We start from the raw sequence: 144,179 nt of genomic DNA, 5'->3' as shown, positions 1-144,179 counted from the left end.
ATTAATCGTGGTATTTCGATATTTCGCATTTCGAGTATAAAGTGTTTAATTAGTTTCACGTGAAAATGACGTATTGTGTCTACATACTTAATCGTCCACCCTAACATATACCTACAAGTAGAGATATCCTTACGAATTTCAAAATCAAAGTAGGTATCCAACTCGTCTTTGAATTTAAGGATATTCATACCATGAGCTCTCTTCTTGATCAGGTAACTATACCCAATTAGTGTCGGCAATTTTTGAAAATTAAACTGAAAGATTGGATTCACAAAAAGTAAGCATAGATTTACCATTTTAAAATTACAAAATTTTCATTCGTTTACTGGAAAAATAAAATAAAAATTCACTACGCGTAGTCGAACAATTCCCAAGATTCATTTTATGAACAATAGAAAGATACATACTTTCCCCCAGTGAGGCGAGTGCGAAAATTTTTATGATAATTATCTTCAAAATGCAAAAAGATATCTTGTAAAACATCAAAAGCATAAAAATACAAAAAAAATCTCAAATCCCCCAAATTCGTTAAGCACAAATTTTTGATCACCAAATTCAAGTTTTGATCGCTCAATACGTACAAATTTTCGAACCGATCTTGAGCCCAACATGACGGATCGATCAGAGCAGGTGAATTGGAAACAAATTGTTGTCAAATGTTCCCCTTGAAATGTGCTACAAGCCTATGAACGTGGTATTCAGTCATTCAACCTGGCCTTTGAATGAAGGAAAAAAATATGACATTTTGGAATCTTCTCAAAAAAACAATTTTTCATCCGGAACCGGACACTTTAATATACTATACGATTCACACCAAATTACCATCAAAGACTCCCCTTGAAATGCCCTACAAGCTGATGAATGGGGCATTTAGTCTTAAGGGCCGATTCCGAATACTTTATTGCATAAGCAGCAGGCAGAATACTTGACAAAGATTCACACGTTGCAAGTTTACTTAATTCAACTACATTTACTTTTAAGTATTTGATCATCTCTGATCAAATACATTTACTTGTATTTATTATTTTTCATCGCGAAATGGAATGGATAATCCGTCAATTAATTAAAAAATCAAGTTACTTGCGGTAGTTGCGGTTGCTTGAATTGAATAAACTAGCAGCGTGTAAACCTTGCTTATCAGCTTGCATCTTCAGATCTGGAGATCTACAGAAACAGAACAGAATTAGATGAAATTTGAAATATATATACTTTGAAACAATTAAAAGAAAATGTCGGATGCGATTTTCATTTGATTGAGTATTTTTCGCAGAATTTGAAATTGAAAATAAACAAAATTTGAACACTTTTCAATCATTGATCATTCCAAAACTATTCAAGTACCTAATTAAAAATCCCATCCGACATTTTTTTCCAATTGGTTCATAGTATCTATATTTCAAATTTCATCGATTTTCGTCGGATAGGGATAGATCTGGAGATCTCAACACTCGAAAATCAGGCGGACCGGGTATGCAATCGTGTATGCAGAATTGGCCCGGCCTGCAGGGGTGCTAACCATAACCAAAACCCGAACACGAACCATAATTTTAGCCATTTTCAAACCCTAACTGAAAACAAAAACCGAAATTTCATAGGTTTTTTAAAAAACCGTAAAAAAACCATAACATTAATAATGAAGCAGAGTGAGTGAAACTGAAACCTAAACCGATATAATTTATTTCGGTTTTTTTCGGTTTTCAGTTTTTTCAATTTTTTTGGGGGGATTTTTTCATATTTTTGACTTTTGTTTGAGATTCAAAATCCAGGGAGTATTCTTGAAAAATATATAGATATACTTACTTTTTTTAGAATTATTATGACATGACTGCAGTTTGTTTTCTGAGATTGAGAAATTTTGAAGAAATTAAAAAAAAATATGTACCTAAAACCGAAAAAAACCGAAAACCGAAACTGAAACTGAAATTTTTGTATATAAGATCAAAACTGAAACTGAAAACCGGAATTTTGAATTTCAAAACCAAAACCAAACTGAAAACCGAAAAATTTCAAGGAAAAATTGGAGTGAAACCGTAATCGTAATTAAAATAATTAAGGTTAGCAACCCTGCCGGCCTGGCCCCTAATGAGAAAAACCATAGTAGTTTGATGTAATATTGCATTGTGATGTCTCTTGACTTACTGGTGATATAAAATGTACCCAGCAAAATGGTCACCAAGACATCACTCACACCAATGTAGTGACATTTTTGCAATATCGCATAAATATTACACTGAAATATTTGAAAAAAAAAATTAAAATCATAATGACGATAGGGTACTTTTTAGTTCAGCAAATTGCGAGTGATGTAATAAAATAATATAATGTATTTATGCTAGTGGTGTTGATATATCGATATCTTAAACGATATATCGATATGAGATCCAATATCGACATATCGATATGAAAAATCAATATCGACGATATATCGTATCGTCAAAAATTGAGGAAAAAATGCACGAAAACAGCCAAAAATATGAGTAAAAATTGAAATTAGAAAGAAATTTTTAAAATTTTTTCAAAAAAAAATTTTCTCACTTTTTTAAAAATCTATAAAAAAACTTTTTGTCGTACCAAATTTTTTGCAGTTGTTAATTCGCAATTAAACTTAAATGACTGAGTATACAAATGGGAAAAATAGGTACTTTCAAGGCAATATTGAAGATATCGATATATCGTCGATATATCGATATCTGTTGGAAAAATATCGTGATATATCGATAAAAATTTTTTCTAAATATCAACATCACTAATTTATGCAAAAATATTCTCTTCTCTCAACTCCTGAAATTTGGAGTTGAGATTAGAAGCTGTTGACTCCGCCACATTTGGCAAAGTCTCCAGCACCCATCATTATTGAGGGCAAATTTGCATGAGACAGTATCTTCCCTATATACTAATTGTCAACATACTGTATCTGCGAGAAGTAAAAATGGTATTAGAGTTTGAGGCAAAAATGTCAGTAATGTCACTGTAATATCTTTTAGTGATGTGTATGTGATATCATCAAAGTTATATTTTTTAGATATTGCGGCTAAATATGTATTTCTTTTTCCATTCCAAAACAATGTCGTAAAAATGTCACAGGAATATTACTTTGTAATGTCCTATACACATCACAAAATGACATCACTGTGATATTAATGTCACAGCATGCTTACTGGGAGAGAGATGTATAATTTTCGAGTATTAAAACTTCATCCCTTTTACTCACTGTGGCAATGATAAGAATAGATATAATTGGCCGCGCAAAAGCGCTAAAATATATAATATATGGTCCGTTCTTTTCGTCGCAACACTCGCAACAGTTACGATGTTGGACAACAAAGGGTGGATTGTACAAATTTCGGTCAAGACTTTGAACTCTGATTAACCGATCAAAAACAATTAGATCAGAATTTGAACGAGGGTTGTACAAGTGGCCCTAAAAACAAAACGCAACGTTTACAACAGTTGCGAAAGTTGCGACGAAAAGAACGGACCAATTGTTGGCCACGGGTCGCTCGTCTTGTTGACGAGAATTTTGTTTTGTATAGTTTTAGTTATTATGAATTTGTTGACGAGATAATAAAAGTATCTGTTATTGTTGATATTGATTTGGTATTTGGTTCCGACACTCACAGGTAAAATAGGATGTGCGAAATAGATACCTATTAAGACTCCTGTATAATACAGTGGCATTGTGATAAGTGAAACCTCGATATGTGAAAAAACTCAATAAGTGAAATGAAAACCTCCTTTCCTTCACCTTGGACCAATTTTACATGTAAGTCAACCTCAATAAGTGAAAAAAGGCTACTGAAACTAGGATTTATCCCAAAGTTATTACGTTTACCTCCTCAAGTGAAATGTTGTCCGACGTACATAATGTACATCAATTCCTGGAGCAGCAGGAGGTTCTACCTAATGAACACTTCGCTGCTTTTATTAAAATTGAAACCGTGGCAAATCATTCGGCACAAGTGCAATCAAAAATTGATCAGTTTTTCAAATTATAAATTCATAATATGTTGGAGGTTGTTATATTTAAGCCGAGCATGACCATATTAGTAGATAATCCGTAAATGACTACTATAGAGGGGGAGATTGTTATGACTACTTAAGGGGTTGAATTCTACCTATACCTAGCTAGCTCGTCAGGGCGTAGGAGAATGGTTATACTGCCTAAATATACAAAGAATACAGAAATATCTTGAAACGAACACAATTCCACTACATTTCCGTGCTAACTTTTATTATTACTTGATGGGACATATTTATCATTATAATTGATGTATTTAATTACTCTACTAATTATGTCCCCCCAAGATATGCATAAATCTATGATCATTGTCATAAGGTTTATGCTGATTATGAGGTTTGTTATAATATTTATAATACGTAAGTGAGGAATCTCTGTTCCATCCCTTACGGCGAAGGACTTCTTCTATTAATTACGATAACGCTATAATTAATATAGTGGAGACACCACCATGTAAGTACCTACTTACCTAACACTGCTGACCGTCACACCACCTCTTCCCCGAGCCTACCCCAATACTAGTGACTCTACGGTGGCTGCTATATGATGAGACTCACGTAACACACGCATCCCTCTCAATGCCTAGGTACATCTCGAGTAGACCGCAAAGATAGGTATAATCGTCGGATTAATACCATTATAATTATTAAACGACGATTACGATTAGACTTTAATTTAATCTTGTCCACACGCGAGGTGGGTTAACTATAAAAATAATACTACTTAGGCCGAGGCCTGTCTTCGTATACAAATTACTCCCTGACCACATACTTTTGACGAGGAAACCAAGTGAAGATCGTGTCGGAACCCTCGATGCGAGTAGCCGCGATTCCAGAAGATCTCCTCTCACCCCTTCTATACATAATTGACATAAGACGGGTGTATTGGTAAGAGGCAGGTGATATTCGTGTACATAATACTTATGTACACGTAGTTCACACGTTACGACGATTCCCCTATCTAGGTAATCTTTATGAGAATGTCCACCTAGAGGGTGAAGGCATATTACCCTATATCATATGCCCCCCGTGGATTTGTTCAAGGGGACGCGGACCCATGGAGAAAAGTACGGACCGAAATAGAGTAAAATATAGGTAATGATGACGTCATCCTCTGACCTACTATCCCTGGATACTCCCTCTGCCCCTCCGTATTTTGCTGCATTTGTCTGCAGTCAACTTCAGGAGTGATCAATTTCATCACTAGATGACAGTTTCCAAGATAATTTTTGGAGGGTGGGAGTAATAACAATTTATTAAGTGTTATTGTAAAGAAATGGGTTTTTGCGCCTTTTGGCATTAATTCACCATCACTGATGAGCTAATAACCATAAAATGCAACAAAGTATACCATCAATGATTAGACATGATCAAAAAGTGGGTATTCGACAAGAAAAACTGTATACTGGATGGTATTTGCCATCAGATAGGTATCTATCATACGTGAAAATTGTTTAAATCAGAATTGAGATGTGCTATTGAAAGGTTTGAATTGAAAATTATCTGAGTTCTATTGAGATTGAGTTCTGTATGCAATATGTGATCTACTGTTTTTTGTTTGGAATTCCTATAGAAACAAGATGGGTTTTTAGAAAAGATAGAAATTGAAGTATATAGGTATGTAGTATGATAGGTTGCCTAACTGATTGCACACAGGTAGTGGGTATGTTTAGTGGACGTTGTAAAATCAAAAACGTCATCTTTTAGGGAATTAGACTGAAAATGGGAAAAAACAAACAGAAAAGAATTTCTAAAAAAAAAAAAAAAATGAGAAAAGATTGCACTAAAAGTGAGCTAATAATTTAGTAGGGAAATGGGGAACATCGTAACGTAGGCACTTGTGGTCTCATTTAATAGTCTGGACTGCAAGGTTAGTATTAAGCTAAACTATGAGGTAACGATGTTGTTGTGGACATTGCTTGAGAAGGCTTTTTAGGTTTTGGTTAAAAATAAAAAAAAAATAAAAATAAAAATAAAGAATTTGTTGGGAGTTAAAAAAAAAAAGGAATAAAATGAATGAATGAAATAGATGAAGAAATAAAAATTATTGAAAATCTCGGTTTTCGAGATTAAAAAGAAATTTTAAAATTGTAGGAGTGTATGAAATAATCAAGGCCAAATTGATTATTATTTACAGCTGGGTATACTCAGGGGAATAAGGGTGAAAGAGAAAAGAGAAATGTGAGATTTATTCACTTGATTTCGGCAGTCAGTACGTATCTTATGTTTTTGAGTAGTGTGTTTGTTCGATGAAGTTGAACAATTGTAACGTGTGGAGGTATATTGCCCACTTACGTGGTATCTATCTGATCATAGTTGTTTATCAGGAAACACGTTGTTCGTAAGAATACGTTCGTAAGGCTAGTTCTCTATCCGAGTATGTGGTTCAGTAATAATCTGTTAAATTTAGCCTAAAATTTGGAAAAAATTAGAATTCCTAACTCTCTATATGACGATTTGAGAATCCTAGTGTCTTGTTGATTTTTACTATTTCTATTTTTTTATCTAACGTCATATAGTACTTTTTGGTATTCGCGTAATTTTAAAGCAGGTGTGACGATCGAGAGAGTTTCAAAAAAGGTTAAAAAGAAAAATACATCAATTTGATGTGAAGAAAAAAAAAAAAAATATATATCCTAATCTAATGAGCTGTTTTGCGTCACCCTGTGTGTTAAGATTTTCGATGGAAATCAGTATACAGGTGTCATGCAGTGTTGGGTACGTGTGTAGAAAAAATGCATAATCTAAGCTAATAATAATAATACCTACTAAAATAATGCTAATGACACATATGTACAAGATTTACAACAAAAACGAGAAGAAAGACACATTAAATCATTCAAATATTTTTGAATGTCATTATAACGAAAATGGGACACATTATCAGGTTGTTATAGTTTTCAAAAAAAAAAAAAAAATTACAAAAGGATATGAAATGTATTCCGGATCAGATGATAGGTTTATAATATGTCGTCGTTGAAAGATGGCTTCGTGGCTGGAGGCAGGACCTCACTGTACCACCGTTGTAACGCAGCTCCTCTACGACGATATCTACGATGATTATTATCTCTTGTATGTACTATCAAAAGACAAGAAGATATTAGTTTAAGGTATTTGTTGTAATTCAACATAGACATGCGTTTTATGTTGAATTATCTTGTTTCTGAAAATATTCAAAAAAATGATACAAAATATCCAATGTTTTTCCATTGTTCATGTGGTCTGGTCCTTTTTGTAGCTGGAGGCAGGACTTCTCTGTATTACTGATGTTGCTATGCTGCTCCTTTCTACGTTGATTGTTACGATGACTCGCCAAGTTCTGACAATACTAAGAATGCAAAACATTAGTTAAATTTTGATAATACTCACTGTTTCCCTTCCTGGAACTTTGCTGTTGGAAAAAGTCAAAATTATACAATCCAAAGTTTTTCAAAAATTGGCACCATGTCCAAAAAAAAAGGATTTAAAATTTTTCAATAATGTGACTGTTATGCCTTGCCCCTGTATAAATTCCTTTAGAACTACAAGGCATATGGGATCCGAATTTATCAAGTTAGAATTACTTAAAAATTTTGCAGCAAATACCTGAATACCTATAGTTGACGAGTTCGAAAATAGGAAGATGTTTAATGAAATGTATTGTAGGGTTGCCTATCCTGGTCGTTTTTACGTGTATATATTTGAGAATTTAAAAATTGGTGCCTGAGTGTCTTTAGGCATACGACCAGGTGGATTTTTACCGTTGTTAACCTGATAGGCAGTGGCACTTAGTAGCAATTTCCATCTGTTCTTTGCTTTCAATATTGTTGGCGTACTCTTTCTGGAACAATAGAAATGACATTAGTATGGAACAAAATAGTCTCGAAAATTAAGATCAGCATTGTCCTATATTTATTCTCTAATAAATATATTTTGATTAATTCATATGTATGAAACATGCCCCATTAGAATTTTGTTTTCCAGCATGCTTCTTAGATTTTTGTTGTACATAAAAATCCAATATCATCACAATTTCTGCAAATATTTTTATGTTGAATTGATGTTTTTTACCCTCGTTTTCATAAATATAATAATAATAATACTAATACTAATGAATAAAAAATAATACCAAAATGATGTCTGTCAAATTAAAGGTAAGTAGGCTGGTAATTTTTATTTCAAGAATTGATTCCAAATTCACGACACATTTTTTCTCAAGAAACATGTCTCATCTGAATCTGGTCCAATTTTTGTTATGGTTTTTTGAAAGAGATTAATAATTAATAGAATTTATCAAAAATCAAAAATGTATGCAGTGGATCTGTAAAAAGTTGCCTAAAATGGCGTATTATGCCATATGAGTAATAGAATTTTATCTTGAACTTGACAGAGACCATTAAAGAGTAAGGTTATAATTAAAAAAAAAATAAAAATTCAGGTTGGTATTCTTTTCCAAGAAACATGCCTCCAGAAGAATTTTTAATCCAATTCCGTTATTGGGAATTTTTAAATTAAACGAAAATGTCCAAGAAAACTATGGTCCACTAGATTAACATAAAGTGGCATACATTTATGCTATTCGTATGATAGTAATTTATCTTTTATTCAAGGGAAAACCAACTTGGATTTTTGATTGAATTTCTGCCATTTTTCATAGATATGTGATCTACGAAAGAACTTGAAAATTCAATCTTCTATCTTATTTGGTCAGTGTAATTGACCGTGTACTTATAAAAAACTATAATTAATCGTTAGCACAGAATAATATATAAACTAAATAGGAGTGATTCCTCAATGTTCTCCTTTGTGTCTTATTAAAGAGGAAACACTCTTCAACTCTTGGAAGAGATGAAACTTAATAGTAAAAAAAAAAAATATTTACAAAATAAAGAAAACCTTGCCCCACTCGATGGAGAGATGAGGGGGAGGGGGGGTTAATTATACCAGATTGACTGATTCGACTGTATGGTACCCAATCATCACGATTCACGACTTCGAGTTCGAAAATGAAATCTAATTGAATTTGAAATGCTTGAATTTCTATTTTAAATGGTCCAAGCTTTTTCCTTTTACTTCAGGCTTGATACTATTTTTTCAGAATTTGTATAGAAAATTTTGGTTCTAAGCATTATTTTTGCAAGTGAAGTAGGGATGAAGGTAGGTACCTATTGGGTATGAAATAGTTGTAGTATCGAAGTTGAAACAAATATTATTAACTGGTTACCTATTTAGACATGGTAGGACATATGAAAAGGATTGAACGAAGGAATTTTTTTTTTAAAAAAAAATCATCGTATATGGTTAAGGTATAGGTATGTATGTGAACCTACTTATTCAACTACAATTTGGGAAATTAAAAGTAGAGAGAGAAGAATAAAGTTCTCTGTGTCGTGTGTATACCTATATTGTAGCAGTTTTCCAGCTACTTAACTCGGAGAGTTGGCTGGGTCTTCATTTGGCTATTGAACTGGGGGAAAGGAATGTTTCCATATGGTGAGTGTGTGTGTAAAAGATAGGGTGCCGAAAATAGTGGATGAAAATTAGCTATTTTTCATCTCAGTTTTTTACTGAAAAAATGAGTGTGTCCTAAAGTATAAAATTTTGGAATTTTAATCAATTTTGATAGGAGGAAAAAAGGAAATAAAGAAAGCATGATTTACAATCCGAAGATACCTGACACTGTATGAGAAGGCCGAAAGGGGTTTCCACATCGTCAGGCGCCAGATCAATTTCTTGATCAATTTTGGCATGTAAAGTATCTTTTGATTGAATTTAAAAAAAAATTATCAAAATTTTCTGAAATAGATCTTTAGCTTTTCAAATATGTTCAAAGTTTAAGAATTAGGTGGGTAAATTTTTGGTGTAAGTACAGAAAAGAAAATAGGTACTAAGAACACATCGTTCTGGTTGAAATCCTAAACTTTTAAATGCACGAACAAAATGCCTATTGTGGAGGTGTGCTTTGAAAAGGTTTTTTAAGTTCGTAATATTTGATATGGTATAATTAGTTATATGGATGAATTTTTTGTTTTCTCAAGCTTTGAATGGGTATATGGGAATTTTAGGTAGGTAAGTATCTACGAGAACTATTGAGTAAGAAATTTAGAATGAGAAAGAATTAATGATTTTTAAAGAAAATTTTGAGTACATGCCGATATATCGGAAATTGAACTATTTTTAGCTAGTAAACTTGAGAGGAGGTATGGCATGTAGTTTTTAGTGAAGGAATAATTTTTTCAAGCTACTAATTCAAAGAAAGAAAATGTTTAGAGGTAATAAGGGAAAAAATTTTGAAAAATATTTTAGTGGTTTGTGGGGGGAAAAAGGATGTAAAAAAAAAAAAAAATTATGTATGATTTAGATTTTCAAGAACAAGGAGAGTTGAATAATGAACAAAGTTTTTAACTAGAGATTAAAAGGTTGAGCTTGAGTGTTGGAGTTTGCGAAAATGGATGTATGAAAATTACGTTTTTCAATTTGGCTATTTTTTTTTAAAATTTTTTAATACAAGAAACGAATGTGTCTTAGTACTGGAGTGATTTGGAATTTTAAATTAGTTTTGGTGGGATAAGAAGGATGAGTCGGAAACGAGAGAAAAAGGATAAGAATTTTGTGTCAGGAATATTTTGAATGGTCAATATTTTTTGAACTTTTTCAAAAAAAAAGCTTTCCATTTAAGTATGGTGAGTATTTCAAGCTTGAATACTGAAATTATAAGAACAAAATAGACAGGTGTTTTATTTTCTGGTCTCGAAATGCTTGAGTTTTGCAACATGATGGGATATTTCAAGGAAAGTTGGATGAACTTTCAATTTTTCAAGTTTTTTTTTTTTATGAAGATTGAATTTTATGAACAATGGCAGGCGACAAAAATGAATAGAAATCTACAACTATTGGCTTGGCACCTAAAGTATTGAAACATTGTGACAGGATTCGTGAATTTTCATCCCAGTTTTCAATTTTTATGCTAACTGGCACTCTGGGGGTTTTTTAACAAAAAATTCTGAATTGGTCTAATTTTTGACTTCTGTCTTATTGCACTATATCATAGTAAGGGTTTGAGAATAGATTTTAGAAGGGAAGAAAGGGATCTATGGAGAAATGAAAAAGGTATGATTTTTATGAAATTAGGAATTTTTTATGTAACTGATATCTCAATTTGTGAACATCTGTAGAGACTCAATTTGAAATTTAAGAAGAAATAATACAGGAAGGAGGGGGAAAAACATTACGATCTCTAGTCTATGGAGAGTTTTAAGGATATGTTTGGTTTGATTTTCAACTGTTTTTTTTTTTTTTTTTTTTTTTTTTTTTTTTTTTAAGAAGCCTGAAGATGAATTTTCATACCAATTTACAGATTTTAGGGCATTTTTGTTTTAAACTGTTGGAAATTAAGGATTTCTGTTTAGATTTCTAGTTATTTCTCAATTAGATACTATGGCTATGGAAGAGGAAAAAATGGAAAAGAAGAGTTTTGAATTTGTTTTCTCTAATAATTAGGTACTGAGTGAAGAGTGGAGAGAAAAAAGGATCGGAGATTAGGTGGGAGAAAAAACAAGTTGAGTGATATTCTCAGTTTCCGTAATTTCATTGGAGCTGATGCATAGCTTTCCTATTGAATATGACTCGATTTTGCTAATTTTGCATTTCAATTGATTCAAAATTCACGACACATTGTTCCTCAGAGGGAAACATGCCCCATTAGAATCTTGACTCAATTTTCATCATGTTCTCAAAATTTCTTAAAATTCTGAGACCACCATGGATTTTACAAAGTTGGTATGCAATGGCATATTCAACCATGCCATACATGTAGCAAAATTTTTATTCAAATTCAACAGGGAATCATTCTATGATGGTAAATGAGTATGGGAAAGATGGGTATCATCTGGCTTGAATAACAAATTTTGACTTTTCTGAAGGAAAAGGAAAGAAAGAAGGTCAAGATGAAAATTTTTCAAAAATAAATAAAAAATATAATAAATAAAAAATTGATAAATTTTTACTATTGCTGAATTTTTAGATTACGTGATTCGTGATACATTGCGATTTCATCATGATTCTCAGGGTTGGCAAGTGTTCGTGAGGCTAGTCAGATTTACGGCTCAGATACGTAGACTTTCCTCTTATATTGCCGGTCTGATCCAATATCTTCAGATGGTAAAGTATCTGCATGAGATGACTTCGCGATCGTAACCAACGAAATCCCAATGAGAGTGCACTGGTTTCTCTGCAAATACTTTATTCCTCCAAAAATACAGACAGACCACAGATTTTTTGTATGGTAAAGTATTCACTTGAGATGACTTCGCGATCGTAACCAACGAAGTCCCAATGAGAGTGCACTGGTTTCTCTGCGAATACTTTTATCCTTACAAAAATCAATGAGAGGAGATCTATCGTATTTAATGCTGCAATCTTGCTCAATCAAATACAGCTTTTCCCTGGTCTTTCACAATATACATCGCAACTTTCATTTATCACGTAATTTTTCTAACAAACGTATAGAGCATATTGAATAATACGTTGCAATTTATGCTATGGTTCTGAGATGACCATCGTTTGTGGGACTAGTCAGATTAAAAATCTTGCCCAGTATAACGACGTCTTTCCCATACTGCACAGTTAATTACAATTTCTTATTCTCTATGTAATTAGGGATTTAGAGAAATTTTGATTTTTAAGTATTTAGCAAATTTTTTCGAAAGAGGTTTTAGTGACAATTTTATTGCAATTTTCACCATGGTTCTGAGTTTTTTATCCGTTGAGAACGAATTTCTCCCATACTACACAGTTAATTACCATTTTTTGTCACTCTAATTTTTTGGACTTAGCAATTTTGGGTGATTGATGAGTGATACTTTTATGATTCCGCTGTGATTTTTGAGACAATTGTCAGTTTAAGAGGCTAGTCAGATTTAACATCTTGCTCATTAAAACAGAGTCTTGCTCAATAGGCACATCGTGTATCATAATTTCTCACCTTCATATAGGCTTTTCAAGAGAGAGGAATTATTTGAAGACATGTTCAACAAATTTAGTTTTAAATGTTCAAGTATTTTCATGAAAATTATAATTTTTGGGATGGGTTTGTAGGAAAGGAAAGGAGAAAAATTTAGATAAAGATTTTGCAAAAACAAAACATCAAACAAAGAAAAATAAATCAATAAATAATCAAATAAATAAATAAATTTTGTCGAAAATAATTTTTGTCAACATTCCCGCCAATAGCTCTTCAGAATTTCAAAATTAAAACCAGCACCTAACGATTACCTAATTTTAAACAATACACTGGCCATATGTACTGCCAAAATGGTACCCTAAGCACTTGAAATTATTTTTGAAAATGAATTGGGAATTGTACGGACCGGAAAATGTAATCAAATGAGGATTAAAATTTAGAATAAAACTAAAGCCTTGTGGGAATTATATAGAAGGTTGAAGGAGTATTTCGAAAAAATAATGAGAAATCAAAAATTGATAATCAAAAAAGAAAGAAAGGGGTAGGAAGTTGAAAGAGAATTTATTAAGGGTCAATCTAAAACTCTGACAAGATCTTTGAAATAAATCATTAAAGTTGAAAATTACAAAAAAGAAATACCAAAAGCTAAAAATGGGGTAAAATAAAGACTGAAATTTAAAATAAAACGAAAAAATTTCCAAGAATTATATTGAAAATTGAAATGAATGTCTAAAAGCTAAGGTAAATTCAAAATTTTGAAAACGATTAGAGAGAGAGGGGTAAAAAATTTAAAAGAAATTTATTGATGGTTAGATCTGAAAATCTGAAAAACGAAATTTTTAGAAATTAAATGAAAATTACAAAAAATGCTGGAGGTTGAAACTGAAGTTAACAGAAGATTTGAATATTTAAATCGAAAAAGAAAAATAAAACTAGATGTTCAAAAGTAAAGATTAAGGTCTTAAAAATCTTAGCTTAAAAATCTGAAAAGGGATTTGGTTTGAGATTCAAAGTTTCGAAATTCAATTCTACAAGTAATTTGAGCTCGAAAATTACAAGTAGGACTGAAAATTAAGATTTTTGAAATGTATAAAGCTAGAGAAAAATAAAGAGGGGGGAATATCTAGAGAGAATTTCCGAATGAATCCATTTAAGTTGGAAAATTCTGATAGAAAGTTAAAAATTTTGGTTGAAATAAGATCAAGTACTGAGTTATAGTATGTATGTAGGTATCTAAAATTTGATATTCCGCAAATTTTATCAAATGGAAAATGAAATGAGGATGAAAACTGGTAAAATTAGAAGGTCCTAAAAATCAGATTGAGAATTATCAATAAAATCACGAACTAAATGCAATCAGAATTTATAAATGTGACTCAAAATTCGAAGCTTGGATTAGTAAGTTGGGACTGAAATTGGGAAATGAAAAAATAAAATTGAATTTAGAAATTAACTAGTTAAAGTTTGAAGATCAAATGAAGAGGTTGGAATAATTAAACCAAAAAAAAAAAAAAAAAATTGAAATTATAACTAGAAAGTGTGAAAGAAAGGGTTAAGATCCTGAAATTTTAAGATCATAAAATCATAAATTGAGAGTTTGAAAGTTTCGAAAATTAAATTTATGAAAAATGACAATAGGTATGGACGCAAAACTGAGAGTAGAGTTTGAATTTTAATTTTAAGAGAGAGAAAGGTGAAAGGGGGAAATAACGGATCAAAAAGTATCTAGAGAAGATTTTTTAAGTGAAATAGTTTAAGTTGGAAAAAGTTTAAAAGTTGGGAATTGATTCAAATAGGGTCAGAACAAGTCATTATGTGTACCTATGTAGGTACCAAAGATTTCAAAAAGTTGAGCTTTCTAAAAATTTTAATGGAAAGAAAAATGAAAAAACGAAAATTTAGTGCAATCAAGAGTCTGATCTTGAGTCAAATTGAAAACTGAAAACCAAATTATAAACTGAAAGTGCAATCAAGATTTACAAATGTGACTCACAGTTCGAAAATGAAATAAGTAAATTGGGAAATTGACAAATGAAAATAAAATTAAAAAAAAATTTGTAATTGAAAATATGGATTTCGTAAAGGAGAACAATAAATCGAAATGGTTAGTTTTTGTAGTATTCGGAGATTGGTTTGTTAGGGTATTTAAACTTGGAATTTACGAGGGAAAAAGATAATTTCAGTTGTACGGATTTTAAACTGGACTATTCGAAAATTAAGGAATGACTTAGTTATGAAGGTATTTTTAGTATAGGTGTTTATTTTATGGAAAAAAATATGGGACCAGCAGAACAGCTTTTTTTAATTTGAGAAACGGAAATTATTACTTTAATTTTTCAAACTGCAAGCCTACAGTTGCCCCAGCTTGAAGGTGGTAAGGTGGTAAGTTTTAGAGTGAATTTTGAAGAATATCTGAGAACTGGGAAAAATGTTTAGATCGCGAAGTGTTTTTTTTTTTTTTTAATAATTTTGGTACGTTGTCTCGCCGCCAATACTCGTACGTACAATGATTGTCACCAACGTTGACGTGATTTTTTTTTACACATACAGAGGCAGAATATATAGTATGGCGTGTGCCGCGTATACATTCAGTAACGGAGAAGGCAACGTGTTGGAATATTTTTTGGAAGAGGGTGTTTTTAACTCTTTTGTTGTATGAAACGGCGAATCCGTCTACACCTGCCAATGTTGTAACAGGGGGAATATTAGTATAGGTATTTAGACACACGACACACGACTAAGAGAGGGTCAATGATAGCGCTATTTTTATTGCATATAACTATCGTGGGAATCGTGTTTTAAATCGTGAGGTCGGATGCTTTATTGTACCATACTGCCGAACTGATCTTTTGTCAATTTATTGGTGGGTGGCGGGGTGGTGGAGGTATACATTAGCTTACTGTAGTATGTAATGTATGAAGGCGATGCCTGTTGCTTTTTTATGAGCAAATTCCACCCTAATTATCGTAGAAATCTACGATTTTACAATTTCACCTGGCATCGTTATAGAAAGAGGGTCTTTCCCTATTCTTAGAAAGAATAATATCATGAGAACCAAAACTATTTAGCATATTTCCGAAGCCCGTACCTAGTCTTTCGACTATTCTGGAAAGAAAGGTAGGTACATCTGGTATATGATAAGTACATAGGCACGTGCATATATCCCTTACTTAGTCAGCTCGTGGATCGGAAATTTTAATAGTTTTTAATGAGTAAAAAGAGCAATCGTTGGTACGAATGTTCTTTTATCCTGTGTCCCGTACGTTGTCACAAGATAGTTTTGAATACATCGAGGTTTTTAACCTATTTATTGACTTCTACTAAGTAGGTACCTTTTTCGGCACGTGTGATATATCCCTGATATAGTTACCTCGTGGTGTACAAAGATACGTAGGATTTTTAGGTTAAAAATTACGTTGTTCTGTGAAATTATTCTTGCCAAAAACTCGTATTTTTAATATTAAAGATTCACATATTTGGTGTTTTTGTAATTTTACTTTTTAGATATTGATGCTCGAAAAGCGAATGTTTTTTAGAATTTTTTTGAACTAAAAAATCATCTTTTTTTTGCTGTTTAGAAACTCGCAAAAAATACGGCGATTTTCACAAGGAATAAAACATAAAATGTTCAGAATCGTCTTTTTTATTAGGAAAAAATAGCCAACTTGACACAAATCCGCTAATTTAGATTTTTTCGATTCTGATTTTCGTTTTCGAATTGTAAAATTACAAAAATTCACATAAAAAAAAAAAATTTAATTTGGGAAAACTAGGTAGCAAATATTTATTATTTTTCAGAGCCTAAAACCCCATGTCTTCAGTGTCTCTCTTGGAAACATTCAGAATCCAATTTTTTCAGTGAAAAATTTGTCTTCTTTAAAATCTCCATACTGACACAGACACTTTTCAATGTTCACATAATCGAAATCACATGAGTTCAAAAAATATCATTGCAATGGTTATTTTTACACTCGTGAAAAATGAAATAAAAACTACCTATTTAACTGAATTTCACGTGTCAGAACGTAATTTTCAGTTACAGACTGGCACAAAAAATTCATTTTTCCTGAATGGTACTTTTGAATTTATAAAAGTATCTATTTTGCTGTTTAGGAACTAGCAAAATATGACGTTTTTGATAATAAAGTAGAGCCAAAAAGGTTTTAAGGATCATCTATATTTTCTAGCTTATTTGAAACGAATTTGTTAACCAGACTTCTTTTTGGTTCTAATTTTTTGCTTTTGGTTACAAATTTAAAACAAAAGAAATAATAAAAAAAAGGATTTAAAAAAAAAATCAAGCTGAAAATTAAATTTTGGAAATTGGGCAACTGATCTCAGCTTTCTAGGTTGTTTAAGAGAGATCGTGTGTATTTTTCATTTTCTCAAAGTTGAATTTCTCACTTCCAATGCCATTCCCGAAACTATCCGAAGTTCAATTTTTTTATTTAAATAAAAATAAAAAAAAATTACCTCCTGGAAAATTCCCTGATCAGCATTATTTAAAAGTGATTTTCATACCCTGAAAAAATGAAATAATACTATCTGTTGTTAGATTTCTTGCCCTCTGATAAAGTTTGCTTACTGAGGAGGTTCAAAAAGTTCGTTTTTTAGTTTACCGAAAAATAAAATGAGCCAAAAAATAAAAAGTTTAGTGGGTAACGTATAGAATTTGTGAAGAAAGTAATTTTTTCAGGCTGTTGAATAATCATTTCGCTAGAAAATATCAGGGTTGATCCGAATTTGGAGATGTTGGTTAGACTTTAGGTTGGGAATTTCATATTTGATGATTCCTGAGACTCTGTACTGAAGTTTTAATTTTCAAAAAATGAATACCTGACCCTGATAGTGTACAGGCTATCCAATGTGGTACCAAAAAATAATTCTCTGAGTACAGAAGAGTGCAAAATTTGTTTTTTGATCCAAAAAATAAAGGAAATTTCAATTTGTAAAGTTCGATGGTCATTTAAAAGAAGAGGAAAATTTTCCAGGCCAATGAATAATTATTTTGTATGATTATATTTCCGAGAAAGAAAAAAAAAATTTTATTTTAGTATGGAAAAAAAAAATTCAAATTTTTATTGTAATAAAGGGATAGGGGTATGATTTCTGTCAAATTCGACTCCATTCTGGTAACTTTACATTTTAATTGGTTCAAAATTCACAACGCAAATCTCTCAGTGAGAGACTCGCCCTAATTGAATTTCAACTCAATTTTCAAGATATTCTCAAAAATTCTTGTTTTTACAAAAATTTGAGAACACAATGAATTCGCAAAATTGTAACAAAATTTCATTCAAATTCCAACAGAAAATCACTCCTATAGGAGGCTATAATTTTTGTTCCCTTTTACACATTTTAATACCAAAAGAGCGCAAAATTGCTTTAAATTAATCAAAATGATGGGTGGGTTTTTAATTTTAGGTAGATGAAATCTGATCTACTTTTTAGGAGATTGGAAATAGCTATTGATTTGCAGTAAGATCGCCCCCGAATTCGCGACACATTGTCTCTCATTCGAGAAAACATATCTCAACGAATTCAGGTTCAGTCCTAGCCACATTTTGTAAATTTCTCAAAGAAAAAATTTAGGAAACTTTACAAAACATGATTTTTGTTAAATCTACATAAAACGACATCTTTTATGCCATTTATGTAGCATAAGCTATTTCACACTCCAGAAAAAATTAGCTCAGATTTTTCATCAAAATTTTACTTCATTTTCGCGAATACATAATTTTTTGAAAAAGATGTATTAATTTTAAAAACTACGTACATTAGAATTGAAGACCTTTAAATTTGAACAGTGCTTGTGTTCAAAGCTTTTTGAGTTCAAATTTAATTTTTTGAAAAAAAAAAAAAAATTTAGAAAAATAAATTTTAACATTAGCAGGGTTCTAGTCTAGATAATTAATTTATTTTCATAAATTAAAGGTATAGACTCCATTAGTTGGGCGCCAATTTGTTATATTTAAGCCGAGCATGACCATATTAGTAGATAATCCGTAAATGACTACTATAGAGGGGGAGATTGTTATGACTACTTAAGGGGTTGAATTCTACCTATACCTAGCTAGCTCGTCAGGGCGTAGGAGAATGGTTATACTGCCTAAATATACAAAGAATACAGAAATATCTTGAAACGAACACAATTCCACTACATTTCCGTGCTAACTTTTATTATTACTTGATGGGACATATTTATCATTATAATTGATGTATTTAATTACTCTACTAATTATGTCCCCCCAAGATATGCATAAATCTATGATCATTGTCATAAGGTTTATGCTGATTATGAGGTTTGTTATAATATTTATAATACGTAAGTGAGGAATCTCTGTTCCATCCCTTACGGCGAAGGACTTCTTCTATTAATTACGATAACGCTATAATTAATATAGTGGAGACACCACCATGTAAGTACCTACTTACCTAACACTGCTGACCGTCACACCACCTCTTCCCCGAGCCTACCCCAATACTAGTGACTCTACGGTGGCTGCTATATGATGAGACTCACGTAACACACGCATCCCTCTCAATGCCTAGGTACATCTCGAGTAGACCGCAAAGATAGGTATAATCGTCGGATTAATACCATTATAATTATTAAACGACGATTACGATTAGACTTTAATTTAATCTTGTCCACACGCGAGGTGGGTTAACTATAAAAATAATACTACTTAGGCCGAGGCCTGTCTTCGTATACAAATTACTCCCTGACCACATACTTTTGACGAGGAAACCAAGTGAAGATCGTGTCGGAACCCTCGATGCGAGTAGCCGCGATTCCAGAAGATCTCCTCTCACCCCTTCTATACATAATTGACATAAGACGGGTGTATTGGTAAGAGGCAGGTGATATTCGTGTACATAATACTTATGTACACGTAGTTCACACGTTACGACGATTCCCCTATCTAGGTAATCTTTATGAGAATGTCCACCTAGAGGGTGAAGGCATATTACCCTATATCAAGGTGTTCATGTATCAATTTGTAAAAAAAAAAATTAATAAAAATTCCTTTTTTTCCTATTTTTTGTCCGAACTTTGATAAGTGAAAATTAACCAAAAAAAAACTCCCGAAACCTTTGTATGTGAAAAACTCGATAAGTGAAACAAAAATTTTCTTCCCTTGAATTTTCACTTATTGCGACGCCACTGTAAATGAAAAGAAATCAGATGAAATAAGAAAAAAAGAAAAACAAGAAAAATGGAACACAATGAAAGATACACAAAATGTAGGCAAATGAAAAAAAAAGATGAAATGAGTATAAAAACAGAAAAAAATAAAAACAAAAGAATATATAAAACAATTGAAGATACAAAAAATACGAACGAAAAAAAGGAGATTAAATGGAAAAAAAACAGGAAAATAAAAACGAGAAAAAAATACAATGAAATAAGAAACTTGGAACTTGGAACAAAAATGAAAAATGAAAAAAATATAAATGAAAAGAAATCAGATGAAATAAGAAAAAAAGAAAAAACGAGAAAAAAATACAAACAAGAAAAATGGAACAACAAATTCATTTTCGTAGTTAGCTTTATGGAGGGAGGGGCAAAAATTCACCGAGGGGTGCAAATGAAAAATGATTGCAATTTTCGAGCTCAGCGCCAAATTCTATACCATTTTGATAAGTCATGTTCAAATTTTCAAATCCATGTTCAAACATAGTCTTGAAAGGGGAAGGGAGGGGGTGCAGATTGAATGAAAAATTTTGAAGCAAAAATATTCCCAGCAACGAATATGAGAATCATTCTGATTGCGTACACATAAATCCTCAGTATCGACTTGTAGTGTCCAAAACTTGTTTAATATCATCGTTATATTCAGTTTGGGGGGGGGGGGGGCAAAACTCCACCGCGGGGGGGTCAGAATTAAAAATGATTACGAATTTTTGAGTTCAGCGCGAAGTTTTATACCACTTTGATGGGTCGCATCGATATTATCGAATAGACAATGCATTATTGAATACTGGGGGTGGGGAAGTGGTAACAAGCCTATTAGTGCACATAAAATCGCGTTGTGCAAGTATTTTGTCACCGTGTTTGCGTAGTTGGGCTTCAAATATCCCCGTTTAACACACGTCCAAGAATCCGTTGTTTCCAGGCCATACTCTGGTCATCAGAGCCTTTTTATCGTCGAAATTGGCCAAAAATGCATAAAAATCGCATTATTCAAAGTGCCACAATATGCAGTTGTGCAGGGTGTCACGGAAAAAAATCACATATTTGGCATCGGTAGATGTGCCCCAACACAACCCCGTCGAGGTTTTTGTGGTTCTGACCATGTTCCCAAAATCACCTTTTTGAGGGTCCACCCCCCCTCCCCTGTGTGCAAAGGAAAAATTTCAAAATTACACTTTTCTGAATGGGGCACATGGTACCTTTATTTTGGCAGCGCGTTTTTTTGGTTCCCGAAAAAAAAATACAAAATCAACTTCTAGAGCACTTTTTCCTGTATGGATTGTGGTCTATAAATGCCAAGTTTCATGAATTTCTCCCCAAAAAATTACAAGTTCCCTTTGACTGAAAAATCCCCTGCATGAGTAGGTACTTACTTACTATGAACATGCGATCCTTATCAAATTTCTCTCAAAGGCTCCTCTTGAAGAGCTCTACAAGCTCATACAAGCGGCATTTAATCGCATCTTCTGGCCTTTGCGCAAAAAAAAAAGAATCGGAAACTTTGAATAATTTTTTCAAAAAAAATTATACAAGTGCCCTTTGATTCAAAAATTTCTTACTCGAATAGTTAACATACGACTCTGACCAAACTTTCGTCCAAGGTCCCCCTTGAGATGGTCCACAATCCTGTGCACTTGGCATTCGGTACAGTAATGCATAGATCTTTGTAGCTCTCATGTGAAATGAGAGCATATTATCAACTTTAACATCGTTGATGTAGTTTGAGTAGTCAGTGTTTGCGATAGATGGACAATGGACATATTGAATATTCAACGTAATATGTATTATGCTGAATTTCTTTTCGATTCTTTTTAAATTTTTTCAGAATCAATTTTTAAATTCTAAATACAAAATTTAGTAATTTTTTCTCTCTTCTTTTTCCTTTTTCTCTGCTGAATTTTCAAAAGTACCTGATTTCATATTCAAATAAATGATAAGTAAGTATATTTTTTTTCTTTTCCCAAAAAGAATTACTATCCAAATTAAGAACATGAATATGAATTAAATTTTTTAATATCAATTTAAAATTTTATCTCTTCTATTTCGAATTTAAACTTGGGTTCCAAGTCAACTTAAAATTCCAATTCCTTTGTCTAAAACCCAACCAATTTTAAATTTCAACATAATCAATAATGGGTGAAAATTTTCTTTTTTCTCTTTCCTTTTCTTTTATCAAGTATAGTCAATTTGTCAATATTTCACCAGTTTGAATAGGTTGATCATTTTTTGAAGTTCTTTAGACATCTCGTAAATGTGTTCTCTTTTCACGTACGTCATTAGTAGCTGATAAAGTAGTAGGTATGTACTTTTATGAAAATTTTCTTTAAAAAACATGATGCTTTGAATAAAGTCGACTATTACTGAACAGTAAACGAGAAGAGGGGCAAGGGAATGATTTTTTGATCTCGTTCTTTCCTAATGCACATCTAGTTAGGTACACATTGTCTCATCATTTCGTGGCATCAGGTTGATTTTTCGTGATGAGATATCATTTTTCGATCTTTGTCATGTGCAATAAAATTACATCAAAATATGGGCAGTACATTGAGACTGTGTTTATAAGTGGCAGTGTTCATTGGTCACAATCATATTGTGATTGGGTCGGATATATGTACTTACAACAGTAAACGGTGATGAATCGACAGATGTGAACTCATCAAAAACAAGTGACTGGACAGCGGTTTTGATAATTGTCTTAGATCAACAGAAAACTCATTCAAATAATTGTGTCAAGCCATTGGAAATCAAAGATTTCATCATTTTATTGAAATCACTGTTTCATTTCCAAATTTACAAGAAATCCTAGGTCGATCTTACTCGTTTCAGAAGTGAGACAAAGTTCGAATAGGTTTTGAAAATAGAAATGCTACATAACGTACTGATAAGTCTATTATACTTTCGTTTATTCGACGAATAAGAGTACGAAGACATTTTTCTGGGACACTTTGCTCAATTTTTCACAAATCTCCGATAGAACAGGGTAAAGATATTTCAATGGAATTTCAGAAATGATGATCTATGACAATTGGTGAAATCTTCGACGAATTTTGACATTTTAATACCCGTTTGTAAATTTCCAACCTTTTGAGTGTTTTTTCGAGTGAAATTTTGAATTAATTTTTGTAAAAACATGGGCTTGAATTTTGTGTTGAATTTTAAACAAAACTGTATCAAATTGTAAGATCTAGTGATAGCTTTTAGCTCCATTTAGGTACCTAGTGAATTTCAATAGAAAGCTGACGAGTGTAAGATCAAGAGGGTCAACTAAATTGACAAATTCTGGTACTCGTATGTGCTTGCTGTATAATTTTTTTAAATTATCATTCAAACTCATTTTTTCCCTTCTCTCTCTTCTCTCAAAGTCAATTATTTCGTTTTAACTTTATTCATTATCGCCAATTATTTTGAATTCACGATATATGTATGGTTGAAAAATAGTATCCTTGTTTCAAAAGGGGCATTTTTTCGTATCAAAAACCATGAAATATTTTTGCATTTCAATCTCACCAAAAAAATACAAATTGATTTTATTCGGATACTTTCCATTTTTTGGGAAGAAAAGAAATGGTTTTTATTCATTTCAAACTGGTAGGAGTTACCAGGTCCTAAAAAGTCGACCTCTCAGTTACGGAAATTTACATAAATTCGTGACAAAATTAGCATCATTTACCAAAATTGCGCAAAAATTGCTTCAAAATTTGTTAAAATACCATAAAAATTATTCAAATAGGCTGAAAATTGATGAAACATTGTAAGAATTGAGCAAAATGTCGCAAACAAGCTCAATTACATATTATAAAACAAAAAAAAAATGGAAAATTACGTAAAATTGATCAAAATAAATATTAAAATGAAATGAATTTGTGAAAAATCAAGAATTTCTGTGATAATACCTTACTTACCTATAAGTCAATACTTTCATAATGCTTATGGTTCATTTAGCTACTTAATATGGCAGTCGGAGTGCAATGAGAGAGGCATTGGTTTAGGTACCTATTGTATAATTTTTCGACTCTGACACTCTTACTATCACCATTGTCATAAAAACGTCTTCAAAACTCACCTATTGAAATTAATTTAGTTTAGTAGGTAATTTACAATAAATGAACATTAATACAGGTATAAACGCAATCAAGTTGGAAAGATAAAATATTCAATTTCTACAACTTGTTTAGACCTGGTTCTTCATTGAATTTCAAATCTTCAATTTAGAAAAAAAAAGATCAAAAATTATACACAAGCTTCAGCTTTTAAAAAAAATACAAAAAATCACCTCCTCCCCCCTCCCAAAAGGGAGTCGTGTACAGAAATGAGTAAATGAATACTCAAATTCAAAAAGTAAAAATTGGATGAAAATACGAAGCAAAGCTCAGCTGCAAATTGTGAGAACTTAAATGTAATTAGAAAACGAAATTGAAAAATGAAAATAAAACTATAAATATTCTGAAAAAGGGTAAAAAAAAACTAGACATGAGATGGAAAACGATTTTCTGAAAAACAGGACAAGCCATGGCTCAATTTAGACGTTGTTTTCGTGCTCAGCAACCTCAAAAAAAGTTGTAAGATGGCATGTAAAAATTTTGTATGTAAAGGTATAGTAATATTATTATGCACACCTGAGAGATGGATAACTTACCCCTGGCTAATTAGGTACACTATTACCTTACAGAAATGAGACGTATATGCATTACACTTGAACTATTTATTCTTACGTTACGATACACGAATGTTGGATATTACAAATTGCCTTCTTCGGCGGACAACATTATAATTAACACAGATTAATACACAAATAATAAAATCAAATACATTACATAAAATAAGACACAAGGATATAATGATAAAATTAGACACATGTGCGACACCACGACGCACCATAAAATCATACACAAAGTTAGATAAAATTATACACTGGCCACATCATACAGGATAGTACGAATGTAATAAGGGCCACAGTGCCTGAGCACCAGGCATGTAGGTCCAGCACTTGACGCTTTCCAGTGTTACCACCACAAGGATGGTAACTGTCCCTAATATCCCTTAACAGGACCGCCATATATCCCTCTCACACGTATCTCTGGAATAAAAATTTTTGATTAATTTTGAACCCCAAAATGAGTGGTTTTTGGAAGTACAAAGCTCTATGACAAAAATCTGACATTGTGAATGAATTTCAGAATTTGACATGCCAAAACATTTCTGCAAGATTCACGACCAAAAAGTTTTTTTTTATGCTATGAAAAAAAATCAAAGACTCATGTATTATGATAAAATTGAAAAAAAAAAGAAATTGAAATTTGAAAACAAAATTTTTAACAGCCGCTCCATGTTTTTGAAATTTTAACAATCACAGCGGATATTGATAGTAGAATCAAAAAATAAAAGCAAAACTATCAGAAATCTCAAAATAAAATTAAAAACGAAAAATTGAAAATTAAAAAAAAAGCCATCACACAATCAAGAATATTGCTGATGAACCTTTTTTAATAAAACTCAGATCAGAGTTTTCTTTCTTGAAATTGATCACTAAATCGAGATCAGTGACTTCGATTTGTATGAAATCAACTCTAAAAACACAAAAAAAGATTACCTACTTTTACGGATGTAATAGGAGAATATTTTGACATAGAAAGAGGTGTAAAGCAGGGGGACTTCCTTTCTGCAATTCTTTTCAATTCTGGTCTAGAAAAGGTCTTCGGGTTAACTGATTGGGAGGATAAAGGAATTTCAATTAATGGGGAACGTCTAAGTCACTTACGTTTTGCAGGTGATGTGGTGTTATTTGCTAATAGTTTAGAAGAACTGGAACAAATGATTTTAGATTTGAGTAAACTAGCGGAAATTGCAGGGCTAAAAATAAACTATAATAAAACCAAAATTCTTTCAAAAGATACTGAAAAAGAAATAAAAATTGAAGGGCAAAAGATAGAAGTACCTAGTAAGAGAAACAATATATCTTGGTCAAATTATATCTTTTGAAAACAGTACAAAAAAGGAGGTTAATAGACTTAGGTATAACTTTAACTTGGAAAAAGTATTGGGCACTTAAAAATATTTTTAAAGGGCCTTTTCAGAACCACCTTAAAAGTCAGATCTTCAATGCGTGCATACTTCCCACATTTGCCTACGGATCCCAAACATGGACTGTAACAAAAAAAATTATGAAAAAAATTGAGACAACCCAAAACTCACTAGAAAGGTCCATGCTAAATTTCAAAAAAAGAGATAGAATTAGAATAGAAATAATGAAGAAGAAACTAAAAAATAATCTAAATTTTAAGCACTGGGTCAGAAGAAACAAATGGAAATGGGCAGGGCATGTGAGTAGGATGACTGACAACAGGTGGACGTATAAGGCGACCTTTTGGTTTTTGGGGCATGAAGCAAGAAAAAGAGGAAGGCAGAAGGCTAGCTGGACAAACGAGCTTGATGAATTTTTGACTCACAAATTATTTCACAGGGTGGCACAAGATAGAATCGAATGGGAGAGGCTGCAAGAATCCTATGCCCATTTCTGGGCCTAGCAGAAATGGTTTCTATTCATTTAAAAGAAAAAAAAAAAGATTCTAATTTATAGTTACTCTGTAAAAATAAACTTAAGAAATGTGCAACACAATTATTCCGCTAATAAAGGATTATTGTATTGTATTGTAAAGGTGTTAATAAAATTGCATAACCAGTTTGCCGTAAATACGTTGTGCATTTTTTTCAAAAAATAGAAATGTAGAATTTTACTTTTGAGGGCAAATCGAGTCATTTCCGGTGTCAGAATTTCCTGTTTTTTAAATGAAAATTTAGCCAAAAAAATCATGTTTGAAAATTTATATTTAGCAATGGAAAATATGTAATGTTTGATAAAAAAAAAAATTACTTACCTACATATACTATGTCACGGAATGTGGGATTTTCCTTTATGATATGGTCTACATCAACAGCAAAGTTGAACTAACCGCCTCATTAATACTTAGCAAGTTCAACGTTGAAGGTTGTTTCCTAGGCAGGGGCGGAACAACAGGGAGGTCAGGGGGTTCCTTGACACTTTTTATTCAAATACAAATTCTTTTATTGTAGGCGACAGCTTTCGCTGTATTACAATGTCAGGGCAGTACATAGAAAAATTTAGGTATTAATAGATACAAATAAACAAAGTACATGCCATTTTGCAAATAGGTATGTTACAAGTTAGATTTAAATTTAAAAAATAAATAAATAAAAAAATATAGAAAAACAATACAAAATAAACTTGAAGAACTGCTATCCATCTAGCTGCAGCATTTCTTCAATACTGTAGAACGCATATCTCTGTAACCAATTTTTAAGTTCGGCAAAAGTTGGCAACTTGGCAGTATTGAGTGTTTAATTGCCAAATTGTCATTTTTGCATTTTTCAGAATCGTAGGTACCTAATTAAAAACTGATCAACAATAAAATTGAGTTGGATTTTCTTTACACTACTTCAAACAAGTAACATCAGTTTCAAACACTTTTTCAAAAGCTTTTGCCCTCGCTTTGCTTGGGTAATTTGTTTGTTCTACAAGTGATGATTTTTTATTCCAAAGTGACCTTGCTGATCGGATGGAAGTTTTTTCTATCACTGACGCGAAATTTCCGCTCATTTTATGGAATCACAATCGTTTTCTGATTAAAATCATACGGCCTAGATACGTTGATAATCTGGATTTTTTCCATATCGCATGCAACATTCAACTTTTCAGAACTGAATATGATTTGAAAAATCTACCGAATAAAATAATAATTCCATCAGATTGGCAATTTTTGAAATTTCAAAATGAAAACACAATCAACAAACTTGAAACAATCTTTCACATTAGAATACGAATCATTTCAATTATAAGAATTTTTAATCCTCATTTACCACAGCCTCCGCCTTAGGTTCTCATGAAAAACTTTGTTCAAATTCAAGAAATGTTCAAGGTTTGAATCAGAAAAATGAACTTCTCTCTGCATGAAGAGACTTTTTTTTTTGCTTCTCAAAACATGGATTTTTGAAAGCTTTTAATTTCAGCTCTGTAGTGCCCTCTTCCCACATTTTCCTCCAAAACTTCAATGTTTAAGTTGTTGTGTTATTCGGAAAAAATTTTGCAATATGCTCAGCAATGGTATTATATTGACTGAATGATGCATCACTTTCGTTGTTAATATTTGTCTAGGGAACTGTGCATGAGAAGGTGCCGGGGGGGGGGTGGCGGAGAAAGAGGAATACGCCTATTGATCCTCAATTGCATTTTTTGTTTTCTTGCTAAACTGGAAAACTTTAAAAATCCATATCTTCAGACTGACTAAACTTGGAGCGGATTTGTTCGCGAGGCTTGAAAAATATCTGGCTAGCGAGTAAAGGGATTCAAAACCAGCAACAGAAATTTGAAAAGCGTGTGTCTATCGTTTTTTAATGACAAATGTAAGTACTCAAGTTTCTACATTTATTTCATAATTATGTATGTACTTATACACAGTTTGTTATTAGGTAGGTACTTACAATAAACTTATGAACTTGCTTACATACTCACTTACCTACTTACATTACTTACCTACATAGTTATTTATAGCACTAATTTTTTCAATCCATAAATCGTATACCTATAGATACTACATATTCTCGCATCTTGGACAATTTATTCATGTAATGGATTACTTACTTCCATTTGGATCAGACACCAAGCTTAAATTAGTATTTTATTTTAAGATGTAAGTAGTTTGATGAAATTTGTAGCATAAATTTTGCTAGCCTATTTCTCTTTTTTTTTTTTTTTTTTTTTTGGTTTCCACCTCTTATTATTTTACACTATAAGGGAATGCTAAAATTGTGTTCTAAAAATCGCACAATGTAGAAAACATTACAAAAAAAAAAAAAAAAAAAAAAAAAAAGAATAAACCTCAATGAAAATCAAGAAAAATATCATTAGAAATACCTACCTACTAAAAATTTGTAAAATATGACTTTGATATAGTTCAAACATGCATAACTGCGCCAATTGATAAAGATAATAATCCCTATCTAGATGGTGAGATTTAGAAATATTCCCTAAGGGAGGAATATTCATCTATTTGCCTGGTTAGCTCAGTTGAAGAGGCTTTTAGATGTTATGCTAGATGAGTATAATATGCAATGTTATGCAGTGACGAAAGAAATATATTCAGACATCAAAACAAATTAAGAAGTATTTATTAAAACGTAATTTACAAAGACAGTATATAATCCTTTTACAAACATTAATGGTTGCCTAAGAGCCGTTTTAAGGCAGAGATTAAACATTTTTTACATCAAGACACAATAAAGTAACACTTGTATGCATCGTAGTTATCGATACCAAATATAACTCTGATGAGTAAAAATAAGTTGAGACAAAGAGAATAAGATGTAATTTTGTCTAACTCCATTCAAAGATAATTGTATATTAAGTGACAGGAGCGGAAAGTATGCAATTAACAAGTGCGAAGTTTAAGGAGCGAGGCGAAGCCGAGTGACTTAAATCGCACGAGTTAATCGCGTTACTGTCCAATCCTGTCGCGTATACTATTTTTAATTTCATATGAGAGGAAAATAAATGCTGAAATTTTTAAAAATTGTTAATTTGGAATTTTTAAACATGTGCGGAAAACAGTTACTTTCCGCACGTGTTTAGATAGATGCGTTAAAGACATATCGCACCTCGGGAGTAATAAGGTGACATTTCAAAAAAGTGAAATTTTACAGGAGAGTGATTTTTTTTTAAAAATTTGATTCATTTTTTTATCAACTTATAATTAATTGTGAGGAATGAATAGCACCTCATTTTAAAGATCTGGTATCCTACCTTCATTTAGCATAAGAACACTTTGAAAAATAAAATCTTGAGGAGGAAATATTTCAATGTTTGGAAAACATTTTGAGTTAGCATCTTTCATTAAAGTTGATGTGGAGGCGAAAAGAAGCATCCAAAAAAAAAATCACAATAACAAAATTGTAGAGAATTAAATTTCCAATCGACATAATGTTGTTAGTTTTTTTCTAGAGTGCTTAGTTTTTGAGTAATTCTCAAAAAACTAAAATTTTATTATAGGTATGTATGTGCAAATTCATTTTTCTGAAAAGTGATCAATTTAAAAAAAATTTTCCATTTGGTACAAACCAATAAAAAATGCACTCCTTGTGACTATTTCTAACTAACAAACATTCAAAACTGTTTGTTAACACTTTGTATGTACGAAATTTGCTCAAAAAAGGTGGAGTTTTTGTCACCTTATAACTCGGAACAACTTGGCATGTTGTTGGGATTTTGAGTTAGGCCATTTGGGTTTTTTACATGATCTAGATAATGTACCCAACTCAAAGTGTTATTTTTGGTTGAGGGGGGTCATACAAGCCCCAAAAATGCAAAAACATCAAAATCAATTTTTTTTGAGATGTCACCTTATTACTCCCGAGGTGCGATATTTTCCAACCACAAAACTGTTGCGGAAACTACTCATTTTCCGATCATATGAAATTAAAGCAAATAAATTAATTGAACAAGCATCCACGTCCTCATGCTGTAGTACACTTGTCCATCTACTCTAATTAATCACTAATGTTAAATTAATTAGGTTTGAGTAAGTAAGTTACTTCAATCAAACTTACTCTTACTTACCAAACTGTACACTTTTTCCATCACTTTCCTGGGCTTTACGTATACTAAAAGCATCAATGGAACTTAACTAAACGAGATACATTTTAATTCTTTGCATAATTTGTACCTGACTGGGCGATGAAAAAATTCCGCATAATACATCAACCTGACTCAATTTACCGCGTTATCATTTTATTATTATGTAAAAAGTAAGCGCAGGGGAGAAGATGGGGGGGGATCTGCAAGCAGAGAACTACTTCGTGTTACATTTTTTTCCCTCTCTTTTTCGACAACGACAACGACAACGTTCATTCGCTTCTTCCATTATCAGATCGTACGCTTCGTACCAAAATTTCACGGCTTTCAAGTTTAATTATAATTTTAAATGTTTTTTGCGCCAGTCCCACTCCTCCCCCATAAAGCACATCAAAAAATAATCCAGAAATATCACAATTGACAATACTGGTTTTGCACAAATAAAAAAGAAAGTAAAAAGAACGAAAAGAGTAATCCTAGTCAACAAAACCGTGAAAAAAACTCACAACATAAATTGGTAATATTAATTACATCATAAACAATCACCACACCCAGGTAACCCTTTATAACTAAAGCACAACTTGAAGAAAATCTATGGTAATCACTAATCAAACAACTGAACTCGAGTGAATGCTGATCAATGATCATTGTAGAGAACAAAGTGGGAGAACAAACTGTAAGTTGAGAAAAAATTTGGCTGGATGGTGGAAATGAAGAGAAGATAAGGAAGAGGTTGCATGCTGGGAAAAAAGGTACGAGTAGGTACAATGTGAATAGGATTTACAAAGAATGCTCCAGATGTTCAAAAAATAATTATAAAAAAAAAGAAATTACTTGCTGCGAGATACATAAACTGTATGAATTTCCTAAATTTTCTCTGTTTTGGAAAATATGGTAGTCAAACAACTCAACTCGTGTGAATGCTGAGTGAGATGCGATCATTGCAGAGAACAAAGTGGGAGAACAAGCTGTAAGTATCAAGTTTCACTCTCTCCACTCCTCCACCTTTGCAACTCAGCACCCATTTTTGATATTTTTCACAACATTTTTTTCAAAACTGAAAAACCCAAAAATGTTAGAGACTTTAGAAAGGCTCAAAACTACCATTATTCAATTAGTTGGTGAAAAAAAATGATTTTCTTTTTTGTGTGTTTTAGATCATCAAAAAATGCATCAATTTGAAGCTCTTACAGAGGTCATGTTCAGGGCATCATGAATAGGTTGATAGCTTGGTTTTCGGCAAACAAAATGATACTAAATTTAAATAAAACACATTTCTTGGGATTTGGTAAGGTATGTACCTTCTTCTATAACAGAAAGTTACAGAATAATAGATTCAACTAAATTTCTAGGAATTCTAATAGACTCTGGCCTGAAATGGAATAACCAAGTGGATCATTTAATCAAAAAACTTTCCACTTATACCTACTTAATACGACATGCTCCGTGAAATAACACACTCTCACACTTTAAAACTTGCATATTTTGGCCTATTTCATTCTAATCTGAGCTATGGAATAGCACTTTGGGGTGGTAATCCCAGTCTACTCCAACGTGTACTACTAATACAAAAAAGAGCTGTAAGAATAATGTTTCGAAAACATCCAAGAGAATCCTGTAAACCAGTCTTTATTGAAAACAATATACTGCCAGCTCCGTGTGAGTACATACTTCAACAGTGTATTATGATAAAGAATGGAATAATAAATCTCAAGGTACCTTCTCACACATATGAAACAAGATTCAAACATTTGGCAATAGGTGAAAATTTAAGGACAAAAATTATGCAAAATAACGTTGATTTCATGGCCTCAAAAATTTATAATAAAATACCACAAGAACTAAAAAATATACAATCCAGAAACCTTTTTAAAAAGAAACTAAAAAATTGGCTACAGAGACATGCGTTCTATGATGTTGAAGAAATGCTGCAGCTAAACGCATAAGTTTACTTGTTTTCTTTTTGCTTTTTTCTTATTCATTTATTTTATTCATTATTTTATTTCATTTATGTATTTCTTTTCTTTTTTAATTCCATTTTCAATAATTTTTATAATTTTAAACCCTTCTATAAATGTATGTAACATTGAAAAAATGGCCTGTATGCTACATGTTATTGATACCTATCTGTATTAGTACCTATTGTAAATGCAGCGAAAGCTGTGACCTGCAATAAATATATTTGAATTTGAATTTGAAAATGAGACTTACACGATTTACTTTTCACACTTTTCACAACTTTTCACACTTTTCAATGAACTTTTCACTTTTCATTTCACCAAAATTACTTTTCTGAAAAGTGCAAATCACTAGTTCCAGGCCATACTTTGGTCATTAGAGCCGTTTTATCATCGAAATTGGCCAAAAATGCATAAAAATCGCATTCAAAGTACCATAATATGCAGTTGTGCAGGATTTCACGGAAAAAATCACATATTTGACATCGGGAAAAGTCCCCCAACACAAACCCGTCGAGTTTTTGTGGTTCCGACCATGTCCCCAAAATCACCTCTTCTGGAAATTTTTTTCTAGTGGATATCATTGTTTTTTTTTCAGTGGATGTGAAAAATTTGGAAGATTTTCAACTTCATTTGGTAACATTTTGTGGAAATTCCGACATTCAAAAACCTGCTGGAGGCTCCAGAACTGCTCAAAATAGTTCGAAAGTTCGAAACTATTTCCAATCACTTTGAATAGTCTGAAATAACAGCTTTCTAGCTCAACTTTGTGGAATTTTGATTTTTTCATTTTTTAAATCTTTTAAAAAATCAAATACTCGTTTAAAGAAGAAATTTTGGTTGGTGTTATTGTTTTGAGTTTCTATTTCAATGTAGCTGTGTCTGGATACCAGTTCGAATACCTCTTGTAAAAACATAATCACTTGAAAAAGAATCAACTTGGAAAAAAAATTGGTACATGCTTAGGTGAAGGGAGGACTCGAACCCGGGTCAATACAACGCAGAATGCAAGGTATGATACGTGTGGAAAAAAACGACGTGTTTGAAGATCTCCTGCACTTTGGTTATTAATCCTACAACTTTCAAATTTTGATATGTTGTTCAGTTCGTCAAGATCTTCATAATTACATATTGAGATGGAAAGGTACGAACTTTCACGTTTGTTAGTCTCAGAAGAGTAGTCGCTTGCGTTAGCGGCGACGTTCTTTTTCCCAACCCCCTCGGATTGAAAAATCAAAAAGGACTTACTCTTCTCTTCATTTATCATGTATACTACAAACTAGAACACTGTATGAATACTTATAATAACATTGCACACTCCATTTCTTACATACACTGGTTTTATTTGTTAGTTTTTCAAACACTAGACCTGATTTCTTCAGTTATTTTGTATCATTACTCGAAAAGTCGGGCTTAGTCGGAAAGTAACGAACCACACCCAAATTCTACACACTTTAATACACATTTTTCCGCAATCGCAATTTTGAAGGGAGTTGAATGAAAAAACTTATGCCTTATTCACTTACAACTATTTCGCGTCAATTTAGTTGAAATGTAGTTGCGTTTGAGACGAGATATATCAAGAACGAAAACAGATACAATTACGAGGATTGAAAAATCAAAAAGTACTTACTTTTTGCTTCATTCATCATATACTTCAAGCTAAAATTCTATACATAGGTAACGCCATTCAAAAAAACAAAACAAAAAACACTCACGCAAACAGCGTGAGAGAACCGGCTTTTCATAAACATGATCGATTTTTTTTTTAAAAATAAAGGAACACCTGAACCGATTTTCCATCGAGTTCCTAACAAGAAATAAACTGAGAAATCATTTGGGTATAAAGACAGACATTAGTAATTATTGCTAAGCAAAATATTTAAAAATAGGAATACCAAAAACAAAACTGGTGAAGAAGTCTGCAAAAGGACGCAAAAATGGCAAAAAACAATCACTTAATCTGAAATATCGAAGGAACGCCTAAACCGATTTTAATAAAACTCAAAATCTCAAAATTTCGGCAATACACCAGTTGGGAGGGATAAAGCACTTTGTTCAAAATTTCATAGGTTTCGAGTTTACTCTGCCACAAAATTGGTACATAAACACATATATACTGTCTTATACCTAGTACATTGCGAGATCCGACCCAAAAAATTTCGAAAAATGCTAAAAACTCAAATAATAACCCTACAACTTCATTCGAAAGCATGTAGCAGTGTAACTGCGCCAATTGATAAAGATAATAATCCCTATCTAGATGGTGAGATTTAGAAATATTCCCTAAGGGAGGAATATTCATCTATTTGCCTGGTTAGCTCAGTTGAAGAGGCTTTTAGATGTTATGCTAGATGAGTATAATATGCAATGTTATGCAGTGACAAAGAAATGTATTCAGACATCAAAACAAATTAAGAAGTATTTATTAAAATGTAATTTACAAAGACAGTATCTAATCTTTTTACAAACATTAATAGTTGCCTAAGAGCCATTTTAAGGCAGAGATTAAACATTTTTTACATCAAGACACAATAAAGTAACACTTGTATGCATCGTAGTTATCGATACCAAATATAACTCTAATGAGTAAAAATAAGTTAAGCCAAAGAGAATAAGATGTAATTTTGTCCAACTCCATTCAAAGATAAAGTAAATAAATTAATTGAACAAGCATCCATGTCCTCATGCTGTAGTACACTTGTCCATCTACTCTAATCAATCACTAATGTTAAATTAATTAGATTTGAGTAAGTAAGTTACTTCAAACTTAATTACCAAACTATACACTTTTTCCATCACTTTCCTGGGCTTTATGTATACTAAAAGCATCGATGGAACTTGACTAAACAAGATACATTTTAATTCTTTGCATAATTTGTACCTGACTGGTTCAGGGTGAATTACTAAAAAGACACAAATTAATGATCATCTGATCCATGATCAAATTAAAAACGAATTAACCACACACAAGGGTGGTGTAACTTAAAAGGGTAGATCATGATTAAAATCAACATTAATGATAATTTCTCCACTTAAGGTAAGAAGTTATTTGATTAGAAATCACGACAGTACAGACATTCGCGACGAGGTACCTTATTACTGCAGATTCAGGAGCCACGTGGTTTTTGGCGCTAAAACAATTTCTTATATAGAAAAAAGGGTGAAATAAGCACCTCCCCCATGATCACATGGTATAAAAGGGGTAGAAATGCTTGCAATGTCGCTAAATTTCAAAGAGAAGCTGCAACCTGTCTAAAAGCAAGCATTCTTTACAATAAATTTTGATAAATAATGAGCTTATTTCCCTATTTCGAGCCATAAATGTCGTGGGAGCGGTCAACCCTTGTCTAATAAATAACTTAACTAAATAAGAAGGGTTGACTGCCTGTGACGTCATATCTCACCTCGGGAGTAATAAGGTGACATCTAAAAAAAAAATTGATTTCGACGTTTTTGCATTTTTTGGGTTTGTATGACCCCTCTCAACCAAAAATTACACTTTGATTTGGGTACATTATCTAGATCTTGTAAAAAAACGCAAATTTCCTAACTCAAAATGCCAACAACATTGCAAGTTGTTTGGAGTTATAAGGGTATGTACATCTCAAAAAACTCCACCTTTTTGGAGTAAATTTTGTACATACAAAGTGTTAACCAACAGTTTTGATTGTTTTGAATTTGTCAGTTAGAAATAGTCACAAGGAGTGCATTTTTTATTGGTTTGTACCAAATAGGAATTTTTTTTAAATTTGATCACTTTTCAGAAAAATGAATTTGCACATAACTATATAATAAAATTTTAGTTTTTTGAGAATTACTCAAAAACTAAGCACTCTAGAAAAAAACTAACGACATTATGTTGATTGGAAATTTAATTCTCTACAACTTTGAAAACATGAAATGTTTTTTTGGATGCTTCCTTTCGCCTTCACATCAACTTTAATGAAAGGTTATAACTCAAAATGTTTTCCAAACATTGAAATATTTCCTCTTTAAGATTTTATTTTTCAACGTGTTCTTATGCTAAATGAAGGTAGAATACCAGATCTTTAAAATGATGTGCTATTCATTCCTCACAATTAATTATAAGTGGATCAAAGTAATCAATCAAGTTTTTTAAAAAAAGAAAATCACTCTCCTGTAAAATTTCACTTTTTTGAGATGTAACCTTATTACTCCCGAGGTGCGATATGTACAAGTACACAAGTATTTGTACATTTCAAACTCTTTAAAATATATACACACGTTACCTATCGTATATGATAAGGAGTAGGTATAATAAGCATCCCCTCAGATGGTACTTATGATAAGCATCACCTTAGACGATGCGGGCCATCTACACTATGTCAACTTAAAAAAAATTAAAATCATTGAAAAATATGTAAAAAAAATTACATTAAACTTAAATTTTAAAAAACGATGAAAAAATTTATAAAGTATCTTCAAAATAGAACAAAATAACTCGAATGTTGCCCACAATTATTAAGAAAGTACATATACTTACCTCAACTGAAAGCGTGTGAAATCCATAAAAAAAAATGTTATGTAAATTGGTTATTATGATGCAGTGTGTGAGTGATACTTGGCAAAAAGCTTGAAAATTAAAACAAGAAGTGCTCAAAATACAAAAAAAAAATTAATTGACAAAAAGTCATTGAAAATTATTGAAAAACTGATGGAAACGAAAACTAAAACGGGAATACTCTTTATTTTTCAAAAACTTACAGCACACATTAATCAGTTCACATTTTCTTGATGAAGGAAATAAAATCGTATAAAAATGTATAAATATTCTGCACACAACTGAATATTTTTTTGGTCAAGTAAAATAACAACTCAGGATGAATATATCAAGTCAAAATTGGGGGGTGGGGAATTCACTTGGGGTCTAGATTCCTCAGAGAACCAGAAAAATTATAGGCTCGAAATGAATAATGAATTATAAATTAATATTCGTCGACAAGTTTCAATTATCGTGTACATATTTTCTAGATAAAAAAATTATTCCCACATCAATTTTTTCAAGAAGAGAGAGGGGGTGGTGGGGGTCGAAAGGCATTTTCTCTACACGTATTTAGTGTCTAGATAGTTCTGCAAAACACAGACAAAGTGAAAAAATCGCTCCAAATGGTGAGCAATGTCGTATCATTTTCCCAACTTAGAAGAAACTCCAAGAACAAGGTAAGTCAAAATTTTCAAAAATGCTATTAACCGACACCAAAACCGTCACCATGGCCATAAAAACGTCTTCAAAACTCACCGAATGCATTGCTTCGACATTCAAAACGTTGTGACAGCATCTTTCTTCCTTATTTTTCACTATCTGAAACATAAAATTGAAAATTATTAATTTAGGTTGGTAGGTAATTTACAATATTGATTGAGCACAAAAATGAACATTAATGTGACGAAATAGTTTTCTGAAAAAGGATAGAAAACTAGATATGAGATGGAAAACGATTTTCTCAAAAACATGACAAACCATGGCTCAATTTAGACGTTGTTTTCGTGCTCAGCAACCTCAATAAAAGACGAAAAATGGCATATAAAAATTTCGTACTTTCTGGAATGAAAATTTTTGATCAATTTTTAACCCCAAAATGGGTGGTTTCCGAAAGTACAAAGCTCTATGGCAAAAATCTGACATTATGAATGAATTTGACGTGACGAAAAATCACCTATCCAGAATTTCTGCAAGATTCACGAGCAAAAAGTTTTCTTACTCTATGAAAAAAATCAAAAATTTTTACGATGAAATGAAAAAAAAAACGAAGTTGAAATCGAAATTTGAAAACAAAATTCTAAGCTTAAAAATTTGCAGAATCAAGATGCGGAAATGAAATTTAAACTTTCTTAAAATAAATTAGATTAAAAAAAAAAATTGAAATGATAGTAGAATCAAAAAATGAAAGCCAAAACTACATATAAGAAATCTCAAAATAAAATTAAAAACGAAAAATTAAAAAAAATCATCATGCAATCAAGAATAATTATTACCGATGAACATTTTTTAAAACTCAGATCAGAGGTTTATTTGCATTGCAATCTTGAAATTGATCACTAAATCGAGATCAGTAACTTCGATTTGTATGAAATCAACTCTAAAAACACAAAAAAAATTACTTTATGACCTGCCCTCCCCTTGACCCAATATTATCCACCTTCCGTTAGAATAATTTAGTGACTTTTGATTCCAAATATGCGCATTGCACATTGATGCAAATATTAATTCATTATGGAACACTTCGTATTTACGGCGAACTGAGTATGCAATTCTATTACCATCATCACGGGGATGTTAATTAAATTGCATACTCGGTTCGCCTCGAAGACCATCACACTCCATTTTTAGTTTTCTGCTAGTTTAGCCATGTTTGATCATCGGTGAATGGAGGAGGAGAGAGTCCAAAAAAAAGAGCCAATATTTTGAAATCGGTGACTTTGAATTAACAAATTTCTTATCGAGAGAGACCACTTTTTGAACCCCAACAACAACAACGGCTGATCTAAAGAATGTAATCGTTGTTGAATGAATAATCTCACATATTGTAATTCGCAAAATCAATCGAAAACGCACTTCAAATCGTAATTTTTAATTTTCTTGAATCGGTATCTAATTACAGAAAATGTTAGTTTCATAATTCAATTAAACATGAAAAATTAATCTGCCAGAGCACGCAGATGTTGCCGTGACTATGTACATTTATGTACTTTTAGGTCTCGGAAACGCCTCCATTTTTCCCACTTTTCGTGAGAATATATTTATTATTTATAGTATAGATATCGAGAAAAAAACGACCAAGATAAAATATTATCAAGACCATTATTTATCGAAAAATACAGTAAACGTGTTTGATTCTTAGAATCATAAAATTTTTTTCATGTATGATAATCAGTAGTTTATACCGAAATATCTGGCTAATCGCTGTCGATATAGATCTGTTTTGGGATGATGATTTGCTCCACCAGCTCCGTCATTTTTGCAAGCTCGATGTCTTTTTCTTTCATTTCCCTGTATAAATTGACACGTAGGTACATATGTACAATTAAAGTTGTAGTGTGGGGGGAGATGATTCAGTTAAAATAATTACCTACTTACTTTCTGTATTTGCGGAAGAAATTTGTGGAAAATATTATGGTTACCGACAATGCAGTTATCAAAATGATGATTATCATGTTGGTAATCGAGCCGTCTTTCCAAGCCCAATACCAAGAGATTTTCATTATGAAATCATGTTTAAAAAATCAGGTTAGGTGGCAGGTGCAACACTTATATAGCCTAGCATAAAATATTCAAAATGTCAGTCACCATTTCCGAAGGAGGAATCTTTGATAGGAACATTTTCAGCAGAAATAGTAGCCTGGTTGATTGCGAATTTGCCAGAGATCGAGTCTGCGAAATAATATTATTCGACTGAATTGATTTGCATGTTTCATCGATTTTTTTCAATTCGTTTATAGTTACCATTGAAGATTTTCAATTCAAAAGTAGCGATCGTCTCCCATGTTGAATTTTGCTCTCTACTACATTGATATGTACCTGCATCCATATTAGATACGTCAAATATGAACAAGCATGGCATTGCGTTTAAACTTGTACGTCTTTTTTCCTGTTGGACCGAAATGATTTTTATTGGAAGCTTATACTTGGGTAAGTACCTTCGTCTAACTACGTAATTGTTTTATTCATGTACATATTGATATCTTACCGTATTTATTTTTCCATTTTCATTTTTAACGAACCATTGTACATTCCAGGACGAGTTGAGCTCAGCATCGCAACAAAATGTCACATATGCACCCTTAACTTCTCCTATCACAACAGTATTATTTCCTATAAATTACATACCCTGGTATTAATCTGATCAAGATGAAGAAAATATTTTTTAAATGAATCAAGATTCTATAATCTTAATCTGACTTTGGTTACTTTTATACATACCACTTTTATGAAGGGAGTGCAAAATATTATCAATACAGCCATTCGTGTTGCATGTGCGAATGGTATAACTTGTTGGTATTTCCAGTTTGTCTTCTGGTAAAAACAAATAACTTTCACCATCATACATTTTCAGGTCTTTCCCAGAAAAATCATCGTGATTTGTTTTGAAGGTCGAATAGTTTGGTTTGGGATATCCTGAATAAAATAGGAAATTTACGTAGTTCAGGATCAGATGGGTTACAAGATTTACAAAATTTTCTCTACAATCTACGAGTGAAGATATGTACAACTAGGTAAAGGCATACCTCTAGTATAACTTCTTACAACAATCGGCTCATCTGTTTGTCGAGAAATAAAAGTGATGGTCTTTCTAAATGTGTACGGTGACGCTTCGCCATTCTCAATTTTTTGCAAATGCTGCTTTGTGTGATAGTTGTTTTCAATACCTAAAAGTGAAGAGGCGTGAGAAAGTCAATTTGCATATATTTCTTACAATTAGTAAAAAAAAATTTTTTAAATGAAAATGGTGAGTAATTATACTAATCTTTAGCGTCTTCTTCTCCACATGCTTTCATATTCAAAGTACCCTCAATTTTAGACTCAAAATGTTTCAAAAGCACTCAAAAAAATTCTGACTGAAATTTTTGATTTTCTAACAAAATTTCAGCCTACTTTGATACTGCCGTATGACAACTTTTTTATAAATCCCATAAATCACGACTCGATGTTGCGTTAAAAATTCTTCAAAAATGCCAAAGAAACATTTTCCTCCAAGCATTAATTGTAATTTATATGGTGAAAAATTCAATTTTAACTAAAATAAACCATAATAAATCACCAAAAAGTGTGAATTGTCAAAATATACTCGCAATAAGTAAGTAGAAGTACAAATACGATTATAAAAATTGGAAATATTCAAACAAGCCTACCATTGCAACCGACGTTCAACTTAATGCAGCAAATCACTTGTTCCCCTCTCGGTTTTGATCGATCTAAGCAAGAATATAATCCAGTATCGTACGGGGATAGAAATTTCAGCCATGTTTCCGTTGTTTCGTATGTTTTCTAAATGTGTAAATTGATAATAAAATGAGTCCTTTGCTTCTGGCATAGGTAAGTACTAAGTAGGTTAGGTAGGTGCATGTTAGGTACATAAATAAAAAACGCTTACTGATACTTCATATCCGGACAAGTCACATGAATTTTCCAACATTGTCATCATTTTTTCGGGTGATAAACGGTACCAATACGACGTATTTGTCATTTTTGTGATGTTAGTACAAGTTAATAATACGTGTTCTCTGCAGCCTCTCATCTGTTCTTTGCAGTTGGCTAAAAAATTGTTATAGTAGCTAGGTAGGTACCTTTAGATAAAATTGAGGTATTTTTTTCGAAAGACGTCGATTTTACCTGATGAATTTACGGAAATTGTCTGAGAGAAAGTTGTCATCATGACTGCTAATCCGAAAGTAACGATAGCTGTAAATACATAATTTACGTTGTTGTTATAATGTGAGTTAATTCGGTTATTGTATTGCGACTATCCTTTAGGTACACAAGAGGATGAGATGAAAAATTAAAAAATTGAAAAATAGAGTATGACACAAAAGTAATGCCCGGTGGCTTTTCTTTTTAAGTGGAAGGAGCTAGAGAGATGAATGAAGCGGCGTTGAGTAGGAAAAAATAAGGGCTTTCAAAAGCAACTTTGAAAATTTCAGGCCCATGGCACAAGGTGTCCACAAATTGAAAAACCGGTTTGGTCAAAAAATTCAAACTGGTTTTTATTAGCGCAATGTATTCTACACACTAAGGCGACAAAAACGTGATATGAATTTTTTGAAACCGGTTCATTAATTTGCAATCAGCTAGCAAAAAATACCCAAAATTGTAGATAGAGAAAAAAGTTTGAAACAAAAGTTGTAGAGCATGAAAAACTACACAATTCTGTCTACTCACATTTTGAAACCGGTTCATTGGTTCGCATTTAGCAACTAGTTTTTGACAATCGCCTAAAAGTTGGAGATAGAGAAAAAAGCATGAAACAAAAGTTGTAGAGCGTGAAAAATTGAACCTTCTTGGCTGATTGGATTTTGAAACCGGTGCATTAATTCGCAACAAGCCCATCAAAAATGAAGAGTTCAGGGAAAGAACCAGGTAAGTCACTTTTTCAAACTTCTGAGTTACGGCGTTTTGAAGTATCAGAAGGCTCCAATTTTGTAGCGAATTTGAATTTCATCAAGGTAATAACTGGAAATACATCACACAACATCCCACAAACACAACTTGAGGCATTGTAGGAAAAAAATGAAGAGATGAGCCAGTCAAGACTTGAAAAGTCACTGTTTTCGTGAAAAAATCAAGCAAAAAATCGAAAAATCAGTGTTTTGCAACAACTTGAATTCGATGAAAATCGATTATTATGATGACATAATGAAAAATTTTTGCAGTATTCTAAATTGTTGACGATGTTGAAATTTTCTTCCTGTCGCCCCACATTTGGTCTCGGCTCATTTTTCTCTTCTCCTCTTTTTTTTAAAGGCCATTTTAACCACGAAAAATCGATTTTTTTCAAAATGTGAATGGACTACATTTTTTTAATCCTCAGTGTGAATTTAATTCAACCCTTAACTCATTTTTGAAAAAAAGTGACTTACCTGGTTCTTTCCGTGGACTCTTCAAGTTACCTGGTTGCAAGTTGATTAGCCATTTTCAAAATCCAATCAGCAAAAATGGTTCAATTTTTCACGTTTTACAACTTTTGTTCCCAGCGTTTTTCTCTATCTTCAATTTTTAGGGGATAGTCAAAAACTGGTTGCTAAATGCAAACCAATCAACCGGTTTCAAAATGCGATAAAACAGATTTGCGTAATTTTTCACGACCTACATTTCATTCAAGCTTTTTTCTCAATCTCCAATTTTTAGGGGATTTTTGATAACTGGTTGCAAATTAATGAACCGGTTTCAAAATCCGATCAGTAAAAAAGGTTCAATTTTTCACGCTCTACAACTTTTGTTTCAAGCTTTTTTCTCTATCTCCAACTTTTAGGTGATTGTCAAAAACTTAGCTTCGAGTTACAACTGGCTTGTATAGTCAATTTCGACTTATCCGAGTAAAGTTACTAACATTGAGTGTTACGGAGATTTCAAGGGGAATTGAGGTTGGTTAAGCTAATAAGAGGTTTTCAAGTTGAAGAGTTTTGAGTTATCGAGGTTCCACTGTACATCAAAAAACGAACAAATTTCGATATCTCATGATCATTTTTAGTGTGAGTAGCACACTATTACTTTCAGTCAGAAAATTGAAAAATTCTTTGGCTCGAATGTTCCCTTACAAGGGAACCTCTTGAGGTGTCCGCCTCCGATTTGAACGGAACCGCGATTTTTGGAAAGAGCATGTTCTAAAACCCCCAAATCCAAATTTTCAGCTGCCCAAGTTCATTTTTGGATTTTTGACGAATTTTTGAAAATCCAAAATTGACTATTTTGGTGATTCATGCTTTTTTTTAAAGTACGTACTTGATCAGTAAAAATGTTCAAAATAAATCCTAACACTGATATTAACTCCCCAAATCCAAATTTCGCCATTTCCAGCCATTCTGGAGCCTCCAGCGCCATTTTTCAATTTCTCCAGGATTTTGAATTCGCTCCAGAAGGCATGAATAATGCAGTTGGGCAGCTAAAAATAGAGTTGTGTATTATACTCGACTTGTTCAACGAGTTTATCTACATTTGAGCCGATTTTGGGAGTGACACCTCAAAAGTGGCTTTTTGACCAGTTTTTTTCAAAATTAAAAAATCCAAAAAATTCAAAAGATAACCGTTTTTGAGGAAATTTTTGAAATTCGCGCCAAAAAAAAGGATAAAAAAGGAAAAAGGGCCATATCAATTAAGCGAACCCGATGTCAATTTTATTGATTTACAACCTTTAGAAAATAAATGTTGAATTAAACAAACACAATGGTGGTAAAAATCTTTCCCATTGTTCAATTTTGAAAAATCAACAATTATTTTATAAAGGTTGTAAATGACTTACATTTATAAAAGAGGCAGATAAGGTAAGCAAACATAATAGGCCATGAAATGAGGGGGAGGGGGGGTTGTGTGGCGAGGGTATAATGGTTTACCCTCAGATGTTCCCGCTCCCCTTGAGTCATTTGTAATTTTGCTGTGCTGCTGTGAAGTTTGTTCGCCATCCCGTTGTGCTTTCGAGCTTTTGGTTTTACGTAGTGCTTTTGATATTGCATAGTGCTTTCAATAGATATTGTGTTGTGCTTTCGAGCTTTCATTTAGCATGGTGTAAGAACAGTCCAATTCTGAAGTATGGCGTAATTTGAAGAATTGCCCAGATAATCAATGGAAAAGTTATGTATTATAACTATGTCAGGAGAACGACGAAATCCTCGATCTCAGCTAAAAAAATTGACTAAGGTGACGTCTCATGCTTCTCATTTCATTCATATTGGAAAAGAAAAACTCTCTCCTTATTTTTTCGAGCTTTTATTGCAAAGATGTTTTCAAAAAGTACAACTTTTCCTAACACACGAGCTCCTGAACATTCACTTGAAGATATAACTGCGGGGTTCAATTTTTTCGGAAGGGTTTTCAAGACTTTTAAACTACCAATTTTTAATCGTATTAAAGATGATAAAATTACCTACAGAATTAATAATTGAAAATTCTACATGAACTTAAACTAATCATAAATGAAAAATAAATAAAGATATTTTTACCAAAAAAAGGAAATAAAAAATTAATAAAACTCAAAGTTTTAAATTTAAAAAATAAATTGAATTTAAATTTAAATTAATATTTATTTTAAAAATAATTATCAATAAAGGATATGAAAAAAAATATATATAAATAAATAAAATTAAACTAGAATTTAACCATTCAAATTCTAACGCCTGTAACCTAATTACTAATTAGATATATGTACGTAGACAAAACTACCTTTTATGCTTGTGGTTTAATAAGTACCTAATTCAAATTATCAGAAATCTTTGTGTTACTTACGGTTGGAATATAGAAATATTGATGACGTCATCGTCTCCTATGCAAATTGAGAAGAAATTACGCAGATAAAATAATTATATGCGATTAATTTTTAATAAATTTAACAAACTTCTAGATCGACCTCTCCCGTCGCGAATAATTTCATGTATACCTAGTATCTGTTTGTACTTCACTTAAATCGCGAATTTTATTACGTAAATACACATGGTATATATTTAGTAGTTAGTTGGGTGGCGTGCGCAACTTCGTAAGCGGGAACCAACGAAAAGCCCATCGGCTGCTAACTCGGGGCACTCGTTGGTTCCCGCTTATACGAAGTTGCGCACGCCACCCGCCTAACTTACAGACAGACACTCTATCGAGTGATAAATATGATGAAAACACATCAGACGGAAATTTGTGTGTCGTACTTTGGTCATCCTACGCATAGGTTCAATGTTTCATTTACTTCTTCCGTGAAAGTTGTCTGTCATTATCTCTGCGAAATTCTACCACGTAAATCCATTTTATCGACACTCTATCGAGTGATAAAAAATTATGAAAATAGATCTGACGGAAATTTGGGAGCGTTTTTTAGTCATCCACAGCAGAAGAAATTCATCGATTTCATGCACCCTCATAAACGTATCACATGCATGCTCAAACACACATCAAAAATTTGAAATAGAGTCGAACTGGAATCATTACGTATGTATCAAGTGCATAAGTACTGAACGAGCCAAGCGAGTAAAAAAATGCTATCAAATTAGTTATCAATTATCATGAAAATTATCATAAAAATGATGGGTACGAGAAATAAGCATACAATCAGTTCACATTTTCTTAACGAAGAAAATAAATCGTGTAAATATTTTATACTCAATTTATATTTAATATATGTATATACCTACCAAAACAAAAATGCTTATTCGTATGTGCTTCAATATTTTTTCACGAACAGGATGGGTATACCTATGGGTCATTCCTGTCAACTCAACCAGCGTTTTTGAGTCATGTCTTTCGATTTCGCTCAAATTTGTTTTACAAAATATACCCACCCACTACCCAGTAAGTAAGAACCCCGCAATTACTTTGGTTCAGTGAGTGGATGGGGGCCGGGGGGCTTCCATTATTTTCACATTGTCTCGAGGTACTCAACTTTAGCAGCCCATTCCTCCAAACCTATGATACTTTGATCAAAACTGATTTCAAAATTCGAAAGGGCATTGCATTTATAACTTCTTAAGCATTTTGAAATTTTCAAAAGTTGAAAGTTGAACTTTCAAATTGAAAATTTAAATTTCAAAATAGCGCTGTAAGTGGGAGCTACCATTTAAAATTTTGAAAAAATTCCCATGGATGTACCTTTTGATGATTTTTTGAAATATTTAAGTTTCGAGATGAGATCTCTTAATGGAAGGGGAGCACCCTTGGGCGAAACTTTTGAAAGAAAATCTGGGGCATGTGATATATTGAATTGTATGTTTTTGGTGACGCTGAACACGAAATTTTTGATAGGAACCCCTCCTATGGCCCCTAGCACCTCCCCAAAGGGGTTAAAAGTTCAAAAAATTGATTTGTTCGTGTGACACATGGAATAGTATGTTTTTGGTGACGCTGAACACGAATATGAAGTCAGATTTTTGATTGGACCCCATCCACGGCCCCCAACAATTTTCTTGGACTCTTACGTATTAGGGGAGGTTCTGGGGGCCATGGGAGAGGTCGATTCAGAAAACTATGGCTATATTCGTGTTCAGCGATATCGAAAACGTACTATTTCATGTGTCACACGAATGTAACCGTTTTTTTGGAGGTTACTCCCTTTGGGGAGGTACTTCTGGGGGCCGTGGGTAGGGTCCGAACCAAAAGCTGAGTTCATATTCATGTTCAGCGTCACCAAAAACATACTATTCCATGAGTCGCACGAACAAAACACTTTTTTGAACTCCCCCCCCCCCTTGGGGAGGTTCGGGGGGCTATGGGAGGAGTCCTATCAAAAATCTGACGTCATATTCGGGTTCAGCGTCACCAAAAACATAGGGCAAGGAGGATGGCCTATTTTGTTGTCAGAAATTCTGTGCACTTCAAGAGAATAAGTACACTTAAAGTCCTATACTTCTCCTTCATAAGGTCAATTCTGGAGTTTGGTGTACTAGTTTGGTTCCCTCATACTAAAAAATTTATAAAAGAGCTTGAAAAAATTCAAACTAGATTTTTGAACAGGGTGTCTACCAAAATTTAATTCTCAAAAATAGCGACTTTTCGCGACTTTTAGCGACTTTTTTTCGCGACTTTTTTTCAGTTAAAAGTACCCCCCCCCCCCCCCCAAAAAAAATTTCCAACGTAAAAATGTTTTTTTTCGACAGTTCCCACACCCAATTTTTCAACAAAAAAAATGGGATTTTTCAATAGTTCCCATGTAACATGAAAAAAAATTTATGAAGAACCTTTTTTAGTTTCCATATGACATAAATAGTCATCCAAATTTTCGAGCTTTTCTTTTTCCTTTTCCATTTACTTAACTCTCTTCAGTTCTAAAATTTCAATTTCTTCGATTGTTCTTTTTCTAGTCATTTCAACCACTAATTTTTCTTTTTGTTTAAGCGAGAAGTTCATTCTTTCACTCCAAAACTTTGAAAGTTGAATGATATTTTTTCAGAAATTTCGATGTGTAAAAAGAAAAGAAAAGAAGCCCGAGCGAAGCGAGGGCAAAAGCTTTTGAAAATTTGACTTTTGAAAAGTAAAAAAACACATTTTTCTTCTATCACGGGCCCTTTCTTTATTGTCGGACCCTCCAGAATGAGCGAGTCCTAGGTAACTCTCGACGGTCCTGCTCCTCCAGCAATCTAACAATAATTTCCAAAATATTACAATAGGTACATATTTCTAAAAATACACCTACATGGCCCGTACGAACCGAGCCAACTGAGGGCAAAAGCACTGGTAACACGAAAATTCACAATTCTCCAGAAGTGAAAAAATATCATTTTTAATGTGAGAAGTCAATTTTTCTATCATCAAGACTCAACGTTTGGCTAAAGAAAACGAAATAATATGCCCGAGCGAAGCGAGGGCGAAAGCTTTTGAAATTTTGAATTTTTATGATTATTTAAAATGCTAATTTGGCAGTAGCATTAACATTGAATAATAATACGAAACGTTTTTAAAATTCGAAGTTTGGACAATTTATAGCGACTTTTTGGTATTTTTAGCGAAAATCGCGACCTTTTAGCGACTTTAGCGCCCTATTTTCAAAATCGCGACTTTTCGCGACTTTTAACGCTATAGCGACCTGGTAGACACCCTGTTGAAGTACCTATATTTTAAGACTTTTGAATATTATCCTTATGACTTATCACAAAAAGAACTTTTGGAAGGGTTTGAAGTGGAACCATTAGAAAAAAGAAGAGAAACAATTGCAATAATGTTTCTGTATGATCTTATCCACTGCAACATAAATGACCAGGCCATTTTTTAAGAAATGTTCACTGGGTGGGCAAGGGGACAGTGGCATAGCCAGAGGGAGGGGTGAAGGCCATTGCCCCCACTCACGAGTAAAAATTTGAAATGAAACATGCAAAAATGGCCTTTTTATCATTTTTGGGATCTAATTTTTCAAAAAGTGTTCCCTCTCGCTCTATTCAAGCAGGAATTTTACTACTGTTTTTATAAAATCATTACACATCATGAAAGGTTTTCAGAAAATCACCTCTAAAATCAAGTTGTTCTGTTCAGATAAAAATGAAAAATTTGCGTTTTCCATATGCTTTGAGTATTATGAGTATTTCTAGAATTTTTCTGCTTTTCGCATTACAAATTTGTTTTGGAAAATTTGCAATTTTAGAAGCAGAACAGCGTCAATTTTGATGAAAGAATTTGGTTTGTCTAATGTCAACATTCTTCAAATTCAACTACAGATTTTTTGAAATTCTAATTGTGTAGAAGAGAACCAAATTGGCCCGAGCGAAGCGAGGGCAGAAGCTTCCGAAAATTCGTTGTTCAATGAGTAGAAGAACATAATTTTTAATGTAAGAATTCGATTTTTCAAATTTCAACTTTTTCTAAATTTCATTACTACTTAATGGTGTCTTAAAATTCTAATTGCAAAGAAGTAAATATGTATCGAATTGGCCCGAGCGAAGCGAGGGCAAACGTTTTTCAAAATTTATAGGTTTTAGAAGTAAAACAACAATAATTTTAAAGTAAATAGTCTCCACTGCAGACATTTAAAAAAAAATGCTTTCCAAGCATAGTTATGAATAATTTGAGAAAAAGAAAATCAAGTTAGCCCGAGCGAAGCGAGGGCAAAAGCTTTTGAAAAAAATAATAATTTAGAGAATAGATTGGTGATTTTGAGTGCAAATTAAACACTTTCTTGGGCAAATCGAATTTACTGGGTGGGCAAAGCTAAGTCACTGGGTGGGCATTTGCCCATGCACTTATATGTTAAAAAATGGCCTGTAAATGACAGTAACCTTTTGGGAAAAATCAATTTCTGGGCCCCAAAAATCCACTCCAGGCAGAAAAAAATATTCTCCTTGAACAACTACAACACATTTAGGATGAAGGTATCTCCTATGAACAACATCATGGGTATCTCTGACGACTTCCTCTGTAGGAGTGCAGATGCTGATATTTTTAGTATGGGTAGGTCTGCTTTCAGGCGTGTGGTGGGGATGGCATGGGAGTAGGAGTGGGGGTGCAGTGGGAGCCGTTTGTGAACCATTTCATATTCTGTATCTTATTTTTCTTTAGTTCTCTATGTTTTCTTTTTCTTTTCTTTTTTATACCTAAGTATTTCTGGTGTTATACTTCTTTGCTTACTTCTTACATTCTCTTTAGATAGAAACTAGAAAGCACTACTTTTATAGATATTACTTTTGTCTTTTTTGTTTTGTTTTTTTTTTGTTTTTTTTTTTCTCCTTTTTGCTTGCTTTTGTATTTTTGTATTTCTCAAGCTTGTTTCTCTGGAGTAAATCTTAGTCTTATCTCTTTAATTATAAATGGTCTCTCCTGTAATTGGCTTTAGCTGTTGGAGAGACCTAAATTGTAAAATAAAATAAAAATAAAATAAAAATAAAAACATACAATTCAATACATCATATGCCCCAGATTTTCTTTCAAAAGTTTCGCCCAAAATTGGGGGTGGGGCTGCTCCCCTTCCATTAAGAGATCCCATCTCGAAACTTAAATATTTCAAAAAATCATCAAAAGGTACATTCATGGGAATTTTTTCGAAATTTCAAACGGTAGCTCCCACTTACAGCGTCATTTTGAAATTTGAACTTTTAATTTGAAAGTTCAACTTTCAACTTTTGAAAATTTCAAAATGCTTAAGAAGTTATAAATGCAATGCCCTTTCGAACTGTGAAATCAGTTTTGATCAAAGTATCACAGTTTTGGAGGAATGGGCTGCTAAAGTTGAGTACCTCGAGACAATGTGAAAATAATGGAAGCCCCCGGATCCCACCCACTCCGTGAAGGGTCTGGGACCAAACTAATTGCGGGATTCTTACTTACTGGGTAGTGGGTGGGTATATATTGTAAAAAAATTTGAGCGAAATTGAAAGACATGACTTTCAAAATCGCCTTTTTTTGGTTGAGTTGACATGGAATGACCCCTACCCCATTACATCTACGAGATGAATCGGCCCTTGGTTCAGATTTTGAAAATATTCATAAGGTAGGTAAAGGTGAATACCAAAGAGATAGCCTTTTACTTTTCAAGCATAAAAATTCCCGTTTTATTGAAATGGAAATTTTTTGCAATTCATCAGACGTATTATTATACGGTTGAATTATTCAGATTCATTTTTCTTAAACTTGACATTTTTATTTAGAATATTTTCAAAGTCGAAAGCCAAATCAATTCGAAGATTTTTTCATTTATGCAGAGAATTTATTCCCGCATATGATTTTTTTTCGAAAAAATTTGTCGTTCTGGGGAAAACTCTCGATCGAAGTTTATTTGTTGCCAACCTTCTACCTACATTCAAATTTCAAAAAAAAATATCACAAAATTCATTTTCAAGTAAGAAATAATTGGTATTTATTTTGAAATAATAATTAAAGAACCTACGTCGAGTGACCTAAATTACATTTTTAAAACGAACACTTTCAATTTGTAAGTATGTACCTAATGCCTAAATTACTTTTTGTTTTTCACCCTCGATCTCCAGTTTGGGAATTCCCAAAACTTACATTATTCATGAAAAATTCTTTATTAAAATAGGATCGTTACCCTACCTACTTAATTACTTATAAACCTTATACAATATGTTCAAATATCTTATGGTAGGCATGCTTAAATAAGGTGGGAGATTTCTTTTGCTTCTTATCATATGTATCTTATTAGATATGCACACCTATATTTTTGAAAAAGCTCAAACAACTGAATTAAAATATTTACAATGCAATTGGTATTTTTTTTGTTTTTTGTTTTTACAAATTAAGGATACAGTATACTGAAAAAATGAAAGTTTTAAAAAGAACTTTCAGCATTTACCAGCTTCAAATATACCTGCTCATAAAATGTTTTTTTCAAAGTTCTCCATTTTTGAGCACTTCGAGAGTAACAACATCAAAACATTTTTCTATCAAACTCATGTATCTGAAACATTTATGAATGAGGCAGTTTCACTTGCATTTTCATCTTCAGAGAATTTTGAACTTGAAACGCTGCTTTCCGTCTCCGATTCATCAGTGTCAGAATTTATTAAATGGTGGCTAGACTCATCAATTACCTGTATTGGAGAAAAGTAATGCGATATAAATTGCAACCTAGCAAAAATACATACATAGGTACCAATATTTCACCAATCCAGACATGTTATTACTTAAACCCATACCTCAGTACGTGTCAATAATTCTGTCAAGAGTTCCACAATAGTCGAAAAATTTGGACGACGTTCAGGTTCAGTTTTCCAACAATCCAACATTAAATTATACCTGCGACACGTGATCGGATTCGTAAGCTTATAAGTAAAATTACAGAACGAGAGAAATTTTAAAAGGAATCCATGTTATTGCACTTACATGTTTGTAGATGTGTTTGGAGGCTTTTCCATTCTATAATTTTGGTTTAGAACGTGAAGTAGCTCAACAAGCTTACGAATCGTAGGATATGGGTTACCACCCATCGTTGCAATTTCCCATAATAGAATGCCGTATGACCACCTAACAAAAAGTTGTCATTGAAAATATATTGTTTTTTTTTCAGCACCGTCATTGTAAGGGAGGGAGGAGTAGGCGGACAGTTTGGATACTTTACGTTTTTTGCCGTTTTGCAATGCCTAAACAAACTCAGTTGGAAATTGCGCGTTTAGAAAGCAGGGGTTCCCAAACTTGTTAGTAATAATGTACTCAAACACCTCCTGGTAGGTACCTATGTCAACTCATGCGGGGGCATTTCTTCACTTACTTTCAACAGCATATCGTAAATACCGACATTAGGGTTGATCACCTCAAAAAAAAAGTCAGTAGATTTTGATCGAAATCAGCAGAGACATTCGTTTCGAGTTGAAAGTTACTCAGAAAACATATCAACTTCAAAGGTACCTGCAGTGAAGAGAAATGGGCCCTCAAAGAGCAGGCATTTTTGAAGAAAAAAAATCGTGGTTTGTTCACTCCTGTCAGTATACCCAACCTGTTTTGGGACTTTCAAGGTTCTACTGCGCAGTTCAATATTTTTGCAAATTGCTTATTTTTGGATAAATTCGTGTTTGAAAAGTTTTATTCTTTTCCAATACTTCGCATTGATTAAGCTTTACATCGAAATATAATTATTATTCCTAAAACTGGGGAAATATTTTGGAACGACAATGCTGCCAATTTTTTAGTATCTAATCATTATTGAAAATTTTATAAAATTTTAGCTATTTTTCTCGAATCTTTGAAATTGGCAATGGTCCCAAAATTGACACCACTCCGTTCCAAAATATTTCCCCAGTTTCAGAAATTATACCTTTCATGATAATGTGAAGGGACATCATGCCTTGCGACATTACGTGTTGCCATATTTCCTATCTCCCTACCTGTCTATGTGTAGAGTTACTCCTAAATGAGATTCCCCTACTTGAGAGGGGAACATCGCGATTAATTAAGAGATGGCAAGATGTAGCATCGAGCCATCAAGATCGAGATACTCTCATTACTTATAATTCGGTCTTACGAAGTTATAGTTCTATCATCTACTTTGCTAAGGTGCATAGAACAGTCCGCGTTGTTGTGGGTGAGCTGAAATAATCTCACATGTCGAGCCTGATCATCTCGCGTTAAACCCAGCTTCGATAATTGTCAAAGTGTATTTATTGTCAATATTTAGAATATTCGTTAATTGAATATTATTAAACCTTTTCTCGATTAATTGTCATATACTACCTTCGGGATATAAAAACAATCGTTATATTCGTCGCGTTTCGTCAAAGTACTCGCCGAGCATACAACATCAATGGTCGTAAGTAATATCTTCTTCCATAATAATATGTCAATATGAATTTATTTACCTGTTATTATTAAGATACAAATAATTAACTATATCGATTATTTGTGTTGTAATTATAAGGTGTGTATTACAATTACATCGAATACACGGAGTGTATCTAATTAGGTGTTGTTATTCTTCTAATTTATTTATTTAGGCGCTTAATGAATAAATGTAGATAGGTGAATTATTAGAGTTCTAACCCCTATTTTAGGTATTAATGCACCCCTATGATAGGTCCTCGGACAGATCATAGACGGAATTATGTGAAGCTGTCTCATCTATCAGTGTAAACCCGCTGCTGCTATCCGAGCAATATTATATCAACAGCATAATAGGACTTTTGTAGGCATTTAGGCAAAAACTATTGTCTAGGTATTTATGATTGATCTATTTCCCTATCATTGGCAGACCGGACTTGTCTTTACAATAAATGCGAAATATTCTAGAAGAAAAATTTTTAAAACACAAATAACAGATTTGGCTGGGTAACAGTGACAGCCTGAAAGAAGTGAAAAAACACGACTTTTTTCAAAAATGCCTTTCCTTTGAGAAACCCATTTTCTCCCCTCCAAGGGTACCTCTAGAGCTGAAATGTTTTCTGAGTTCTGATGCTTCAAAACGCCGTACCACAAAATTTTAAAAAAGTGACTCATCTGGTTCTTTCCCTGCACCCTTCAAGTACTTGTAATACAATACTCGTACATTCCTACCAGAAATTGTGGCTCAATAATGCAATAGCTACTTTTGTACGGCAAAAACATAGTGTACAAAATGTCCACCCACTCTCTCATCTCATAATTCACATCTTACACATCAGACTTGAGTGTGTATTTGTGATGGAGCAAAGCTTCAGGTGCCATCCATTTAATTGGAAGCCTTCCCTTCGAAGTTTTTCTATAGTACTCTGAGTTCTTTACATTCCTGGCAAGACCAAAATCTGCTATTTTCATGGTGTGGTCGGCCGTTACAAGGATATTGCGAGCCGCCAAATCTCGATGGATGCACTACAAAATTAAAATTAAATTTAGGTAGGTACTACTCGTAATGCTGTAAAAATTGAAAAACTATTAGGCGATCGGATGCACCTTTAATGAGGCCAAATAATCCATCCCCTGCGCAATTTGCAGAGCATAAGACATGAGAGTAGTTTCTGGGAGTTTAATGGGCGACCGTTGAGGATGTGTACGCAGAAATGTTTGAAGGTTTCCATTTTCAGCGTATTCTGTAATTACCAGCAGGGGCCCTCCTTGACTACAGCAGCCAATTAGTCGGAGGACATTCGGGTGGTTTCCAAGTAATTTCAATATTTCCATTTCAGAAACTAAATCAATCATGTCTGAGTCTTTGGGTTCATCTAAATTCATTTTTTTTTCATTTGTTATTGTTAATGCGCAATCTTAATTCACTTATTCTCTACCTAGTTCATTGTATCTACTACATCATTAAGTACGAGTAATTATGAAACTAATTGTAAGTATATTGAAGCAAAAGTACCACCCTTATGGTCAATAGGCTAAAAATCTGGTCAGGATGACCAGGCCAGGCCAGACCAGACCTCATTAGATAACATTTAAGTAAGATGACTTATGTCATGTCGTCCATGTCCGTATAAACAAACACATCTCACCGGAGCAGGACATCAGGCTACAGAAGATCTCGATCAGCATTCAGCAAGCTTGATCCGGATCAGGCTGAACACCTGGTCCGGATGATCATGTTTGATGGACCATTAAGTCAACTTGAATAAAAAACATATACATGATTTAAAACTATCCTCAAAGAAGAGACATTACATCCCTTTTTTACCGACTTTGCCGTGAAACGGAAAAGTAAGGTATTGTATTTGTCATGATGGTTGAGGATTTGGGTGGGGGTGGGTTTTCTTGACGTTTTGGAGTGTGCTGATCACGATAAGACATATGGCGCAAAACGAGATAAGTTTACATATAGATATATTTATTTATATATATATTTATTTATATATCAATTTATGTATAAATTTGTGTCACGCTGAACTCAAAAGCTCCGAACTTTAAGTCGAAACTGATGATGGCAAAATATTGCTTTGATACTGAACTAGAGAAATTTTTAATTTGGTCGAAATCGGTTCAGCCGTTTACGAGATATGAACGTTTAAGTGTGTTTCAACGTTAAGGATAAGCAGAAATTTGTGTAAACCCTTATATCTCGCAAACGGCTCACCCCCACCAAACAGACGGGGTGGTTAGGGAATGTAGGTTGCGGATCGGTGCGCCGGAGGTCGGGAGTTCGAATCCCGCGCGAGTCAAAAGGAGAAAATTTTTTGTTGATTGTTAATTTTTTTGTTAATTTTATCCGTTCAAAATTTTTTTGCCATAAAAAATCAAAATTTTTCAAAAATTTCTAGTGTAATTTTTGTTTTAACAAAAAACATCAAGTTTTTGGTAAATAGCAAGTAAATTTTGATAATTTTTTTTTTGGTGAATTAATAGTAATTTTTAGTAAATAAAATGATTACCTAGTTATTTTTGGTGAATTACTCGTAATTAAAGTTGGTCAAAAATTTTGGTAAATTGCTTGGGTAATTTTTGGTAAATTGGTAAAGTTTGGTAAATTGATAAAAACGTTTGGCAGTAAATTACTGGGGTATTTAAAATTCGGTAAAAAATTTGTAAATTAGTGAGGAAATGTCTGGTAAATTACTGAGGTGAATGTTGGTAAATTGCTGAGGTAATTTTTGGTAAAATGGAAAAAGTCGGTAAAATTGGTAAATTAGTGGGCAATGTCTGGTAAATTACTGATGTAAATGTTAGTAAATTGCTGGGTTAATTTTTGGTAAGTTCGTGAATTTTGGTAAATTGGTAAATTTTGGTAAATTGTTAAATCTTTGGTAAATTTTGGTAAATTGGTAAATTTTGTTAAATTGGTAAATTTTGGTAAATTGATAAATTTTGGTAAATCAGTAAATTTGGGTAAATTGGTAAATTTTGGTAAATTGGTAAATTTGGGTAAATCGGTAAATTTTGGTAAATTGGTAAATTTTGGTAAATTGGTAAATTTTGGTAAATTGGTAAATTTCGGTAAATTGTTAAATTTTGATGAATTAGTAAATTTCGGTAAATTGGTAAATTTTGGTAAATTGGTAAATTTCGGTAAATTGGTAAATTGGTAAATTTCGGTAAATAGCTAAATTTCGGTAAATTAGTAAATTTCGGTAAATTGGTTAATTTTGGTAAATTGGTAAATTTCGGTAAATAGCTAAATTTTGGTAAATTGGTAAATTTTGGTAAATTGGTAAATTTTGATGAATTAGTAGATAAATTTCGGTAAATTGGTAAATTTCGGTAAATAGCTAAATTTCGGTAAATTAGTAAATTTTGGTAAATTGGTAAATTTTGGTAAATCCGTAAATTTTGGTAAATTTGTTTATTTTCCTGTATAACAGAGCAAAGTCGGTTAATCTTGCCTACTGCGCAAGATGTTTTTTTCAACGGGGTCTGTCCAAAATTTGCGTGATGCTGATATCATTTAAAAACCAACTTGAAAAAAAAAATTGATCAATTTCCACTGTCTTTTATAGCGCTAATTAATAATTCAAATTTGCAATTGAAACACTTGTCTAATCTGTGTTTATGGTGACGTCGAAAAGACTAACCTTTGAGCATTTTCACAGCTACAATCGTTGTTTCATTTTCTCGCCCTGGAATATTCTTCGCTTCAGCTTGGAAAGCTATTCCGAATTCGCCTTCACCCACTGTTCTACCAATACGTAAATTATGTCGAGGAAATTCCCAGCGTTCATCCAAAGGCATTTCGTATACTCCGCTAGAAATCATACCATTTTTGGGTGTATGAGATCTCAAACATTGAATAGTAACGACAGGCATATTCTGTTGGGGGAAAAATACAGTAGGTAACCGCGTTTGATTCTTTAAATCATAGATTTATTCATGTATACTAATCAAAGGTGTGTACCAAAATATTATCTGGAGAATCGTCATCAATACGGATTTGTTTTTGGATGATGATTTTCTTCACCAGCTTCGTCATTTTTGTAAGCTCGGCGTCTTTTTTTCTCATTTCCCTGTAGATTGACACGTATATCAAAGTTGTAGTTGGAGAAGGGGACTGGATTCAATTAAAATAAGTACCTACTTACTTTTTGTATCTGCAGAAAAAATAGGCAAGGCATATTATTGTGAAGAATAATGCTGTTATCAAAATGGCAAATAATATGTTGGTGATCAATCCATCTTTCCAAACCCAATACCAAGTGATTTTCATTATGAAAACATGTTAAAAAATCGAATTAGGTGTTAGGTGCAAGTGCAAGAATGCAAATGGTATGGTTTTTATTTTGCTTTTCGAGGCATCCGTTTCACAGAATTATCTCAAATACTTACCTACATACAAAATTTAATTTTATAAATTAGGTAGATATAATGACTTCTTTTCCACCCCCCCCCCCCATTTCAGCAAGTGGGAAATGATGTCGAAAATCTGACCATCTGACCATTGAAATATGAAAACTTGTACGGTACTCCATAAAGTCTAGTCACTAAATTGAGATATTCAATTATATTTCAGTTCCGAGGCACTTCTTCTATTCAATGCTTTCGATCAATAATTCTTAGGCCTCACTTTCAGTTTTCTGAAATTCGCTCAAGTATATTATTGTGTTTTATTAAAAAAAACTTGAAATATCAATCACCATTTCTGAAGGAATCTTTAAGAAGAACATTTTCAGCGGAAATAGTAGCCCCGTTGATTGAGAGATTGCCATTGCCAGAGATCGTTTCAACGGTAGAGTCTGCGAAATAATACATATTATTCGACTGATTTGATTTGCATGCTTCATTGATTTTTTTCAGTGAGTTTATAGTTACCTACCATTAACAATTTTCAATTCAAAAGTAGCAATCGTCGTCCATGCTGAATCTTGCTTTCTACATTCATATATACCCGCATCCGCATCAGACACATTAATAATAAAATAGCAAGGCACGTCCTTTGGATTTGTCCGTCTCTGACGCTGTTGATGCGAAATGATTTTTAGTGAGTTTTTACGTGTAGGTAGATTAGATAGGTTTCTAAGTTAAATAATATGAAATGTAATGTAAAGGCGTGTATGGTGTATCGAAGTCTTAGATCATAATTATTTATGTACCTCATTTTACATGTCAGTTTCCAATCTAGTTTAATTTCATGTCTAAGTACATGTAGTTTTATATCAATAACAACCCTGTTGAGTAATATTTTCTTTCTAAATTTGAAACAGTCAAATTTCACTGCTTAACAGTAGGATTTGACGACATTCTGACTTCTTAAAAACAACAGTTTTTGACTGGATATTCAGTAGGTAAATAATTTGCTAAACTAATCAGTCAAAAGTGAATTATTTATCTACCGAATTAATCAGTCAAAAATTAATTATTTTCTGTATCGATCAGTCAAAAAGTAGGTACTGTGGCTAGAAGTGAAAAATGTTGAATACCCAACTGATTTTTGGAAACTAATTGTTTTATGTATTAATGCATTAGATATCTTACAGTATATTTCGTTGCCTTTCCTCTTTTAATGAGCCATTGCACATTCCAGGTAGAGTTGAGCTCAGCATCGCAACAGAATGTCACATATCCACCCCTAACTTCTCCTACCACAACTGTATTACTTTCTATAAATTACATACCTTGGTATTAATCACGATGAAGAAATAAATTTTTAAATACTTAAATCAAGATTCTATAATCTTGGCTTTGGTTACCTACTTACCAGTTTGATGAACAGAGTGAAAAATATTATCAACACAGCCTTTCGTGTTGCACGTGCGAAAGGTATAATTAGTTGGCATTTTCGACTCGTTTTTTGATGGAAACAAATGGCTTGTATCATCAAATTGTTTCAGATATTTTCCAAAAGAATCACCATGATTTGTTTTGTATGTCGAATAATTTGGTCTGGGATATCCTGTTTAAAATAGGACATTTACGTAGTTCAGATGGGTTACAAAATTTACAAAATTTTCTCGACATCTACGAGCGAAGGTACATATGTACATATAGATAAGGTATACCTCTAGTAAAACTTCCTAAAGAAAATGACCCGTATGTTTGTCGAGGAATAAAAACAACGGTTTTTTTCAACGTGTATGGTGATGCTACGCCATTCTCAATTTCTTGCAAATGCTGTTTCATGTGATAGTTGATTTCAATACCTGAAAGTGAGAAGTGTGAGACTGAGTGGTTAAGTACAAATAAGACAGTTTGTAAAAATATCTTGGTAAAAAAATTAATTAATTGATCAATTTAAAAAATGATCACTACATTTATTATTACATATCTTTATTGGCTTCTTCTCCGCCGTTTTCACATTCACATCATACTCATTTTATACGCAAAATTTTTCAAAAACACTAGAAAAAATTCGACTAAAATTTTTGATTATCTATCAATATTTTCGCCTACTTTGATAGGCCGTACTATGACAACTTTTTTAGAAATGAAGTCGAAATCCCATAAATCACCACACAACGTTGCGCTAAAAATTCTTCGAAAATGCTCATAAAACATTTTCCTCCAACATTGTAATTGAAGACGTCATAACAAAAAGGGGTATATATGACACATATGTCCTTTTTGAGACGAATCCATATTGATATTCTTCAGACCTTCCTCTATCATATGAGACCACCCCCACTTCACAAAGTCAAAAAACCAGTGAGATATCGCCATTTTAAAACTCCGAAGTCGATTAAAAATTTACTTTTTTATCCAAAAATTTGCTCAAAAATATTTTTAAATCAATAAAAAAAATTGGCCAAAAAAACTTGTCTTTTTTTTTTTACGCTACATAGCGATCTTTTTTCAGAGTTAATGGGTTACTCATGGTCGATTTTGTGTTATCAACCAGTATTTACCTGGTTTAAATCCAAAAAAAAATTGGCCAATTTTTCGCTTCAAAAAGGACAATTCGAAATGTTTGAGCGTTTACCGCTAACACACAGTTTCCTCCAGACTGATGGTGCATAGCATTTCATATAGTTAGATGGTGGGAAAATAAGATAAAATCGTCACCATATTCAAATATGCACATTTCTAAGCTTCACAAGCACTCAAACTTTCAAACAGTTTTTTCTCAAAATACAACTTTCACACATATGTCCTTTTTGCTATGACGTCTTCAATTTGTATGGTGAAAAATTCAATTTTAATTAAAATAGACCATAATAAACAACTAAAAAGTGTGAAGTTATCATACTCGTAATATGTACGTACGTAGGTAAGTAGAAGTACAAATACCATCAACATTATTAAAGTTGAAAACATTGAAATAGGCCTACCATTGCAACTGACGTTCAACCTAATGCAGCAAATCACTTGTTCCCCTCTCGGTTTTGATCGATCTAAGCAAGAATATAATCCAGTATCATACCAGGATAGACTGCCCAGCCATGTTTCACTTGTTTCGTATGTTTTCTAAGTGTGTAAATTGATAATAAAATGAGTCCTTTGCTGCTGGATGGCATAGGTAAGTAGGTTAGGTAGGTACATGTTACATAAATAAAAAAACACTTACTAATACTTCATAATCCGACAAGTCAGATGAATCTTCCAGCATTGTCATCATTTTTTCGGGTGATAAACGATACCAATACGACGTATTTGTCATTTTTGTGATGTTACAAGTGAACAATACGCTACTCGCGTAGCTTTTCATCCGTTTTTCGCAGTTGGCTAAAAAATTGTTATGGTAGGTAGGTAGATAGGTACCTTTAGATAAATTTGAGGTATTTTTTTCGAAAAATGTTGATTTTACCTGATGAATTTACGGAAATTGCCTGAGAGAAAGTTGTCAGCATGACTGCTAATCCGAAAGCAACAATTGCTGCAAATACGTAATTTACGTTGTTGTTATAAATGTGAGTTGATTCGGTTATTGTATTGCGACTTATATCCTTACACAAAAGGATGAGATGAAAAATTGAAAAATATATTCAGAAGGTCTGGTGAGTGGATGTTAATACTTTAGATTTGGATACAACCGTGTATAACTAAGAAAAAAGGTCCAAGTATGTGAAGTTGTGGCCTATCTTAAAAATTTGAAGGGGCAAAATACATTTTCAAAATCTAAGAGCCAAAATTCAATTTTAACCACGAGGGTCAGTAGTAACATCTTTAACGATAGATTGTCGATATTATGTCGATGTATTGATCGAGAAATATTCGATTTAGGGAGGAACTTCCTCTACTTACAACTGATCGAATTCGATTTTTTTTCAATTTTCAATTTCTTAATCTGCTGATTGCGCTACTCAGGCATCACATCCTAATCTTCTGTTCAAGGTTTGTCACAACAAGACCGCAGGGCATCAAGGATTTAGGGCATGCGGAAATGAATACACTAAGTCAAAAAATAAACAAACTTCGATATGATCATTTTTTTCTCACTCTAGAATTTAAAAATTTTTTGAAGCTCGAAAATTGTAAATTTACTAGTACAAGTACTTTGTTTAATCCTTAACTCCGAATGACGTTACTGAGTGCGGTGTGCAAGCCTGCTCCGAACCGAAAATTTTTGTAAAAAAACGAATAAACAAATTATATCTTAAAAAACGAATTAAAACTTGACTAAAAATACGAAAATGCTCAATCAATCCTTAAACCCCCAGGTTAGACTACCTTCTTAACTTGAAGGTTGAATGCAAAAAAACTTCAAGCTCTGCATAATCAGCCTCGTACTTAGGGGGTGGTTATGCAATCTCGGCTTGAGAGTAAGTTAGGTTAAAAGTTCAAGTTGAAGTTCACTAAAGTTAGGTTGAAAGTAAATTGCCGAGTCATCCACTGGGTATGAAATCTCGGCTGGTAACGGACCATCTCTTCTAGCCTAACAAGGGTTCAATTCAGTCCTACCTGGGACGAGGGAAACTATTAAGCATGGTGTCGATATAACACTTTACGTGTAGGATCAGTCAAATTCTGAAGTATGGCGTGATTTGGGGAATTGCCCAGATAATCAATAAAAAAAAGTTATGGACATGTGTCAGGAGAATGACGAAATCCTCGAACCCAGGCTAAAAAATTGATCTAGGTGATGTCTCATGCTTCTCATTTCATTAATTTTTTAATCTTTTAATACTTTTTTTTGCCACCCCCTCCCACAAAATAGAAAACAAGCAAAAAATTATGTTTTCAATAACGAAAAATACAAGGGACATACCTATAGTATGTAGATGTACAATACCGAATACAACCATAAACCAAATTTCAGATGCTATAGTTCATTTCAAATCTAATTAAGGGAATAAAACGCTCATTATTCCCTCTCGCTGATAGCTAGAATGATCAAAACACGCGTTCTCTTTCCACGATTAGATAAAATCTATGTACGTATAGGTATCATTTAACTAGTAATAATAAACGATTTTTTTAAACAATTTTGAGTTACCTACGTCCCTTACTTCGCTCGGGAAGTAAACCTCAGAATTCATCGAAAATCTCATTATTTCCTTCGTAATTAAATGATGTACCTACTATTTAATTTTTGGTGATGCTTAATTTGTTTAAAATAGCCAATTCCAATACATTTTCCCCTCCAGAATCGTCGCCGTTTTACAGCTGTAACTTAGGTATACTATTTATACTTGTGGTCGAAGTAATTCAAATTATTAGAAAAAATCTTTGTGTTACTTACGGCTGGAATATAGAAATATTGATGACGTCATCGTTTTCTATGCAAAATCAGAAGAAAGTGCGGTTAATATAATCAATTTAACAAAACTTTTAGATCGACCTCCCCCGTCGCGAATAGTTTCATGCATACCTAGTAGGTATCTGCTTGTACCTCGCTTGAATCGCGAATTTTATCACGTAAATACATTGTATCGACACTCTGTCGAGTGATGAATTATGATGAAAACAGATCTGATGGAAATTTGTTTGCCATTCTTTGGTCATCCTACGCATAGATTCAATGATTCATTTGATGTTTCCGTGAAAGTTTTCTGTCATTATCACAGCGTATGTAATTCCACCACGTAAATCCATTGTATTGACACTCTATCAAGTGATAAAATATGATAAAAACAGATTTGACGGAAATTTGTGTGGGTCATTTAGTCGTCATAATTCCTACACAGAAATTCATCGAATCATTTGATGTTTTTTCCATGAAAATTTTCTATCATTAGATAAAAATATATTTCTGTGTAGGTAGGTACCTACAATTCCGTCACGAATAAAGTTGCTCGGAAAAGATAATTTGATATTCTTCACTTTCTCCAATAAATTTAGATATTCGCGAATTCTTGAGTCAATGACCTCCTCACTCATACCCCTTCAATTCAACTCTTAAAATCCTAATGTGCGTGTTGGTCCTCAACATACTTGGGTAAAAGAAAAAACTCAAAATTCTTTTCATTTAGTAAGAATACACTATAAAGCAAAGCCGCTGTGCGTTTTTGAGAGCAAAAAGAAAAACCGCTATACCTCGCAACTATTAATTCACCTACTTTAGAATTTTGCTTTTTTCCATCTTCTTCAAAAATATTTCACCCTCATAAACGTATCACATGCTGCTCAAAAATACATCAAAAAATTTGAAATAGAGTCGAACTAAAATCAATACGGATTGAGTGCGTGTGATCGCAGAATGAGCGAAGCGAGTAAAAAAATGTTATCAAATTAGTTATCAATTATTATCATAATGCAGTGTGAGCAATAATCATGCTAAAAAGCGTGCGAATTATAACAAAAAGTTCTTAAAATGTAAGAAAAATTTGTGAATTGGCAAAACGGAAAAACTCTTATTTTTCAAAAACTTTAGGTATAGCACACATTCCACACAATCAGTTCACATTTTCTTAATGAAGAAAATAAATCGTATAAATATTTTATACTCAATTGTATATTTATTTGGTCACGTGAAATGACAACTCAGGATGAATTTATCAAGTCAAAATGGGGGGGGGGGAATAAACTTGGGGTCCAAATTCCTCGGAGAGCCAGAAAAATAATTATATGCTCGAGATGAATAATAAATTATCAATAAATTTTCGTCGAAACGTTTCAATTATTGTGTATTTTCAACAAAAAAATTATTGATCAAGTTCTACATAGATACGATAAGTCTTCCATAAATCAAGTTTTCATAGGGGAGGGGGGAGGGGTTCGAAAGGCATTTTCTCTACAGTAGGTACACGTTTTTCGAGTCTCGACAGCTCTGCAAAACACAGACAAAGTGAGAAAATCGCCCCAAAAGGTCGCTAATATCGTATCATTTTCCCAACTTGAAGAAACTACTAGGCAGATTTGATTTTTCCAAGAACAAGGTAAGTCCATAATTTCAAAAATAAAGCAAAACTATCGCCATCAACCGAAACCAAAACCGTCACCATTGCCATAAAAACGTCTTCAAAACTCACCAAATGCATTATACTGTGTCATTCGAAACGTTGTAACTGCATCTTCCTTCCACCTTTTTCACTTTCTGAAACATAAAATAATTAAATTAATTTAGACTGGTAGGTAATTTACAATAAAGATCTAGCACAAAAATGAATACGAGTATTAATATTTAATAGTAAAACGTAGAAATCTAACAACAGGAAACGGTTTTGAATCGCTTTGAGCTGTTCTGGAGCCTCCAGCTGATTTGTGAAAGTTCAAACTTTCACAGAATTTTACGCAATGAAGTTGAAAAGCTACAATTTAATTTCTACAATTTTTTTAGACATGGTCCATCATTGTACATTAACTCTCGAATTTTGAAAAAAAAAGATCAAAACTTGAACGCAAGCTTCAGATTTCAAAAAAAAAGGTACAAAAACTCACCCCCCTTTCTCCGACTCTCTCAAAAAAAAGGAAGTCGTATCCAGAAATGAGCAAATGAATAATTATTCAAACTCAATATCTTGGAAAACCATCACACTTCATTTTTAGTTTTCTGGTCTTTTAGCCATATTTGATCATCACTGGATAGAGGAGGGGTGAATCCAAAAAAAAAAAAAAAAATGAGCCAACATTTGAAATCGGCGACTTTGAATTTAATAAAATTCTTATCGATAGAGATCCTTTTTTGAAGCCCGAAATTGGGCAAAATCAACCTGACGTCGAATTTTAAAAATATTTTTTGCATTTATTGTGAGTCTTTTGAAGGTGCACCGTTCAAAAGAGTACTCTTTTTAAAAAAAATCGGAGTGAACAAACTTTATTTTTGGTTTCGAGTTGACATAGAACATGTAGCATAAACGAGGCAAAAACTCATCAAAATGCTTCAAATTATGCTACGAAAACAGGCTTCGTCGAGCACGATTATTATTTAAACCATTGTTTATTTATTTTTTTTTGTTACCCACGTATAACTCGAATAACAAATAATTCGAATTACGTGCTAATTGATTGAAAATTGTTTTGAAAAATTTCAATTCGTGAACACAGAAGATAATATACCGACTGGTAATGATAATTTTAATCATTAGTTATCGTTAAACCGATGTGATGTGACCATTAAAGCTTCCATTTAAAACCATGACCCATCTCATGACGTATTTTAGAAATTTACTCGTATGTATTGTATGGACAGCAAAAATAAATCGTAAGTTTTTATTCGATTGTTTATTTTTTCTTAATGCCATAGTTAATTATCCACGCATCTATTTTTGTTCCTTCCAACTTTCGATTTTTTTTTCAATTTTATAATTTTAAAAATAATTTTAGAATGTGACTCAATACTCGACCAGAATTTCACATCTTTAAAGTTCGCCAATTCGCTATCGTTCCCATCTCCTTATTCGATAACCAGAATAGAAAAATCACTCACACCACAAAGATGCAATATTACAGACGATTTCTCAAACTTGGTCCATAAATCGCTACGTCGACAAGATAATTTCAACTTGAGCTGTTTGCAAGAGTTGATGGTTCGAGGGTATGAAATTTTATGTTTATGGACGCAACATGTTAAAGAAAAATTCAGAATCCGATCACAGTTGAAAAACACCAATCATCAGCAGATGAGTTCATTGGATGCGATTCCATTCGTATCCAAAGATGGACAATTGAGTTATCTTCACAACATCACGATTTGTAATTTTCCAAGTCAGAATGAGAAAATCGTCGCAAGTGCGCTGAATGGACAATGTACGTTCAAAGTAAGATACCATACCCAGGTCAAAATTTACTAATCGATTAATCTTAGATTAAATTTGATTTCCACTCATCATATTGATTTTTCTCTCTCCACAGACCACGTATCAAGCCAAATCAAACGAGACAACAATTCGAGGTGAGATTTCAACAAATGGAACCAACAGCAACTTCATCTTGGTGTATCAAAACGCATCCATCACGTTGAACGATATCAAAACACGTACAAATACAAAGGCAGGCGATATTCTCAGCACAAGAGTCAGAACAGAATACACTTTCGACAACTTCACCGCCTACACCAATCTCTCGCAGAACGTCAACTTCTTCCTCGATTCCATAACACCCTGTTTACTCCAAGAAATCATCTCCAAAGACTCCAGTCATCGATTAGCTCACGCTAAAGCAATTCAAGACGTCAAAATCGCCGATTCTTACAAACAGGATGTTCTCCGTCTCATGTCCAGCGTGGTTGTCCATTATCTGCGAACTCGATACAAGAGACCATTTCGATTACCCAATGATCACATTCGTCGTTTAGGTGATTCCATCGAGTACGTACAAATTGAAGGATTGAATCGTTGCAAAGTGTGTGGTTCGAATATGCAGCTTGTTCAACGAGCAGATAATCTCTCCATGAGGTTGATATTCTCCATTAATTTTTCCGAAGATGAGAAAAATCCTACCACACTGACCATTCGAGAGACTGGATCGATTCCATCAAATCGAACCATCGTTGTGAAGAAATTATCCGTTCGATTGGATTTTACATCGTTGATGAGACTCGAGACGTCGGACAAGTTGCATTTCCATTTGACCGATGTTGAAGCCGAAGTCGTTGAGAAATATCCTGTCATTTGGTACGAGCCATTCAAGTCCAAATTGAACGTTCTTCTCAGCGAAATCCTGGCTGAGATTGTACTATCGTGGATTTTATACGAAACTAATTGAAAAAATGATCAATTTTTTTGATTATTTTCAAATTTCTTGATATTTGTTGGAAAAGCTCATGAACAGAACATCCAAATCATCGAAAAACTTCAGGCCAGCTCGTTCCAAACACATCGCATCATTTCGAAATGCAAATATTTTCGAAAATGAAAATACATGTACCATTATTTCAAAATACCACCAGATCAATGAACTCTAAACATAAGACAGAAAAACACGAATTGCCCAACACAATGGACCAGATGGCAGAAAATTACACAACTTCATCGCTGCCCAAGCTCGCCAAGAAATATATCAATTTCGTCACCATCTTTTTCTCTTTTCTCTCTCCGCAAACAAGAGAAAATGTTTTGAAATTTTTAAAACAATAAGAAAATAATGTCTTTATCGTCACATATTATGCGATTTTTTCCTCGAGTACGAGTCATTCAATGAATTCGCGTTGATTAGTAAACAAGTGTTTGTATGGAGTAATTCGAACAGCTTGAATGGCAATATTCGAAATAAAAATGTGTTGAACGTTATTTTCAATTAAAATACTACACAATAGATCTTTTCAATTTTCGGTAGAAATAATTTTGAAAACCAGGTCCACTTGTATCGCTTATTAGTTGAAATTCAATCGTTGTGAAATGTGCGTTCTGAAGTTGGTGTACGTTTTCGGAGTTTTTTTCGCTGGATACGCAAACGGAGCTGACAATGTACTCAAACAGGTATGAAAAATATCACGTCATTTGGCAAAATTCGAAGAAAAATGTTCACTTTCTTTTCTCCTCTACTCCCCTACCTTCGAATAGAACCATTGGTTTCAATTTTAGGCGAATGTGCTTTGAAAAATTACGAAAAAATGAAATCACAGTTTACGAAGTGATCAGAAAATTCGCACAAAAATTGATACAAAACGTGCACTTGGAAAAACAACAGTAATCAGAAATAAATCATCTGAACAGTAAAGACAGGAATTACGGAAAATTTTGGAGAAAATCGCCAGAAGATTGGTTTAGACCGCTAGAAAATTAGTTTGCGAAAATCACAAAAAAAATCGTTCGAAAAATCATTAGGAATTAATGTGAAAATCACTAGAAAATATCTAAGGAACCTAAAAAATTAGAGTGGGGGAAATGGTTTTAAAAATATGTGAAAGTCATTTGAAAAAATCAATATGAAATCAATGACGATTTGACGAATTACTCGTACAAGAAAATCAGTTAGAAAATCACTAGAAAATTTTTTGAAAAAAATGGCCAAGAAATTGAGCAAAAAATCCGTGAAAAATATTTTAAAAGAATCGCTACATGAAATAAATGATGAATCAATTCAAAATTTGTGGAAGAATTTACAAGAAAATAGTTTATAAAACCATTAAAAAATTAGTGCTTCCAATAAGAGGAGTTATATAAGACAACAATTCCTGAGAAGCTGATTAAAAATTAGAAAAAAATTAGATAAAAAATGAATTAGAATGAACATTTGAAAAATGAGTAGAAAATTAGTGACAAAACTCATCAGAAAATCTGGTGAAAATCGCCGGAAAATTGGTTTCCAAGTCTTCAAAAAATTACTTACCTATATAGGTAGTTTGAAAATCACCAACGAAAAAATACGCAAATCACTAAACCGTTGGGTGAAAAAAATTAGTAAGTATGTATAAAATTGATGGAGGGTCGCTAGAAAATCAGCCAACTGGTCATTTTGAAAAAGCTTCAAATTAAAAAAATCACCTGGAAGTCAATAAAAAAAATTTTCAAAAAATTTCAGTAAAGCAAAATAAAATTCAGCATTTGAAAAAAAATGACTAGGTACTTAGGCAGGAAAAATCAGCAAAAAATCAGCGGAAAAGATTCAGTGAAAAATGACCAAAAATTTTCATTAAAAAACTTCTACACGGAAAAAAAAATTATGGATAATTTTTACTATTTCATACAGTAACCGGATCCCATTCAAAAATATTGCGATTTTTACTATGAGATTAGTAAATTTTACTATGAGATTAGTAAGTTTTACTATGAGAATAATAAATTTTACCTAATTCTATAGTAAAATGTATTTTTTGGCTGAGTAAAAATCACTATTATTTTTGGATTGGATCCGGTTACTGTACTGAAATAGTAATTTTTATTGTTTTTTTTTTCAGTGTAACACAATTTAAATACAAAAAAATTGGCAGGGACGAAATCACTAAAAAAAATAGTAGTTGCTGAAAATCAATTTGAAAATTTATGAAAAAAATTAGCTACTCGTATCTAGTTTTAAAACAATAAAAAATTCGTTCAAAAATGATGCGAAAATTGAAAAATAAAGCAACAAGAAAATTAAGGAAAGATCATGAAAAATAAAGTTTTAGTAAAATTTCACAAAATTCAACAAACATTTTATGAAACATAATTAAAACTACCTCTAAACGTCACTAAAAGCATGAAAAACCGAAAAACACTAGTACATCAGCAATAAACATTAAAATTTGAGTAAACTTTTGCCAAAAATATAATATTAAAAAGTGATAAAAAGGTGTCAAATTGACGTGAAAATTTTCAAAGAGAAATTTTAATCAGGTACTTATCGAAAAAAAAACAAAATGATGAAATTCTAGCGAAATTAACGAAAAAATGCTTGAGAAATAGTCTGGCATATGACAATAGGAGTAATTACACCCCCCCCCCCCCCCGCCGATTCTCCGGGACAACTTTTTTCTTAAAGGGAATATCCTAAGGAACATTTTAAAGCAAACTTGCCCAAAAACAGTTGGCCTTACTTACAAAATGGCGGCCATTTTGATTGACAAGTCAGCCGAAATCTCAGATTTTGCGTTTCAACATAGGACTTGCACGAAATTTTTCAAACTTTACAAAGATAGATCGAAAGATCACACAAAAATTTATCACCTGTCAAAATTTCAAGTGCTAAAGTGCGTTTTTCGATTTTTGGTGAATTTTTGAAAATCCAATTTAGTCCAAAAATGAGGGAAAACATCAAAATTTTACCAAATTAATCAAGAAAGCTGAAAGTTGGGACATACCCTATTTTCGTCGTGCCAAATCGATTGGAAACGGTTTCAACCCGTTTTGAGCAGTTCTGGAGCCTTCGGGAGATTTTTGAAACTCGAAATTCCCACAAAATTTCATTAAATTGGCGTTGTAAAACTGAAATTTATTCTAAAAACTGATTTCAATACGCTACAAAGTACTGCAGGTAAATTTCAAGTAGTTTTGGAGCCTCCAGCGACTTTTTGAAAATTACTGGAGCCACCAGTAGATTTTTGAAACTTGAAATTTCCCCAAAATTTCATCAAACTGAGATGGAGAGTCGAAATTCATTCTGCAAACTAATTTCAATACGCTACGAAGATGACTGATGGTAGTGATGGTGTATTTCATGACGTTTTGGAGCCTCCAGCGACTCTTTCAAGGGTTGTATGGCATTTTTGTGGGAAATTGAAATTTCCTAAAAAGTAGCTGGGAGCTTCAAAACCATTTGAAACCACCAAGTAGTCTACGAAATAAATTTCAGCTTGTCAACTCCATTTGTTAAATTAATGTTGGGGAAATTTCAAGCTTCAAAAATCTACTGGAGGAGCCAGTAATTTTCAAAAAAGTCGTTGGAGGCCCTAAAATGATATGAACCCACCTGAAGTGGTCTTCAGAGGGTGTTAAAATTGGAGTGTAGAGTAAATTTCAGCTTTCCATCTCCGTTTGATGAAATTTTGAGAAAATTTAAAGTTTCAAACATCTGCTGGAGGCTTCAGGAATTTTCAAAAAGACGCTGGAGGCTCCAAAACGACTTGAAATTCACATGCAGTACTTCGTAGCGCATTGAAATTAATTTTTAGAATAAATTTCAGCTTTACAACTCCAATTTGATGGAATTTCGTAGGAATTTCGAGTTTCAAAAATTTGCTGGAGGCTCCAGAACTGCTAAAAACGGGTTGAAACCGTTTCCAATCGATTTGGCACGTCGAAAATAGGGTATACCCCAACTTTCAGCTTTCTTGGTCAATTTGGTAAAATTTTGATGTTTTCCCTCATTTTTGGACTAAATTGGATTTTCAAAAATTCACCAAAAATCGAAAAACGCACTTTAGCACTTGAAATTTTGACAGGTGATAAATTTTTGCGTGATCTTTCGATCTATCTTTGTAAAATTTGAAAAATTTCGTGCAAGTCCTATGTTGAAACGCAAAATCTGAGATTTCGGCTGACTTGTCAATCAAAATGGCCGCCATTTTGTAAGTAAGGCCAGCTGTTTTTGGGCAAGTTTGCTTTAAAATGTTCCTTAGGTATCCCCTTTAAAAAAAAAGTTGTCCCGGAGAATCGGCGGGGGGGGGGGTGCAATTACTCCTATTGTCATATGCCAGACGAAACGCGTTGAACGTGTACGCTGAAATGATGTAAAAACAAAAGCACAGAAAATCGCCAGAGAACAATGAAATTTTAGTAAAATCTACTGAAAATATGAATGAAAAAGCGTGAAAATGGGTTGAAATGATGTAAAAACACTCCAAAAAAAACACGTTAAAAATTAGCAAAACGTAACGAAATTCAAGTGAAATTTCCGGAAAATGTTTGAAAAAGAGCTAAGAATTGTCAAAAGAATGTAAAAATACTTTGAAAAAAAGCATCAATATTACTAAAAATTCAGGAAAATCTACTAGAAATCCATGAAAAGGTGTGAAAAACGTTTAAAACAATGTAAAACACTCGAAAAAGCTATAAAATTATAATAAAATTGGCAAAAAGTTATGAAATTTTAGTGAAAATGCGAAAATTGCCTGAAAAAGTGGTGAAAATTATCAAAATAATGTAAAAATACTTTCAAAAGCATTAAAATTACCGAGAATCATCAAAAAACGATACATTTTCGCAAAATCTCTCGAAAGCACACGTAAAAAAGGGTAAAAAACGTGTAAGAAATTATGTAAAAAAAATTCAAAGCAATGAAATTTTAGTGAAAATTGCAGAAAAAGGTGTGAAAAGGTGTTAAAAATGCATTTTTTACGTAAAAAAACACTAAAAAATCTTCAAAAATGGATTAAAATGGGTTCAAAACGTGTTAAAATAAGATTAAAAACACCTTTAAAAAACAGTGAAATCACTGAAAAATATGATAAAAAAAATAAACTTTCAAAAAAATTTCACAAAATGTAGTAAAAATTGTTTAAAAAGTCGAAATGATCGAAAAACACGAATAAAGCATTCAAATCATTGTAAATCACCAAAAAAGTGACGAAACCTCGATGAAATTTGCCAAAAATGCATGAAAAAAGTGATAAAAACTATGAAAATTGAACAAAACGCAGCAAAAATGTTATAAAATTTCGTTGAATGTGGCTGATTGACAACTTTCTAGACATTTTTCCAAGTTTTCACAGTCCATTGGAAAATGATTGGATCTGCCCAGATCTGAATACATCGGAACAGACCATAGTGAATCTAATCTTGATCAGACCAGTCCAGATTTGATCATTTCCCTTTGGAAGATTACGAGGTTCTCCAGAAACGAAACTGTATAGTTTTTCCTCACTAATCACCATTGGTTTTTTTTTTTTTTTGTTTTCAAAACAGTCGTTACAAGAAAAACTATCTTGTTTCATGGTAAACACAGCAGCCAAAATACACAGATCGAATACTGAGAACAAAATGTACGCCAAGAATATCATTTTTTCACCCATTGATTTATACGCGAGCACCGCGATCGTATATTGGGGCACCACTGATGATCGTATGAGGCAACAACTCGACACCGTATTAGGCTTTCAGACACTGGAAAAATTCCTAGAGCAGCATCCCGAAGCAGCGCAATACATTACTTTACCCCCCATATTTCATCAGAAAAATTCGCGTAAAAAATTGGCGCTATTGAAAGGCGAACCCAGCTTGTATCACAACGATGATTATGAAAATTAGTAAGTCGACTTGTTAAAAAAATCATACATAGCAAGGGGGTATGGAAAAAAATTCTCAGTTTTTATTTTTCAATTATGCAGCTTATACATTATAAATATACAATTGGGTAACCTTTTTCGAGCCACCGTGGATAAGGAACATTCGGCAATTCGTTCGGCGAAGTGGATCTTTGTAGATAATAAATTCGCTGTAAACCAAAGTTTCGTCAAAAACGTCAAAAACTACTATGGAATTGATGTGAAAAGTACATATTTCGAAACGAATCCGAAGCTGGCTATCGACACAATCAACCAGTAAGTATACCAATTAATTACCTATGAACTTTGTGATAACTTACAAGGAAACCTCTTGAGGTGTCCGCCTCCGATTTGAAAGGGACCGCGATTTTTGGATAGAGCATGTTCTAAAACCCCCAAATCCAAATTTTCAGCTGCCTAAGTTCATTTTTCGATTTTTGGCGAATTTTTGAAAATCCAAAATTGACTATTTTGGTGATTTATGCTTTTTTTAAAAAAAGTGCGTACTTGATCAGTAAAAATGCTCAAAATAAGTCCTAAAACTGATATTAACCCCCCAAATCCAAATTTCGCCATTTCCAGCTATTCTGGAGCCTCCAGCGCGATTTTTCAATTTCTCCAGAATTTTCAATTTGCTCCAGAAGGCGTGAATTGGGCAGCTAAAAATCGACTTGTGTGTTATACTCGACCTGTTTAACGAATTTATCCACATTTGAGCCGATTCTGGAGCGGACACCTCAAGAGTGGTTTTTTGACCAGCTTTTTTCATAATAAGAAATCCAAAAAAATCAAAATTTCATCGTTTGCGAGGAAATTTTCGAAAATTGCGCGAATCGCTGTATTTTGTCATGAACTAACCCTACGAGGGCGAATTTCGCCATTTCCAGCTATTCTGGAGGCTCCAGCGCTATTTTTCAATTTCTCCAGAATTTTGAATTTGCTCCAGAAGGCGTGAATATGAAGTTTAGCAGCTAAAAATCGAGTTGTGTGTTATACTCGACCTGTTTAACCAGTTTATCCACATTTCAGCAGATTCTGGAGCGGACACCTCACGAGTGGTTTTTTGACCAGCTTTTCTCTCTTCTCTCTATATTAAAAAATCAAAACCCGTCAAACAACTTCTGGAAGATGGTTCTCGAGTGCAAGGAAATGTTAGTGTTGTATTTACACAGAAATCTGTGTTTGTGGTAGTGCTTCTACCCACCCTCCTATCCATAAAGCGCGGATTCGCAGGTAGTGGAATGAGCAAACAAACTCGGAAGTCGGAGAAGTGTTAGTAAGGCGTTTACAAGGCGTTTACAAGACGTTTACACGACGTTGTATGTTTGTGGTAGTGAGGGTTGAAATACACTGAAAATGTTCGAGTGGTGGAATTGCAACGTGACGTGTATTAACATAGTACTGTGTTTGTAGTGGTGAGCCTTACATTCAAGCATGTTAGACTGTTAGGTGTACGTTGTGATGTGCTGAAAAAAAATAATTAGTCCGGCATATGACAATAGGAGTAATTGCAGCCCCCCCCGCCGCCGATCCTCCAGAACAACTTTTTTCTTAAAGGGGACATCCTAAGGAACATTTTAAAGCAAACTTGCCCAAAAAAAGTTGGCCTTACTTACAAAATGGCGGCCATTTTGATTGACTGGTCAGCCGAAATCGCAGATTTTGCGTTTCAACATAGGACTTGCACGAAATTTTTCAACCCGTACAACGGTAGATCGAAAGATCATGCAAAAATTTATCACCTGTCAAAATTTCAAGTGCTAAAGTGCGTTTTTCGATTTTTGGTGAATTTTTGAAAATCCAATTTAGGCCAAAAATGAGGGAAAAAATCAAAATTTTACCAAATTGACTAAGAAAGCTGAAATTTGGGATATACCCTATTTTCGACGTGCCAAATCGATTGGAAACGGTTTCAAACCGTTTTGAGCAGTTCTGGAGTCTCCAGCAAATTTTTGAAACTCGAAATTCCCACAAAATTTTATTAAATTGGCGTTGTAAAGCTGAAATTTATTCTAAAAATTGATTTCAATACGCTACAAAGTACTGCAGGTGAATTTCAAGTCGTTTTGGAGCCTCCAGTAGATTTCTGAAACTTATCAAACTGAGATGGAGAGTCAAAATTCATTCTGCAAACTAATTTCAATACGCTACGAAGTTGACTGCTGGTATATTTCAAGACGTTTTGGAGCCTCCAGCGACTCTTTGAAGGGTTAGTTGGAGTGTAGAGTAAATTTTAGCTTTCCATCTCCATTTGATGAAATTTTGTAAACATTTAAAGTTTCAAAAATCTGCTGAAGGCTCCAGTAATTTTCAAAAAAATCGCTGGAGGCTCTAAAATGACTTGAACCCACCTGAAGTCGTCTTCTGAGGGTGTTAAAATTTGAGTGTACGGTAAATTTCCGCTTTCCATCTCCGTTTGATGAAATTTTGAGAAAATTTGAGGTTTCAAACATCTGCTGGAGGCTTCAGGAATTTTCAAAAAGACGCTGGAGGCTCCAAAACGACTTGAAATTCACCTGCAGTACTTCGTAGCGCATTGAAATTGATTTTTAGAATAAATTTCAGCTTTACAACTCCAATTTGATGGAATTTCGTGGGAATTTCGAGTTTCAAAAATTTGCTGGAGAATTTTCAAACTTTACAAACGTAGATCGAACTATCATGTCAAAATTTATCACCTGTCAAAATAAGTGCTAAAGTCCGTTTTTCGATTTTTGGTGAATTTTTGAAAATCCAATTTAGGCCAAAAATGAGGGGAAAAATCAAAATTTTATCAAACTGACCTAGAATGCTGAAATTCGGGATATACCCTATTTTCAACATGCCAAATCGACTGGAAACTGTTTCAATCCGTTTTGAGCAGTTCTGGAGCCTCCAGCAGATTTTTGAAACTCGAAATTCCCACAAAATTTCATCAAACGGAGATGGAAAGCCGAAATTTACTCTGCAAACTAATTCCAATACACTACAAAGTCAACTGCAGGTGGATTTCAAGTCGTTTAGGAGCCTCCAGCAAATTCTTGAAAATTACTGTAGCCTCCAGTAGATTTTTGAAACTTGAAATTTCTCCAAAATTCCATCAAACGGAGATGGAAAGTCGAAATTTACTCTGCACTCCAAGTTTGACACCCTCTGAAGACGACTTCAGGTGGGTGTAAGTCATTTCGGAGCCTCCAGCGACTTTTTGAAAATTACTGGAGCCTCCAGTAGATTTTTGAAGCTTGATATCTCTCAAAATTTCATCAAATGCAGATGGAGAGACGAAATTCATTCTGAAAACTAATTTCAATACGCTACGAAGTCGACTTCCGGTGGATTTCAAGTCGTTATGGAGCCTCCAGCGACTTTTTGAAACGCTGTATTGCGTTTTTTTGGAAAATTCAAATGTAAAAAGTAGCTAGAAGCTTAAAAACTATTTGAAACCACCATGTAGTCGAATTCATGTCGTATTGAAATTAGTTTGCGAAGTAAATTTCGGCTTTCCATTACCGTTTGATAAAATTTTGGAAGTTTCAAAAATCTACCGGAGGCTCCAGTAATTTTCAAAAAGTCGCTGTAGGCTCCAAAACGACTTGAAATTCACCCGCAGTACTTCGTAGCATATTGAAATTAGTTTTTTTTCAGAATAAATTTCAGCTTTACAACTTCAATTTGATGGAATTTTGTGGGAATTTCGAGTTTCAAAAATCTGCCGGAGGCTCCAGAACTGCTCAAAACGAGTTGAAACCGTTTCTAATCGATTTGGCATGTCGAAAATAGGGTATATCCGAAATTTCAGCTTTCTTGATCAATTTGGTAAAATTTTGATTTTTTCCCTCATCTTTGGCCTAAATTCGATTTTCAAAAATTCACCAAAAATCGAAAAACGCACTTTAGCTCGTGAAATTTTGACAGGTGATAAATTTTTGCATGATCTTTCGATCTACGTTTGTAAAGTTTGAAAAATTTCGTGCAAGTCCTATGTTGAAACACAAAATCTGCAATTTCGGCTGACCAGTCAATCAAAATGGCCGCCATTTTGTAAGTAAGGCCAACTTTTTTTGGGCAAGTTTGCTTTAAAATGTTCCTTAGGATGTTCCCTTTAAGAAAAAAGTTGTTCCGGAGGATCGGCCGGGAGGGGGGGTGCAATTACTCCTATTGTCATATGCCGAACTAAGTTATGTGAGCGGGTGTTTTAGAGCATAGCTGATCAGAGTACATGGGGGGGGGGATAAAGGAATGGTTGACGGGTCATAAGGGGGTTGGGACGCGAAGCGGCCAGGGGGCGGAGCCCCCTAGTTTTTTAAAATAAAAATACCCAAAAACCAAAAATTCCTAGTTTGTGAGAAAATTTTTGAAATTTGCGCGAATCGCTGTATTTTGTTATTATTATTAATTAACCACACGAGAGCGAATTTTGCCATTTCCAGCCTTTCTTGGGCCTCCCTTTAATTTTTGGATATTTTTATTTTTAAAAAAAGCTGGTCAGAAAACCACTCTTGAGGTGTCCGCTCCAGAATCGGCTCAAGTCTGGATAAATTCGTTAAACAGGTCGAGTATAACACACAACTCGATTTTTAGCTGTCCAACTTCATATTCACGCCTTCTAGAGCAAATTGAAAATTCTGGAGAATTTGAAAAATAGCGCTGGAGCCTCCAGAATAGCTGGAAATGGCGAAATTCGCCCTCGTAGGGTTAGTTCATGACGAAATACTGCGATTCGCGCAAATTTCGAAAATTTTCTCGCAAACGATGAAATTTTGATTTTTTTGGATTTCTTATTATGAAAAAAGCTGGTCAAAAAACCACTCTTGAGGTGTCCGCTCCAGAATCGACTCAAATGTGGATAAACTCGTTAAACAGATGGAGTATAACACGCAACTCGATTTTTAGCTGCCCAACTTCATATTCACGCCTTCTGGAGCAAATTGAAGATTCTGGAGAAATTGAAAAATCGCGCTGGAGCCTCCAGAATGGCTGGAAATGGCGAACTTTGGATTTGGGGGGGGTTCATATCAGTTTTAGGACTTATTTTGAGCATTTTTACTGATCAAGTACGTACTTTTTTTTTGAAAAAAAGCACAAATCACCAAAATACATAGTCAATTTTGGATTTTCAAAAATTCGCCAAAAATCGAAAAATGAACTTGGGCAGCTGAAAATTTGGATTTGGGGGTTTTAGAACATACTCTTTCCAAAAATCGGAGGCGGACGCCTGAAGAGGTTCCCTTGTTAGAAAAACAGCCCACAGTTGTCATCACTTCGGTAAAGTAAGATGGTAAAATACACTGACACGTTCGCAGACCCACACAAGAGTAAGTAAGTATGCCTAGCAAAAGGTTAAAATTCGATACCAAAAGTTCGCCCAGACCGAACCCAATCATCTCCCTTACTTAGTTTCGTCGTCGATGACAATATGAGCGAATCAAATGTATCATTCTCATCGGAAAATTTCGACCTACTACCGGACAATGCGAATTCTATAGAGAGAAACGAGCAGCGAAATTTTCCTCTGTGGAATTGGCGACTAGTGAATGATAATTCGTTTCGCCGAAGACGCGGTCATCTTTCAGAAAGTGACACAAGCGACGAGGATAGTTCACTAGGCGTAGATGAGAATGAACCCGGGTCGCCGAGCACATCTTCAACCCCAGACGAGATCGACCAATCACCACAGCAGCTGCGCTCAAATCAGAACGATACGAATGCTGACTCGGCATTACCTCAATCGCCAAACCCGGCGACTTCTTCTTTCATCGTCAACTTTCTAACCAGCGCTTCGTCTTCCTTGTCGTTATCGTCGTCATCGTCGTCGTCGCAACATCTGTTACAACATTCGTCTAGGCCGCGAGGTCTCATCGTCAATCACCAAAGGACCAGTAGAGCTTTATCCGAGAGGAATATATTTTTCGACTTTTTCGGCGGCGGTGATTCGCCCGAAGCTATATTGGAATTTTATCGTCGCAGGATAATCAGCGTTATAACCGGTGAGAATCCGTTTTTTGGACGAGAAGTCGAGTATTTTCGAAACGAAACGTGATCGCGATCGTGTCTCGACCAATGACAGCTCTTCGTCATCGTACAACTACTCGCTGGCCTTTTATAAGTACCTAGACTATAAAAAGTAGAAAATAGGCGAACTAATAATGACAATTGTTCATAAAATCAAAGATTTCTTCGCTGAAAGCTGATTTTGTTTCTTTGTTATTTTTTCTACAGAATTGTCAAAAATCTAACTTACGACAGGATACCGAATTTTATCGAAAAACCGCTCGAGAAAAATACAGTCTCTGTTATGAGTAGTTCTCTTACTTTGGTCACCAATTGGGAAAGAATGTTTCAACCTGACGACAGTTACGAGTACGTATTTTATTCACATTTTTTTCATTTGATAGAGTTTTTGAATGGAGGAATGGTTCAAAGCAAAGCCTAAGTAGGTGTGGTTGAAACATGAACCTTAAAATTGATAAATTAGCTGAATTTATTGGAAAAATTTTGAAAAAAAGAAGCAAAAAATCACAACACTGAAAACGTAGGTAAAATTTTGTGAAAACATTAATTTTGGAAAAACCAATAAAATACAGATGTTGCAAAAAACATTGCTCAAAATGCCAAAAAATCTGATAAAATCGAACAAAAAATTAAAGTGACAAAAAGTAAAAAATATTGCTCAAAATGCCAAAAAAAAAACTGATAAAATCAAACAAAAAATTAGCAAAGTGACAAAAAGTTCCTTAAGTAGATAATCAGGGTGTCTACATGGAATTTGTTGACCAAAAATCACTACCTTTCATAACTTTTTCACTCGTATCTTCCAAAATATTTTCAACGCCCAATTCAAAAAGTCCAAAATTGGCAACAAATCAACCTTTCATTTTCTTTTTCAAATACGAGTACTTAATACTTATTTTGATCTATATTTTTGAAACTTCCTTTTCTTTTTCATGAATCAGCTTCTGTATTTTTATTTCTAATACACCAATTTCTTCAAGCGTTCTTGTTTTGCTCAATTCTTCGGAGCTTTTGCAAAATTGCAGAAAATCACTACCTTTTCACTACTTACTTTCACTACCTTCACTACCTGTGCACACCCTATTAAAATGTGACAAAATTTCCAAGAAATTGAAAATAAATAGGTGTTGCATAAAAAATAAGAAAATTAAAGGAGATACATTGCCATCAAAATTTTGTAAAATATGTAAAAAAAAATTCTGTAAATTGTGTAAAATATTCATAAAATTTTTTCAAATCAACGAAAAAAGAATATGAAAATTATTGAAAATGCACGATGTGTATTAAATTAGACAATTGCTCAATCTATGACACCAACACCATTGCTAATGCTTTTGCCCAAATGTTTGCTAAAAACTCTAGTGATGAAGCTCTTGACCAGAACTTCCTCAATTTTAAACTAAACAATGAACCTACTCTTCATATTGATGATGCTACAAATGAACCTTATAATTCCCCCATTAGCATTGAAGAATTTAACACAGCTCTTTCTTCTGCTAGAAACTCGGCCCCAGGTGCTGATTTAATTCACTTACAATTCATTAAAAATGCACCAGAAAATGTGACCCTCTTACTATTGGAAATTTTCAATCAAATGTGGACATCTCATTCTTTTCCAAATTGCTGGAAAACTGCAATAGTTCTACCTCTCTTGAAACCAGATAAAACCCCATTTGATATCAACAGCTATCGCCCAATCTCTTTAACTTCTAACCTCTGCAAACTATTTGAAAGCCAAAAAACTATCCCCATCTCAATGTGGTTTCCGCTCCTCTAGATCAACTTTTCATCAGTTAGCCTTCATTAACTCTGAAATCAACAAGTCTAGAAAGAATGAAACTCATTTCCTATCAGTTTTCTATGACATTAGTCATGCCTTTGATACTATTTGGAAGTTTAAAATTATTAAAACTTTACACTCATGGAACATCCAAGGTAACTTACTGCACTTTATAGCCAACTTTTTAAAAGATAGACACTTCAGAGTTAAAATTTCAAGTGAAATCTCTGATGAATACTCTCTTGTCAATGGAGTTCCTCAGGGTGCTGTGTTAAGCCCAACTCTGTTCATTGTAGGAATTAATGACCTCACTGAAGCAATTCCCTCTCCAATCAAAAAAGTTTTATTTGCTGATGACCTCAACATTTCTCTATCTTGTAATGACATAGAACTTGGCAAATCTCTACTACAACAAGCCACAGACCAGCTGCTATCATGGTCACAACAAAACGGTTTAAAATTTTCTCATTCCAAATCAGCTGCCCTACATATTTGCAAACAAAATAATTGTACTCATGAACTAAACATACACTTCAACAATACTCAAATTCCAACCCTCAACACTATTAAATACTTAGGTATTAACTTTGACAATAATCTCTCCTGGTCCTCTCATATAGAAGAAATCCGATCTAAATGCTTCAAAAAAATGAACCTACTTAAGGAACTTTCACATACCTCTTATGGCTCTGATCGTCATACCTTACTCAAACTATACCGCACACTCATCAGACCAGTTTTAGATTATGGATGCTCTATCTATACCTATGCTCCTGAAAATCGCCTCCGCAGGCTAAACACTATCCAAAATACAGCTGTGCGGATTTCCACTGGAGCATTTAGAACTACCCCCACAGTAAGTCTTCTCAATGATGCTTCTGAATGTCCACTTGACATACGTAGAGAGTACATTTCTACATCAACATACTTGAACATAAAATCAAACCCAGATTTCAACTTGAAGTTGGAATATATGATTCCTATGCATTCGCTATCTGTAAAATTCCAATCTTTTCTACAACAAGTAGAAGAGAATAACATCAAAATACACCATTTGCTAGTAAACCCTACCCCACCTTGGCAATATTCTAACCCTAGCATTGACCTATCTTTGACAGAATTTAATAAAAATCTCACCAACCCCATCATACTTAAAAGACATTTTTTTCTTCTTCTTGACAAGTATAAAGAATACAGTCACATATATACGGATGGCTCAAAAACCAAACAATTCACTGGATGTGCTATCATTCATGGCGATATCTCTATTCCCATTGCTCTCCCCTCCCTTTGCACCATTCTCACTGCTGAATTATATGGAATTAAATCTGCAATAACATAATTATTCCCTTGATTTTTCATTAAATTAAGTTACAGTTTTTACTGACTCACTATCAGCTCTTTTATCAATAAAAAACTATAGGTCAAAATATTCACATCCTATATCACTTGAAATTATTGAACTCCTGCAACTCTTCCAAAATAGCACACCCATACTATGCTGGATACCTTCACACTCCCAGATTCATGGTAATGAGTTGGCTGATAAAATAGCTAAGCAAGCACACCTACACCTCCCCCTTGCCAACATTCCAATCCCTCTATCAGACCTAAAGCTCCATTCAAAAACTTTAATGCATGAAGTGTTTCAATCTTCATGGTCTCAGGTCCCAAGTTCAAATAAACTCAAAAGCATAAAAAACACCACATCGTTATGGAAAACTTCTGAGCAACCTCAACATAAATCTGAGGTTCTTCTCACCCGACTCAAGACTGGCCACTCTCTTCTTACTCACCAATTCATATTCCTCAAACAGCCTCCCACATCATGCCCAGAATGCAACATCCCTTTAAACATTGCTCATCTACTAATAGACTGTCCTTCCTACCAAAATGAACGCTCCAGACTTTTAAATTCCAACCAACTTCAAGTCCTCCTTTCTGATGACCCCACTCATATAGACAATGTCATCAAATTTCTTTACTCTACTAAATTATATGAAAAAATTTAAAATTTAAAACCCCAGGTAGCCCATTTCTTTGTACTGATTGTAACTTTATTTCTAGATAAATGTATCCTACCCTAATCATACGTAAGTTTGTCTTAATATAGGGCCCCTAGCCTAATAAAAAAATTTCGCAATTGTGCTAAATTGCAAAAAAAAAATCAAAACTTACAAAAAATGAAAAAAATTAGAAAAAAAGTTTTAAAAAATGACAAAAATATGCTTTGAAATTCACTAAAATGATGCTCAAAAAATAACTAAAATGTTTAAAATGTTTTATTAAAGTACATATCAAAAAATTGAAGAAATTGCAAAAATTTGGAAAATTTACAAGAGAATTCATGAAAAATGAAGGGTTCCTTTCCAAGTCGGCCTAAGTCCATTTTTTCCGTTTCGAGAAAAACACAAATAAGTGTTTTTCTCGCCCTTCCGCTTCAATAATAAATGATGTGATTATATGGTTGTGAAGCTTGATCTTTCTGCTTTAAAGTACCGTATTGGTATTTTTTTAATTTTGCGTATTTTCAGCTCCAGAGCGCGTCAAACAGTCAGAAAAAGTGGACTTAGGCCCATTTGGAACAATCTGATTTTAAAAATTTCGAAAAAGAGCTGAAAAAACGCGTTTTTTTAAAAAAAATTCACGAATCATTAATTTAATACATTTCTGAAACAATTTCATTTGAAGCACCTTCAAATTTCGTCTATTCTGAAAAAAAAAAATGAGTAAAAAAAAATTGAAAAAAAAAAATATCAAAAATATTAGGTGTTAGTTAGATACAAAAAAGTAACTATTGTGGTATGGGAATCGGTAATATTTGTACATACCATGATGAATAATGCATGTGAAAACGCCTTCACTCGAAAATCGTTGAAAAACTTGAAAAAAAAACCGGCACAACTGCACTTGTATACAAATACTCGTAAAAAATGTATGATTTAGGCCACTTTGGAATAATCAGCTGTTTTTTCGAGCCGGCAAAACAGCGCTCCTGAGCGAAACAAGTAACGCCAGGTGTTGGGACAAGGTGATAAAGGTGTTAACCGACCTGTACCAGCAGATGGCGCTGCTAACTCAAAAATGATAAAAATGGACTTAGGCCGACTTGGAATGGAACCCTTCAAATGCAAAAAAAAATAGTAACATATTGCAAAAATACTAAACATGATCTGAAAATTTGGCTATATTTGCAAGAAAACTATTATCATTCTAAAAAGTGAAACAAAAATCGAACAAAATAACGACAAAAACTCATAAAAACAGAAGAAAATTGGCATAAAAACGAATAAAAACGAAGAAAGATTGTTAAAATATTGAAAAAGCTTGATTGAATAGGGCAAAGTGGTCATTTTTTTGAAAAATAATTGTCTTCTGATTTCTTCTGGATTTCCAGACCTTTTTTTTTCATTTTTCAAGACTTTTCAAATACCAACCACGATTTTAAAAAAACAAAGAAAAACATCAAAACTGGCAATTTTGACCAAAAAAATACTCTATTGACACACTCAGAAAACGGAGAAAACAAATTTTGAGAATTTTTTTGAAGAACGGGACTTTTTATTTTTGACAATTTTGAAAAAAAAACGGGTCATAATTTTTTTGACACAAATTATGACTTTTTCGCCATTTTGAAAAATGTAATGACAGTTTTGGTTACCTTACAAAAAAGACCTTTTTTTTTACATTAACAGAAAACAGGATCTTTATTTATGACAGTTCAGATAGAAAACAAAAGTTTTTGCCAATTTTGACAAAAAAATGGAATTTTCTGGCAATCCATGATAGAAAAACTTGGTTTTTCCGCAAATGTTGGTAAAAAAAAAAAATTGTGGCAATTTTAGCCAACTTTTGACAATTTTGACAAAAGTGGGGACTTTTTTTGACAATTTTGATGAAAAATACAACTTTTTGACAATCTAAGACAAACAACTTGGATTTATTCGCAAATTTTGAAAAAAAAAATAATTTTTTGGTCATTTTGGCCAACTAATGACAATTTTGACAATTTTGATGAAATAAAATACAACTACATATTGCAAGAAATTACGAAAAAATTGATCAAAAACTTCTGTAAATTGCGTGAAGTATTCATAAAATTTTCTCAAATCAACGAAAAAAGGATATTAAAATTATTGAAAATGCATGATGAAAAATTTTTGCAAAAAACAGATCAAAAAATAAAAAAAATTAGAAGAAAAAAGTTTTTAAAAATGCTAAAATTTTGTAAAATATTACAGCAATGCTCAAAAAAACTAAAATATTTTTCATAGTATCAAAAATGCAAAAAAAAAGTAAAATATTGAAAAAATACCTACTAAAAATGATCTGAAAAATTGGCCATTTGTAAAAAATTATTATAATTTCAAAAAGTGAAACAAAAGTTGAACAAAATGTCGACAAAAACACATAAAAACACAAGAAAATTGACATAAAAACCAGGTAAAAACGAAAAAATATTTTTAAAGTATTGAAAAAACTTTATTGATTATTGAGTTTTGCAGGGTGGCCATTCTTAGAAAAAAATGATTTCCTTCTAATTTCTCCTGGCTTTCCAGACCTTTATTTCATTTTTCAACACTTTTAAAAAATTAACCATTATTTTAAAAAAAAAAGGTGACAATTTCGACAAAAAAAGACTATTGACACACAAAAAATGGAGAAAACTCAATTTTTTGCCACTAATGACAAATTATAACGGTTTTAACAATTTTGAAAAATGTGAAACTCTTTGACAATTTTGATTTAAAAAAAGGACTTTTTTTTACACAAACAAAAAACAGAATCTTTATACGATAGTCTGGTCAAAAAACAAACATTTTTGGCAAACTTTTGCCAATTTTGACAAAAAATGGAATTTTTTGATAATCCGTGATAAAAAACTTGGATTTTTTCGCAAATTTTGGATAAAAAAAAATTTCTTTGACAATTTTGAGAAAAATTGGGATCTTTTTTTTGGAAATTTCGACAAACATGCAACTTTCTAGCAAATCTACGACAAAAAACTTGCATTCAGGTATTCGAAAATTTTGGAGAAAAAACTTAATTTTTTGACAATCTACGACAGAAAACTCGAATTTTTACCCAAATTTTAAAGAAAAAGATCATTTTTTCAACTATTTTAGCACCCATTTTAAGAAATTTAGACCAAAAACAATTTTTTTTTTGCATTTTTGCCAAAAAAAAAAGGCGATTTGGCAATTTAAAAAAAAAACACTAGGTACTTTTCAAACACTAAAATTTGAAAAAATTTACATACCTTCCCTACCTAAGGTCTATTTAAGTGACGAAAAAAAAACTTTAAAATACATCCCTACTAAAATTAGTAGAATATTGTGAAAATCAGCCAAGTATAGCAGAAAAGTTATTACGAAGACGTGAAAAAATTGCAAAAATACGGTCATTTTTGAGAACAGTTGTGAAAAATCACGCAATGAATTAATGAAATACATACGAAAAAATTTTAAAAATAGGTGATAAAATTAATGAAATATTTTCAGTATTGGAAATAAGTTGTCCAGATTTCAATCTCTTCAACAGAATTTTTCGATGTAACTCCTTTTTTCAAGAGAAACTCTCTTCTGATTTCTCAAAGTTGGGGTAGAACAATTTTTTAAAAAACAAATAAAACATAAATCGATAAAAAATCAATCATAAATATTTCATTTCTGTGTCAAAATTGCTTTCAGTACCTACTTTTAATCCCCTTCACAAGAGAAAACCTTCCTAAACCTCTCCCTCTTGTAAAATACGATAAATTAGATAAAACACTTTTCAAAAATTTCCAGTAAAAATCATTTTTTTCAATTTTTGAGTCTTGGAGGAAAATTTTTTCTTGAGAGGAAATTATTCAGAACAAATGACGCATGAATTGAAAAATTTTCATAATAAATTTTCAGCGAGTTTTGTTCATTTTATCTTTAGATTTTTCACATTGGGGTAGGGGGTTTTGAACCGAGATCTAATATTTCTAAGAATGTAGAAAGAGATCGTTTTTCAAAAATAAGATTATTTTGAAAATTTCTATCTCAAAAATTGCGAATTCTCAGCACAATTTTTCTTTCAGGCTTCGTTTTTTCAATTTCTATGATTTAGAGGGAAAGTTCTCAGCATTTTTTTTATTTTTTTGGAACCTTACTTTTTTCCAATTCTTATGATTTGGAGGGGGGGGGGGATTACCAGCACTTTTTTTTTAGACTTGAAGGAAACCATAAAATAAGGAATTATTATCACACAAAACTTTAAATAAACTCCTGAAGGTAGCAGAAGAAAAAAAAATGGAAACTTCAACCCTAATTTAACTCAAAAAACTCCCTAGCAACCAATTACACCCTGATCATTTTTTCCAGAACCGCATTCCACACCAGAGACGGAGAATGCGACGGCTGCGACCTCGTCGACATCTGCGTCATGTTGAACCAAGGCAACATCCCTTATTACGCTGATCCAATAGTTACAGCCATAGCTCTACCCACAGCCACTCCTGAAATCCGCATGTATTACGTACTGCCACGAGACAACCAAACTCTAGCTGATATACTCGAACACCCGAATAAGAATTTATTCAAAAAAATCATCGACGGAGTCGAAATCACCCGAATCATTTACTCGGTTCCCAAGATGAATTTCGCAGGCGAGGTAGACCAATTGGATATCTTACGAATGCACGGATTGGACAAAATCACATTGGATTGCATTGCTCAAGGTTTGACTCTATCGGTTTTTAAACAAAAAGTATTACTCGAACTGAACGAGGAAGGTATAGGAGGATGTCCGCTTATGAAGTCGAAGAAAATGCCCCTGGTGCATCAGAAATTGGATACCAAGGCGATAGAATTTACAGTCGATAAACCCTTTTTATGTTTTATTTATGACACTAAGACTAAAATGTTTCTGTTTTATGGAGCTGTTTTCGAACCGACTGGATACACGGATTTCTGAATAACGACTCCATAAGCATTAGTAGAGGTAAATAAGGTCACAAGAGCTGCGATTATTAGATTAAAAATTTTCTGCATACCTGAATTATTTTTAGTTGATTTATTTATGCAAAAAATATGCGTACAATTTAAATTACATGTTTTATAAAATAAATAATATATTTATTAATGTTTTACTTAGTCTAAATTTCAAACTCCAATTTTCTTTTTTGAAAAAAAAAAAAATATTTTTTAACTTTTTTGAGAAAAAATGGCAATTAATTTTTCAAAATTGAATTAGGTTTATTTTCTTCGATTGTTTTTGTATTTCAACTCTAAAGATCAAGGGGGAAAGTGCAAAAATGTACGCATTAAAGTTTAAAAATGAGTTTCAAACTTAATGCATACATTTTTTAAACTCAATTTTAAACAAAATTCAATTAAAATTTTTTTTGCAGAATCTTACTTTTAATGTTCAATGAATGCCATAATCCAACTTTTCAGTCTCAAATTTTGACACTTTTCCGCTGGCACTGCATCTTGAGAGTGCCAAACGTACCCACAAGTATTGAATACGTGTTGCAGTTCAAGATTAACCTGTCATATTCATAACAGTATACAGCGTTTTTGTAGATTTTAGACTTGCCAAAAATCTATCAAATTTTCATGATAGAAATCAGCAGGTTTAATCTCCTTCATCACCTTTTCAAGAATCTTAGTGCTCTTCACGCTTACGCACTTATTATCGGTTATGTCTATAGTTATTTTGTTCGATCCAATCCAAAGTAACAGTTTAAAACGTGATTGCCTTGGCTTCCAAAAAGAAGAAATTATGTACCCGGATGGCCAGAAATTTAAGGTAGGTACTTATAATCGGAGTAGTAGGAATAATGTATGAAGCCCTCAGAAATCACATAGTGTCACCTTTATCGCATTCCTATTCTATGTATTATTAAAGCTATAGATATAATCTGTCTTATGAAAATATCCTGTCTTTAGGCGGTTTGTGGATCCAAATCCACTAGAATCTTCCGATTGATTCACCCACGTCGGGCAAGGTATTGATGTCGTCAGCTCTTTTCCCATACTTGAGAATGAGAATCGCTGGATTTTCAATTAAGTAGCTTATCTTTAGCTAAAATTATCCTTTAGATGTTCTGAATGTTTCGGAAGCGATGATACTTATAATTCAACATTCAACAAATGAGAAACGAGACCTTGAAGGTGTTTTTTTGGTGCAAATTGAAGCTGCGAAATCTCAATCCATTGATTTTCTGACAATCGGCTATTGTGATGAAATTAAATTTTTCATAAGGAAATGTTAGATGAATGAAGCAGCTTATATCTTTAGTTACAATTATATTCTATAGTTGATGTTGCTGTTTCGGACAGAACGGTGCTACAAAATTCAGCATTTAATAAATGAGAAAAAACAAGAGCTTGATGGTCTTCCGGTACATACTTTAGGCTGCGAAATCTCAATCCATTGATTATCTGACAAACGGCCATTGTGATGAAATAAAATGTTTCGTAATGATTGCTGGGGGATGAAATATCCATCGTATCTTTCATGACATTGACGAGGTCTTCTTCCAAAATTTCCAAGTATATGTGATAGATGAATTCGCGGTTTCTAGAACTCACATATATTTAACAACAGAAAGCTCAAAGTTACGTTGTGTTTGGCTTTATTAATTGCCTTATTAATAAATCCAAACACAACGTAACTCGAGCTTTCATCACCATTGAAAGAATGCCAATGAAAAATATTTAGGTAGGTACGCAGATTGAATAGAAATTATAGACGTAAAATGCTCTTAAATCCGTTATCATTTCATTAAAACACTCAAAAGATTAGATATTTCAGTACAAAATCTTTTAAAAAATTAATATAGTTTGTAAACTAATTCGACGAACTCGTTTCTATCGATATTTTGGTAAGATAAAATTGATAATACTTAAATGAAATGAAATTTGTGAAGCTTATGAGGACGTAAAGCTTAGTATCGGATCCAGTATTTTTTACGAAATTAGAAATTATCGATTTTTTCCTACAATTTAAAAGTAACAGGAATACATTTTTCCAAATTCAGAGTGTCTACTAAAATCCAGAAATGAAAGCTGAATTCGTGCTTTTTCGTAATCCCAAATTGAAATTTCGTACTGCGTCGATGTCTTCAAAACTACCCAATTACCCATAGTTCAATCGCCCCCCCTCTTCAAAAAATCAAGTTTTCAAGGTATCCCCAATTTTTAAAATATTCTCAACGTAGGAGATTTTGTTGATATTTTTCTCCATGAAGATACATACGATTTCAAGATTCACTCTCTTCTTTCCGCTCCTCGCATCCCATTTCACCATTTTATACACAAGAACAGGCATCCCAACGATATTTTTCAAATAAAAAATAACTTTAGTAACTCTTTTTCATCAAAAAAGTAACCCAAGGGTAACCAACAATTTTCAGTTTTGCAAATATTTTCATCAATATTCATGCGCGAAAATTGAAAGCAAAAAATTAACGGGAGGGGGGGGGTTAGAAACTTTTATAACACGAGAAAAAGTCAATAAAACGATCAAGAAACTGAAGAAACCACCCCCAAAATAAAAAATTTGTAATTTGCCAGTTATATTTGGTTACTTACTTGTAAGTTAAAAATGTTCTTAGTAGTTTTGTGTTAGTTATTGTTGGCCACTTGTGCAATGTGCATTCCTTTCTAAATTGACTTAAATTATTGTTTTGGTTAGATAAGTTATTCCACTGTAAATATTGATGAAATGAACAACCCAATTATAATTATCTAACTACATACCTACATACATATATGAATTTTCTTTCAGAATTAGTCTGATTTACACTTATTTTTTTCTTATGGTAGCAGAGCATGGTTATTTCATTCAGTACATATTAGTAATTCTAATTTTTTCAAAGGATGGAATGTGTAATAGTTTATGGGATCTGATTCATTAAGATAAGTGGTGTTTTGTATCAACAGAAGGACTATTTTCGGGTATCTAGGCAATGAAAAGTCTCATCCAGTCATACAAATGCTTTGTTTGTTAGAAACAGAAATTCAATTTTATAGTGTGAATCTTGTGGAACATCATTTGGTTTCTCAGTGCACTGAATTCAAATGTGTACTGTACTTATTTTTTCAGTTGGGACTCTCCGACATCCTTTTCATTGGTTTCCCTGCAGAATTTTCCCCGTAAAATTATACCTCCACCATTCAGAAATTATTCAATTTTGATTTTTGATTTTCAAAAAACAAATTTTGAATTGTGATTTACTGGCAATTTACAATCATTGATGGGAATTTCAGTAAGGTACGAGTATCTTCAAATATATATCTGAATTGTTATTTCCTTCAAATCTCAGTTTGTCTAGTGTGTAGTACATAGAATGTACTAGAAGGAAGCTTATCATGAAGCGCAAGAAAATAAATTAATGACCACTTGTAAGCGGGCTCCGCGAGGGCACAGGTTGTTGTCGCTAGAGGTAGTCTCTAGGTAGTAGCTCGGATCATCAAGAGGAGCCAGTCCCCCAGGACAGATGAGAAGGCGAAGACAACACCAGGGGTATTCTGCGCGTCCACGTCGTGCGGGGTGGTAACATGTTGCTGTTCGATGGACTCGGAATCGATAAACATGGCTAAAGCAGAATTCTCCAGTTGGTGGAACGACGGGGAGGAGTGGCAAGTCGAAGGCCAAGCCTCTACATAAATCCGGATTACAAACAAGAATGCATAAGAGCTGCAGAACACCAACAACTCACTCGTTCCAGCCCCAGGGAAGCGCAAGAGCTTCAGAGTGAGTAGGCGAATACCAGCGCCTAAAAACTGGCAAATTCGGCTAAGGGAGTAAACCCCAACAGAAAATCATGGTGGAAGGCAACGGGAAACCAACACCATTATATTTCCCTAGAATTATATGGACATCAATTTAGCAACGGCCCTAAGTCTCCGTCAGGCTGATCCTCATCCGCCAAGGCAGCCGGATAGGGTGCTAAGAATACGCGGAGTTAAAACAAGGCGGAACAACATCAACGTCGCAACCTGGAATGTACGAACTTTGTATAAAATTGGACAACTTGCTAGTGTAATTAAAGAAGCCAGGAGATTGCAAATCGACGTGTTAGGAGTAAGTGAGACCCGATGGACTGGAAACGGTAGATACCGGGTAGATGAAAATTATGAAATGATCTTCGCTGGGAAAGACACACACGAACAAGGTGTGGGTATATTAATACATACCAGAATCAGCGATAAAATCAGTGCCATAATTCCAAAATCAGAGAGGATACTACTCGTGAGATTGGAGGTCAAGCCAAAACCAATGGTGATAATTCAAGTTTATGCGCCAACAGCAGAAAGCAGTACAGCAGAAATCAACAACTTCTACAACGACCTAGAAGAAGTGATGAGATGCTCGAAAAACAATGATGTTGTGTTTTTGATGGGAGACTTCAATGCCAAAGTTGGGAAGGATCATGGCAGCCAAGTTGCAGGGAGATACGCACTTGGAGAGCAGAATGAAAGAGGTGAAATGCTCGTAGAGTTTGCTGAAAGACACGATCTAGTAATATGCAATACCTGGTTCAAGCAGCATGAAAGAAGATTATACACATGGGTCAGTCCTGGAGATCCGAGTCAGAAACCAGATAGACTATATACTTGTAAAAAGAAGATTCAGGAACGCAGTGAAGAACTGTCACACATATCCTGGTGCTGACTGCAACTCTGACCACAAACTACTGGCTGCAAAATGCCAGCTAGTCTTGAAGAGCCAGAAGAAGAGCAAAGAACGATACCAACAACTTGACATTGCAAAAATCAAATCAAAAGAAGTTCAAAAGAAATTCCAAGAAGAACTGGAAAAGCAAAAGGAAGACAGGTTGGAAGAAGAACAAGGTATCGAGGAAAAGTGGCAAACATGGAAGCAAAAGGTTAAAACAGCAGCAGAAAAGTCTATTCCATTCAAAGGAAGAAGAAAACACAAACCATGGATGACTCAAGAGATACTGGATCTGATGGAAGAACGAAGACAAGCAAACAGACCAAGTAATGAATACACAGTGATAAATAATCAGATCATGGGAATGTGCAGAATGGCCAAAAACAAGTGGTATGAGGAGAAGTGTCAAGAAATAGAAGATCTGGAGAAAAGGCACAACTCTAGAGAAATGCATACCAAAGTGAAGCAGATGATGGCCACCCACAAGAAAAGGAGAAGTGGAATAGCATATATGCGAGGAAAAGACGGAAAGTACTGTGTTACTAATCAAGAAACTGAAGAGGTCTGGATCAGCTACATACAAGAACTGTATGGAGATGATACACGTCCGGCTCAATTTGCAGTTTCATCCACAGAAGAGGCACCACAAATTGAAATGTGGGAGCTGAGGAATGCTGTGAAGCGAGCTAGAAACCACAAAGCAGTGGGAGAAGATCTCATACCAGCAGACTTGATCAAACATTTAACACCAGAGTATGAAAAGGAGCTGCTGAAGATAATAAACAAAATATACGATGAAGGCACTCTGCCTAAGGACTTCAAAGCAGTAAATTTTGTACCAATACCAAAAAAGAACAACTCGCAAAAATGCTCTGAATATAGAACCATCGCACTGATGAGCCACGCACTGAAGCTACTACTCTCCATCATAAATGCCAGAATTGAAAAGAAAATAGATGAAAATCTAAGTGAAACACAATATGGCTTTGTAGCAAAAAAAGGGACGAGAGATGCAATTGCCCTGCTGAAAGTGATCATTCAAAGAGCACTGAATGCAAATAGGGAAATCATTGCTTGCTTCGTCGATTATGAAAAAGCATTTGATCGTGTCAACCATGAGAAGATGTTGGAGATCCTGGAAAAATACAATATCGATAACAAAGACCTGCAAATAATCAAGAACCTGTACTGGGAGCAAAGCGCTAACATCAAGATTGGAACTGAGTACTCAGAGAACGGATGTGGAATAAAGAGAGGTGTGAGGCAAGGATGCCCCCTCTCACCCAGGTTGTTCAACGTGTATGCAGAAGAAATAATGAGAGAAGCGCGAATCGAACGAATGGGATTCAAGATCAACGGCAAGAGAATAAATGAAATAAGTTATGCAGACGACAAAGTGATCCTTGCTGAGACAGAGGCGCAGATGCAGAAAATGATCAACCAAATCAACAGTGCTGGATTAAAATATGGAATGAAAATAAATGCAGGCAAGACCAAGGTGATGAGATTTACAAAAGGAGATGATAAAGAGGTCAAAATCAACATCTGATCACAAGAAATTGAAAATGTAAAGCAATTCAGGTACCTTGGAGCACTGATAAACAACGATGGTAGAGATCATAAAGAAATCAAATCACGGATTGGAATGGCAAAGACTGCTTTCAACAACCTTGCCAATGTGCTGGGAAATCGAACGATGAGTATTGATCTGAGGAAGAGAATTATGCGATGCTACGTATGGACCGTTCTGAAGTATTCCTGCGAAACATGGACCATGAGTGCAGAATGCGAGAAGAAAGTATCCGCTTTTGAGATGTGGTGCTATCGAAGGCTACTACGGATCTCATGGAAGGACTTCGTTACCAACAAGGAAGTACTAGCAAGAATAGGAGAGGAGCGGAAAGTCGTAGTTGAAGACATCAAAAACAGAAAGCTAAAGTATTTAGCTCATAAAATACGAGAAAACGGTATTTTCATGCTAGCGGTACAGGGGAAAATCCAAGGAAGATCGACGAGAGGGAGGAAACGATCGGAACTGTTAACAACAAACTCACCAGCCAACTCCCCCTGCAAGACCCTGAAAGAAACAATTAGATACGCTAGATACCGGCTAATATAGATGGACATATACGCTATCTCCTGTAAAGGAGCGCGACTACGACGACGATGTAAGCGGACCTAATAGAAATCATTGCGATCACTTGAAACAACCCTTAGGTTGGCCAAAGACAATCCCAAGGGAAGACCTAGCTATCTAGTAGCTTCCCGAATGTCTGGCGAATTACTGCCTCACCATTCGCTTTTCAGTGAAATAAAAAAACTTTAAGCACTTTCAAAGTACTGGTAGAACTTATATATTTGAACATTAAAGAACATAATACGAGTATATAAGGTAAAACAAAGGAACAAAAAGGCAAAAAATAAGGAACAAAAAGGAAACAAAAAAAGTAATAAAGCTCAGGGTTTTATCCCTACACTACCCTACCATTCCTATACCCCTCGGTACCGGGCACGAAAGCAGCCGAGTGACAGGAGCACCCTCACTCCATACCTACCCAAGAGGTGTAGGTACAAGGTCAAGATCCCTATTCTGTAGCTAGCAGATAGGCATCCCTATGAGCTATGTACATGCACTCGTAAGCGACGTACATACACTGAATTTTTACACACAGAACACTAGCGTTGTAAGCCACAATTGTAGCTTACGAATCCCTACCTAACAACGTCCCTACACACGCCGCGCTGTAGCGGATAGGAACGTGGTCTGTTAGGTAGGTGCACAGCACTAAATTTTAAAAGAAATTACTTTTATTCCACCTAAGAGGAAATAAAAGTGTACTTTTTCTCACCTTACAATCAGTGTTGAAAATATCTACTTCTCCGCCATATTGGAAAAAGTCTTCTTAGCTACCTATTTATTAACCTTATCAGTGTAAGAGTAGGAATATGCTGTAAAGCCACTACCAAGTACATACCAACACATACATGAATATAACCCTATACCTACCAATTAGGGAACAATAGGCGTGGACAAGGTATTCTTTTGGCTAAGTAGCCAAATTAGCAACCTGACCTCATCGCAGTTCTACAACGACAAGAGTTGAGATCTGACAAGATAAAAGTACCAAAATTCTCGAGAGCTCAGGCCCTTGGTTAAAATGGGTTATTAGTAGTTTAATGTATTATTTTTATTAAGTGATTAATGTTAAGTGTTTTATCCTTGTAATACATGTGTGCTGCATTGTATGTATTTATATTTTGTGTTAATACAAGTTAAAAGTGTGATTGCATCATTGTTCTTTTGTACTCGTATAATATTGATTTGACTGTGGTTGCCTATTTGCACACCCAGCTGGTGTAAGTGTCTTACACAGATTATGCATAGGGAACCCACTGAGTAAACTGCTCTCTGTGTTAATTCCACTTGCAGTGAATATAGTGTTGCTACATAGCATACATCCAATTGGGTCTTCACTTACCACTCAGATAGATACGCTACATTTTTACCATGGATTTTTTCTCTTTCAAATTTTTTATCTTTTTGACCATTTTTTATTGATTTTTAATGTTCATTTTGTTATCTTACCAATGCTAATTTTTTAAGGATAAGATTTCTTACAAAAACATGTTTATGTTCATTTTTTTGAATAGGTACAATATACTTACATACTGTCTAAATTATTTATTAGTTTTCTTCACAAATTTTCTTATTTTTGTCTATTTTATCAATTTTTTTTTTTTAATTTCACTTTGTTATCTCAAGCAGATAGTTAAAGAATTAGAGTACCTACGTACTCCTGAAACTGTGTATTTCATTTTTTAAAAGTACTGTAATATTGTACATTTTAATAATAACTCGTTGGTTATTTTTGGAAAAATTTGACCTTGGAACAATAAGAAGAGAGAATAACGAAAGAATTGTCAAAAAAATTTCACACAACCTCTACCAAGATTCGTTGAAATCCAGAGTTGAGACATTTTTGTGATTTTTGTGTTACCTACTTTTTTGAATTAAAAAAAAAAATCAATGCCATGACCTGCAAAATTTTCATTTCATTCTTTACTCAAGATTTTGTAAAACTATCTCGTTGTTTTTGAACAATTGGCATTTTTCAGAATTTGAAAAAATGCCAAGAGATCCTAATAAAGCAAGAGCAAAAGTAACTGTTGATTTGAAAAAAAAAATGTCTGTATTTTCTTGAACCATTTTGGCAAAAAATTTGAGAAAACCTGGAGAAAATTCTCAATTTTGGAAGAATAATTATTGCACATCTTTTTCACACTTTATTTTAACAGCCAACCGTTGAATTCGCAAAAAAAATTTGAATTTCAAAAGTTGGACGCTAAAAGAGTCAAAAAGATTTGTAATTCATTTAAAATCGCGAATTTTCCCATAATTTCATGATTGAGCTTTTTTGGGTCAAATTCTGAGATTTTGCTCTTCTAAAAAACTTTATCAACATCACTATTTACGATTTCAACGAAGTAAAATCTCAGAATTTGACCCAAAAAAGCTTAATTATGAAAATTACAGGAAAAATCAAATGAAAAATTATTGAGCTCTTGCTAGCGTGTTTCACATGTAAATTATTCGATTTATTTCAAAAAAATATGCATAAACGCCTTTTTTAGGGGTGCCTGAAGTATTGGGAGGGGGCTCTAAAAAGGGTTTAAAATTAGAAATATACATTGAAGCTTAATTCAACTTTTTCATCTAGATAATTGAATATATACCTCAAAACGTTACGTTTATTGGCGCAAATCACAGGTTTCTAGTTTTCCAGGGGTTTCCAAAATATTGAAATTACGAAAAATTGGAAAACTGGATTTTCGAATACCAGTGCAACATTTTATTGAGCTCAAAATTTAGTAGAATGGAGATTTTTCAGAAACTAATCATGTGAAAAGCTTTTCAACAGGGTTCAAAGTGGTGGTTTCAAAATTTTCTGAAAATTAAATTAACCCCCCCCCCCCATTTCTGCCTCGAGGGTGAGGGTCGAAAAAAGGAAATGAAACGATTTCCATTTTTGGTCAGTTTTTGAATAAGTATTTAGGTAATTAGGTATGTGAGATGAATAATGGTTTTTTTGGTATTTGATTTTGACAATTCATGCTCACTTTGCTTTTTGCTGAGATTTTTTTTCAAAATTCACTAAATTTTGAATTCACTGGTGTAATTCGTTTCTTAATTCGTCGATTTCCTCGTCGCTTAAATGAGTTATTTTCTGAATTAACGCGTTTGTTTCATTTTGCTCCAAAAGGCGTTCAGCTATTTCTCGCATACCCTGATGGTAACCCGCGTCCTGATCTTCCATTCTTTTTTCCCATTCTTCGTTATACTTCTCCTTATAGCTGGGCAATACTTCTCTCAAAATTCTGAGAGCTTTCAAAATATCCTTTTCATCTGCGTAAATTAGTTCTAGATCATTGGAAATCGTTGCGTCCTTCGTATAATACTCGTACTTGAAAAAATGGATCCATTTTTCATAACTGGATTTCGGCGCTCGCTCTTGAAATTCTTCCAAATCAATAAACAGGTAATTTAATTTCGATTCGTGGCCAAACTTTTCGGTACTAGCGTAAATAGAATAGTTGGAGGAGGTTCGCGCTAAAGAGGGTACTACAAATGGTTTAGCAGACAGATTTTTTGTGATGACGATAAGGATAATTCTTGGGGCGTTTCTGTAAAGTTCTCGATTACTTGGGGGTCTTTTGTGTTCTTCTACAAGTTTTTTATATTTAACTTCAAAGAAATCACAATATGCTTGGGTGGCGTAATATTGGAACTTGTCAACATGGAACGATTCGAAGTCCCGTTGCATCTCGATTATGTAATTTTCACCGAAGTTATCGGTGACCGATACGTCGAAGATCGCTTGCGATCGATCTACCCTTCTTTTAGGCTCTCGAGAATGTAAATCGATCATAGTTAATTCTCCAACTCCCATAGCCTGATGTTCCTTGAAGACGGCATTTAAAAATGACAACAATACATTCGTATCACGAAAGATGAATTGAAATATCTCATCTTGCATTGTCTTGGGTAGGATCCTGCACAAAAATTACATCCTGTTCATTCTGGTACGAGCACACTAAGACACACACGCCATTATGGTCATCATAGGTCTATATGAATGTACACCTGTACACATACATACATATGTATAGTTTGCATGCCACACCACACACAAAGAGCTCATCAATCATCATATAAATACTTACTCTTCACTTTCTGCAACAGCTGTCAGAGGAAAACTTGAAAAGTGGAAAATAAGACACCAATAAATCATAAATCTACCACCTTTAAACCACTCCATCATCAAAGAAAAGAATAATTCAAAGTATATATTAATAATCAATGGTATTCCTCGCTCACATCACGATTCGTGATATTGATGTTAAATAAATACGTTCTCAAAATTTTCAAGGTATTACGATTCTTCAATTTCAAAAAATTTTGATCTACTCTAATCAACCAAAATTAATTATCCAGGTCAAGCGATAAAGAGGGCATCCCGTTCAATATGGCTTACAAGTTTATGAGTATTCGGACCATTTTTTGCAGAATTTTTTTGTTTTTTCCCCACACTTTGAACTCCCCTTTCCTATCAATTTGAAGTTTTCAAAATGAAATCACCCTCGAGTACTTGAACTTCATACTAAGGTTCAAATCAATCGGTTCAAAATAGCCGCAGAAATATAATGAACAAAAATTTAAAAATTAAAAAAAACTGCAGAGCGTACAACGCTTGAAAATCGTGTTTTGGGAGGTACCACCCACGGTTGAAGATGGAAAACCACTTTCGTTAGTACTAAATGAGAAATAACATAAGAACCAAAATCCGAGTTATGTTTTCTAAGAAAAATATACTCATATGGGTCATTCCACGTCAATCGGACCAAGAAGTGGTAGGTGGGTTCGCCAATTTTTTTGAAATTTTTCCTGTGGAAAGATCTTCCAAAGGGATGACCAATGGCGCAAATCCCAGCCCTCTAGCCCATTTTCAACGGCAGCCAGGGGGTGTCAAAATTTTCAGTGATCCTAAAATACCATCCATTTCAGCAGTGGATTACTCGATAACCGCGATACCTATCAAAACGGAACTTTTTCCGATAATCAGGGGTTTTGAAAGGCTTTTTGGTGATATCATAAAAATCAGTGTTGCCACTTTTTTTCGTACAAAAAATTAGCTGGAAAAGTTTCAAAACGTAGTTTTTATATCGTTCCGACTCCCAAAAATTCTGAAAAAAATATATTATGGACAACTTTTCATGCTGAACAACATATTAAAAAATTGGGATGGTAACTTGGCGCAAAGTCGATTTAATAAAATTTAAAGTTTGCGAAAAAATGCGATTTTTTTATTTAAAACATGAAAACAAGTTTTGATAGATAAAGTTGACCCATTTGACCCCTATTTTTACGTATCTGTTGAAAAAGTTGAAAAACCCCTTTCACTCGATGAAATGAACTCCTCACAAAAAAAATCAAAATTTGATAAGATTCAAAAAATGAACGAATTTTTATTTTTTTGTTGTGAGTTTAATTTTTATCAACTTTTGTGAGAGGCAGGATGCCCGTAACCTCCTTAGCGATTATTAGTATAACTCCCTTTTTGCACAATATTACTCGATCTATTTATAGGGAGATACTTCGTTACTTGCTCTCTCTAAAATTATACCTATACTGGAAGTAAGGGGAACGTGGGGGATTCTCTGCTCGTGGATCCATCAACTGTTGCAAGATCGCAAGCAAGGCTCTTCACTTAGCACCGGAATCTCGAGCTCTCTGGAGCTAAGTCAATGTTGTAAATATGTATTCTCGCTTCGGCATTGGAAAATGTGAAAGTGCATAGTCCTTAAGACAATGCACCATTTATCGTGTTTAACCCACTTCTAACGTGGTAATTAGTGTTTCTCTGAACATATTGATTAATTCCACGTAATCAATATGGTTCTTTTGGATGCACATTTGATCACCCCAGGCATCAAAGGCATTTCTCGCATTATATCGAACCTTGTGTAAGTACGTACCTACATATCAAGTACTAGGATTTAGTGAGTACATCGATTGGATAGGTAATATGTACAGTGTCTTTGGTAAGTATTGAGAAATACTTATTTGGGCCTGATGGTTCCCTCAATTAATTATAGTTTAGTATTAATTAATTGAGTTAGTCGAAGTAGGAATATTATATTTATGAGACCTACCCAAATTAACTCATGATAATTGTAACTACATCTCAATTATTTGTGACATTCTGATCATGTATGTATTAGGTACTCACTTAATACGTAAATGGTTGGAATTATTATATTTATCCAGGTCGTAAGTGGCAGGTAACGCGCCTGATCATTTCATTATGTTCAACTGTGTAGTTTGTAATTGCCCTCTACGCACCTTCTAATACATATGTAACTAATATTTAATAAAAACATTTTAGTAGTCATCACGAATGTGTTTTATTATTATTAGAGTACATACGTGATTAGTTAGGCAGGATTATCTACCCCATATCATCTCTCGAGCTATCCAGGTAAGTGGTAATTATTCCCCACGTAAGGAATAATTATTGTCCCGCTCCAGTAGGAATTAAATACGATTCCCACCATCTAGATAATGTCTAAACCAACTTTAACACTTTTTCATGAAATACGTCAGAAAGAGGTCAAAATAAGACACCTGAATCAATTTAAACTTTTTTTGATGTTTGAAATTGAAAATTGAATTTTTTCAAATTTTGATTTTCATGTGAGGTGTTTATTTCATCGAGTGAAAGGGTTTTTTCAACTTTTTCAACAGATACGTAAAAATAGGGGTCAAATGGGTCAACTTTACCAATCAAAACTTTTTTTCATGTTTTAAATAAAAAAATCGCATTTTTTCGCAAACTTTAAATTTTATTAAATCGACTTTGCGCCAAGTTACCATCCCAATTTTTTAATATGTTGTTCAGCATGAAAAGTTGTCCATAATATATTTTTTTCAGAATTTTTGGGAGTCGGAACGATATAAAAATTACGTTTTGAAACTTTTTCAGCTAATTTTTTGTACGAAAAAAAGTGGCAACACTGATTTTTATGATATAACCAAAAAGCCTTTCAAAACCCCTAACTATCGGGAAAAGTTCCATTTTGATAGGTATCGCGGTTATCGAGTAATCCACTGCTGAAATGGATGGTATTTTAGGATCACTGAAAACTTTGACACCCCCTGGCTGCCGTTAAAAATGGGCTAGAGGGCTGGGATTTGCGCCATTGGTCATCCCTTTGGAAGGTCTTTCCACAGGAAAAATTTCAAAAAAATCGGCGAACCCACCTACCACTTCTTGGTCCGATTGACGTGGAATGATCCATTATGAAATCTTGGCAACTCCTTTTTACTGATTAATTATTATCAGACAAGTATAAATGAACAGAAATGAATTCAAATTAAACCACCCAGGTTGATGAACTTTTTATACATATTTCTATTGATCCATGAGGTACTCACAGGGTTATTATATTGATAGATATTATTTTGAGAAAAAATTCAAACAAACGTCAAATACTGTGACCGCTCTCATAACAGTACATATTTCGCATCACAATTGACTCCCTTCAACCTAGGCAAAGGATGCCATACTTATTAGATATCGTTTCGCAATATTTCTATTCGATCTTTGCTTAGACCGGTTATATCCCAAATTTCGTCATTGGTCATATTTTGCTTCAAAAGACGCTTAGCTACCTCCTCGAGAGCCTCCTGGCGAGCCTCTTCTTTAGCTTCGATCAAGTTCTTCGATTTTTCTTTCAGCTTCACATTCCCACTCACAGGCGATGTTTCTTTCATAATCTTGAGAGCTCGAATGATACCCATCTCATTTTCATAAATTGGTTCTAGTTTCTTTGGAAGCCATCCATTTCGCGAATGTTTCAAAAAATGGATCCATTTAGTAAAACCGTGATTAGGCATTTCATCTATTTTTTGTAAATTAGTAAACATGAAATTTAATTTTGATTCTTGGTCAAACTCATCGATACAAGCGTGCATAGAATCACCGCAGGTGAATGGTTTTACAGGCAGGTCATCCGTAAAGACGATGAGAAAAACGCTGGGGGCGTCTGCGTAAAGTTCTCGATCGTTTGGGGCTCTGCCATGTTGTTTTTGAAATTTGTTATACTTTAATTCGATAGCATCGCAATACGCTTGGGCGGCATAATATTGGTACATGCTAGCTTGGAACGGTTTGAAGGACTGTTGCATCTGGAATATGTAATTTTCACCATGTTTATCGGTAGCCCATGCATCGAAGATCGTTTCCGGTTGGTCTACCCCTCTTTTGGGCTCTCGAGGATTTATATCGATATCAGTTAATTCTTCCACATTTATGTCCGGATAGAACACGGAGATGGAGTTTAAAAATGACAATAATACGGTCGTATCATTGAAGATACCTCGAAATAAGGAATTTTGCGCTGACTGGCTTAGGATCCTGCAGAAAAATGATTATACAGCGTTACACCCTGTTTATTCTGGTACGAGCGTACAAGCCACATATCATAAAAATATATTGTACTTACTCCATTTCTGCAATAGTTACCGCAGTGTGACTTGAAAAGTGGAAAATAAGACACCAACAAATCATGAACCTGCCACCTTCAAAACACTCCATTATATCGGAGAAAAAAATATTTAAAATACAATTTAATACATTTACATATGAAAGGATTAATGGTGTTCTTCTCATACCACGATTCGAGATATTGATGTTGAAGTGAATACGTTTATAAAATTGTCAAGGTATTATGATTTTTCAATTTCAAAAAATCTCGATTTAATCTAATCAGCCAATATTAATTTGTTCAGTCAAGCGATAAAAAAGGCAAAAAAATCCGTAACCGATTGAACACAATTTAACTTTTTGATGCCCGAGAAGAATCTGACGGATGAAAATTGAAAAATTTCATTATAAATGGGAAGGAGGAGTATAACTTTGTCGAACATAAGTATATTTTAAAAAAATAAGTTTTACTGAAAATTTCAGTTTGGAATTGGAAGAAATGCTCAAAATGGGCATTTTTTCTGTCACAATTTCCAAAATAAATTTACAATGTAAGGATACGAAAATTTTTCGGTTACAAATGTGGGAGTGACGTAATTTTCAAATTAAAAAAAATTTTGGTCAAAAATAAGGAGATTGACGGTGGGAATTTTTATTTGAAAAAAATTATTTTGGAAATTAAATTTCAAGGTCCTGCCATGAAAAATATCATGCATTTTTCGTTAAAATGAGATTCAATAAATTTTGAAAATTTTTTACAGAAAGCCGAGATATAAAAGTTTAAAGAATCTATAATACATATGAAAACTCACTCACTGGGGTTAAATTTTATTTTGGAATTTCACATTATTTATACACGTGCACAAAATCCCTAAATAAGCACACATAAATTTTGAAAATTTTTCACAAAAAGCTCGTACACAAAAATTTAAACTTTTTAAATATGAAAATTTACGAGATACGAAAAACCAATCAAATTTCATTCTGGAATTTTAGTGGAGATGGACCAAAAAATTCTCAAAACAGTATACATTTTGGCCAAACTTGGTGTATACAGGTACCTACTTAAAAAATAGATAATTTCATGGTCCGATTGAAAAAAATGGAAAATGGCACGATTTTTCTAAATTTTTGTCATCAAAAAATTTACACTCCTCAATTTTTTCAAGTTTACTCCCCCTCCCTCCTCTAAGGTAACTTCTAGAAAGCATTTCCATTTCTTTTTTTCAATTCAAAATTTTCAGATGTTCAGATCTTTTCCCCAAAATTTATTATCACTTGAGTAAAAATTTTCAAAAATCAAAATTTACAAACTAAGGGAACAATAAGTGGGAAATTTTAAAATGTTTGATCTAAAATATGAAAAAACAAGTGATTTTCCCAAAAATACTCGTACCTCGATATTTTTCAGAAGAGGGAGTCCCAAGATTTTTGTTCCGCGATTAAAAAATAGCAAAAAAGATAAAAAGGTGAAAATTTTTCAAATTTTATTTGAATGGAATAGAGAGGAGTTTAATCCATTCAAAGTTTTCAGATTTTAGATCTTTCTCCTCAAATTTATCTTCACTTGAGAGAAATTTTTTAGAAATTCCAATTTCAAAATAAGGGAAGAATGAATTGGAAATTCAAAAATTTCGGATTTAAAATATGAAAGAAACAAGTAATTTTCCCAAAAATATTTCAGTATTTTTCAGTAGGGGTAGTCTTGAAATGTTTGTTCCATGATTTAAACCATAGAAAGTGTCAGACAAGCAGGCTTTCATGATAAGAAAAGCAAAAGAGCAGAATTTTCTGAAGGGCACCTTCTTCACATACGTTAATCTTTGGGAATCGAATAAAATAAAAATTTATCACTCTTTATTACCAAGAAATCATTACGAAATGGAAAAAAAATGGCTCAAATCATTTCATTTTCTGACTTTGGGTAAGCAGGGTATAATAACGTATCGTTTTCATAACGGCACACAGCAGGTTTCCTATCGTTCATCAGCTTTTTAGAAATTTGGGAGCTCGCAATCGTCATTTTTTCATATTCATCAGTTATTGTTGTTTCTGCAATAATTTCATTTTGACCAATCCAATCTAAAAACTCTTGCTTGATCATCGCAGTTTCAAAAGTGATTCCCTTGGCTTCTATAGTCAAAGAATCATACACCTGGAGAGCTAGAAATTTAAGGTGCTTGTACTTGGAGTAGTGGGAATGACATTTGAATCCGTAAGATATTATTGGGTTGAAAGCTTCATCGATGCTGTCACATTCATCGCATTTATAATCGATTATCAAAGCCATATCGTCTGCCAAGATGAAAATATCCACGTATGCGAATGTGGTAAATGGATCGTTCCGACAAAGACCCATTTTTGGAGACATCCGTGACAAAGCATTGAGAAAAAAATACCGAAGCAGCTTATATTTTCTGAAATTTCTAGGACTCTCGAAGGTCCCCATGCTATCGAATCCTTTTCCTTCGGTTACAATATGTAAATATTCTGCAATGGATTTCATCACTTTCGGTAGGGTATCATTATCGTCCGCTCTTCTCGCATACTCGAGAACCGCAGATGTATTCAGAATCATGGAATTGTTAAGCAGCTGATATTTGGCTAAAATTCGTTTCTTCAAAAAATCAACTACTTCTAGATTGAGACCTTTTATGACGACATCCCACATTATTTTAGACTGTTTTTTATGTAACGATGCTATTCCGACGTTCAATAGATAGAAAAAAACAACAGCTCGATGACCTACCCTATGGTACGGTTGCCTGACGAATCTCAAATCATTGATTAATTCACATTCAGCTACTGTCATGAAATAAAATATTCTAGGATGAGGAATCCCGAGGAATCGAGTATTATCCGTACATTTAATGAAATCGATCAGTTCATCTTCGAATGTTTCGTGCTGTAATAATTCACTGATGATTTTTTCCGCGAATTCAAGTTGATGCGATACAATCAATTCGCCGTTTACGGAATTCACATATTTGGCGACAGAATACGTGGAGAACATCGGCGAATCTAGGTTACGTAATGCTCGAAATCCTTCATACTGAATACGAGATACGTGCCCATCCTTTGACGTGTTGAAACCACGTAACCTACTCAAATGTTCGAATTCCCATTCAAAAACTCCATAAAACGGATATAAATTAGAGACGCCGAATACGTTGGATCTATACGAGTACCACGGATTTGGATACGTATTAGTACCATCGTCGATATGCAATACTCCTGTAATCATGGCTTTTTCTAAATAATTATTATCTCTGAAAGTTACCCACATGAATGTTCCGAAAAACTCCATGAAATTTTTAGTTTCAACCGGCGTAGATTGAAATTTGGAACCGGTTAGGAATGCGCTGTGAACATAGCGATCATATTCGTCAAATATTATCACCACCGTCCTGTTGTATGTTTGCTTCAGGATTTCACACAAAGTGAAAATGCCACCTTTAAACCTCTCTCCAGGCAAATCCTTAATTTTATTTTCATCGTAAAACAGGTCGAAAAGTTCCAAATTGATTTTCGCGTGCTCTCTTTGTACCAGAGGACCTCGATCGCTATCCCTTATTAATCGATTGCGTAAAGGTTCGTGTAACTTGTACGCCATATTTATCAGAACTCTGAACGATTCGATTCCAGACTCCATATCCAACACAGAGCCATTCAAACGAATCACCGGATACGCAGCTAAATGATCCTTATTCTTGGAGTAATCATGGATCAAAGGCAACTCATTAACTTCATCCAGAACTCGTCCACTTTTATCGGTAATAAGCCCTTTGATGAAATATTGATACGCTGGTGATTTCTCTCTAGGAAGTTCATCTCCATTTTCATCGACGAACAGTTCGCTATAGAATGCGAACATATTCAAGTTATTCGTTTTTCCCCAGCCTGAAGGGCATGTAATAATTACGACAGAGTAGCACTCATCGTCCTGGCCCTCGTGCACAGCTATAACTAGCAATGATTTGTCGATGAATACCTGGGCTTCTTTCAGGAAAGAAAGGAAGTCAGCAGAGGGTGAATCGACCATGGAATATATGACTGTTCGATTAATTTCAGCATGTAAGGATTTCTTAATCAATACTTGAGTCTTTTTCTTTTCGTCACATAAGGCAAATGGTAGTAAATGAAGCAAAAAAATCAACGTTACACGAAGCAATGGTTTTGTGTTCATTTTCACAAAAAATTTTCAAACTTATTTTATACGATCATAAACACAACGTAACTCGAGCTATCAACAGCTTTAAAAGAATATTAATGAAAAATATGCAGATTAAATTGAAATGATAGGACGTAGAATTCTCTTATGATATCATTTCATTAAAATATTCAGAAAAGTAATGCATATATCCAGGAAGTAATTAATTCGACGAACTCATTTCTTCCAATTCTTCAGGCAGATCAATCAATTAAGAATGTTCGATAAATAATTTAAATTAATTATGCAACGTTCATTAGGATGTGAAAAACATACTTTTCACAAAATTCTGACCCTTTTGTGGGGCAGTTAAAAGCTTTGTGAGGTTGGGCCCAAAAATAAGTTTATATTCGTACTCAGCAACCTCGAAAGCATATAACTCGACTTTTCACATTTTTCAAAATTTTGGCACCCTTTTAGAGACACGGAGGGATATTAAAGAGCTGGGCCCGAAAAATAAGTCCATATTCATATTCAGCGATATGTTTTGCAGGGCATTTATCAATGCAGTTGATGTTTTGCTTCATCCTCACATCTTCATGGGTGTTAGTATTCACATCTCGTTCATATATATCTGCAAAGTACTCAGCAAAGGCATTGCTTTTCTCCAAATCAGTTGTAGCAGTGGAGTTTTGAAGATTTAGAGATGGAATGGGTTTATGATGCCTGATTATTCTTTTAGTAGCTTTCCAAAGATCATTCTTCTCTAAACCAAGAGTAGATAAGTATATTTTTGGTACATTACACATCTAAAGCTTTCCAGTTCATTTTGGACTTGACGTATTAAATGATTCAGTTCAGTTTTAGTTTCAGGAAGACGGTATTGTTGTCACTTATACCTTTCGATAAGTATATGTATCACTCGACTGTTAATGATGTTTCAAAATTTTGACCATTTTTTTGGGACACGATATCCCCCCCCCCCCGAGGAGTGTTGAAGACCACTCAATGGTGGCTTAATTAGTAGTTGGGTGAGTAGCCTTTGTAAAAAAAAAAAATGAGTGAAAACGAATGAGGGCCATTTTTTTCAAAACAGGTTGTGTAGCGACAGAATCGAAAAAACCACAATTTTTTCGACAATACCCCTCCTCCTCTTTGAGAGTCCAAATCTACCACCTAGGGAGCACCTCCGGAGTTGAAATTTTTTCTGAGTATTTTCATCACAAAATGAGGTAAGGTGCACCGGGGGAAGTTGGAATTCGGGGTAAGTTAGAAAACTTGCTCTAGCACCTAGAGGTTTATATCTGGCGAAGTGCCACTAAAGGTGACTTGAGGGTACTACCCCTACTTCATCACAGCATAAAAATGTTTGCGATTCAGTTTCATTGTAGATGTCTTTGGTTCAATTATATTTTGTTGTTGTTTTGAACTTGTTTTGAATTTGGTCTAAAATACAGACTTTCTATTTCTTAGTTTTTCGCATATAGCGGACGAACCATGCGTCCTAGTGAAAATCTGATGAGAGTGATCTCAAAGAGAATTAAATTCTCTACAATTTTGTTGCTATGCAATTCTTCTAGGACGCTCCGTTTGTGATCTACGCCTCTGCAAAGTTTAGCCTGTTCTGACTTTCCCCAATTGGGGGAAGTCAGAACAGTTTATATTTTATTCCACTGAGCGAAAGCTGCTGTGTCAATCACGCTTAAATTTTCACCATAGGTTAAGGAACCCTTATGGGAACCTACATAATAAATTTGATCCATATTGGTTCATTAGAAGGGGAGTGACAGCTGGTCAAAGTTGAAATTGCGAAAAATCATTCTGACTTGCCCCGGTGCACCTTATGTGATCCAGTGGCGTAGCCAGGATTTTCTCAAGGAGGGGGCAAAACCAGATTTTTAGGCATGAAAAATCGAAATGAGGGGTAATTTTCTGGAAATCTATTGTAATGTGTGGTGATTTTATGAAAATGAAGGCAAAATCACTGCTCGAGCGAAGCGAGAGCGAAAATTTCTGGGAAAAATGGGTCAAAACAACGAAAAAACGTCCATTTTTGCATGTTTTCTTTCAAATTTTCGCTCGCAAGGGGGGGGGGGGCCATGGCCCCCTTCGCCCCCCCCTTGGCTACGCCACTGATGTGATCTTTTCTGATTTTCAACAAAGGGCCTTCCCCTATAAGATGGGTGAAATGACCTTTGATCCATAATGAGTCAAAAGTGGTCTAAATAGTCACCCTTGATGTAAAAACTCTCCATGCAAATTTTTGACCTACCACCCCTTCCCCTTCCAGAAAAACTGCCCCCTAAACATCAAAAATTCAAAGTTATGTTTTTTTGGGTGAGGGGGGGGGGGTTGATGAAAAATTTTGAAAATTTCACAGATTGTGTACATCATGTGGGGGTACACACAGTAATTTTTTGAAATTTTTCCCCTCCATCATCTTAGTTTTTCAGAGGGGTTGTGGGTTGAAAACTTTGAACCCGTTCTTAAAAAATTTTGAGGGGGGTACATGGCTGAATTTTTTTCAAAACTTGATGATACCCCAAGGTTTAACATAATAATTTTCCCGGGATCCCACTGGGAGGTGCAACATGGTCAAAAAAAAGAAAGTTTGAAAAAAAACACGACCGTATCTCCCGTACTACCGCGCATTTTGTCAACACTGTTCCATGGCACCACCACACGAAAACTTTACCTATCGCGCGCTCTTAAACTTGTATTTTTTTTGAGAACCCTATTCAGGGTATCTAACGGATTTTTTTGTTGAAAAAAATCGCTACTTTTTCACTACATTTTTCACTACCCTTTTTCAACCAAATTTTCCAAATGCCATCTACTCGACCCCCCCCAACCACCCTACACACAAAAAAATTAAAAAGGCAAATTTTTCAAATGAAAATTTAAAAAAAAATTGAAACTGGAAGAAAATTTGTAATTTTAATTAAAATTATCAAAAAAAACAATACAAATAAACGAGCTTATTACATTCGTTATACAAAGACAAAGGTGTCAAACAAAATCTCAAATTGGTAAAAATCCAAAAAAAAAAAAAGAGTCTTTGAATATACCCACCTTAATTGAAAATTTCTGGCAAAAAAAGGAAACTTTTGAGAAATTCTTGGAAAACGTGAGATTTTTCAGCAAATTTTCTACAAAACAAATTTTTTTTTTGAATTTAAAAAAAAATTATTTACAAAAACTGACATTTACTCTATCAGAAAAGCGAAGCTTCTTTTCAGTTCTTAAGTAAAAAAACAAGACTTTTGTGTAATTTTTGAAAAAGAAAAACAAGACTTTTTGGAATTTTTTGCGAAAAAGCGACACTTTTTAGCAAGAAACAAAATTACGAGGAACTTGGAAAATTCAATAGAAAGTGTGATTTTGAAAAAAATGCCGACTGTTTTCAACGACATTTGGCTGATTTTGACATCCATATAAAATTTGCCAAAAATGGACCAAAAAATTTTCAAACTAGAAACATTTTGGCCAAACTTGATTTAGTTAAAATACTTCGATAATTTCATGATCTGATTGAAAAAAAAAATGAAAAATGGCAAGATTTTTTTGCATTTCTGGCTTCTTAAATTTACTCTCGTCAATTTGTTAAAGTTTACTCGCCCCCACCCCCGTTCCCTTCGAGGTAATTTCTAAAAAGTCCATGTCTAACCAGTCCGGTTTTGTAGTTTAAGGATTACGACTTTGCTTCAAGATTTTTCCCAAAAATGTCAAAAGTTCAAAGTTGAGATTTTTTAGAAAACTTAATTTCAAAAGTTTGCAACATATTTCAAAGCTAGAAATTGAAAATGTTAAAAAATTCACAAAGCATACATGTCATTTTCATTTCCATGATATTTATTTGTATACTCGTACAACAATGAAGTGTTCATGATGGGATACGAAAAACCATGATGGGAGGGAAGGGGAAGGGGAAGGGGTGAGATGGGGTTAATTAGGTATTTGGGGGAGCGTCGAATACGCATATCGACATAGTTTTTCGATTCGACTCCTTCGACGTCTCAAATTTCCTTAAAATTGAAAAAAATCATGTTACATGGTAGTACGAGTATATAGGTTTTTAGGATTTCAGGTGATGAGGTGAAGACCCATTTTTGAAACCATCCGTGAAAAAGCTGAGAAAAAAATACCAAACGAGTTTGTATTTTGATAATTGATTGGAGAACCGTGCACGAGCACTGGAATTTTTAGGGCTGTCCATGCTTCCGAATCTTTTTCCTGCTATTCCCACGTTCAATAGATAAAAAAAAGCAAGAGCTCGATGACCTATCGGATGGTACGTTTGCCTGACGAATCTCAAATCATTGATTTTTTCTTAATCAGCCGCTGTCATGAAATGAAACATTCTGAGTTGAGGAAATCCGGTGAATGGAGTATTATCCATATATTTCATGAAATTGACTACGTCTTCTTCGAATGTTTCATGCTGCAATAATTCACTGATGATTTGCCAAGCAAATCCAAGTCGATCAAGTTGATTGTGATACAATCAGTTCACCATTTACAGAATTCACATATTTAACGACCGAATATGTGGAGAACATCGGCGAGTCTGGGTTACGTAATGTTTTAACTCCTTCGTACCGAATACGAGATACGTTTCCATCCTTTGACGTGTTGAAACCACGTAACCTACTCAAATGTTCGAATTCCCATTCAAAAACGCCATAAAATGGATATAAATTAGTGACGTCGAATACGTTGGATATATACGCGTAAAACATATAAGTATCATCTTCCTTATTTAATACTCTTGTAATCATGGCATTTCCCAAATAATTATTTACTTTGAAAGTTGCAATCATGAGTCTATGTAAAAACCCCTCGAAATTTTTAGTTTCAACCGTAGATTGAAATTCGTCGGAACCGTTTAAGAATACGCTGTGAATATAGTGATCAAATTCGTCAAATACTATCACCACATGCCTCTTGTATGTTTTCTCTAGGATGTGACACAAAGTGTGAATGCCAGTTGTCAACCAACATTCATCTAAATCCTTAATTTTATTTTCATCATAATAGTTGTCAAATAGATCCAAATTGATTTTTGCTTCCCATCTTTGTCCTTGGGAACCTCGATCGCTATCCCTTATTAACCGATTGCGTAAAGGTTCTTGTAACTTGTACGCCATATTTATCAGAGTTCTGAACGATTCGATTCCAGTCTTCATATCCAACACAACCATTCAAACGAATCACCGGATACGCAGCTAAATGATCTTTATTCTTGGAGTAATTATGGACCAAAGGCAACTCATTAACTTCATCCAGAACACGTCCACTTTTATCGGTAATGAGCCCTTTGGTGAAATATTGATACGCTGGTGATTTCTCTCTAGGAAGTTCATCTCCATTTTCATCGACGAACAATTCGCTATAGAACGCGAACATATTCAAGTTATTCGTTTTTCCCCAGCCTGAAGGGGATCGAATAATTACGTTACTGTAGTGGTAATTGTTCTGGTCCTCGTGCACAGCTATAACTAGCAATGATTTGTCGATGAACACTTGAGCTTCTTTTAGGAAAGAGTGGAAGTCAGCAGAGGGTGAATCGATCATGGAATAAATAGCTGTTCGATTAATTTCGGCATGCAAGGATTTCTTAATCAATACTTGTGTCTTTTTCTTTTCGTCACATAAGGCAAATGGAAGTAAATGAAGCAAAAAAATCAACTTTACACAAAGCAATGGTTTTGTGTTCATTTTCACAAAAAATTTTCAAACTTATTTTATACGATCACAAACACAACGTAACTCGAGCTATCAACAGCTTTTAATGAATATTAATGAAAAATACGCAGATTAAATAGAAATGATAGGACGTAGAATGCCCTTACGATATCATTTCATTAAAATGATCGAAGATGAAATAGTTCTGCACGAAATCATTCAGAAAAGTAATGCATGCATATATCCAGGAAGTAATTAATTCGACGAACTCATTTCTTCCAATTTTTCAGACTGATAAATCAGTTGATAATGTTCGATAAAAAATTAAATTATATCTATTAATTAATTAATAACTATGCAACGTTTATTAGGATGTGAAAAAACATACTCTTCACAAAATTTTGTCCCTTTTGTGGGCAGTTAGAAGCTTTGCGAGGTTGGGCCCAAAAAATAAGTTCATATTCGTACTCAGCGATCTTGAAAACATACTATTCGATATATCACACGTCCAGATTAGTTTTCAAAATGTATAATTCAGTTGAGTGTTACTTGAAAAATCAAGCACCCCTCACAAATCCACCGGTGGGGGGGGGGGTTGAAGACCAATCGATGGAGGTTTAATTGGTAGTTGGGTGAGTTGACTTTGTAAAAAAAAAAAATTGAGCGAAAACGAATGATATTAAGTGGTAACTTTGATTGATTTATTGGACAGGCTATTTTTGAAACACCTATTCTTTCCACCCCTTTTTTAAGACGCCCCTCTTGAGGGATGGGTATCGAGCGTAGTATCAAATTATCGAAAATTAGAAAGGGAACATTTTAAGTCATATACAAGTTTTTCTCGTAAACACAATAGATATTTGCGCAGTAAATCGCAAAAAGCATGAATCGGAACCGGTTTCAACCCCCTAAAAAAATTATCTCCAAGGGGGTCGGGTTTTTTCTGGTAGCTCAGAGGGTCCATCTCAACACATTCCAGAAGAAAAAATGTATGTGCCAATTTTTTCATTTTAGCCTCTGATTTTTTACGTTATTTTCCGCTCTATTAGAGACTGGGCCATTGTTCCCAAAACAGGCTGTGTAGCGACACACAGAAGCGAAAAAACCACTATTTTTTCGACAATACCACTCCCCCTCTTTGAGAGTCCAAATCTACCGTCCAGGGGGCACCCCCGGAGCTAAAAATTTTTCTGATTAACTTTCATCTCAAAAATGAGATTTTCACTGATTTTCAACAAATTTTTGAAAATTTAAAATTGACCATTTACACGACAATTTATTATTTTTTTACCAATTTTTAAAATTTTTTAAATGCATACTTATTTGGTAAAAATAATGGAAATTAGTCCCGAAATCAACATCAACTTTTCCAAACGTAATTTCACCATTTCTAGACATTCTGGAGCTTCCAGCGCGATTTTCGGTTTCTCCAGAATTCCAAACTTTCTCCAGAAACATGGCTCCTACACATTTTATTCCAAAAAAAGTAACTTCAGTAGCCAACAAATCGTGAAAGTAACAAAACGTGAAAAAATCACCGAAAAAAAACGAACCTTTCCGTAGCACGATTTTATGGCAATTAAAAAGAGAGAATTTTGGCAATTTCTCGAAAAAACCGAGACATTTGACCATTTCAGCAGCGTTTTTTAGAATTTCTGGAAAAAAGCGACTCTTCGGAACAAATTTTGAAAATATAGTAAAACTTTTTGGAGTTTTTGGCAAAAATCCGAGATTTTTCAACAAAAAAAAAATGATACTTTCAATATAAAAATGTACGTACCTAATTATTGACAGTTTCTCGCAAAAAAGGGAGACTTTTGAGAAAATCTTGGAAAATATGAGATTTTTCTGCAAATTTTCTAAAAAACGAATTTTTTCTTGATTTTTTAAAAAATTACCTATTTACAAAGAATGATATCTATTCAAAATTTTAATCGCAAAAGCCAAGCTTTTTTTCGGTTTTCAAGTTGAAAACGAGACTTATGGATAAATTTTGAAAAAAAGCGACAATTTTAGCAACAACAAGACTACTTGGAAAATTTGACAAAAAGTGATTTAGTTTTTTAACAACTTTCGGCTTATTCTGACATTCTTGAAAATTCGCCGAAAAACTAGAAATCAACTCGGAGAGAAGTAATTTTGGATTCGGCGGTTTTTTTCTAGCATGCTTGATGCTCTTTCCAAATATCCAAGAATTTTTCAACCTCGAAGTGAAAGTTATTCTTTCTGATAGACAGTTTACAGCAGTACCAAACATAGGTACAGATGCGATGGATTCTTTAATCATGATTCATGACATCGCTGAAAAAATTATACGGTAATCAGCAGAAGGGAAATAAAAAATTCAAAAATTGCTTTCGCATGGACTGAGCACCCAAACCTTCATTCACTTTATTGGACAAAGGTTCGCTTGTTTTCATTTCACAATGATCACAAACATACCGTTGGAAAGCTGATGAAATTCTCTATGTATTAAGTGTACAACGACTTCTGTAACTTTTGTATGGAGCGTGCTACAAAGCAGGAGGGGTTACTTTTTGATCAAATTTTGTATAATGGTATATAAAGGGGGAGGGATGGGGGCGGGGTGAGGAATGTAATCGATGAAATGGACCATTAAATATATTCCCATGACCAGAGAAGTACATATTTACAGAATTTCAGTTCCATAAGTGGGTTTTTCATTGACTCCACATTTTAGGGGTCTGCCCCCATGAGGGGGTGGAAGGTATGCGATGATTCCGACACTTTTAGCGGAACATATCGATCAATATTGAACAGTAACTGGCTTAATATTTCAATTCTGATGGAATTTTGACCAGTATATTTTTATTTGCAATTAGGGGTTGATGGGGGCGCGTAAAGGGGAGAGTCATCATTTTTCGCGTGATGTAATGCTTTCAGTAAATGTTTCTTACCAGTTTCAAGAAGAATTAGCATTTAGCTCACCGTTTCCACCATGTTTTGTCATTAAAGCGGCAATTTCGCGCGTTTTTGAAGTATTAAGGTGCCACAGGGGGCAGAGGGGGGAGGGAACCAAAAAATGAACCACCAAAATTATTTGTACACTTTACTTAGTATATTTTCACAAAATAACATTTCCGAGTCTCAACATCTTCCAGATCCACAATTTAGGGGGCTGAGCCCCACGCAAGGGGGAGAGAGGGGACGATGGTTTCAATGGTGAAAATAGAAAGTGCTGATCAATATCTAACAGCAGACACCATAATATTGGATTTCTGATTAAAACTCTATCCACAGGAAAATTTTCAAAATTGTAAGCCCCACCCCCTCGAAGGAGGGGGGAGCTCGAGTGGCTCCCGGTCTTAAAAACTTCATTTTGGTTCAAAAATTCATCATACCAAAATTCACGCTTCTTTCATCAAATGCAGTTTTTTTTTCATTTGCCACTCCACTAGTAGACGTTACAATGCAGATGAACTGGTGGAAATATCCTGGTATTTGAAACGACACGATTTGCCATAAAATGGTGTCAAATAATCAATCTCGTATGAATCACGATTCTTTTTAATCAGTACACGGTAGCTAATTCAGTAAAAATAGAATAATATTCCTGAAAATCAGCTCATTTGAAATGTTTTCAACACGTTTATCGTTTACTTACTCGGAATATTACTTTCTATATTACTCATATGTACCCGTAACTCCCTCCCACCTTCATAGTCGTTTAAATTCAATGAATGAATTTTGCTGTCAGCGATTACGAATGTGTTTATGGCGTATGACCTTGATATTGAAACTGAGAAAATTTGATTTTATTAAAAACAAACCGAACGCAAACGGTATTTCACGAAGTAAACCGATTCCCATGCAAGTGTCGGATATATTTGAATATCTGTAGCGTCTTATATCTTATTACTACTCGCCATACGACAATAACTTAATCGTGAAGTGATAACCGCGAAATAAAATTTGTAGTGCCGGTGAAAAAAATTTCGCGAAACCAAAATGAATACGTTCAAATGCGGAAAGACCACTTATTCCAGACAAGACGATGAAGAGGCGATAAAGACTTTCGAACAGGTAACCTTACGAATAATACGATTATACTTTAATGAAAAATTTCCTCAATTTTCGCATTAGGTTTAAGATCATGTACGCCCTGCTTCAACAAACTGCAATCAAATAAATGTTGAATAAATGTAACCCGTTTAATTTGCTTAATATTATAGTCTATGGCACACGGAGCTTCAGAATTTGGGTTATCTATGGCAAAATTATTGTACAAAGAGGAGGCCGAAAAAAATGTGCTGTTTTCCCCCATCAACATTTACTCAGCTTTAGCCTTAGTGCTGTTGGGGTCTGATGGCGAAACTTTTGAAGAAATAGCTGCATTAATGGGACTACAAGGAAGAAGAAAAAATGACGAGTAAGCCCATTCAATGACCTAGCTTGGAAAATTGGCATGTTTTTGAGGAAACAAAAACATTTTTTGTCATCAGAGCTTTCATTGCGATAAGTTCTCGAGAGCGGTTCACCAAATAACCTCCAAGAGTTACCAGTTTTTACCCCCCCCCCCCCAAGGCTTTGTACTTTTTTGTTCTAGGCTCAACTTCGCATTTTTTTGTACAAAGAAAATTTCCTGCACGTATGTCGTATAGGTACGACTATTAGGAGAGGAGATGGAGAGTCTTGAAAAGAGAGGTTTTTTTGGTGAATATCCAAAATAAAAAGTCAAAAATTTTTGAAGAGTTTTTGTTCATTAAAGGACATCATCTGAGGTCATCAAGAAGAAAATTGAGGTTTACGGTAATTTCATACCCAATTTATCCTGTTTTAATGTGACTCACAGAATACCTCTCTCAGTCTCTCTACCTCCTACCTTTTGAACTGACACTCTACGTTTTGAACTCGTAAATCGAAAGAGCGTGTTCTAAAACTCTCGTAACTAAAATTTCCGGTGCTCAAGTTCTTTTTAAAATTTTTGGAAAATTTTTGAAAATCCAAAAAATTTCAAAAAGTTTTTTTAAATGAGTTTTTTAACATTTCGCGTGAAATTTAAATTTTTGAACAAAGTGAACCAATAAAATTAATTCTTTCAACAGGGCTCGTACTCAAATTTTTTCAAAAATATAAAAAACGTAACTTCAGTAATAGAGCGGGAAAATAAGGTAAAAAAGCGAAGGCGAAAAGGAAAAAATTGGCACATCAATTTTTTCTTCGGGAATGTGTTCAGATGGACCCCCTGAACTACCAAAAAAAAACCGACCCTCCTATCCCTGGAGCTAATTTTTTTATGGGGCTAAAACCGGTTGCGATTCACGTTTTTTGCGTTTTACTCCGTGAATATTAAGTTTACGATAAAAACTACCATGACAAAAAATGTTCCCCTTCAAATTCTCTATAATTTGATACTACTCTCGATACCCATCCCTCAAGGGGGGTGCCTAAAAAAAGGGGTGGAAAGAGTTAAGTGTTTCAAAAAAATGTAAGTCCAGTAAATTAATCAAAAGTACCACTTAATATTATTCGTTTTCGCTCAATTTTTTTCTACAAAGTCTACACACCTAACTACTAATCAAACCACCATTGATTGGTCTTCAACCCTCCCTGGGGGTTGGTGGGGGGTGCTTGATTTTTCAAGTAACACATAACTGAATCATGTATTCGAAAAACGAATCTGGACGTGCGATATATCGAAGAGTATGTTTTCGAGGTTGCTGAATACGAATATGAATTTATTTTCTTGGTCTAACCCCTCAAAGCCTCTCTGTGCTCCAAAAAGGGGGTCAAAATTTTGAAAAATCGCGAAAAGTTGAGTGATATATCGAATGGTATGTTTTCGAGGTCGTTGAGTACGAATATGAACTTATTTTTTTGGGCCAACCCCTCGAAGCCCCCCTGTGCCCCAAAAAGAGGGTCAAAATTTTGAAAAATCGCGAAAAGTCGAGTGATATATCGAATGGTATGTTTTCGAGGTCGTTGAGTACGAATATGAACTTATTTTTTTGGGCCAACCCCTCGAAGCCCCCCTGTGCCCCAAAAAGAGGGTCAAAATTTTGAAAAATCGCGAAAAGTCGAGTAACATATCGAATTGTATGTTTTTAAAGTCGCTGAGTACGAATATGAACTGTTTTTCTGCTAACGATTCCTCAAAACCCCCTTACGCTCCCCTAAATAGGATAAAATTTTGAAAAGTTGCCAGAAATCGTGTAATATTTTGTCGAATATTATATTTTCAAGATCGTTGAAAACAAGACCATGGACTCATTTTCAATATATCACTCATTTTACTCTTTACACTTCCCACCAATTAGTGATGTTAAAAAATAGGGTAATAAAAGCAGGACAATTTCTCATATTTTATTTTAAAGGAAGGGGAGATGTTCAATATTATTACAATCGATTTTTTTTTCACTACCTACTTTAAAAAAATTTTGATTTTTTCTTCAATTCAAAATTTTAAAATGTTTAGATTTTCCCTCCCTAATTTATCATTAGGTACTAGAGTAAAAATTTTTAGACATTGAAATTTCCAAAATAAAAATATGAAAATACGAGCCATTTTTTTCAAAACTATCTCAATATTTTTCGGAAAGGGGAGGCCCCAAATTTTTGATTTATGATTAAAAAATAGTAAAAAAGGCAAAGCAAGACAATTTCTCGAATTTTATTTGAATGGAAGGGGGAGGGGTTCAATATTATTTTTTCACTACTTCAAAAAGCATTTCGATTTTTTTTTTCAAATCAAAATTTTCAGATGCATTGATGTCTCCCCCCCCCCTGAAATTTATCACCAATTGGTAGAAAATTTTTAGAAATTCATATTCTCAACAAAAAAAAAGAAGAAGAAGACGACGAAGAAGAAATAATAAATGAAAATAGCAAAAAATTTTAGTTATAATATGAAAAGACAAGCCATTTTCTCCCAAAAATACTTCAATTTTTTTCAGAAGGAAGTCTCAAAAGTTTTGTTTGATGATTTAAAAATAGAACAAGCGAGTAAGCTACAAATTCGATATATCACTCGACTTTTCGTGATTTTTCAAAATTTTGACCCTCTTTTTGGGGCACAGGGGGGCTTCGAGGGGTTGGCCCAAAAAAATAAGTTCATATTCGTACTCAACGACCTTGAAAACATACCATTCGATATATCACTCAACTTTTCGCGATTTTTCAAAATTTTAACCCCCTTTTTGGAGCACAGAGAGGCTTTGAGGGGTTAGACCAAGAAAATAAATTCATATTCGTATTCAGCGACCTCGAAAACGTACTCTTCGATATATCGCACGTCCTGATTCGTTTTTCGAATACATGATTCAGTTATGTGTCACTTGAAAAATCAAGCACCCCCCACCAACCCCCAGGGAGGGTTGAAGACCAATCAATGGTGGTTTGATTAGTAGTTAGGTGTGTAGACTTTGTAGAAAAAAATTGAGCGAAAACGAATAATATTAAGTGGTACTTTTGATTAATTTACTGGACTTACATTTTTTTGAAACACTTAACTCTTTCCACCCCTTTTTTTAGGCACCCCCCTTGAGGGATGGGTATCGAGAGTAGTATCAAATTATAGAGAATTTGAAGGGGAACATTTTTTGTCATGGTAGTTTTTATCGTAAACTTAATATTCACGGAGTAAAACGCAAAAAACGTGAATCGCAACCGGTTTTAGCCCCATAAAAAAATTAGCTCCAGGGATAGGAGGGTCGGTTTTTTTTTGGTAGTTCAGGGGGTCCATCTGAACACATTCCCGAAGAAAAAATTGATGTGCCAATTTTTTCCTTTTTAAAACTGCTATTTGCCCGGTCTATAACGACGAAATTTTTAAAAAGGTCGCCAAAAAGTAACCAAAAACGTTACAAGATGTAAACAAAACATTCAAACGTAGAAAAAAAATCACAAAAGAACCAGAAAATTAAAAAAAAACACACATCTCAATAAACACTTACTGGCAAAAAAATTTCATTTTTTTAAATTTTTGTCAGAAAAGCGAGGTCATTTTGCAACTTTTAACAAAAGTAAAAATGGAAAGTTTTGACAAAAATGCAAAATTTTGACAATTTTAGCAAAAGACAGAGCTTTTCTGGTAATTTTTGGCAAAAAAAGCGAGACTTTTGAGCTATTTATGGAAAAAAATGGAGACTTTTCGGAATCTTTTGCAAAAAAAAGACAATTTTTAGTAATTTTTTGCAAAAAAGGTAAATTTAGCGATTTTAGCAAAAATTAGAGTTTTTGGAAATTGCGGCATTTTTAGGTGAAACAGCAAGGTTTCATAACCATTGGGTAAAAATTGAAAACTATTGTCAATTTTCAGCAAAAAGCGAGACTTTTTTGATCTTTGGAAACAAGAGGGCAAAAAAGGAGACGCGTTGAGAATTTCGGCAAAAAATCAAGGCTTTTTGGAAACGACACGAATTTTTAGGGCAATTTTTGAAAAAAAAAGAGACAGAAACAGTACACATTTTTTTGCAAAGAAGCGACAATTCACATTGTTAATATTGTTAATAAGTATGTATATTTTTTGTGGAAAAATTGATTTTTTGAAAATTGAAAAAAAAAAACTTCAAAAACCAAAATTTTGAAAAAGCAACCGAATTTTGAGGGCCAAATTTGGTTACTTTTTTTCAAAATTTTTGTAAAAAGGGCTGGCTATTGCGGTAGGTTAGACTTTTTTCAATTTTCAGACATTCCATTTTTCCAAATCTTGATTTCACTTTTTCCAAAAAAAAAAAAAGAAGAATTAAGTAAGTATTATTTATTTTTATTTATTTTCCAATTGAAATTTTTAGGTGGTATTTTGATGGTTTTCAAAAATTGTGAAAAATACTTGTTGAGTGTATTTTTTAATAAAATATGGAGGAAATAATCAATGGAAAATTTGATGAGTTGACTTCAGATAAAATTAGGAGAAAAAGTTCTTTTTTTCTTCTAAAAAATGACAAGATATTTGGTTGAAAAAAATCAAGATTTTTTCAACTCTGCAGAGTGTGGAAGAATTCAGTTGAAAAAAAAACAGAAAACAGAAAACCTTGAATGTAGTTTTTTTTTAATTTTTAAAATTTTCAAAAATTTGCCAAAAACCTCTGAAAATAAATTTAGGCGCACGATATTTTGACTGTGAGAGTTTTAGCACATATGCTCCTTCGGTCCGGCTTGGCGTCGTTCAAATCGAACGGTGTGACTTCAAAAGATTTCCTCGTAAACTTTTTTGACCATAAAATTAAACCCAAGGAAGGAAAGGTGGTGAAACTGTCTTTTTGGGGACCTTTATAAAAAAGAAATACTTCAAGGGTCTACGAGGTGATAACTCTCGATGGTTATTCAGAATATTTCAGAGAACCACTTTCAGCAAATTTTTTGCGATAAAAAGCTGACTTGCTAAAATTGTTTTTACTGTCCAAAACTGACATCATGCTAATTTGCCTGCACTAATACGTACTCATTTTTGTATTTCAATGAATTGACGTTATCAAATTACAATCTCTTTTTACTTTCAGAGAAACGAGCAAAACTCATGAAATTTTAGGCCGAGTAATGGAAGCGATAGAAAACACGGCGGATAGGATTATCAGATTACGCGAAGGGGGTGAAAAGAACATGAAAAGTATCATTAATATCACAAACGGCGTATTTGTACAAGATGATGTCAATTTTGTTAAATCGTATGTCACCCAAGCTCGATCATTCTACAAAAGCAAAATTTCCAACGTCGATTTTCGTCAAAACCCATCCAAAGCTACCGATATCATAAACGAGTGAGTAATTGAGTACACCTACACACTTGAATTGTAAATTCACTTCACCTATGTATGTACATACATACAATTTACACTTCGATTCATATTTCTATGCAACAGATTCATTTCGGAAAGTACTCAAAAAAGAATACCCCAGTTATTTAAACAACCGGTTGATAGTGATACGCGTATTATTCTCGCATCTTGCGTATACTTCAAAGCAACATGGGATGAACAATTCCACAAAGGTGCAACAAAAGAGTAAGTAAATACCATAGTGACTTACCTCGAAGTATGAAGACGAATAACTCGAAGATACTATAAGCTCCATCTTTTTCAGTGAAAATTTCTACACCGGATCCGATAATACGTTGGTAAAAATGATGCATTTCGAAAAAGAAATACCATACGTTGATCTGCCTGATTTGCATCTGGAAGCAGTGCGTTTGAAATACGAAGGCAATGACGTATCCATGATTGTGATCCTTCCCAAACCTGAAAAAACATTAGGCGATTTGATTTCATCATTACGAGTCGAAGATTTACAACAGATCGTCGATCATCGGGGGTTCGCGAACGTTGATTTGAAATTACCTCGCATGAGGTTCAAATGGGAATCGGATATGAACAACTATCTCGTCCAACTTGGCTTGAAGAAAGTTTTCAGCGATCAATGTGAATTAAATAATATGGTATCGGATCCTTCTTTGAAAATTTCCAACGTTACTCATGCAGCAGAAATTGAAGTCGATGAAAATGGAACTGAAGCGAGTGCTGTGACTGCGGTGCGATATATGCTGATGTGCTATAGGGAACCTGAAAAACCAAAACAATTCCACGTTAATCGACCGTTTTTATTCTACATTTATCACCAAAAAACCAAAACTATATTATTTTTGGGAGCAGTTCATAATCCTCAAACAGCATAGAAATAAGTTTGACTTCTAAGCTGCCAAGTTTCATTCACTTTAATCGAGCACCAACCTATGTACTACTTTAAAATTGGTGTGAATATGTGTATTGTGTACCTACTTGATAAAGAAATGAAAAAAAATCAACTTGTCAGGTTAATTTTTTGAAAATTTCGGCTCCCAAAACTATACGCTTTTAAAAGTGCAGATTCCAAAATGCGCTCAAAACCTCGAAAGAGTCGATTAAGAAAAGACGATTCACAGAGTTGTATAGCTGGCCAAGTACATTTTCCGACCATTTTCGAGCGATTTTTTGATAACTCTGGGCCCAAAAAACATCCTTATTATTACGGATTCACAGATTCAAAATCACGGGTTCAAGAACCAAGAAATTCGACTTGTGACTTGAAAAAACGTTTTCCAGAATATTGCAGCTGCCCGATGACATTTTCGACCATTTTTGGAAAACTTTTTCGAAAATTTGGGGCCTAAGAATTCTGACCAGAAATAAGAAATTTTCTCCGACTTTGATTTCTTCAATTCTTAAAAAATGTTTCCAACTTGGAAAGGATTCAATACAAAGGGATCAAGATAGCTCGGGGGCCAAGAGATATTTCTACTTTCTACACATTACTTAAAAAAGAATGATCATTCAGAAAAATTAGTTCATTTTAGGAAAACTTGAATTTTCTGACGTTTTTAAACGGGGGGAGGGGATAGTACGGCATATGACAATAGGAGTAATTGCACCGCCCCCCCTCCGCCGATCCTCCGGGACAACTTTTTTCTTAACGGGGACATCCTAAGGAACATTTTAAAGCAAATTTGCCCCAAAAAAAAGTTGTCCTGACTTACAAAACGGCGGCCATTTTGATTGACAGGTCATTTAATTCCCTACAATTTCGTATATTTGAAATTTCCGTAGGACGCTCTGTTTCAAAAGTGTAAGCCTTCAAAGTTGGATTAACGAGAATTTTATGAAAATTTACTGAATTTCAAGTTTAACTTTTTTTACTCAAACTTCAAACCTTGCTCCTGTGAAACCGAGCGTCCTACGAAAATGTCAAATATACCAAAATGTAGAGAATTGAATTCTCTTTCTACGTACAGTCAGTCATCCGATTTTGCTAGGACGTACGGTCCGTCCGGCATATGCGAAAAACTAAAACACTAAAAATTTCCTCATGTTTACTTCAAAGAGCTTTTGTGAGCGTTTGGAAAAAATTTTTTTTTGGTTCAAACACATCAAAATGTTCTTGAAGGATAGGGCTTTCACCCACAATAAACATTTTTTCAAAATTGTTAGCGGTATCATTGTAGCGAGCATTTTAAAAACGGTGTAACATCGCGATTTTTCTGCTCGTTCAAGTAATTTGCACGCTACTGTATACAATACCTCAACCTGGTTGGAATGCCGCAGAGGAAATGCTCCGCGACTACCTAATAGAGATGCCAAGAGGTGCTTACATACGTTGGGCTTCAGCGCCGATGTATTCCCTATTGCCAAATGCCAATTCACGAAGACCGACTAACTTTTTGCTGATGGTAGAATTCTACGATGCGCAAAATAATTTATTCAACTGGAGAGGAGAAGGTGCTCAACGTTACTTCAATTTTCTCAACGCTCCTGCAGAAGCATGCAGAAATCCGAATAATAATGCTTGGTGGACTTGGTCAAAACCAAATTAAAATTGCATATCTACTTATTACAATTTTTTTCACTTATTTTAGAATTTACCGATTTTGCTTGATTTTTTTGTGGAACCCGTTCATCAGGTATGTAAATTAAAGAAAATTCAGAATCACTTACGAAAAAATGTGAATGTTCAAAGCTGCGCTTTTAGACAGATAGCCCCACTTTCAAAAGTATGCGAAATACCAGGGATAACTATAACTCAAAAATTTGAAAAAAAAAAAATGAAATACGCGTAAGTTTTACACTCATTACAAACTAGTGATATTTCGTTTAGGAACTCGGAACTAATCAGGGGTGCAGGAGATCCACAATTTTGGTCAAATTTTGCAGAAAAAAAATCCTAAAATCATGTAAAATACATCGTTTGTTACATTTTCGAGAGTGTTGATTACGAATTTTTACTCCATTTTTCAATCTCGCGACTCCTCACCCCACCTCCAGAGAGAGCTGAGACTAAAATTGCGGCGGTTTTTTAACCTACAATGAGAGGATCCCACAAAACTTTCTTGAGAAAAATCGGACGGCCTAAGATCATTTTTGGTCCGCGCGTTAATTTGGAATAACCCTGTACTTTTTTTTTCAAAATATGCATTTAAAGTTTTTTTCTTTTACGATTTTACTACTCGTATAATACCTATCTAATATTTATAATATTCCACCCATGATTCAGTAATCATTTTTCAAAAAATTAACTTTTTAAAAGTATTCATACTTACTCGTACATTAACCAATTTCTTCAAACATTGAGTAGATATTAATTTTAATGAAACTTTTATATTTTAAGAACTCTCATGCAGTTGAGTATATTATATCATCAAGTCACAAATTGTAACCAATTTTTGAAAATAAACACGTTGCATTTTCATTCACTTAAATTACTTTTTTTCAAAATATAATTTTTGAAATTTTTAGCAAGAACTATTGAAGTAAAAAAAAAAATTATTAGATATCCAATACTTGACACGCACTTCATTTTTACCTATTTCTTTCGAATGATATTTTTGTTCAGAATCTATGGAATTATGTTCATTTTTTATACATAGAATGATGTCGAAAAATACAAATTACTCATACTTGGGCTGTGAGTTAAAATCAATTTTAGCTCCTGGTGTGGATTTTAAACTCCAGCAGTTGAAAAATGTCCAAATACGATACTTGTCACTGGAATCATTCCGAACACATTTTTACTATCAATGATCAAATAATCGGTGCAAAAATTTGATAAATTATCATGCAGATACCTATGACTACATGTTGCATTTTCCGAATGCTAAAACAATTAAAAATAAAATCTTTCAGATACGTAATGGTATACCTAACCTAGTAAGTAATTAATTCGATGAACTCATTTCACCTAATTTTTCAGACAGATAAATCGATAGGTAATAATGTTTGATAAAAAATAAAATAAAATACCAATTATGCGAAGCCTATCAGGATGTAGGTAAAATATATTATTATTAGGGCTAGGATTTTTAAGCGCTATCAAACACGTTTTAAGCGCTATAAAAAAGCAATAAAAATGTAAGAAAAAAGCAAAAACAAGCGCTATCAAATCCTACCATGTTACATATCAAAATGAAGGTTTTTTCAAACCCAGCAAGATACCTCCCTTAAATATATATACAACTTGAACCAAAATGAACTAAAAGAAGAAAATGAAAAAAAAGGAAAAAACTGAAACTAAAAATTGAAAAAAAATAATAATAAAATAAAAATTGAAAAATGAAAACTGAATCTGTTATTTTTCAGTTTTTCCTCTCTTGTTTTTTTGAACTGATCTTTTTTCAAAAATTATTTTTTTTTTTCAAAATTGTGCAAAAAGTTAATAAATTTTTGTAATTTTGGAACTAATTGCTTCAATTTTTCCAATTTTTTACCTAAAAAAGCGCTGACGACGAAAAAAAGCCCCAAAAAAGCAAAATTTCTGCCTTTTTGGGCCAAAATAAGCATTTTAAAGCATTTACACCCCAAAAAAGCAAAAAAAAGCACTATCAACTTTCACCATTCGCCTCAGAATGCAATGAACCGCAAAGAAAATGTATTTATGCCATATAGGGTGTTGCTACAAAAAAAAAGCATTATCATAAAAATCCTAGCCCTAATTATTATGTATTATGACCTTGTATTTTCACATGTTTTCAACTTATACAATCGTAACTTATACGAAATTATGACAGTCTTAGAACGTACTAACCAAAAATGAACAATCAAAATAATCTCTCATTATTATAGTAATGACTAATGAGTCAAAAATATCAACAATTTTTATTTTTTTGGCGAAATTTGATTGAAAAACAGGTAAGAGTATGCTTTCCACGAGAAATTTCTGACTAAGAATTATTAGATATGAGCATAGTTACTTAGATTCATACTCGGTTATAATTCACACCCAGGAATTCGTACCAATAATGTTTCCGACATTTTTAGAAAAAATTAGCATCTTCTCCCTCCTAACTAGGCATAATTACGAACGAACAAAAAAAAAATCACAAGAAAACTTTGATTCTGACGAGAAACGAAAAATCGAAAAATGAACTCGAGTAGTTGAAATTTCGATTACGGGGGTTTTAGGAAAATCTCTCTCGATCCATCTTGATTTTGTTCAAATCAGAAAGTGTCAGTTCAAAAAGTTCCTTTGGAAAGAAAAGAACAGTTATCTACTAATATTTTCTGGCTAATGGCTCGAATGATCAAATTACGTATAAAGGTGTTTTCCTACTACGATTATATGAAATAGGCCCCCCTACGACCCTACCCTTACCGTTTTCGACATTTTCAGAAAGTGATATTTCCGAGAAAAAAAATTTTGGAGCCTGATTTTGATAGAGTGAGCTCTGGCATAACTGGGATAGATGGTTTTTATCAGAATTCCTACCTACGTGATTAAGTTAAGAAATATTCCCTTAGGTAGGGAATATTTACCTTGCCTGAATAGCTCAATACCTCGGAGAGATTTCAGTCATGCAGCTCATTCTTCACAGAAATAATCTCTAATTACCAATAATACTCATATTAATTACACGAAAGTGATAATATGTTTATTGTTAGTTAGCGATAATAAAATCAAATACACATTAAAAAGGGTACAAAAGTCATAGAGTATAGAATAACCATAGAGTTATTTTATAATAGGTACATGCACAAGCTTACTTATACCTTACGACGCGCGTTAGTGTATTACGGAAGGTGGGTAATTAAATACCCTAGAAATTGCATGCAATTTCGGGAATAGTGGTGGGATTTACTCACCAAGGTTCGCATAATGTCCGCTTTTACTGTCTCTTTCAGGGTGGCTCACTAATACTAGGCCGGTCGACAGCAATGTAATACATGAGGTACCTATTCTTCTAGGATTATCACCGATGGCCAGCATAATCGGATGATATCCGGTGTGAACGCGATCAATTACGTATACGATAATTTAAATCACGAAAACGAGAAACATTTTAACCACTTAACGAAGTGGGTAATTCCTGAATAAAAGGAGATGAGCATCCCAGTAGAGGGACCTCATCTTACTCGCATCTACATAAGTACACTTTTTGACCAAGAACCAGCTTTCCGGATCGCCGAGTCCAAGACCAAGTTCAGTTGAAAGTACAACTTACTGGAAAAATACAACTAGTTTGGCTCGCGTCCGTGTTGCTCTATTTATACTATTTTTGGGTGCATCTCCGATGCGTTCTATGCGTTTGCTGCGCGCGATTACGTTATAGCTACGTAGTAGGAGTAGCACTGTAGTAGGAGTTAACACATTACCGAACTTACAGTTCAAGGGAGTTATTCAATTAATCCTCTCTAGGGTGATGATTAATTTAATCATCGCTTAGGCGATGAAGGCATATTTCCTCATATCAATTTTACCCTTCACTAACAACTACTGGGGGGGGGGGGCTGGAGAGAAGCTGTAATTTTCTCACTAATAAGCATCATTTGAAATTGGTACAACAGAACCAATGAAAAAATCAAGAACGATCTATGCACATAATAAATGTACAGTCGTACATGTGTATTCTTGGCATGTGATCCACAGTAGAAAAACTAACGAAATTGTTCGAGAAGTAATAATGAACTTTCCAAAGGTCACTAAATCATAACAAACCGCACGAGCCAAACATACCCACATTCACACAGCACATTTATGTGTGTACTTACCCTGCACATCAAATTCAATTTGGTATTTTGTATTTTCTGTGTCATAATTTACATTGTACTATACATATGCCCGTCTCAACTTTTTTTTTCATTAATGATCGAATGAGACATACATATACTTACCCTATGTACTAAGACTATACGTATGAGCAACAAAATTACTTGGCTTTAGCTCCGACAACAGACATAGATGAATATTGAATAGACTGCGGGAAAATCCCTTGGCAGGGTGCATCTGCATGTGAACTGGCATCGAGCGAACATTTTTGTCTGTATAGATTAAAATAAATTATTACGAAGCGCCATCGCAATTAGGCCAACTTTTTTGATAGTACGAGTATAAAATAGTCAACTAGACTTTCAATTAATAACGAGTGCAATAACAACCGCGATAAAAAGTTTACACAGAGAGTTTGGGTATTTCCTAATTAAGCACGTGAATGCTGGCTGGTTCACAACAAAATGAAATCAGCAGAAACCAAAATAATCGATGAAGTGAAAAAAATCATGCAAAAACCCACAGTATGTATTTCAGTTTTTATCTTGAAATTCTTAGGCCCACATTTACACCGATGAATTCAAAATTTCCCGCATCTGCAGCACCCCTCCCCCCCTCCGATCCTCTGGGATCATTTTTTTCTTTGCACATTGGACATTTTGACTAACAGGTCAGGCGAAATCGTAGATTTTGCTGTCTAACATAAGATTCGCGTCTCGCACAAAAATTATTGAACTAGACGAATCTATTAATTGTAGATGGAAACATCATGCAAAAATATAACACTAGGTAGCCCAAATTTTGGATGCTAAATGGGATTTTTCGATTTAAGGTGAATTTTTAAAAATCATTTGTGTCAAAAACGATAAAAAAATCAAAATACGAGTATATACCACCAAATTGACCGCGAGAATGCGGAAATTCTGGATATGGCCGATTTTCGACCTTTCAAATCGATTGGAAACGGGTTTGAACCATTTTCAGCAGTTCTGGATCTTCCAGCAGAGTTTTGAAAGTTGAAATTTTAATGAAATATTGCCAAATGAAGCATGAAAAGCCCAATTTCACTCCGCCCTACCAAATCAACTGCAGTTGGTTTAAAGTCGTTTTGAAGTGTGCAGTTACTTTATAGAAACTCCTGGAGCCTCTATAGAAAATCAATTTCAGAAAAATTGCGTGTTATACTTTCCTAACCGGATCAATCTCGAGGAAACGTGTTTAAGGTGATTTGAACAGATTTGAGGATGTTTTTTTGAAACCTCAATTTCAAAAGCTTGCTTCATATTTTAAAGCTAGAAATTGAAAATTTGAAAAAATCTACGAGGCATACAGACAGATATTTTCATGATATTTATTTGTACAACAATGAACTGTTCGTGATGGGATACGAGAAACCATGGTGGAAGGGAAGGGGGTAAGACGTGGTTCATTAAGTATTTGGGAGCGTCGAATACGCATATCAACTTATTTTTTTAACTTTGGCAAAAAAAAAGAAATTGTTGGCAAATTTTTACAAAAAAACATAAATAACTTTTTTAGAACTTCTTTGGAAATTTCAAAAAGGGAACTTTCTTACAATTTCAGCAACAAGAAGGACTTCTCTGACAATTTCCACAAAAAATCCTCTTTATGCAAATTTTGTCGTCGTCGTCGTCGTCGTTTCCTTATAAGCGGTAGGCCTATTGGCCTGTCTGCTGTGGTGTGGAACCTGCCGAGGATGAGCCTGAGGTATCAGTGAGTTTCCTCCTTGGTCTCCCTCTGCTTCTTTTCCCCCTTGGTGTATATTGGAGGACCTGTTTTGGTGATCTTGTTTCCTCCATCCTTTTGACATGATTTCTCCAATCTTTCCTATACTTTTTTATCTTTTTCATGACTGGCATCACTCCGAGATCGGCTGTTATTTTCTCAGATGGGACTCTGTCTCTGAGAGTCACCCCTGCCGTTCTCCTCATGAACTTCATCTCAGCTGCCGTTATTCTTCTTTTATCAGATTTCTTCAGTGCCCATACCTCGCTTCCATAAGTCATCATTGGTATTGCTAGGGTATTGTACACCTTCAATCTTGTTTCTTTTCGCACCTTACTGCTTCTCAGGGTCCTATTTATCAGTCCTGTGACTCTCAGGAACTTTGCAATCTTTCCACCAACATCTACTTCTCCCTGGTATGATATCGTGTTTCCCAGGTATTTGAAATTATTGACCTGTTCAATGATTTTTCCGTTTATTACAATCTTGCTTCTTACTGGTTCCTTTCCTTTGAAGGCCATTGTTTTTGTTTTCTCTGATGATATTCTCATATCATACTTTTCTGATGTCTTTGTTAGATTGTACATTGATCTCTGTAGGTCATCTTCTGTTTCGGCTAGTACTGCTTGATCATCTGCGAAAAGTACTGTTGATATTTCCTGCCTTCTGTCTGTCTTGATTCCTTTTGGTTTCATTTTCTGCCATTCTTTCACCATGTGATCCATGTACATGTTGAATAAAACACAAGACAGTGGGCATCCCTGGCGAACTCCCCTGTTTATTTCTGCTTGTTCTGAGAGTTTATTTCCAATTCGTACTCTTATTCTGGTGTTCTTATAAATGCTGTTTATTACTTTTCGCATTTTATATGTTATCTCTTCATCTTTTAGCACTTCAAACAGTTTTTTTCTATTGACCCTATCATATGCTTTTTCCAGGTCTATAAAGCACATGTGTGTTTCTAGGTTGTATTCGATCCTTTTTTCCATCAATAGTTTTACTGTAAAACTTGCATCAGTGCATGATCTTCCTTTTCTGAATCCGTTTTGACTTTCTGACATCTTTTCTTCTGCATGGTCTGCCAGTCGTTTTGCCAGTATTTTTGCATATATCTTGTAGCAGGTATTGAGTAGACTTATTCCTCGGTAGTTTTTCAGGTTTGACATATCACCTTTCTTGAACAGTGGTATTACAATTGCTGTTTTGAATTCTTCAGGTACCTTTTCTTCTTGGTACATCCTATTTAGGAATTCCAGCAGTCTTCTTTTGAATTCACCACTTGCATATTTGTACAATTCTGTTGGTATGCCATCTTCTCCTGGAGCTTTTGCATTTTTTGCTGTTTTCAAAGCCTCTTGTAGCTCTCTAAATGAAATTCTGTCTTCTGGTTCTCCAATTTCTTCTTCTATCTCTATGTCTTGTGCGTTTTCATCACTCCAGAGTTCTTCAAAATATTCCTTTGCATCATTGATTTTTATTTTTGGCAAACCCACTCTTTCATTAAAATTTGTGTCAATTCTCCTAATGATCTTATACACCTTTGGCCGTAACTTGTATGTGTCATGCTCCAGGAATGTGATGAAATCTTCCCAGCTTTCTCTCTGTAATTTCCTGGACTTTCTCTTGACTTTTGCCGACTGTTTTCGATATTCTTCGCCATCAACCTCACTTTTTGAGCTCATGAATTTTCTAAATGCCTGTCTTTTCTTTTGAATGAGTTCTTGGATTTCGTTGTCCCAATTCTTTATTCGCTTTGCCCCGATTCTGCATGGAACCATTCCTATGCTTTCTTTTGCCGCTTTTATCACAATGGATTTGATATTTTTCCATTCTTCTTCTATGTCCTGGCTTTTTGGTATTTCTTCACTTATGATGTTCATCCGTTTTTGGTACAGCCATTGGTTGGTTGGGTCATCCAGGGCTCTTGTGTTGATTTTCTTTTCATTTTTCCTGGCTGGTATTCTTGTTGTTTCCATTCTCATTACTCCTTGAACAAAATGATGGTCAGTGCCTATTTCTAGACCCCTGTATGTTCTTACATCCAAGAATTTCTTAGCAGCATTTTCGTTGGCTATAAAATGGTCGATCATTGAGCTTTGTCCTCTTGTATTGCTCCATGTCATCTTGTGATCTTTTTTGTGTTGGTAGAATGTATTCATGATTCTCAGTCCGTTGAAAGTGCAAAAATCTATCAGTCTCTTCCCATTTGTATTCATTCCTTCTGTTCCATACATACCAGTTACTGTCTTGACACGCCTATCTCCTACCTGAGCATTCAAGTCTCCTGCTATTATCAATTTATCTTCTGGATTTACTGCTTGTACTGCCTTCTGTAGTTGTTCGTAGAACTCTTCGCTTTGTTCCTCTCTTCCCTCTTCTGGTGCATATACTCCGATTATTGTGAGAAAGTCTTTTTTCAATCTGATCCTTGCTGATACAATTCTTTCATGCCATATGTTGTATGAGTCAATGTTTTCGCGGTGTTTATTATGTATGTGTAACATCACTCCGCCTGCAGCTCTGGTTTTCTTATCAACTCCACTGTAGATAACGATGTAATTTCCAGATTCGATTGTTCCACTTCCTTTCTTCTTTGTTTCAGACATCACGGCAAAGTCTATATTTCTGCTGCTTAGAATTTCGTTTATTTCTGCTTCCTTGGCTGCATATCCTCTTACATTCCAGTTTCCGAGTTTGTATTTTCTTTCGTTTGCGGGTGTTTTTATTTTAACCAGGGGTTCACCTCCGCCTGGGATCCCATAGTTCCATCCGTTTCTTGTTGTTTGTGTATTTTGAGTAAGGTTAATTTTCGTCTGACTTGGTTACCAGCCATGCCAGATATATCACGGTGATAGGGCTGCTATCTAGGCCTCCGTGCTTGCCTGGTCCTCTTTTAGTCGCCTTTTACGACAGGCAGAGGGTACCATAAGGATATTCTTAACCCGTCCCTACACGGGGATGCAAATTTTGTAAAAGAAAATATATATTTTTTGGCAATTTTGATAAAAATTAGTTTTTTTTTGACAATTTTGTCCTGAAAAAGGACTATTTTGACAATTTTGGCAAATCAACAAGATTAGGTATGCAGAAATTTATAAAGTTAAATTAAAATTTTTCTGTTTCTTGAACAAGAAAATGTTTATTATCAGGGCTTTATTGTGGGAGAGCGCAGGTGGACTGCGTCCCCTCAAAGGAAAGCTCGAAAATATAGAAAAAAATTGCAATAAAAAGTAAAAACCAACAAAATGAAAGATATGTAAAAACATTTTAGTAACAAATATTTCAAAAAATCTAGATTTTTTTTGAAATCAAAATTATCTAAATACAAAATCTGCCAAGGTTATCACATTGAAATTTTTGAATTATGGAACATTATTAGATACTTGAAGAGTAAAAAAAAGTGATCAAATTTGTTTATTTAAAAAAAGCTCAAACTGTGTTTAAACAATAAAAAAATAATTTAGGTGCTCCGATTTTTTTCCTGAAAATACAGTGGTGGGGAGGGGAATGAAAATTAGAGACTTGCAACTTCAAATTTAGCGTCCCCTCCAAAGAAGGAAATATAAAAAAAGGTCTGTTTATATTAAATCTATGAAATTTGCCCAAAATTCATGAAAAAATGTCAATATTAATTCAACAATTTTTTTTTAAAAAAACTTTCGAGCATTTTCGACTTTTTAAGAAAATTTAATCAATTTACAGATTTTTGAAACTTTAAATTTTCACAAAATTTCATCAAATAAGATGGAAAGCTGAAATTTACTCTACACTCCAATTTTAACACTCTCTGAAAACGTCTTCTGGTAGATTTCAAGTCATTTTAGAGCCTCCAACGACTTTTTTGAAAATTACTGGAGCCTCCAGTAGATTTTTGAAACTTGAAATTTCCCCAAAATATCATCAAACTAAGATCGAGAGTCGAAATTCATTCTGCAAACTAATTTCAATACGCTACGAAGTTGACTGCTGGTGAATTTCAAGTCGTTTTGGATCCTCCAGCGACTTTTTGAAAATTCCTGAAGCCTCCAGCAGATTTTCGAAACTTTAAATTTTCACAAAATTTCATCAAATGGAGATGGAAAGCTGAAATTTACTCTACACTCCAATTTCAACACCTTCTGAAAACGACTTCTGGTGGATTTCAAGTCATTTTAGAGCATCCAACGACTTTTTTGAAAATTACTGGAGCCTCCAGTAGATTTTTGAAACTTTAAATTTCCCCAAAATATTATCAAACCAAGATGGAGAGTCGAAATTCATTCTGCAAACTAATTTCAATACGCCACGAAGTTGACTGCTGGTGAATTTCAAGTCGTTTTGGAACCGCCAGCAACTTTTTGAAAGGTTGTATGACGTTTTTTTGGAAAATTGAAATTTCCTAAAAGTAGCTGGAAGCTTCAAAACCATTTGAAACCACCATGTCATCTGCGAAGTAAATTTCAGCTGGACAACTCCATTTGATAAATTAATGTTGGGGAAATTTCAAGTTTCAAAAATCTACTGGAGGCTCCAGTAATTTTCAAAAAAGTCGCTGGAGGCCCTAAAATGACTTGAACCCACTTGAAGTCGTCTTCAGAGGGTGTTAAAATTGGAGTGTAGAGTATTCATTTGATGAAATTTTGTAAAAATTTAAAGTTTCAAAAATCTGCTGGAGGCTTCAGGAATTTTCAAAAAGTCGCTGGAGGATCCAAAACGACTTGAAATTCATTTGCAGTACTTCGTAGCGTATTGAAATTGGTTTTTAGAATAAATTTTAGCTTTACAACTCCAATTTGATGGAATTTTGTGGGAATTTCGAGTTTCAAAAATCTGCTGGAGGCTCCAGAACTGCTCAAAACGAGTTGAAACCGTTTCCAATCGATTTGGCATGTCGAAAATAGGGTGTATCCCAAATTTCAGCTTTCTTGGTCAATTTGGTAAAATTTTGATTTTTTCCTCATTTTTGGCCTAAATTCGATTTTCAAAAATTCACCAAAAATCGAAAAACGCACTTTAGCACTTGAAATTTTGACAGGTGATGAATTTTTGCATGATCTTTCGATCTATCTCTGTAAAGTTTGAAAAAGTTCGTGCAAGTCCTATATTAAAACGCAAGATCTGCGATTTCGGCTGACCTGTCAATCAAAATGGCCGCCATTTTGTATGTAAGGCCAACTTTTGTTTTTGGCAAGTTTGCTTTAAAATGTTCCTTAGGATGTCCCCTTTAAGAAAAATGTTGTCCCGGAGGATCGGCGGGGGGGGGGGGGTGCAATTACTCCTATTGTCATATGCCGGACTATAAGTATAAATTCGAAAAAAGCACAACGTTTTTTCCAGTTGATGACAATTTCAACATGAAAAATAAGCAATAGTCAAGATGACCAGAAACGTATGTAAACGAAATATGAAACATGAGTAATTCAGTATTTATTTTTAAAAAACAGGTAACTAACGAATGATACAATTAGGTACTCAAGAAATATGAAACATTTCGATAAAAAAATAGGTACGTAGAAAAAGAAAACCCAACATAACTTGGATTTAGAAAGAAAAAAAAATCACAAATTCTCTGACTGAAATTCCTTGCAACAAACAATACTCGATAAAGTTATCATAACTGAAGATGACATTGGCATATGTTTCAAATTGGCGAATACATCAACGACGTCAAAAGCATCATTAACAAATTTATCGAGGCACTCGATTCTACTGACAATGTGGACATTAAATTTGAAATCTTCATCGAGAAAATAAACCAACCGCAGTATTCGTTGTTTAAGATTTCTGGCTGCTTGCAATTCATCTTCACGACAGAAACTCACAAAGGTGTTTCAATCTTTCGAATCTTTCGAAAGACTTAGATTCCAATAATCTTATACCGAATTGACGTACATCTTCGCTTTCAGCCATTACGTTCCGCTTGAACCAATACATCTCCTTTTTGTTCTCAAAGCACAATTCTATAACTCGTTGCAAATCTTCGCTGGTATGAACTACTTCAATCAAATCACTCCAGAAATTACGCCAGAATAAGTTTCTATTTTTCAAAGATTCCTCCTGTAGAATCGTCAATAGTAACTCGACGTTTATCCGATCAAAATCTCCGAACCAGCTCCTGTCTGAGAAGATAACTCGAATCACCGATTGTTTCAAGGCAGGCGGCGTATGGTTCCATATCTGACAACACACATATCGCCATTCTTCCGGATCATAGTAATACTCGAAGTATAACCCATAATCATCGTAATTATCATTATAATCAAACATACGAATGATAAGATTGGTAAAATTACTTTCCTTTATGATGTTCTTAATGTGCAACCACGTCCTCAGGACGATCCATTCATTGTTATGAAGAGTTAGAAACACTCTATGCAAGGCTTTAGTACCACTATCATTGACAAATTTATCAAGCTGCTCATCATCCAGTTTTGGTAATACGAATCTAACGAAATCATAACCGCTAAGCTTACGGACAGCTGTTTGTAATTGTTCTTCCAGAGGTATACGATTCCAAAAATACTCGATCGTATTATTACAGGGCATGCTGAAACGAAGCATTCTTTCATATACAGTTTCATTTCTCGGGAAGGTTGGTATTTGGTCAAATTTATTCGTGAGACGGTAAATCCAATAAAAGAGTAGCGGGCATACGTCAAAACCACGTTTTTCGTTTGCGATCAGGGATTCGGAATAACCCAATACGGATGGCCAAATTCTTTCGATATCGTCTTCGAAGAAATACAAACAGGCAATTGTAAACTTCATCTCTGGAGTTAACCTCGTGCAACTCATCATACGTTCGGCTGTCCTGGTGAAATGAATAGACCCGTCATAATCGCACGTAAAATCATCAAAGTCTTCTAAAACATCGCTCTCATGACTATATCGAAAACAAAATCCTCCTGTGTAGTAATGCTGCTGAAGCCAAATTAGCATCGAAAACGCAAATCTTGTGAAAAATTCTCTGATCGTCTTGTAAATCGTGGACGGTAAATCAGGAAGCATTGTTTTCATTCGGGTATCATAATATAGTTCTTCATCCTCACTCCAAGGGCTAAATTCTTTCAATTTTTTACTTGCGCGATATTCATTCACTAAATGTCGCATTATTCCGAGAGTAACGCCGATCGCTGAAAGTTGTTTCAGCGAAACTGGAGTGGGATGGATGATATCGTACACTTTTGACGTGACTGGGGCCATTTATAGTCCTTGGTGTTGTTCGACTTCCTTTTGAACCTGGAATTGTAAGGATCAAATTATTGATATGAGAGGAACAGATGACGACAAACAAAGAAATAAAAGAATCACGAAATCTGGCGCTCGCTATTCCAAAATTTAATAAACCGCTCTGCACACGGTTTCATTGGATTTTTCAAAAAATGCGCAAGCTGGTGTCCCATAAAATCTCAAGACCTGAAAGATGGATCTTGGAAGAAATATCACCCCCTTCCTCGACAAAAAATACGAGTATCATAATTACGACCTCACCAGAATAAAATTTCAAAAATTCATAATTTAAAAAAAAAAATCTCAAAAACATCGAGAAAATGATGAAAACACATCAAGATGTATAATAAAACAACGAAAATAATCGAGCTATCGCCATTGGGTCATTCCAGGCCAAATCGGGGGATTTTTGCACGGGGAGGGGGGGGGTCTTCGATTTTTTTCAAAATCATAGATCATGTTTAGAGAGGTCATCAAACGATGACGGATGACGCAAACCGGACATTTTTTCAATTTTTTTTTTTGGCGGAGCTGGAGCTGTGGGGCTTCAAAGTTCTCCAAAATGGCCAAAAATGGAAAATTTCAGTTGCAAATTGCTCCGGTTGTACGTGGTAGGGTCATTCCATGCCAATTCGACCAAAAAAAAATTTGAAAGTCATGCCTTTCGATTTCGCTCAAATTTTTTTTACAATATCTACCCACCCATTAAGTATGAAACCCGCAATCAGTTTGGTCCCAGCCCCCTTAGGGGGCGGGTGGAGGGGCATTCATTATCTTCACATGGGTAAAAGTTCAAAATATGTTTTTTTTTCGTGCGACACATCAAATAGTATGTTTTTAATGACGCTGAACACGAATATGACGTTATATTTTCGATTGGGCCCTATCTACGCCCCCCCCCCCCCAGCACCTCCCCAAATGGGGTAAAAGTTCAAAACATGTTTTTTTTTCGTGCGACACATCAAATAGTATGTTTTTGGTGACGCTGAACACGAATATGACGTCAGATTTTCGATTAGACCCATCCACGGCCCCCAGTACCTCCCCAAGGGGGGTAACCTGAAAAAAATGGTTTCAATCGTGTGACACATGAAATATATAGTATGTTTTCGATATCGCTGAACACAAATATAGCCTTAGTTTTTCAAATTGACCTCACCCATTGCTCCCAGAACCTCCCCCCCCCCTCAATTGGTAAAAGTCCAAGAAATTTTTTGGAGGCCGTAGATGGGTCCAATCGAAAATCTGACGTCATATTCGTGTTCAGCGTCACCAAAAACATACCATTTGATGTGTCGCACGAAAAAACCATATTTTAAACTTTTACCACATTTGGGGAGGTGCTGGGGGCCGTGCATGGGGTCCAATCGAAAATCTAACGTCATATTCGTGTTCAGCGTTGCCGAAAACATACAATTCGATATATCACATGCCCCAGATTTTTTTTTGAAAGTTTTGCCCAAAATTGGGGGTGGGGTGCTCCCCATCTATCAAGATTTCCCATCTTGAAACTTGAATATTTCGAAAAAGCATCGAAAGTTACATCTATGAAAATTTTTTCAGAATTTTAAATCGTAGCTCCCACTTACATCGCCATTTTGAAATTTGAACATTCAATTTGAAAGTTCAACTTTCAAATTTTGAAAATTTCAAAATGCTTTAAAAGTTAAAAATTCGATACCCTTTCGAACTGTGAAATCAGTTTTGATCAAAGTATCATATTTTTGGAGGGATGCGCTGCTGAAGTTGTGTACCTCGAGACAATGTGAAAATAACGGAAGCCCCCCCCACCCGCCCACCATAGTGGGCTGGGACCAAACTGATTGCGGGTTTCTTACTTACTGGGTGGGTAGATATTGTAAAAAAAATTGAGCGATATCGAAAGAACATGACCCAAAAACGTTGGTCGAATCGACATGGAATGACCTGGTATAAAATTTTGAACTTTTTTTCAAATTGTAGTATGTACTTTGAGAGGGTAATCGACGAATGATGACAAAATCAGTGTTGATACTTTCAAAAACCTAAAAAAATCGATTTAAAAACTTATAATTTAAATATAACCACGATGTCCGCGAGTAAAAATGCTGAAAAAATTCTCAGTTTTAGTCCTTTTTAGAATAACATTCGTATCAAAAAATTGGACAGGCATTTTTTTTCATTTTCGAGAAAGAAAAAATTCCAAGTTTGGCACTTATTGCAAAAATACCATCAGAAACCTTAAAAATGGAAATTTTTGCATCTTTGAGACCAATTTTACCAATGTGTAGACGAACATTAGAAAAAAATTTACCTCCCCCATAATTTATCAACGAATTGACGATAAATACCATTTTTCGTGCTACGTATAATTTTAAGAGTGAAACATATTGAAAAAATTTCACCGCTGTTTTAAACAGAAGCAGAAACCTAAAAAGTGAATATTTTTGCATTTTTGAAATATTTCACCAAATATGTAGAAGTACATGTGAAAAATCCCCCTCCCCCTAATTTGTCAGTGAATCTACGAGAAATGCCATTTTTCTGACTATGATTTCGCAAGTGATAAATACTGGAAAAATTATGCAACCTTTTTAAACAAATGAAAAGTACGCCATTTTCATAAAACTTTTTACTAGGGGTGAAACTGCATGGGTCAAGATGGACGATTTTTACTTGGTGGCTCAATAAATATAAGATACTTAAATTCACATTAACTGCATTAAACTAGCGAGGCAAGAGGGAAGAGGTGCAATTAGGAAAGAGGAAGTTTTAAATTTATTCGAGCCAGAATTTTTTGGGTCAACATGTTTCCGTTTTTATAAAGAACTAGGTAGAAAAAATGAAAAATAAAAATTCAATGGAAAATTACACAAATTGATCAAAGATATGAAAAAAAATGATCTGGATATTTTGGCAAAAAACCAACAACTTTTTGGCAATTTGAGTAAAAACACACAAAGCAGCAAAGTTTCCCTGATTTTGGAAAATCTTCACGACTTTCTCGGAAACGTGAAAATTCCTAGATTTGAGTTTTACAGATTTTCCATAAAATCAATTTCACGTTCTAAAACATCCCGAAAATTTTTCCAAACGAAAAAAACCTCAATGTTTGATTTATTTTTAGAAATTTGAAACATTTCCTCGAGAAAGAGCAGTTACATAATACATACGTAGTCGTACCTATTCGTAACTCGACGCAGATTTATTTGAAATATTACTCGTACGATCACAACACATCAAAATGATCAGATTGGCGAATTGTATCACAAAAAATACCCGCATAGAAAATAAAAATAAAAACTCAACATAACTCGAATTTTTTTCAAGAAAACACCACGATAAAATCGAGTTGAACGCAGACCCTTTCAATGAATCAATCAAGTTGATTTTGACCTGTATTACAATCTCTATACCGTCGAAACAAGGGTATTGTAATGTTATTGCTATGATGCAACCTTACCCTACGCTTGGAAACGTTTCAGCAATACATACGAGTATTTATGTTTTATCAGGTAACTTACCACGGCTTAGGTCGTAGATTTGCAGATACACCTATTCTTCACACACACTACCTTGCTGAACTCGTGGTTAGATAAAATAAAAAGACGACAGTGAATTTAATGAAAACCGATGCGACGCGATGTACCTTTACCTATTCGATCAAAAACATGAATAAGAATTGCAACTTGGTTTCCCGTTTACGTAGGTCTAGGTACCTATTACTTATTAAGTGCGCCATATAGACACGAACATACTACACCTTTCATATATGTTGAGCTTTGTGCTCATCCTACAATACATAATAATATAATATCATTGTACACTTTATCACAAGTGTTGATCTAGGTATACTGAAGTAGTACATTACATACACAAATAATGCAAATACGCATGCACCTACATAAATATCACAATAAGCCTATCGATAAATTCGATGAGATTTTTCAAAGAAACTTGTCCTTATCCTGAACAAAATAATATGATGCTCGCTGAACGTTCCGCAACTAAAGAAGACGACATAAGTTGGTTTTCGAAATCGATGAATAAATCAGGTTGAAACGCAAGTAAAGAAGATTCGAATCAAATCCAAGATTGACAACTTTACTATACAGGACGACTTTTTTTGCAATCGCCTATTGGTAAATAAAAATAATACTTTTTGGAAATTTCTGCAACAAAAGCGTTGATTCTGGATAATTTTTGGGGAAAAGTTTATCATCTAGATAGTAGGTAGCGTGACTTTTTGATTGAAAAAATTACATTTTCATCCAATTTTTTTCATGAAGTGAGTTTTTTTTTTTTTTTTGATAAAAGAACGACACTTCTTTGCAATTTTTGGTAATTTTAGGCAAAAAAGAACAGCTAAAAAGTTAGCATTTTAGGTAAGGTAAGTATTTTTGGAAAAAAATCATCGTTTTTAATTTTTTTTACCAATGCAAAAAACTGGACATTTTTTCACAATTTTTGGCAAAAAGCAACATTTTGATAAATTTTTAGGAGCAAATAAGAAGTTTGAATTTGAAAAACCGAGGATTTTTGACAAATTTATAGCAAAAAGGACAACTTTTTGTCAATCAGGGTGTCTAACAAAATCTGAAAACTAAAAAGAAGAACCTCGGAAGGACCTTCTGAAAGAACATTATCAACTAAAGGACCTGAAAATGTACTAATCCCCCCCCCCCGTTCACAATTCATTTTTACAAAATTGTCAAAAATTTACACTTTAAAAAAAAAACAAAAAAATAATAAAGAAAATATATAGAGGTACATCAAACAAAGGAATAAATCAATCAAGGTGTCCAA

The 144,179-nt window shown here is 33.9% G+C and overlaps 6 protein-coding genes across 10 annotated transcripts; 2 read left to right on the top strand and 4 right to left on the bottom strand.

The window, feature by feature from the left end:
- Nucleotides 1–37,480: 37,480 nt before the first annotated feature.
- LOC135843928 (uncharacterized) lies at nt 37,481–45,948 on the bottom strand. Of its 2 annotated transcripts, XM_065361982.1 has the most exons (12): nt 45,715–45,948; nt 42,112–42,180; nt 41,873–42,033; nt 41,631–41,766; nt 41,007–41,147; nt 40,702–40,896; nt 40,469–40,593; nt 40,225–40,369; nt 40,069–40,152; nt 39,859–39,952; nt 39,666–39,771; nt 37,481–38,082 (listed from the first exon to the last, which is right to left on the bottom strand). In XM_065361982.1, the coding sequence occupies exons 1-11, from the start codon at nt 45,743–45,745 to the stop codon at nt 39,678–39,680; spliced, it is 1,275 nt and encodes a 424-aa protein (XP_065218054.1). In that variant the 5' UTR covers nt 45,746–45,948; the 3' UTR covers nt 37,481–38,082; nt 39,666–39,677. The 2 variants fall into 2 exon arrangements, with proteins under 2 accessions (XP_065218054.1, XP_065218053.1); XM_065361981.1 differs by lacking the exon at nt 37,481–38,082 and having other exon boundaries at nt 39,337–39,771.
- Nucleotides 45,949–51,494: 5,546 nt separating this feature from the next.
- Nucleotides 51,495–124,100, bottom strand: LOC135842291 (fibroblast growth factor receptor 2-like). 2 transcript variants are annotated; one of them, XM_065359678.1, is made up of 20 exons: nt 123,963–124,100; nt 65,580–65,644; nt 63,980–64,215; nt 63,851–63,887; nt 61,976–62,044; nt 61,736–61,893; nt 61,500–61,635; nt 60,234–60,374; nt 59,933–60,127; nt 59,710–59,834; nt 59,051–59,192; nt 58,872–58,970; nt 58,320–58,413; nt 58,136–58,244; nt 57,816–58,050; nt 55,267–55,535; nt 54,992–55,185; nt 52,732–52,872; nt 52,545–52,644; nt 51,495–52,439 (listed from the first exon to the last, which is right to left on the bottom strand). In XM_065359678.1, the coding sequence occupies exons 4-20, from the start codon at nt 63,879–63,881 to the stop codon at nt 52,299–52,301; spliced, it is 2,379 nt and encodes a 792-aa protein (XP_065215750.1). In that variant the 5' UTR covers nt 63,882–63,887; nt 63,980–64,215; nt 65,580–65,644; nt 123,963–124,100; the 3' UTR covers nt 51,495–52,298. The 2 variants fall into 2 exon arrangements, with proteins under 2 accessions (XP_065215750.1, XP_065215749.1); XM_065359677.1 differs by having other exon boundaries at nt 63,851–64,215.
- On the top strand, nt 66,601–89,058 carry LOC135842295 (neuroserpin-like). 2 transcript variants are annotated; one of them, XM_065359687.1, is made up of 7 exons: nt 66,601–66,751; nt 66,874–67,296; nt 67,402–68,966; nt 73,812–74,152; nt 74,234–74,446; nt 80,369–80,509; nt 88,292–89,058. In XM_065359687.1, exons 3-7 carry the CDS (start codon nt 68,886–68,888, stop codon nt 88,881–88,883), a joined length of 1,368 nt encoding a protein of 455 aa, XP_065215759.1. In that variant the 5' UTR covers nt 66,601–66,751; nt 66,874–67,296; nt 67,402–68,885; the 3' UTR covers nt 88,884–89,058. The 2 variants fall into 2 exon arrangements, with proteins under 2 accessions (XP_065215759.1, XP_065215758.1); XM_065359686.1 differs by having other exon boundaries at nt 66,874–67,307.
- On the bottom strand, nt 97,249–100,345 carry LOC135843556 (uncharacterized). 2 transcript variants are annotated; one of them, XR_010558345.1, is made up of 2 exons: nt 99,819–100,345; nt 97,249–99,738 (listed from the first exon to the last, which is right to left on the bottom strand). XR_010558345.1 is itself a non-coding variant. In XM_065361489.1 (2 exons), the coding sequence occupies exons 1-2, from the start codon at nt 99,914–99,916 to the stop codon at nt 98,762–98,764; spliced, it is 984 nt and encodes a 327-aa protein (XP_065217561.1). In that variant the 5' UTR covers nt 99,917–100,345; the 3' UTR covers nt 97,249–98,761. The 2 variants fall into 2 exon arrangements, 1 of the variants encoding a protein (XP_065217561.1); XM_065361489.1 differs by having other exon boundaries at nt 97,249–99,647.
- Nucleotides 102,915–104,380, bottom strand: LOC135845516 (uncharacterized). Its single transcript, XM_065364106.1, has 2 exons — nt 104,160–104,380; nt 102,915–104,071 (listed from the first exon to the last, which is right to left on the bottom strand). Exons 1-2 carry the CDS (start codon nt 104,324–104,326, stop codon nt 103,225–103,227), a joined length of 1,014 nt encoding a protein of 337 aa, XP_065220178.1. The 5' UTR covers nt 104,327–104,380; the 3' UTR covers nt 102,915–103,224.
- Nucleotides 117,781–127,152, top strand: LOC135842296 (leukocyte elastase inhibitor-like). Its single transcript, XM_065359688.1, has 5 exons — nt 117,781–118,019; nt 118,169–118,365; nt 123,437–123,694; nt 123,797–123,937; nt 124,017–127,152. The coding sequence occupies exons 1-5, from the start codon at nt 117,945–117,947 to the stop codon at nt 124,603–124,605; spliced, it is 1,260 nt and encodes a 419-aa protein (XP_065215760.1). The 5' UTR covers nt 117,781–117,944; the 3' UTR covers nt 124,606–127,152.
- Nucleotides 127,153–144,179: the final 17,027 nt, after the last annotated feature.

This window comes from Planococcus citri, chromosome 4 (genome assembly GCF_950023065.1).
Source record: "Planococcus citri chromosome 4, ihPlaCitr1.1, whole genome shotgun sequence".
Classification (NCBI taxonomy): Eukaryota; Metazoa; Arthropoda; class Insecta; order Hemiptera; family Pseudococcidae; genus Planococcus; species Planococcus citri.
The sequence above is the reverse complement of the archived record's forward strand: the minus strand, read 5'-3'. Positions and strand labels throughout refer to the sequence as shown.

Coding starts and splice junctions, on each gene's coding strand:
- LOC135843928 (XM_065361982.1), bottom strand. CDS start 45,745: ATGACGTCATCAATATTTCTATATTCCAACC. Junction 41,767..41,872: donor TGTCCGGATATGAAGTATCA/GTAAGCGTTTTT, acceptor TTACACATTTAG/AAAACATACGAAACAACGGA. Junction 40,153..40,224: donor TGAATTGAAAATCTTCAATG/GTAACTATAAAC, acceptor ATTATTTCGCAG/ACTCGATCTCTGGCAAATTC.
- LOC135842291 (XM_065359677.1), bottom strand. CDS start 63,881: ATGACGTCATCAATATTTCTATATTCCAGCC. Junction 61,894..61,975: donor AATTTCCGTAAATTCATCAG/GTAAAATCAACA, acceptor ACAATTTTTTAG/CCAACTGCGAAAAACGGATG. Junction 55,536..57,815: donor AGCTGTGAAAATGCTCAAAG/GTTAGTCTTTTC, acceptor AAATGAATTTAG/ATGAACCCAAAGACTCAGAC.
- LOC135842295 (XM_065359687.1), top strand. CDS start 68,886: ATGTGCGTTCTGAAGTTGGTGTACGTTTTCGGAGTTTTTTTCGCTGGA. Junction 74,153..74,233: donor AACGATGATTATGAAAATTA/GTAAGTCGACTT, acceptor TCAATTATGCAG/CTTATACATTATAAATATAC. Junction 80,510..88,291: donor CAACCTGACGACAGTTACGA/GTACGTATTTTA, acceptor CATTTTTTCCAG/AACCGCATTCCACACCAGAG.
- LOC135843556 (XM_065361489.1), bottom strand. CDS start 99,916: ATGATGGAGTGGTTTAAAGGTGGTAGATTTATGATTTATTGGTGTCTT. Junction 99,648..99,818: donor GCTGTTGCAGAAAGTGAAGA/GTAAGTATTTAT, acceptor ATTTTTGTGCAG/GATCCTACCCAAGACAATGC.
- LOC135845516 (XM_065364106.1), bottom strand. CDS start 104,326: ATGAGAAGAACACCATTAATCCTTTCATATGTAAATGTATTAAATTGT. Junction 104,072..104,159: donor GTAACTATTGCAGAAATGGA/GTAAGTACAATA, acceptor ATTTTTCTGCAG/GATCCTAAGCCAGTCAGCGC.
- LOC135842296 (XM_065359688.1), top strand. CDS start 117,945: ATGAATACGTTCAAATGCGGAAAGACCACTTATTCCAGACAAGACGAT. Junction 118,366..123,436: donor GGAAGAAGAAAAAATGACGA/GTAAGCCCATTC, acceptor TTTTACTTTCAG/AGAAACGAGCAAAACTCATG. Junction 123,695..123,796: donor GCTACCGATATCATAAACGA/GTGAGTAATTGA, acceptor TCTATGCAACAG/ATTCATTTCGGAAAGTACTC.